Source organism: Cupressus sempervirens, chromosome 9 (assembly GCF_028749045.1).
Source record: "Cupressus sempervirens isolate cs-2001-9-10 chromosome 9, ASM2874904v1, whole genome shotgun sequence".
NCBI classification, from domain to species: domain Eukaryota; kingdom Viridiplantae; phylum Streptophyta; class Pinopsida; order Cupressales; family Cupressaceae; genus Cupressus; species Cupressus sempervirens.
In genome coordinates this window covers 156490015-156634193 of record NC_143126.1, presented here as the reverse complement: position 1 = coordinate 156634193, position 144179 = coordinate 156490015, and positions in this window count along the sequence as shown.

Here is a 144179-nt window from a genome sequence, read left to right as displayed (position 1 = left end):
CTAGACATGATATTATTTGTTTCTAGTTTTCATGTGCAATTTTACAAAGGAAATATACTTTTATAGAACCCTATAATCCATGGTATTTCCATGTACTGGATAGTAGCCTTTTAGAGTTGCATTGCCAAACTTGTTCACAATTTGTTATAAAGTTCCCCATTATGATAATATATGATTTTAGTTAAGTCTTCTATTTCTTATCTAGTTAATAATGAGAATCTCTCTTATCTCTCTTTCTTCATGTTTATTTCAATCATCGTGATTTGAAGGACATTGTATGATAATATTAAAATATAATGCTCCTATTATGAATATGCATAGTCTATCATTGCATCTTATTTGGGGAATAAAATAGGAAGACAATGAGGATAGTGAAGTTTAAGCACATGGCACTTTGAATGTTCATCCTTATTAGCTTAGTTAATGAAGAACTTTGATGCAAATGATGGTCAGCCAAAGTTTGGCTTATTTGTATTGCAGGTGGAACACATACTTGAGTATACCTTACAGAAAAGGTGGTCGGTCACCAGAAGAGGACAAGATCTTGTTTGAGGTAAATTTCAAATAAAAAATTGGATATTATTTTAGAGTAGTGAGGTGTAGACTATTTACTCATAGCACTATGGAAGGATTAATGCTCTTAATTTCATCAAACTCTTATGAATTCAAGCATTTTGGATCAACCATTGAGCCTGTAAGTTTAGTATTCAATAAAATTCTTTATATTAGTGAGTATGATTTGTGTGTGGGTCTAGGAGTTGAGTCCTCATAACATTATTATTATTTTGTCAATGCATGCACATAAACAATTTGGCAATAGATGGATAGAGATCACAAAAGTTGTTCAATGTAGGTTGACAGTAAATTTTCTCAAGACCATGATATACAAATAGGTTATATTTTCTTTAGGAAGGAATTACAATATCTAAATGTTGTTTAGTAATCCAAAAGTTCTTTATTACACTATTGATATTCTAAAATCTTAATTATTGTTGCAAGAAATTAATTTTATAACCTTTGTTATCATCATTATATGAGATGCACTTGAAATTTTTAATTAATTTATGTAATCTTGTGCAACAAGAAGTTGATTTTTGTGTGACCTAAGTAGGACTAACAATGCTACCAAAAAATGATTCAATTCATTGCATAGAAAGCTAGAGAAATGGAAATTGTGCAAACATAATGATGATGATATTGGTATCATTGTTAACAAAAGAGTTGTGCTTGAAAGAAATCTCAATAATATTCTATAAAAAATTAAGGTATAATTTCATGAAGTTGATTCATCATCAACAGTTGCCCATGGTGTTCTTTCTGAGTCTTACCATCTCAATATTGTAGGATTTGAGCAAATAAGCCAATCAAATCCATGAAGCCCAAGAAAACCTGCATGCAAAAAACTTGTCACAAAGAAGAAAAAGACACGAAGAGGCAAGGGTTTGATCTGAAAACAAAAAATTTGTATTTAGACAAAGAAAATATTATTCAACGGATTCAAGAATTTACAAAGAGATCAATCCTTATAAAGGAGATCGAAACTTGAAAAGGGCAACCTAAAGTCTAAAAAAGCTAGGTTGCACATTATAATTAATAAAATATTAATTATATGCACCTACGAGATAGCTTAAGAAAACTAGAGTAATAGGAAACTTATTTAATTAAATCAAAGTGATTTAATTAATAAGTGAAAATAACTAATTACTCTAACACCCCCTCTTAAGGGAAGCTCAGGAGGTTCGCTAACCTAGCACAACTATGAAAGTAGGAAAAATGGGTCTCGAAAACAAGGCTTGACCAGGTACCCAATACAAGGAAATCTTTATAAATTGGAGAAATAGAGAAAACCACATGGGAAAAACCCTACTCCAAAAAGAGATAGAAAAGAATGTTCCAAAAGATAGGAATAAAGAGAGATCATGAAGAGAACCATTGAAGCATGAAGAATCCACAAAACTCTATAAAAAAGAACTATTGATCTGTAGAACCTCCATGGAAATAGAAGGCATGAACCGAGAGTGTCTATATAGTAGATGATCCATCTCACTGAAATGCATAGGTAGCCAACTACTGCAATCACCTAGTATGTAGGATTATGTACTAAATGCATAGCTCACACTAATAAACCATCAAACCAAGGAAGTATTAGAACAATAGAATAACCCCCCCTTAATGTAGACAGGGGAAGGTGATAGGAAATTGAAAAGGTGGGCCAAAAAACTCCTACAACATAGGAACCAAACACATCGAGAGAGAGGTATAGACAACTATAAAAGAACATGTCACCAATACTGCATGGGGCAAATGTCATGGAAGGGACACTCACTTGAAAAATGAAGAAGGCCTAAACAACAATCAATTATCCCCCCATGGTACTTTATAGAATAATGCAAGTACAACAAATTATAATGATGAAAAGGATCCTAAAATGCAAGAAGTGGCACTTTATCTCAGTGCATTTGCATAAAGATGCTTACAAATTATATCAACAATGATAAAAAAAAACATAAGACTAGTATAATAGAAAGTACAAACGAAAACGAAGCATCAAAAGCAACAAAATTGATCCCCAAACCTGAAACAACCAAGACATCCACCAAAATGTAAAAATACATAAGACTAGATAAAATGTTCCTAGAGTAGAATCTATAATAAAAAATAGCATCACTAGAAAGAGTGTAGGAATAGCTTTCCAACAATATAAAGAAGTCCAAAATCAGAGATTGGATGCTCAAGATACCCCTTCCTGGAGTGCAAAACAAAACATCTCGCTTTGACTACCAAAACAAGAAAACAAACTACATCAAAACTTAAAAACACCTACATAAATACCTCCATCTTAGAACCAACTTTTTGGTGCATTTTTCAGATCGAAAAAATACTTTTGTATGCTCATGTTACAAAGAAAAAACCAACATGCCCTCTGAAATGCATGAAAAATTTATTTTTTTTAATAAAAAAAACAAAAAAAAAAAAATCACCTCTAGCCACTGTAAGTGGTGGTGGAGTAGTACTTTGGCCAAGTGGAGCGAAGATCTTGAGGTGGCCACACAAGCAAAGGAGGAGGGTGGGTGGTCCGTTGGATGAGGTGGAGCTGTAGCAACTAGTGAGCCGTTGGCGATCTGCGGGATGACTAGCAATTTACCATAGTCATTAACAGTTTAAGTGACTGCTAGTGGTTTATGCTAATTGAGGTAGCTGAATTTTTTTTTGCAATTTTTTAATGTTTTTCTCTCCTCAGAGTGCGTGCAGAGGTTGTACAGCACTATTGGGCAATTTTTTTTTGCCTCCCAGATCAATGTTGTCCAAATCGAACAAATTTTATATGGAAATAGGGGTTTTAACGCCTTCTAAATCCATCTATGATGTTTGTTTGGCCTCAAACTACTCCAAAAATTGGTGACCCCCTATTTTCTTAGAAAAAACATGAAAAAACACCAGATTTGATTTGCCAAACCCTTGTTCTCCCTTTTTCTCCAAATATCGAACAAGCTACAACAAATCTGGCTCTAACACCATGTAGGATTTGAGTAAATAAACCAATCAAATCCACAAAGCCTAAGAAAACCTACATGTAGAAAACCTGTCATGGAGAAGAAAAAGACAAGAAGAGGCAAGGGTTTGATTTGAAAATAGAAAAAATGTATTAAGATGAAGAAAATATTATTCAGTGGATTCAAGAATTTACAAAGAGATCAATCCTTATAAAGGAGATCAAAACCCATAAAGGGTAACCTAAAGCCTAAAAAAGCTAGGTTGCACATTATAATTAATAAAATATTAATTATATGAACCTACGAGATAGCTTAAGAAAACTAGAGTAATAGGCAACTTATTAATTAAATCAAAGTGATTTAATTAATAAGTGATAACAACTAATTAATCTAACAAATATCTCTATCTTATGTTTTAGGAAACAATTTTTCAACACTTCAAAGGGAATGAATCTTCAAAATGAGGAGCATGTAATAAGGAAAAAGTTGCTTTAGGAACATTTGAAAGAGGTGCAACAATTAAACTAGGAATTCAAGGTAGAGAACTAGATTCTATACACTAATCTAGAGGGCCTTGTTGGGTGGTCATTTTACATGAGGTCAATGGCAGGAATCCATTGCATAATTCTTCTCTTGAAAAGCTAATCTTTTGAGGATTAACTCCAAGGTTCAGTATTTGTCTTGTGACATACCAAAATCTGCTCAATTGAAGATAAATGTGATTGTTCACAAGGAGGCCTTTGCTAGTGCTGATTTAAACTCGAAATGCAGTAAATCTATTTTATGTCTCAAAATAACACACAAAAGTATTTTTTTGTTGTATTTTCTAATTTTTTTGATGAATACAATCTAATAGTGCAACTAAAATGAGTTCCAATTCTAACAAGGGGATAGCAAAGAAAATAACAAAATAGAAAGGAAATAACATGGAATTGAAATAACTTGAAATTGAAATCCTAAACAGACATAAGCTACAGAAAACAACACGCTGTGAGTTAAACATTCGAAGAAATCAGTAGGAAACCAATGAAAATAGGAGTAGCACTTTCTAGAATCCACTTATGCAATCATCAATGTGAAATTTCAATAACCGAATGATGTTTCACTCTTCATCAAATTGCAAGGCCACAAAAAGTGTTCTCATGAGAGACAAAGAGTTATGTAGGCACAATTTGTGATCTCTCCTCAAGCTAGATACATCAATGAAAATTGTAAATATTTAACAACCACCAGAACTAAAAGATCACGCAACCAAAAATAACACAATAAATCTTTGGCTCAATCAAAATCTCATGAATAAAATTTACAAAAACATGACACATTCAAGCAAGAATGACTACACTCTAAATGCAACCACTAAAAGCATAATTTTATTGCATAATAACGACAACCCTTGATACATATTACAATAAGGTATTTATAAAAAATCATCTCCTCAATTTGTGTTAAGAGTGAAAGATATATTCATGCAATAAAATGCTTCTAAAACATTAAAAAAAACTAGATATATACAAACTAACCATTAATTTGATGCTTAAAGGGACTCCATCCATATTTTATTCATTAATTGGATGCATGAGCCCTTTACATGTCAAAAACAAACAAAGCATGAGAGAGAAAGTAGGAGGAAGCCATCAATCAAAGTGAAAGTGCATGGAGGCACCAAAAATAGAAGTTGGTCCTTCACTAGGCATGTGTTGAAGTTAAACTGCCATTAGAATGTGCTCATGATGCATGGAAGATGTTATTTTTGGAACTAGTAGTTAACTATTGATGCACTTCTGAATTATGGAGCTATAGAAGTGCATACCTATAGAGCTAAAAACTTGTATGAAAATGTGGAGCTATAGACCTATAGAGCTGCATGAATATGTAGAGCACCGAACTTGCAAAGCTATGGACCTTGGTAGGCTCAAAATCTAAATTTTTTACTAAGTGTCAAAATTGAAATTCTGACATCTGGGTTTTGTTATTCTTCATCCCAAAGATATGTTTAGATGTTTGCCCTTGAATTTTTCTATTATCTCAGTAATTTTGGCTGCATCTAAAAGATCTAAAGCCTCATATTTATCCTTTACCTTCTATCAATAGTTGTCCACCTCAATTCGAGTCTCTGCAAAATCTTTGAGTTTGGTGTCCAACTCTAACAATGCTTCTTCTATCTTGAAGGCTTGCCTGATATCTTCATCACTAGATGCTTCCTCTAATGTCCCCTTGAAATTCTCTACTACTACCTCAATTGGAAATAGCTTCTCTCATTCTTCATCTTCAAAAATGTCCAAGCATGCATCATTGTACAACTTTTTTGTTTCCAAAATTTGCTCTCAGGCTTGTTCTTTGAGCCAATGGATCTCTTTGTGTAATGTTTCCATTACTTTATTACCATTTTTTATCTTCCCTATCCAATCATCAATCAAGTCTAGCTCTTCTCTAGTACATACATCAATCAAAGTGTGGTACCTTTCACCTTTTATGGCTTGTAGAGTTTGCAAATACTTGCTCCATGTCCGTACCTCATCCATGATACTGAAGTCCTACCCCAAAATTGCTACGATCTTATTCATGTTCTCTTGTGTAGCATGTAGTAACTTCAAATTCCGTATGATTGTGGTAACACCTCTATCCTCAAGGCTTTCTCACCATTCTTGACAAGCTCTCGAAAATGGATTTAGTCATACACCTTCCCCTTCTCTAAGAATGGTATTTACAGTCTCCTCAAGGCACTCAAGATCAAGAAGACCAAAAAATTCAGCTAGATATCCCTTTAGGATCTCAACTTTCCTTAGAAGTGTTTGGAGTTTAATCTCATCTTGCTCCATGTGCCTGAGAACCCCTTTGACTCCCATGGTCATCATTTGTTGGGATAAATCCTATGTAGGCCTTCCTAACATAACATCCTTTTCTTCATAATCCTCAAGAATAATGGCTTCTGCATCTATAACTTTAGGAGGGAGAGTCACTTGTGCAAATAAATCCTAGTTTCATATGGCAATGACAAATGTGAATGGCATTGCATCATGTAATAGAGACTCAGGTTTGTTCAAGATCTTTGCAATATCACAAATATCATCCTCTGAAGCACAGAACTAGGCTTAGCACTCCTCATTATATCCTTTCAAAACCATCCCAGAATGTGTTTCTCTACAACCTTAGCTCTTAATGATGAAGTGGTGTGTTCAAGTACCTCCTTCCCTTTATCACTCTTTCTTGGGGTTGTCTCTTGTTGTGAGGATTCTCCTTCTGTAACGTTAGTCTCTGTAAATCTTGTAGCTTGCTCCTCAAAATCTTTGGAAGGTTGTTATGCATATTCTACCATCTATCCCTCTTTTGATGCTTCATCAATAGCCCTTGGTTTTCATTGTTCTTGTGGTGATGGTTCCTTCTGAACCTATTCCTCTTTTGAACTTAGAGATGGGGAAGTTACTGAACCCTTATCTAACACCGTAACCTATGGTGGATATGGAGGAGTAATATTAGGACCCTATGTATCAAGCAGCATCTATGTCTAGTCTTCCTATTGGAGTTCACCTATAGGGGTGTCTCTGATCTTATCTCCAACCAACTCTATACCTACTGGCATGAAATCAAAATCCATCATCAAGAAAACATCCTCACCTCCTTCCCTTTGCTCATTCACCCACTGTTGCACTTTGTCTTCTGAAGAAGAGAATTCTAATGGTTCTACTTGGGTGGATGGTAGGGTACCCATGGTACTCTTTCTTCTTTCTAACTCTGCAATTTTTGCTAACTAAGTTCTTCTTTGTAGGGGTACCTATTCCTCCTCCTCTTCTGATTCTATTTCTTCGTCATCTTCTTCTTCCTCTAGAATAATTTTGAGAATAGATGGATTAGGCACTAATCTTCTTCTTATCCATTTCCTTTTCTTCATCTTAATCTTGTTCCTCTTATGTTTCTTGGACATGGAAGGAAAAGGGGGCTCTTCTTGTATAGGAGGAATGGAGGCTTCTGGAATCTCTCCCTCTTCTACTTGGCTTGGCACAACAGGAGGCAACTGAGGTTCATCCTAGATTTGAGAGGCTCTAATACCTTGGGACTCTTATGAGCTCTATTCATACTATTGAGGAGACACATGTTCTGCAACCTATTCTATCTTAATCCTCTCAGGAGAGGTTCTCTTCCTCTTTCCCTTCCTTTCAAGAGGGTGATAATATCCCACTCGATGATCAAGCTGGTAGACAATCTCTGGCCTAATAGGAGACTGGAGTGCAAAGATAGGAACTATGACTTTCCTTCCTTTACCCCTTTCTAGATGAGCATGTGCATGGAAGATTTCAATATTAGGAATTGGATCAAGTGGAAAAGGTTTCTTGATCCAATCCTTTGTCATTCTAATGACATTTCTCACTCAATGATTGATGTCATCTCCTTCCTCTCTATCAACCTCTACATTCATAATGGGTCTTTAACCAACTTTATCTACATTTAATAGGGGATCTAGTAATTCTTTGGAGTCTTGTAGCCTTATCTCATCAGGGATATTCAAATGGAGAGCCTTTTTTGGTAAATATAAAGTTATCCTACAATAGTCTGTAATGTGGACATCATATTTATTTGTGGCATTCATCCAATGATCTTCAATGGTATCCTCATGTTGGAAGTCCTTTCTTGCTAGGGTTTCCATTTTACCCACATTGTCAAAGTATGGCTGAGGAGAGTTGTATTCTTCAAGAGGATAGTTCTCCCATTCCCACTTCAAGGTCAAAATATCTTGTTTCCACTTCACCTGATATGACCTAATGACCAAGGCCATTCCTAGCGGGGCCTCCATTGCCTTTTTATCTTCTCATAGGTTGACTCAATTTTCCTAGAGATCTCCAATAGTATTAACTTGTCACTTGGGTATCTTAGGGGCTTCTTTGGATTGATGGATGCACCACCTACCTAAAGATATGTAAATGTCTTGAACTAAATGAAGTAGGCTTCGAGAGCTGTGATCTATGCTTTAGCTTCATTAGATAACCTCTTCCCATTGTCTCCCTCAATGAATTGAATGATCCCAAAGATAAACACATCATTTACAATTCTATACTCCTTTCTCTACACTGAGAGCTTCTTCTTCACCAACTAAGGGTAGACTACGTATGGCTAGGCATTAGGGTTGTTGGGACGAAAAATTACATGCTTCATTTTTAGTCCCATTTTAAAATTTTGAGAAATCAAGCCCCATAAATGCTTGTGTACTTGGCTATACTTGTAAAGCCCCAAAGGTGTTCAATGTTTCTAACACCTTTCATTTAGCCTGTCTAAGTGTTCCATTAAGTTAAACTGACATTCCAAGTTGTTTGGCAAAGTCCTATTTCAAGCATTTGTCAAATTTGCAATTCTGCCCTACTGTCAAATAGCGACAGGAGGCTGTGTTTGCCAATGAATATCTCGCACCCAAAAATGTGTCATGACTTGTCACTTTGAGATTGTCTAGTGTCCATAACTAAGAACCTATGTTTCATATTTTGAGTTGTTTTGAGTCCGTTTGACAAGGTTTTGAATCCCTCAAAGTTGGTTAGTTACTATTTTTGTGCTTTTGAACTTTGCACCTAATTCTAGGAAGTCCTGTTTGACCCATAATAACTTTTGACCAATTGACCCGAATGCTAAAATTCCTTTTGCGTTACATTATAGACATTAAAGACTTGTTATGTTCCAAGTTTCAGCTTATGAAAAATCCGTTTGGTTAGTTTTCAAGTGTGATTCCAAATGCAATTTATAAGTTTTAACTGGTGTCAGTAATTGTAGATTGATTGTAACCGCTATTCGTAATGTCATATCTTGAAACCTGTGATTGGTGAGATTGAATGGTTTGATCCTCTATATTGTTCACTAAAAATACTACAAGTGTGCTAGTTTTTAGAACTTGACAAATCTGTCTTCACTCTTTACTAGGCTCATTCCATTTCTAAAAAATAACTTTATGACATTGTTTTAAATCTGCAAAATCCAAGTAGCCCAATTTGAACACTTGCCAAATTTGCCCTGCGATTTTTCATGAGCCCAAATCATAGAATCATATTCTCATCATGACAATGTACCTGTGTCCCAGTTTTTGTTTCCCCATGTGCTCATATGCCCAATTTTTGAAGCCAATTTGTTTTTTGACATGTTTTCTTGCAGGTAAATCCGAGAAGGCAACTTTGACGGTCAATATCTTTTGACTGGTAATTTTTCATGAGACAAGATCTAGCAGGATGCAAGAATGCATAACAAAGACTTAGTGTATTCATTTTCAGGGCATGATTAGTTGATTTGGTCAGTTTGCAAAGCCAGTCAACGGACCTCCTGGCGCAAAAGTTGATAGTCGACAGAAAATGATAAAATAAGATTTTAATGATCAATTGATGATCGAAATCAATTCTAGTGGATATTAAAAGGTCAACAAATCAGTTTGAAAATATTAGTTGTTTGAACATGAAATTTTTTTTTTTAGTCAGACCTGCTTTGGGGCCCAACTAAGTTCACCTGATTGCATAGATATTGACTTAGAATCAAGGGGCCCTTATTTGGAAAATTGTTCTAATATTTGATAGTGATTGGATCCCACTAAATGATTTGCGAGCTTTATAGAGAACGCACATTGATACAACAGTTGAGTTCCTTAAAGTTTTTGATTTTATTCCCCTTACATAGTGGAGGAGAGATCTCTAATTATTGCCAAACTAGACATTGAATATGACACTAATTTGTAGAACTTTAATGCTACTATTTGCCAATAGATGCTTAGATGGGGTGTAGCACACTAGTTTGAAAACTATGACAAGTTTCACAACTCATGAAAATGGGGATGGTTGTATGTTAGTTTTTGCCGCATCAAAATATTCATTTGAGAACAAAGCTAGAGATATTACAACTATGTTATGCTATGAAATTTCTGGATGAAGTTGTAAAAATCACAGAGCAGTTTCATTCCCATGTGATGAACAATTTTCATCATCCTATTAGAAGGATTGCCTTAGCACAAGTTGTGGAAATATCCTTGTGTCTCGCAGCAGCCAATTGCTTGAAGCATGTAGTGGACATTGAATCTTTACTTGAATTTTCCAAGTCATAGTTATACTTTGAATGTTCAAGGCATGAAGTTGATTTAGTGTATGAGAGATTATGCCAAAAGTTTTTGACACTAAAAAAAATAGAATACTATCCACATTATGATCAAAAATTAAAAAATGCAGAGGAGGCACCAAGAAAAATGAAGCCTATAGCTCGCGTTTGACAAAGACCTCCACGCTGATTGCAAAATGCCACATAGAAAAGAGGTTAGCACCAATTGCAAAAGGCCTCACACTAATCAAGGAAGAGCAAGGGACGTGTGAGAGATAACACAAAACCATACGCAGTTCAAGCAAGCCACTATCAACATAAAGGAAGCTTCTGCCATGTAGAGTCACATCCATGTAAATTGAAGGCCCAACATAAAGACAAAGGGACAATTGGGCAGTCAATGAAGCCCACATTGTAACCAAAAGTAGATAAAAGAGATGCCCATGCTGGCTAGAAGTAGAGCAGCCACTAGTCAAACAAGAAGCCGCTGGAAGGTGAAGGAAGCAGTCAATGTTATAAATAGACCCTGCAACAAACAAGACACCCATGTTGTGAATGGAGTTTCACACATTTGAAAAGCAGCTCCACGCAATTGGAAAAAGGGGAGCCACCCAGCATAACAAAGATGAAAGATGCCATTTTAAAAGGAGCCACCAGTCTGCAGATGAAGGTGGGAGCTTTGTGTAGGAAGCTGCCCATATCAGAGGAAGAATCTATAGGGCACACCATGAAAAGACATAGCAAAAGTAGTGCCCACATTCTAGAAGCTGCTAGTGCAAGGTTGTTTAACCCAATATCCCACATTTGTTATGTTTAAAAGATTTTAAAACTTTAAATACAACTTTAAGCAATAAGAGTTGTGTCTTAAGAGACACGCCTTTTAAAGGCAGCAATCCATGGTGGGGGCCCTGTACCTGTGGATGACATCATCAAAATTTGGGGTCTTCAAAATTTTAAATGAAATATCAATAATGATGATATGGCGAGTTTTGGTGGCAAGGCACGAGATGTCGACACGTGGCGGAGATCTATGAAGGAGGCAAAACTACAATATGAAGATGCATGCTGAATAAAAAATGCGAGATTGCAAAAAAGTGCCAAGTGGCAGGCAGGTCCCGACTAGTGGCGAGGTGGTGCAGATGAGCAGTTCAGACAGAGGCACAAGATGCTGCCATGTGGTAGCATCTGGCGAATGACGCATATCCACAAAAATAGAGTTGCTCAGAGGTTAAATAATACGGGCAAGCGAGGAAGTGCCATGTGGTGGCAGGTCCCATCCTTCAATGATGTGGCAGATGTGCAGATGGTGGGCCAATCAAAAAGCACCATGTGGTGTTGGGTCAACAGAGATTTGACCTCAGATTAAAAAAAAACCAAAGGAAATATAAAAGAATAAAAAACATATTTTATTCTTTTCTCAAGGCAAAAATGTACGTCAGATTTTTTTAAATTTCCAAAGGGGATTTGTTCTAAAGTTTTAACTTTAGATAAATTTAAAATTTTCAAATTTTAAATCTAAAAGTTGCAGACTTTGAGTTTCTACCAGAGGGGTCATTTTTAAAACGAAGTTTTAATGGGTTTCCTGAAGGCCAGATAGATGATGTTATATATCACCAGAATCGGGAGAAGATGAACTTTTCAATTTTGGAGTCAATTTTTGCACAGGTAGTAGCTGGTTCAAGCTATAGGAGGTTTTCTTTCAGGTTCCCAGATTGCAATCGAATTCAGGTGTCAATATTCAAAATTATTTTCTAGCATGGAAATGACCTGAGTACAGTTAAAAGGAAGTGAAAATGAGATTTGAGGCAATTTTAACCATTTTCAAATCAGTTGAATCTCAATTTCATCAGTATTTCATTGAGGCAAATCAGATATTTTAGTGAATCAAAAGGCTTTCATCATTTGAACAGAGATATTTTCCAATCAGTTAGAGTGTAATGATGAAACAGAAAATCATATCAGATGGGTAAAAAGATGAAAGAGGTTTTTAGTTGCACAAGATTGAATTCCCAGTGGACAGATGTCGGTTTCAGTTTCAATCCAAGAATTCATCTCCTTGCTATATTATTCTTTCTTTCTTCCATTTAGAGGGTTCCAATTTCTGTGACTGAGAAACTAGTAGGTTCCAGTCTTTTGGAGAAAAATCTGCACATTACTGTGATACCAAGGTTTTGGATCCAGTTTTGGTTGCATTCCCATGACTGTGACACCATTTTGTTTCAGCAAATTCTTCTCATGTGAACAAAAATTAAGAAGTATAGTACAGATAGTTTTGATATGTTTGGTTGTTTCATGTTTTGATTTCAAGCACCTGAATGTATATTTTCGAAGAAAATGAATACATATGAGCAATAGTTTCACTAGCTTCATTTTGTTTCTTGTCTCCTGTCTCAGCAATCTATAATTCTTATGTGGTTTTGGAACAAAGATCTGAGACCCATTTGCATCCCTTTCAGGTTGCATGTTTGATGTATTTTGCAGTTGGACCAAAGGGCCAAGTAAATGATTGATATGTTTAACAAGGTTGCTGGTTACTTGAGAAGGATATTTTGTAAGAATGAGATCTGAATGAACATTGATGTCTGAAATCACATAGATAGATTTGATGTCTGGGTATACAAAATATGTCCTCACATCATAGATGTATGTTTTGGATTCATGAAATTGCCCAATGGATTAGGCACTGATCAGTTAATGGATCATTAGGTTTTGCTGCATGTTTGAGGATTTGTTGAACATCAAGATCAATAATCAACGCTTTTCCCTTTCATGTTGAAGAGCTATAATAGAATACCCTCACTCAGCTTCTAAGATTCCTAGATATGCATTTAGCTACTGTAGATTGATGTTATTTCATGAGTTATCAGGAGAAATAAGGGTTTTATCTGCTTCATATTAGATTCAGTGTATGCTTTGACAACTGGTACCATATAAAGATTCTATAGGTCTACCCGCCTAGGTTTTGCAGAGCCTGAAGAAGAAGAAGGGTCAAGCCTTATATTTGGCCTAGTTTCTAAATGGACATGTTGAAAATGGGAGTTATCTGCCCCTAGATGTGTTTTGTTCTTATCAGGGTAATTGAAAACTGTCAACATTTTCAAACACCAACAAGGGTCCTGCATACTACAGGATAGTTCACTGCCTTTTCTGCAAGTAGGTACAACATATACGAAGTCATATAAAACTTCTTCTTGTCCTTCACCATCCTCAGTTTCTCACACAAGTTTTCACTTAGTATGGTGGCCTAATCTAGTGGTATTGGGAGATGATTTTTTTGTTTTTTTTTTTTTTGCATTTCAACTTTTTGAGTTTTCTAATTTTTCATTTATTTATTTTTTTTCAATTTTTTCACTCTAAAATCTAGCTCTAATAGAATTTTTTTCTCTTGGCTCTCGAACTATGAGTTAGGGAATCAAAAAAAGTAGGAGGTCCCCATTCCTAGTGAGGAATGGGGCATGTGTTGTGGACACCACAAAAAATAACCCTAAAAAAAGGAAGAAATGACCAAGGCATTTTTTCATCAGCAAACATTCTTCCAACATGTGTTAAACACTAGCCAAACTTTGAACATCTCAAGCATCTTTTAGATGACTCTTCAATCAAAATCTCAGAACTTGAAACCTTCAAACTTAGTGTGTGTGCATTTTGTATTCATTCCCTTTGATGTGCCAAGATGTAGTCAATCAAATTTTTTTTGACAACTCAAGATAATCATCCACTTCTCCCAACTCATTCATTTGGGATCTCCACAAAGGCTTTCATCAATCAATTACTTGACCAAATGAGAGAATCAGTTCGAGGGCTCTTGGTTGGATGCCACGTTCTTTTAAATTTATGGCTTTAGAATAATTGCTCCACATCATTCAAAATGTTACTTTTGGTGGAACAATACTTTTGATACCAGATACTTTGTTTTGAGAATGTATCTTTTTCCATTTTAGATCTTTAGAATCTTTCAGACTTAACACTGCATTTTTCTCTTTTCTTTTTTTCTTTTTTTCTTTTATGTATCCTAACTATGCTTAGACTATGTAGTTAGAACATCGGTGTCATTTATTAGATTCGATCTCTTTTGAACACCCTTTGCGTTCCTCTCTTAGAACTTTCAGGAAAACTCTCATGCCAAATCAATGATCTTAGTAACCTTTTAGGGAGATCCCTCCTATTTGAACTAGTTGAAATTTGGATTATATCTCACCATCTTTGACTTAAATCAACAACACCTTAAACCATAAAATCTTTAGATTTGCAAAGTGTTGAGAACTTGGTGGTCTGGGCCTCTGATTTCCAAACTGAGAGTCCCCTAATTCCACAAGAAATATCCATAGCTTGGTTGGTATAAGACACACAATAATCTAAATGTTTTGACAAAGAAATACCTCTTTCTAAAATTGAAACCAAAGTGTGGTTAGTGAAATCTTAAGAGAAAATTGATGCAACTTTGAAAGAAAACACATGACTAAAAAAAAACACACAACATGAAAGCAAACACACTTGCAAAAATAAACACACTTGCAGTAATGAAAATCTAAGCTAAATGCGGAAAACAAATCTAAGTAAGTTTTTTTTTTTGTCTTTTAGGCTTCAAAATAATGCTTTAGAAATTGCCCATTTATGGGAAAGGGAAGAAATTCCCCCTGTACGGAACTGAGCCTAAAAGTGTTTTCTCCCAAAAATTCTACGATTTGATAAGGGCCTATCCACAAGTGTTGAAACTTGGTATGACTGCCCATATTTTCTTTTGCCTTATCCTAGAGTAGAACAAGGTCAAAAATCCTGAATGATTTGATCGTGGCCCTCTTGTCAAACCATCTTTTTACAACCACTTGATGTTTAGCCAGGTGCTCCAATACAGTTGTCCATTTCTCATCCATTTCTAGGAGATTCATCAATCTAATTTGAATTTTGTGAGCATCTTCAGAATACCCACTCATGAATTTCAAAACCAAAATTCTAAGATTAAGTGGGAACACTGTTCTTGCCCATAAACAAGCAAATATGTAGAAGTCCCCAAGGCATTTTGACTCTCACTCGATCTATCCATAGGGCATGTTTTAGTTGTGTATGCCAATCTTTAGGATTCTCTTTGAAAAAATTATTTTATTATTGTGATCAAGTTCTTGTTTGTAGATTCTACTACCCCATTTCCTTGTGAGTAGTAATTTGAAGAGAACTTAATAGTTCATTTATTTTCAAATTCCCATTGGGTTAAGAATGTCGATGCAAAAGCAAACCCATTATCGCACATAAGGTCGAATGACATTCTGAACCTGGTAACAATGTGTTCTTCCAAAATATCTATCACTACCTTAGCAATACAATTTTTGAATGTTTCTACTTCCATCCATCATGTGTAGTAATCCGTAGCTATAAGAATAAATGCATGTCCAATTGATGATGGTGGATTGATCAGACCAATAAAATCCAACCCCTACGTTACAAAGGGATGCACCTCATATACCAATTGTAGTGGCATTGCTGGGTGCCTCTCTTTGTTAGCACTGGTTTGACATATATGGCAATAACACACATGCTCAAAATTATCCTTGAATATCGAGGGCCAAAAGTAACTTGATCTTAAAATCATGTGAGTTATTGCTTTTCCTAAACCATGTCTTATACCATACTTTTCATGGAAATGTTCCAAGACATCCTTGGATTCTTCACATCCTAAGCATTTCAGATAAATCCCTTCGTAGTTCCTTTTATACAACTTGTTATCATGTAGCATGTAAGACTCACATTTCATCTTAATTCCCCTACGTTGTGAACTATTCATTCATTTGGAGCATTGGTCTTGTAGGAGATAGTAAAAAATGTCCTAATACCATATATCTATCACCACTCCTTGATTAATGTCAATTTGTGATACAACCATCTTCTTTTGATCATCCTCATTTCTTTCATCGTCAAACTTGAATTCCTTTTCATTTCCATCCTAGTTATCAACTATCATTTTTGGCAACCCTTGACCTCTAACTAATCTCATAGATTGAATTCTCAAAGTATGGCCATCCACTTTCCTCTCCTTTCACCAAGTTCATTATGCATTAAAAGCATCTTTATTGTTGGATTAGGTACAATTGCATATGCCTTCTGAGTATGTAGTGACGAAACTTCTTTATTGCCTTGATCAATGCAAAGGACTATTTATCAAGGTTTGAATATTTCAACTCTACATTCTTCAAAGGACAACTCATAAAAGCAATTGGTCTCTCATCTTCCTTTTCCCTTTTCTATGTTAGGATCCCTACACAAGAGTGTTCAAAAGTGAAGGAATAAATATTGAAAGGTAACCTGTAATCTGGACTCACCAAAACTGAGGCCATTGAAATGGTAACCTTGATATCTTCAAATAACTTCTTTATCTCAGGCACCCATTCCATCTTAGCCCCTTTCTTGAGTAAGTCATTAAGGGGACAAACTATCTCTGCAAATCCACTTATGAATTTTTGCACAAAGTTTATCTTTCTAAAGAAAGAATTCAATTCCTTTTCTGACTATGTGGAGGTGCTAACTTGAAAATAAACTCAACTCTATCTAGTTCAATGGATATTCTAGCCTCAAAAATAACATGTCCTAGGAGCTTTCCTTTAGTAACACCAAATGAACATTTCTTGGGATTGAGATATATGCCATATTTATAACATCTATTGAATACATGCTTTAGATCAGTAATATGGGTACTTTGATCTTTTGAAAAGATAGTCAAGTCATCCACATAGATAACTATACACCTGTTAATCAATCCTTTGAAAGCTTCATCCATCACATGTTGAAATATAGCTCCTGCATTAATTGGTCCAAAGGGCATCCTTCTATAGGAAAAAGTTCCCCGCTTCATTGTGAAAGTCATCTTTGGCCTATCTTCTTCATCAACCATCACCTAATTATATCCTAAGTAACCATCTAAGAATGAAATCATTTTTGAACCATTAACAATTTCCAATACCTCATCTAGTGAGGGTAGAGGGTAGTTATCCTTTTGAGATGCTAGATTCAAGTTATGAAAGTCAACACAAAGATAAATCTCTCCTATCTTCTTCTGCACAAGAACCAAATTTTCCACCCATGTGGAATGGTGGATGGGAAATATGATCTTAGCATCTAGTAACTTCTTTACCTCCTTCATTATCAGTGGTTCAATGAGAGGATTTATCGATCTTTGTCTTTGTTGGAATGGTTTGCCATCGAGCTTCAGTAGGATACCATGTGTGATAATCTTAGGATCATAAGTCTTCAGCTATTCATAGCTCCAAGAAATGACATCCTTATACTCGGTGAGTAATTTGAGCATGTCATCACTTTCCTCTAAATTGCATTCTTTTCCTAACTATACCATTCTTGGTTCTTCATTAGTACCCAAATTCTACGAGTTACATTCTTTGATTCCCTTTTCTTGGGTTTCCCTTCTATTAGTGCTGATTCATCATAGTCAAATATGTGTTCTAGTTCAACCATTTCTTTCAAAATAGTGTTAGTTTTTAAATTTAGAATCCCATCTTCATCTTCAAGTCCATCATCTTTAGGTCTGTCATCTGGTGTATCATCAATTTCTTATCCCTCAAAATGGTGACTACACATGATAAACTCAAGTATATGTTGATCATCTTGAAACACCTGAAAGTTTGTGATATTATTAGGGATGGATGGAAGAGTGACCAATTTTACTAAAAATATTTTCAACTTGGTTCTTTCAATTGATTGCAATCCACTAGCTAAGATGGCAAGAGCATCTGCTACCATGTTCTTTCTTCTTGGAATGGACTTGATGTTTAAGGTGTCAAAGTCATCCACTATGTCCCATACCTTTTCTTGTAAGAAAGTAATATTTTTTCATTGCAAGAGTATATGGATTTTACTTGTCATATGACCAATTGGAAATCCCCTTTGATTTTAAGAGCTATGACTCCTTTCTTCAGTGCAAAGAGGAGTCCTCAGATTAATGGCTTATGTTCTGTAACATTGTTAGTGCATCTAAATTGTAACTGATATGTGACATAGAAAGACCTACCTTTTGGGTTGACCAATTTGATATCTGCAATGGCTCCCATCTTGCACCTAGAACCATCAAAGTAGAGTGTCCAAATTGCATTTTCCTTGGGTTTTCTAACTTTATGCTTATTCATCCTTAATTTCTCTTTCACTTGAGCCTTGAATGATTGTTTCTTAGGAAATCATTGTAACTTTCCTCATGCAGGACTTGATGAGTCCCCTTTGTAATATGTAGATAGAGGAAATGCATTTTTTTCTTGATTATATTGAATTTCCCCTATTAGATCTTTGATTTCCTCAACTCCAGGTTCAAGATGAATGACTACTAAAGTCCATCTTTTACCTTTCACATATCATAGTCTTCTTTGGACTTTAATCATTCCTAGAGGAGGAGAAGAAAAACATCTACCATTGGAAGAGGTATCATTGTATGACATGTTTAGTTCTCCACTTTCTTCTTCAGTCTTTTCAACAAGGTGGGATAAGTTCACAGAATTTTGACTTTCTATGAGTTCATCAGTTGAGGTCTTTGTAACCTTATTTCCCATCATGTGGGTCAATACCTTTGCAACTGCTTCTTGACAAGATGAACATTCAAATTTAGAGTGACTAACTTTGTGAAACTAAAAAAATCCTAGAATGAGGAGGATTCTAGGATAAGCTTCCTCTCCTAAACACTATAAATTAATCACCATATTGTCTATGAATTGTGTCACAATTTTGCTTTTGGGTACTGACACCTTAGGTTCTTCATTTTGATCTTGAGATGAATTATCTGGAACCATATCCAATACCATCACTTTATATGAACCCAAATCTAATTGTAAGAATGCTATCTCATTCAAGGAATTTTAATCTATGATCATTGTTTTCAATTTGGGCTTAGCATCTATCTTGATTTGATTGTTCAATCTTTTCCATCGCAACCATAATTGAGTGAAGTCTGTAGAAAACCATCCTCTTAGACATTTCGTCCATTATTTTCATAGAAGTAACCCATATGTTTCTAGGATTTCAACCACATGTTATCAATAACATCTTGAATGTAAGGGTCAACTATTAACTATATCCACACATCTTTCAATACTCCAATGACTTTTACCTATATTTTATCCAATATATATCACCACTCGATTAGAGGGTTGAGGACTAACTCCTAGCCTTTGAGATATTGATAATGGCATTATGTTACATGAAGCTCCTAAGTCAATGAGGCAATTGTGAAGGTTCTTCCCATGTATCCTGATGATAAGAAAAAATGGGGGTACCTCAATTTTATCATTGAACATAATGGGCATCACTTCTATAGTCTTGTTGTGGCACTGTCTTTTGAGGGGCAACATTTGTATTGTGGGAAACCTTATGTATTATCCAATGTCTTCATGAACACTTCTCTTTGTTGTGGACAATTCTATAACATGTCAAACATGGACATATTGGCTTTAGTTTTCTTCAAATCTTCTCCTGCCTTGTACTTTTTAGTGGACCAAGTGGGTCAGTATTGTTGGTATATTCACTTGATTCTAATATTGTTGTCCTCCCTAGACTAGTCTTACCAGTGGCAGATTGTTATTTTCTATTGGATAAGGTGGAATTGGTTGCAAACATGGAGGAATCCTATATGTCAAGGGATCCTTTTTATTTATGAGATTGTATGAATTCCAATTGTCATTTTGAAAGGCGAACATCTCATCATGTTGAAGGTCTAGTTCTTGGCTAAACATGAAGGAGAATTCCTCATTTTCTTGTTGTTCCACTTGTGTATTCTGTAAAGAATAGAAAGATTCCAATAGCATAGCATTGAATTGAATAGGAGAAGGATTGTCATTTACTTGTGAGTTTTGATTCACCTCCTGATTACAATTATAGTATGAACCATCATTATTTGGTACATTTTGGCTATCATCATACTCATTGATAACAAAATATTTGACATTGTTGTTGTTGTCAGTAGGAATTCTCGCATTATTAGGATGAGTGTTCCATTGTCAATTTTTCCTTTGGAAGCCATTGTTGTGATCAGGAGGGTTGAAGTTGTTTCCTCTGCCATTGTTTCCTACATTATTGTTGTTATTCCAATTGAAGTTCCTATTGTAATTTTGACCAAAATTGTTGTTGTAGGGGCTAGTGTTATTTCTTTGGAAGTTGTTACCTTGTCCTTGTGACAATCTAAGACATGTTAGCTCATTGTTCATCTATGACATAGTCTTTTTCATTTGACCAACTTTCGAAATAAGATTATTATCTGTTTCCATAGGAACCATTGCTTTCTGTTGAAACAAAGCTATTTTTGCAGGCTCATACCTTGGATATGTTATCGCTTGAGTTTGTGGTGTAGGTGCCTGCTATAATGGAATTGGGTTCATAAGTATGAACTGGCTAGGCACTATGGGTGCTCTCACAGGGTATATTGGTATTGTAGGGACTTCTTGTGCTAGAAGCATCATTCCTCCTCCATTAGGATTGGCTTGCTTCATAAACATGATTGATTCTGCAAAGACTTTATCCAATGTGTCAATATTTGGTGTAGGAAGTCTTCTCAGAAAGATTGTTGTAAGAGGATCCATAACATCCAGATAAATTTGAATAGCAACTTCAACTAGTATGGTGTATGGTGTTTCCAACTTGTGGTAGGCCATATGAAAGCAATGGTTGAAGCTTGAAACTATCTTAGTTGGGTCCCTTTTTATTGATATGAATTGTTGATGTATCACATCTGGATTGATGAATGTTTTGAATTATTCCAAAAACAATTTTTCGAATGTATCCCAATCTCCAATGCATTTAGGTGGTAAATTGATGTACCAGTTGAAGGCAGTTTCTCCCAAAGAGTAGGGAAATAAAAAAAGAACCACATCCTCATTAGTAACTTTTTTTCAGTTGTAAATTTCCTTGAATACCTTGACATTATCTTCAGTAGTTCGAGTCTCACCATAGATGAATCTAGGGAAAAACTTCTCGAGATTCTTAGGGAGGTCATGGAGTGCACCTCTCAAGTTTATTGGTGAGTCTACAACATTTTTGAAAAATTCCATTGGAGGTTTTGGTGGACCTAACATTGGTTGTTGAGGAGTAGCTATCAAAATATGTGATGGTTCACTAGGTGGTTGGAGTGGAGGTGGAGTTGAAGAAGATGATGAAAGTTCGAATGGAAGTGGTTAAACTCGAGACATTCCCTTGTCACTACATGGTTTATGGAAGTGGGTAACCTCAAGAAACTCATGTGTACTTGGTGTAGACATTAATGCTCACTAAAATGGGGATTTTGGATCAATATCCTCTAGCTTGCACCAATTCTAGAAAAAAATCTCACCTCTCTACAGAGGTACACTTTCTCACCTCTCTGAATTTTGCACACCACAAAGTTTTGTGCACCTACACACCTATGAAGCTAGGGACCTATGAAGTTGCATAGTTGCAGACCTATGGACCTACATATCTATAAAGCTATAGAGTTGCAAACTTGAGTTTGTCAAAAACTCAAGAAAATTTTCTAAACTTTTGTGAAGCATAGATTATTGTAGAAGTGTAGAATTTTGAAACTTTAACAAATTTTCTTCTTTTCTGGGAGTCAAAAGGGGGGCCCTCCTAGCACCACTTCTATTGGGTGGTCATTTTATATGAGGTCAATGATGGGAATCCATTGCATAATTCTTCTCTTGAAATGCTAATCTTTTGAGGATCAACTCTAAGGTTTAGTATTTGTCTTGCAACATACCAAAATCCACTTAATTGAAGATAAATGTGATCGTTCATGAGGAGGCTGTTGCTGTTTCTAATTTAAACATAGAATGAAGTAAATCTATTTTTTGTCTCAAAATAACACACAAAAAAACAATATTTTTGTATTTTCTAGTTTTTTTGATGAATGCAATCTAACAGTGCAACTAAAATGAGTTCCTATTCTAACAAGGGGTTAGCAAAGAAAATAACAAAACTAAAAGAAAATAACATGAAATTGAAATAATTTGAATTTGAAATCCTAAGAAGACATAAGCTACAAAAAATAACATGTTGCAAGTTAAACTTTCAAAGAAATTGGTAGGAAACCAATGAAAATAGGAGTAGCGCTTCCTAGAATCCACTGATGCAATTGTCAATGGAAAATTTTAATAATTGAATGATGTTTCACTCTTCATCAAATTGCAAGGCCATGAAAAGTGCACTCATGTGAGACAAAGAGTTATGTAAGTAAAATTTGTGATCCCTCATCAAGCTAGATATGTCAGAGGAATTTGTAAATTTGTAGCAAACACCAAAACTAAAAGATCACACAACCAGAAACAATGCAATAAAACTTTGGCTCAATCACAATCTCATGAACAAAATTCACAAAAAACATGACACATTCAGGCAAGAATGACTACACTCCAAATGCAAGCACTAAAAGCATAATTTTATTGCATAATAATGGTGGCCCTTGTTACATATTACAATGGGGTATTTATAAGAAATAATCTCCTCAATTTGTCTTGAGAGTGAGAGATATCTTCATGCAATAAAATTATTTTAAAACATTAAAACAAACTAAATATATACAAACTAACCATTAATTTGGTGCATAGAGGGACTCCATCCATATTTTACTCATTAATTGGATGCATGAGCCCTTTACATGTCAAAAACATAGAAAGCATGAGAGAGAAAGTAGGAGGAAGCTATTAGTCAAAGTGGAAGTGCATGGAGGTGCCAAAAATAGAAGCTAGTCCTTCACTAGGCATGTGTCAGAGTTAAACTGTTGTCAGAATGGGCTCCCCATGCATGGAAGATGCTATTTTTGGAAGTGGTAGTTAACTGTCAACGCACTTATGAATTGTGGAGATGTAGAGCTATGTACATGTGGAGCTATAGACTTGTATGAAAATGTAGAGCTGCAAACCTATAGAGCTACATGAAAATGTGAAGTTGTGGACCTTGACAAGGTCAAAATCTAAAATTTTTACTAAGTGTCAAAATTGAAATTCTAACATTTGGGTTTTGTTCTTCTTCATCCCAAAGATATGTTTTGATGTTTGCCCTTGAATTTCTCTATCATCTCAATAATTTTGGCCACATCTAGAAGATCTAAAGCCTCATATTTATCCTTGATCTTCTATTTGTAGTTGTCCACCTCAATTTGAGTCTCTACAAAATCTCTGAGTTTGGTGTCCAACTCTAACAATGCTTCTTCTATTCTAAAGGCTTTCCTGATATCTTCATCACTAGATGCTTCATCTAATGTCTTCTTGAAATTCTCTACTACTACCTCAACTGGCAATAGCTTCTTTTTTTCTTCATCTTCAAAAATGTCCAAGCATGCATCACTATACAACTTTTCTATTTCCAAAATTTGCTCTCGGGCTTGGTCCTTGAGCCAATGGATCTCTTCATGTAATGTTTCCATTACTTTATTGCCATCCACTATCTTCTCTATCTAATCATCAATTAAGTCTAGCTCTTCTCTAGTATATACATCGATCAAAGTGTAGTACCTTTGCCCTTTTATGGCTTGTAGAGTCTACAAATCCTTGCTCCATGCCTGTACCTCATCCATGATACTAAAGTCCTACCTCAAAATTGCTATGATCTTATTCACATTCTCTTGTGTAGCATGTAATAACTTCAAATTACCTATGATTGTGGTAGCACCTCTATCCTCAAGGCTTTCTCACCATTCCTGACAAGCTCTCAAAAATGAATTGAGCTATACACCTTCCCCTTCTCTAAGAATGGTATGTAGTGTCTCCTTAGGGAACTCAGGATCAAGAGGACCAAAAACTTCAGCTAGATATCAATTTAGGATATCAACTTGCCTTCGAAGTGTTTGGAGTTCAATCTCATCTTGCTCCATGTGCTTGAGATCCTCTTTGACTCTCATGTAGGCCTTCCTAACATAACATCCTTTACTTCATAATCCTCAAGGCTAATGGCTTCTACATCTGTACCTTTAGGAGGGAGAGCAACTTGTGCAAATAAATCTTTGTCCCATATGGTATTGAAAAATGTCAATGGCATTGCATCATGTAATGGAGACTCAAATTTGTTCAAGATCTATGCAATATCACAAATATCATCCTCTAAAGCATGGAACTAAGGCCTAGCACTCTTCATATCTCCTTTTGGAACCACCTTGGGATGTGTTTCTCTATGACCTTAGCTCTTGATGACGAAGGGGTGTGTTCAACTACCTCCTTCCCTTTATCACTCTTTCTTGGAGTCATCTCCTATTATGAGGATTCTCCTTCTATAACTTCAGTCTCCATAAATCTTGTAGCTTGCTCCTTAGCATCTTAAGAAGGTTGTTGCACATATTCTACCATTTGTCCCTCTTTTGATGCTTCATCAGAAGCCCTTGGTTCTGGTTACTCTTGTGGTGATGGTTCCATTTGAACCTATTCCTCTTCTAAACTTAGAGGTGGGGAAGTTACTAAACCCTTATCTACCGCCGTAACCTATGGTGGAGATGGAGGAGTAAGATTAGGACCCTTTGTATCTAGTGGCATTGACATCAAGTCTTCCTATTGGAGTTCACCTATAGGGGTGTCTCTGATCTTATCTCCAACCAACTCTATACCCATAGGTATGAAATAAAAAAATTTCATGGACAAAACATCCTCACCTCCTTCCCTTTGCTCATTCACCTAGTGCTACACTTTGTCTTCCAAAGAAGAGAGTTCTAATGGTTTTACTTGGGTGGATAGCAAGGTACCTATGGTACTCTTTCTTCTTTCTAACTTTGTAGCTTTTGCTATCTGAGTTCTTCTTTGTAGGGGTACCTATTCCTCCTCCTCTTCTGATTATATTTCTTCCTCTTCTTCTTCTTCCTTCAAATTTTTTTTAGGAATAGATGGATTAGGTAGTAATATTCTACTTATCCTTTTCCTTTTCTTCATCTTAATCCTGATCCTCTTATGTTTCTTGGAGATGGAAGGACAAGGGGGCTCTTCTTATACAGGAGGAACAAAGGCTTCTAGAATGTCTCCCTCTTCTACTTGGCTTGGCAAAATAGGAGGAAACTGAGGTTCATCCTAGATTTGAGAGGCTCCAATACCTTGGGATTCTTGTGAGCTCTATTCATACTATTGAGGAGACACATGTTCTATAACCCGTTCTATCTAAATCCTTTGAGGAGAGGTTATTTTCCTCTTTCCCTTCCTTTTAGGAGGGTGATAATATCCCACTAGGAATTTAGGCTGGTAGACTGTCTCTAGCCTAATAGGAGTCTAGAGCACAAAGATAGGAACTGTGACTTTCCTTCCTTTACCCCTTTCTAGATGAGCATGTGCATGGAAGATTACAGTATCAAGAATTGGATCAAGTGAAAAAGGTTTCTTGATGCAATCCTTTGTCATTCTAATGACACGTCTTTCTTGATGATTGATGTCATCTCCTTCCTCTCTATCAACCTCTGCATTTAGAATGGGTCTTTCACCAACTTTATCTACATTGAATAAGGAATCTAGTAATACTTTAGTGTCTTTTAGCCCTATCTCATCAGGGATATTCAAATGGAGAGCATTTTCTGGTAAATAAAAAGTCATCCTAAAATAGTCCCTAATGTGGACATCATATCCATTTGTGGCATTCATCCAATGATCTTCAATGGAATCCTCATGATAGAAGTCCTTTTCTGCCAGGCTTTCCACTTTACCCACATTGTCAAAGTATGGCTAAGGAGAGTTGTATCCTTCAAGAGGATAGTTCTCCCATTCCCACTCGAAGGTCTTAATATCCTATTTTTTCTTCACTTGATATGGTCCAATGACCAATGGCCATTGCCAGTAGGGTCTTCGTTGCATTTTTAACTTGTCATAGGCTAACTCAATTTACCTACAGATCTCCAATAGTACCAACTTGTCACTTGGGTAACTCGAGAGATTCTTAGGATTGATGGATGCACCACCTACTTGAAGATACACAAATGTCTTGAACTGAATGAAGTAAGATCTAAGAGCCATGATCTATGCTTTGGATTCATCAGATAACCTCTTCCCATAGTCTCCCTCAACGAATCAAATGATCGCAAAGATAAATGCATCATTCATGGTTCTGTACTCCTTGCTTTTTTCTAAGAGCTTCTTCTTCACCAATTGATAGTAGACTCTTTTTTTGTACAAACTAGGATAGTTTGTTTCCTTTGTTGCAAGTAGGTACACCATATATGAAGTCATATAAAACTTCTTCTTGTCCTTCACCATGGGTGAGGTTTAAGTGCTACTGTAGGCATGCATTGCTAGCACCACCATGGGTGTGGGCACGCAAGTGTTACCCTCTTATTAACATTCCCACCATGAGTGGGGTTTAAGTGCTACTACAGGTTTTCTTAGCTAGCACCACCATGGGCAAGGGCATGCAAGCACTATCCTTTTATTAATATTGGAACTGCAGGTGAGGTTTAAGCACAGCTCTTACGTTTGATTGACCAACTCTCTAAAAAAAAAAAAATTAGAATGTGGTGAAAACTTGAGGTTTTATAACCCTTGCACACCTCAGTGCACACGTTTCCACATGGTGCATTGTCTGCCTGCTTGCGCAGGCACATGAGTACTGGGAGATGTTTTTTTTTTTTTTTGCATTTCAATTTTTTGAGTTTTCTAATTTTTCAATTTTTTGACTCTAAATTCTAGCTCTAAGAGAATTTTCTTCTCCAAACTCTTGAACTATGAGTCAGGGAGTTGAAAAAAGTAGGGGGTCCCCTTTCCTAGTGAGGAATGGGGTGTGTGTTGTGTACACCGCAATAGGCCTCTATTTGTTTTATTTCATGAGAACTCAATCAACTCAAGGGAATCTGGACTCCCTACTCATTCAAGGACTTATCATTCTTTTTCCATAATTAAGCTTTCTATATGGAATTAACAATACTCCCTATTACTCTATTTGACAAAGTATTATTTTATAATAGAAGACAAAAGTATCAAACTTTGATAATTTGCAAGCTACATGCCATCTAGCTCTGATCAAACTCATGTATATTATGTTTACTTGTAGTTTCCAGGATACAAGGTAAATTCTTAGAAAAGGATGATCCAAGACTTTAGCTTTGGCTCAGTAAGTACAAGTTTTAAGCTCACTAGCTCGAAGGAGAAATGCAGAAACATCAAATCAAGAAGCTAAAAATGCTTGGAAGGTAAAGTCCAGTGCATCTATAACATGTGGTTATACATAATCAATATTTTAATAATGGTTTCTAAGTATACTTTTTGATAGATTTGCACCCTAGGTCATTTTAGTATCACATTTAAGATACCTTGATGCATCTACAAAGCATACATTTGGCTATTTTCTATAAAACATTTAAGTTTCAACATATCATAATGCTTTTCTATTACCCTTACAAAAATTTCATAAATTATAAAAATAAAACCTATCATAGAAAGTACTTTAAAAGAGGGGAGCATAATAGAATTTTGTGCCAAAAGAAAATAACTTCATTCAACACTCAAATTTAGAAGTTTAGTTAAAACAAATCTTAGTTTTATGATCTCTACAAATAGCACAATAGTAAAAAAATATGTTTTTATTGTTTTAGTTTGCTTGTCTATTTGTCCTCGAGATAATCTACTTTTTATTGTTTAGGCCATAGATGGGATCTTAATTGAAGGAAAATATATTCTCTTGATGGCTAACAATCAAATGAAAGGCTAAAGTCTAAATATCAGCCCAACAACAAATGGTTCAACACCTTACAATGATATGACAAGGAAGGAGAAATGCACAGGTGTAACCCATTTTCCTCCAAAGACATAATGGTAAAAAAACTTTATTTTTATTATTTTTACTTTAAATTTGATCTTGGTCTCTCATAGAATAATGCTTCAGGCTGCACATCCATTCCTTTCCCAAACTATGTGAAAATATTATAGAGTCAAGTCCTGTATTTACTATTGGCTCAAACTTAAATGATGTGTCCAAATGTAACATACTTCATAATGATACCTCTAATTTTGTCTTCGAGGATAAAAGTTTACAAATTTTCTCTACCAACATTGAAGGATAGGAACAAGTCTCATCTAGCAATAAGGATGTATCTTCTTTCTCAACTATAGTTCTTTACAATAGCTATAGACTAATGATATATTTAACATGTTCATTTTAATGCTTTGACATGGTTATATGAATATCTTTTCCTTCCTCAAATTAATCATATGATTTATATAGTTTCTTTTTCATGTCTTAGTACTTTCATCTAAGACAACTAAAGGAAAAGATGAGAGACTTGTTCCCATCACCTCAGAGTATTGCTCACCCACACAACTAATTCTATACCTCTGGTCTTCTATTGATGAGATTCCTAGTCCAAAATTTTTAGAGAGTGCAAGTAAAACCATCCTACTCTAGTCAATGGATATTTTAAAATTTGAAACTAAAATTAAATTTGTATAATTGACTTCATCTCACTCTAGTTATTGGGTATCTTGAAATTTGAAAATAAGCTTAAATTTGTTATAAATGCTTTAGAATAACTGGGGGGGGGGGGGGGGGGAGGGGGTGAATCATTTATTCAAGGTCCAAATGTCCAATTCAAACTTTTCATCAAGTAAAGTGTGCCCAACAATCTATTCATTCATCCAAGCTTAAACTTTCATACTTATCAAGTTATTATAAATCAACATGCAAGCATAACACATGAAGAATCAACACATAGCACATTGATTTATGTGGGAACCCAATTTGGAAAAAACCACCAATAACATACTACTCAATTCTCACTCTTTTGAAGTGATGCCCTATGAAAGGCCTGCCGTATGAAAGGCTGCAACCCACTATTAGATGTGACTTGGTTAAAGGATCTATCCATCCTATTAGAAGTGGGCTTGCCTAGAGGACTTTAGAACATTCACTTGGACTACCACCCTATTAAAGGATTTAAAAATGGCTATTAAACCAACCTAAGTCCATAGGATTTAACCCTAACTGATACAATTTCTAGAAAGTAACAATAAGGGGTTTTGACCCAATTACAATTCACAACTTATCTTGCAAATTTCATATCACTCTTCAACTCATAACACTTTTCCTAGTTTTCAATCTTTTTAGCTTTGACAGCTTTTCCTCCTCTCAAGATTTGTCTCCTTGAGTCTCCATGCTCAATGTACCAGTGAAATCATCTCTTTCTGACCACTTATCAAAGCAGAGTCTCTATGCTCTATTCTTCCTTCTCCTAGATGTCTTCTTCTTGACACCCTTTAACCACTTTGCAATTTGGAATAGCATTTTCTCTTGCTTCTTGATCTACAACTCCTTAAATAGAGGTCTAGAATTCTCTTTCCCACTTGATTATTCCCTCTTTTAATTTTAGTTTGAATGGATTAGGTAGGATTCATTGAATCTAACCCACATTTTGTTCCTTCTAGAAGTATCATGAAGAATCCTCTTGAATTCACTAAAAAATAGATTACATAAATTTTTTTTCCTCCAACTCATAATCCCTATCCTCCAACTATTTCACAACATTCAAGGTAACAACTTTGTCAACTCAGATCTAGCAGATCTTTGACATTTCAAATAATTTAGTAGCTTGACACTATTGAAATTCTAGTGCTTGGCACATACTATGTTACTCAGCATCAACTAAATTTTACTAATGTTCAACACTTACTATGAATTCACTCAACATCCACTAAGTTTTTGTTTTCTTGGCTCCTTCTATATGACTCAACACTTGAACTTCACTTGGCACCTGATGTTTACTTGGCACACACTAGATTTTGCATTTGCTTGGCTCCAACTAAAATTTTTGCTTGGCTTGAACTAGCTTGCTTGGAACTTATTAATGAGCTTAGTTAAGCTTTGTATTCAACCTTGTTACAACTTATTCTTCTTAGGTTTCTAAGTGTATCCAACATTTGTATCTTCTAGTATACTAACAATACATCATTTTACCATTGTCTTAATTGATCCTTGTACTTCATTACAAAACCATAACTCAACCTTTTCCTTAGGTGCTCTTGTTACATCTTATTTATTAAATCCTCTTCATCAATCAACTAAGTGATAGTACTTGGATCTTATAAGCAATTTTCATTCCAGCAAATAGCAAGTTTGACATCAGTGACAAAACAATGATTGAAAATATTCTTTATCAACCAACTTCCTTCTTTGCAATAATCTCCCTCTTTGATCTTCAACAATGACCTTTTCAATTAGATTTCCAACAATCTCCCTCTTTGGCATTGATGGAAAACCAAACTAATTAACCATCAAACAAAACTATTCAACCAGGTTATCAAAATTCTAACTAGGTGAAAATAGTAAGTCAAATGCCAAAAAGAGAAATGTGTTAACATCAGTTTTCACATCTCCTTCTCTAATTTGTATCTTGATTACTTTACTTCTGCTTCTCCCTCTTAGTTGTTGTTTGCTTTCTCTTGTTTTTTGTTCACTTTGATCTTGTACATCTTGTATTTCTCCTAACTTCCTTTTACATTATTTCTCCCTCTTTCTATTTGATCCTTTAGATTTGATCAATTTCTTGCTACTTCTCTTTCTCCTCAAAATACTATTGATCAAATTTTTGCATATCTCTCCCTCTTTTTCTATTGAGCAAAAATGTTATTTCTCCCTCTTTGACAACAATGCCAAAGACACATTACTTTAGCCTCTTATCATGCAATTATAGCATTTTCTAGAACTTTCACTTTCTCCCTCTGTCACCTTGCTTGTGGCTGATCTGGAACTTCAATACTTTGATTTCTTCAGGCAAGATCCTAAAGTAAATATCCTCTTCATGAATTTAAATCACCTCAATCCACTCATTTGATGTAGGGAAATCCTTGTTGTTACTTAAGTAGCCTTAGCTAGGGGTATCACCCCTAACTTACCTCTAAGATACTCAAAATCATCTTTAGGTAGTGCTTTTGTGAAGATGTTAGCAATTTTCTCCTTTAAGCTAACATATTCCATCCTCGCTTGTCTTCCACCAATTCTCTTACATAGTGATACTTAATTGCAATATGCTTTGTTTTAGCATGCATTATAGGATTCTTTGATATGTTGATGGCACTTGTGTTATCACAATAGAGTATAATAGGTTCAGTTACCTCTTCTTTCATACTTTTCAATAGATATTTGATCCATACAATAGTGGTGCAGTTGATAGTAGTTGTAACATATTTAGCTTCTACTGTGGATTGTGAGGTACAACTTTGCTTTTTTTTGGTCTAAGTAATCAATCATTTGCCTAAGAAAAGTGCTCCTCCACTATTGCTTTTTATATCATGAATATAACCTCCTCAATTTGCATCAGTATAGGCTTTCAACTCAAACTTTTCACTTCTCTTATAGTATAAACCAAAGTCATCAGTTCCTTTTAAGTATCTTAGCATTCTTTTTACTACCATCAGATGATTTTCTTTTGGATTTTTAGAAAATATTGCCACTATTCCAACTGCTAATGCAATGTTTGGTCTACTCTATACAACATACTACAACTTTTCAATCATTGATCTATATAGTGTCTAATTCACTTCAGCTAACTCATCATTCTTAGATAACTTATGTGCTATCACCATTGGTGTACTGACTCATTTTGAGTCTTCTAATCCAAATGTCTTGAGTATCGCCTTGATGTACTTTGATTGGGTCACAAATATGCTATGCTTTAGTTGATGTACTTGCAATCCAAAAAAGAATTTGATCTCTCCAAATATTGACATCTCAAACTCATGTTTCATTTGATCAGCAAAATCTTTGCATCAAACTTCTTTTCCTCCAAATATTATTTCATCAACAAAGATTTTAGATATCAAAATATCTTTACCTTTTTCTACTTTGATCTATAGGTTTTTTTTGTCATCTATTCTCTCAAATCTTATCTTCACAAGATATTTGTGTAGTCTCTCATATGCTCTAGGTGCTTGGTTCAAACCATAGAGTGCTTTATGAAATTTTCAAACCATATCCTTGTTGCTCTCATCAATAAATCCTTTTGGTTGTTCTATGTAGACTTCCTCTTCTAGTATACCATTTTAAAAAATAGACTTTACATCCATTTGGTAGGCTTTTAAACCTTTGTAAGTAGCATATGCAAGTGGTGTTCTGACTCCTTCCATTCTTGCAATAGGGGAAAATGTTTCCCCATAATCCAATCCTTCTTCGTGTGCATAACCTTTGCAGACTAGTCTGGCCTTGTTTCTCGTTATCTCACCATTCTCATCAAGTTTGTTCCTAAAGAGTTATTTGGTACCAATTACATTCTTATTAGCTAGTCTAGGAACTAGGGTCAAGGTTTTTTTCTTCTTAATCTGGTCTAACTCTTCTTTCATAGCTTTATACCAATCATCATCTTGTAGTGCATCTTTCATTGTTTTGGGTTCAATCTTGCTCATCAAACATGATTCATTTATTAGTCTATTTCTTGTCATTGGTCTAGCATCTTTATCACTAATGATTTTTTCTATAGGTGATGTCTTCTCACATACTTGGCTAGTCTTGGTTTTTTCCTTCTTTCCATGTTTGGTCCTTTAGCTTCAGAGTCACTATGCACATCTCTTTTTGGTATATCATCATTTCTTCCACGAGTACTAACTTCTAAGTTAGAATGTACATTGATTTCATTCTACAACTCAGCTTTTGAATGCAACTCGACATTCACTGGTTGTGACCTAGCTGATATTGAAACTTGTTGTTGATTCCCAACTTGATTGGCAACTTCATCTTCAGTAGGCATTCCTTCATAGAAGTATACAAAGTATCTATACTCTTCTAGTTTCTTATATTCATCAACTTGGACTTTTCCATGCTCATTAAAATTTATATTTTCACTCTCCACAATCTTGTTAGTGTTAGTATTCAAACACTTATATACTTTTCTTCTAGTGGAGTATCTAAGGAATATGCCTTCATCACTCTTTGCATCAAACTTTCCATTTCTAGTGTCTTTAAAAATATAGCATTCACAACCAAATACTTTGAAATGTTTTACATTATGTGCGTGATCATACCATAATTCAAAAGGTGTTGCATTTGTTTCTTTCTTGACTTGGACTCTATTCAGGGTGTAAATAGTATTACTTATAGCTTTTCTCCAGTACTTTAGAGAAACATTTTTCTCCATCATCAAGGTTCTGGCACAACCTATCACTGATCTATTCCTTCTTTCAGAAATCCCATTTTTTGGTGGAGTTCTTGGTGCTAATGTTTTCCTTTTGATACCTTTGTCATTACAAAATATCTCAAATTCTTTTGATGTAAACTCTCCTCCTCTATTTGACATTAGGCACTTCAGACTCTTTCCTCTTTCCTTCTCAACTCTAGCAAAATACCACTTAAACATTTGAAATGCATTAGATTTTTGCTTCAAAAACATGGCATTCATCATCTTGGAGTAGTCATCCACAAATAACATTATGTATCTATCTCACTAGTAGCTTTCTACTTCTATTGGACCACATAAGTCTGTATGGACTAGTTCTAGTACTTCCTTGGAAGTGTATGGTTTTCTTTTGAAACTAGATTTAGTCATCTTTCCTAGTTGACATTGGTTGCACATTGTATTTTCAGATTTCTTCAATTTTGGAAACCCCCTAAATTTCTTCTTTTTGCTAATACTAATAAGATTATCAAAGTTAACATGACATAACCTTTTATGCCATAACCAAACAATACCAAGTTTAACAACAAGATAGGTTGCATCTTCCATGTCTAGGTAAAACACATTACTCCTAGTTTGTTCACCTTTTTTTATCAGATTTCCATTAGTTTCATAGATTTTGGCAGTTTTGTTTCCAAATTTTACTTTGTAACCTACATTGTCTAACTGTGATACACTCAACAAATTTTAGTTCAATCCTTCAACATAGTATGAATTATTACATGATATTTTCTCTTTAAGTTTAATAGAACCTTTTCCTTTGATTTTACATGGAGCATCATTTTCAAATCTAACACTATTTTTGTCATATCGAGTTGAGGTAATAAACTTAATTTTGTCTCCTATCATCTAATGTGAGCATCCACTATCTATGATCCACTTGTCATTCTTGTTCACATGAGTTACCAGTGTTGTTGCCTCATATTCATCTGATTCATCCTTCATGGCTACATAGACTATCTCATCATCATTCTCATCAAAATCTTCTTCAAAAATGTAGCATCTTTTTCCTTTGTCCTTGTAATCTCTGCTATCATCTTTTGTTTTGTTCTTGTACTTGTTTCCTTCTTTTTAGTTCTTCTGTGTACACCTTGCAGCAATATGTCCTACTTCATTGCAATTAAAACATATGATAGAGAACTTAATTTTGAATTTACCTTTGTCTCTATGGAATCTTCTAGCCAATAATGCTTCCAGTTGTTCCACATCTTGCTCATCTGTGTTGTTGTCATTGGATGGATGTTTTCCTTTTCTACTCTTCTTTTTTGATTTTACCTCCTTAGTGTCTTTTAATGTTAGCTTTGTCTTGAAAGTAGATTCAAGATTCTCAAGTCTATAGTTATTAAAGTTGGACAATTCAAATGTAGTGAGTCTTCTCACTATTCCTTCAAAAGTCAGTGCATTTCATGGTATACATCTTAACTCCTGGATGGCTGAAACTCTTATAGCATAGATGGGGAGTAGGGTTCTTAAGTATTTTCTATTGACAGTATCATCTTCTAATTGACCACCTATACTTCTTATTTCACTCACCACTTCTTTCATTTTGGCAACATATTGAGCAGCATTCACACCATCCTCCATTTTCATGTCATCAAACTTTCCTCCAAGGCTTTTTCTCTTTTCTCTTTAAACATTATGATCTCCTCCATAGATATCTATTAAGGCTCTCCACATTTTGAATTCAGCGTCACATCCCTTGATGTCATCAAATTTAGCATAGTTGAGTACAGAGGCAATCTCCAACATTGTCTGATTATGCTCCTTCCTTTTGTTCAAATCATTTGCAGAGAGGGTTCCAGTTGGGTCTACATGTTCCACTCCAATTGAGGTTTTTGTATAGTCACCTATTGATCCAAGGTGCAACTTTATTAGACTTTTCCATATAGCAAAGTTATCTTTGTTGAGTTTGGGAACTTCTCTCTTGGACATCTTAATCTTCCTACTTCTAGTACCTTCAAACTAAATCAATAGATGGCTCTAATACCAATTGTTAGAAATGCTTTAGAATAACTGAGAGTGGGGGGTGAATTAGTTATTCAAGGTCCAAATTCCCAATTCAAAATTTTCATCAAGTAAAGTGTGCCCATCAAACTATTCATTCATCCAAGCTTAAACTTTCATACTTAGCAAGTTATTATAAATCAACATGCAAGCATAACACATGAAGAATCAACACATAACATAGTGATTTAAATGGAAACTCAACTTGGGAAAAACAACCAGTAACATGCTACTCAATTCTCATTCTTCTAAAGTGATGCCCTATGAAAGGTCTTCCCTATTAAAGGCTGCAACCCACTATTAGATGTGACCTAGTTAAAGGACTTATCCACCCTGTTAGAAGTGGGCCTAGTTAGAGGAATTTAGAACATTCACTTGGAATGCCACCCTATTAAAATATTTACAAATAGTTATTAAACCAACCTAAGTCCATAGGATTTAACCCTAACTGATACAATTGCTAGAGAGTAATAATAAAGGGTTTTGACTCGACTACGATTCACAACTTATCTTGCAAATTTCATATCACTCTTTAGCTCATAACACTTTGTCTGGTTTTCAATCTTTTCAGCATTGACAACTTGTCCTCCTCTCAAGCTTTGTCTACTTAAGTCTCCATGCTCAATGTACTAGTGCAACCATCTCTCTCTCTGACCACTTATCAAAGTAGAGTTTCTATGCTCTATTCTTCCTTCTCCTAGATGCCTTCTTCTTGACACCCTTCAACCACTTCATAATTTGGCACACCAGTTTCTCTTGCTTCTTGGTCTATGACTCCTTAAATAGAAGTTTGGAATTCTCTTTCCCACTTGATTCTCCCCTCTTTTAATTTTAGCTAGAATGGATTAGGTAGGATTCATTGAATCTAACCCACATCTTGTTCCTTCTAGAAGTATCATGAAGAATCCTCTTGAATTCACTCAAAAATAGATTACATAAATTATATGCCTCCATCTCATCATCCTTATCCTCCAACTATTTCAAAAAATTCAAGGTAACAACTTTGTCAACTCAGATATGGAAAATCTTTGACTTTTCAAATAATTTAGTAGCTCAACACTATTGAAATTCTGGTGCTTAGCACATACTATCTTACTTTGCATCAACTAAATTTTACTGATGTTCAACACTTACTATGAATTCACTCAACATCTACAAAGTTTTCTATTTTCTTGGCTCCTTCTATATCACTTGGCACTTGAACTTCACTTGACACCTGAAGTTTACTCTGAACACACTTGATTTTGCATTTGCTCAACTCCAACTAAAAAATTTTCTCAACTTGAACAAGCTTGCTCGACACTTACTAATGAACTTAGGTAAGCTTTGTAGTCAACCTTGTTACAACTTATTCTTCTGAGGTTTCTAAGTGTATCCAACATTTGTATCTTCCAGTATACTATCAATACATCATTTTACCATTGTCTTAACTGATCCTTGTACTTCATTAGAAAACCATAACTCAACCTTTCCCTTCAGTGCTCTTGTTACATCTTATTCATTAAATCCTCTTCATCAGTCAAATAAGTGATAGTACTTGGATCTTATAAGAAATTTTCATTCCAAAAAATAGTAGGTTTGACATCAATGACAAAACAATGATTGAAAACATTCTTTATCAACAAACTTCCTTCTTTGCAATAATCTCCCTCTTTGATATTCAATAATGATCTTTTCAATTAGATTTCCAAAAAAAGTTGTATAAATTTACTAATACAACATCCATTGATTCTTAATAAATGCAACACTTATTGATCTGCAAACTTGCATCACCTTTTGAGCTATAAAAAATAAATAGTTGAAGACAACTTTATTTCATTATAAATTTGGATACAAGCTTAGAAGTATAATCATGTGCATAAGTATTTACTACATGAAGATGTTCTTGTTAAGTAGTAGGCTATATAAACTAAATCTTGCCAATCTTCTCATTGGTTCATTTTGGTCCTAGCTCCAAAATTAACAAAATTAACAAGTTTTTCATAAAGAAATTTACCCATGGACCATGAGCACTAGGCCACTAAAGTTGACAACCTTGAAACAAATTATTGGGTATGGATCCTATAGAGGTTTAAGTGGGTGTGAGTTTTAAATTTAGCAAAAATTACCTCCAATGTTGATATAACAATTTATACTCATGACTAGAAAGATGTGGACAATCAAGAAATGTGTTTTATTGAGGTTTAGCCAGATAATTATCTACCAAATCTAGTTGTTAAATATATATAGCATGGAAATGGAGCTTATCAAACAATGGTGGTTAAGGAAATTGGGGAATAAAATTAGAGCCTTAGAAACAACCAATAGAAAAATTAACATAAGGAAACCTTGATAAGAAGAGGATTATATATATTAGTATAGAATAGCCAAAACAAAAAGCCTTATTTAGATTGTTTAGGATGCATCCCCTTAGTAGAAAGACAAGGTGCATCTCTTTAGTAGAAAGATGAATTACATCTTTTGATGAGATGAGAAAAAGAAGTAAAGATGAGCTATTGCAGGCTGAAGGGAGATTGATAGATACAATATGCCTATGAAATCTAATCATCTCAAACATCCATACTTGTAAATCTATTCTAGAGAAAGATGGAAATGGAACATATTTGAAACAAAGAGAAATTGTGTCTTATCAATTTCTGAGGTTCTAGTATTTTGTGAAGTTTTACAGAGGAATGTTGTAAAGTTTTATAGAGGTCTTATAGTTTCCACCATTTACAATGGTGCTTGAACTTGGTGTGCCTTTGCAACTAGTATAATCCATCAAATATTTGAGTAGACTTCAATTCTGCATCAGGTAGTAAAGGTGCACAAATCATGTAACTTTGAAGGAATGCCTAAAAGGCTTAATTTTCTTAGAAGTTTAAGCATTGATTGTGACATTTAGCTTTGGATTAAAGAGATGAGCTTCTAGAAAAAAGATTTAGATAAAGAAATTTTCACGTAAGGAATCCTACATCAATTAGAGATTATTATGAAGCCAATTTGATTCTATTTATCCTAATTTTGCAATTTTCCAATGATTTGTTAGAATCATTATTTGGGTCAGGCACCTAAAGTAGTTCTTTTTCTTTCTTTTGTTGTTCCATTCTTAGAATATTTTAATCCAATGATATAATCTCTTAAGTCTTCTCAATAACAATATTACTAAAGTTTAATTGACTACGTGAACTTGAAAATTGGTTAGTATTTAGGAAGAATCGTAAATTAATTTTCCTATGTTTGATAGATAAAATTAAACTCGATAGAAAGAAATTTATGTCTCACACTTGTTCTCCATGATAAACTACATTAAGCATTTCTTGATGATATCTCAAGAGAAAGTGAAAAAAATTTATATTTTGTTTCATCTTTGTTCTAGACTTGCACAGATAGGATTGACTTGACTTTCCCCTTAAGTAGTATCAAGTATGCCCTACACTGATAAGATCAATGTTTCAACTATGTTGAAAATCAAATACCATAGGTGAGAGTTAGGCTATGATAATGTTTGAGGCAGGTATATGGTAGGGCAAATTAGATTTGCATTTGCTGGTCTCTTGAAAGGGTGATTCATTTTCTTGGTTTTGGTGATGGTGACATCATTTTTATGCTTGGAGTTGTAAAGTTTTTTTGGAAAAGAATTGTATTTAATAACATACCATTCTCTATTTCCATTATATTTTTATGAAACATTATCACTTTTTATTATAGATTCATGGGTTAAAAGATCTCCCTCGTTGTGTTTTCCTTGTTAAGTTTTTAAAGAAATGAATCTATTTGGAGGCTTTTTCCCTTTAATGGGAATGTTGGAAGGTCACAACTACTAATTTACAATAATTTTTTAAGGCTATCAAAACATGTGTTTTGTCACCTATGTTTTTCCAAGTTCCAGTATGATACATTTTTAGTTTACTTTTGCAGCAATAAAATGATTGACCACTATACATGCATACATAAAGAGGGTTGGTTAATTATTTTATGATGGAAGGTAATCCTTATAGATTTATGAGAGCCCCTTTCTTATTTATATGCTTGGTATTTTCCTTTTTAAATGATTTGTATGGAAATTTAATCCCTTAAAAGCATTTTTAATGTAGGCAAAACTTGCATCTATGATGTTAGGTTTAAATCAATGGAGCTGTATTGGATGACCTATAAATTTATTTTTCACCAACCATTTGCATTACTACTTGTGACATGATGATTTTGATGAATTTTGGTAGGTGTCAACAGCTACGTATAAGTAAGCTTCATGCCTAAGAGACCATTATGAGTAGTTAAAGAATATATTTTGGAACTCAAATTAGACATATGGTACAAAATAGTTGTTCAAAATGTAAAGGTACATCTTGTAGATTATGTTAGAATAATTTAATTTGGCCATTAGATGAATACAATGAAATAGATGTTGCATTTGATATTGTTCCAAATCAAGAAAAATTGTCAATTTCATCACTTGACCTAAGTGTGCTGAGAGAAAATTTTATAATTTTAGTTTTGAATAAGTATAACCTATCTCTAACAAATAGTTTTTTTGGGAGAGCTTACTTCTTTCAAGTGTTAATATTTCCTAAAGGGATAATAGTTATACCAGTGCAGTCCCATTTTCCTTTACTACATATGAAGGTTCTATTTAATTTCACATTGAACTACAACATTTTTCAAGTTGTTGAAAATCTAGCTCAATTGAAATAAGAATTGTAGATTGGCTTATGTGTCAAGCCCATTGAGGTTTTTAATATAATAATCTAAATTTTCCATTGAGAAAAATATTTTAGAATTATAATAGTATTGATTATTGTAATCAGACTAGCTATAACCATGGTTCTTAAAAATGCAGAATTTTTTTGTTCAATTAACAAATTTGGAGGGGTCAAGCAATTTAGAAAAACCAAGACTAAAGAAGTTGGTCCAAGAAATTACAAAAGATAATGTATATAAAATGGGGCTAAATCATACTCTTTTTGGTAATGATATTGAATCTATGAGTGTAAAAATGAACTAGAAAAAACATTTGCTTGTGGAAAGGACCTTTGACCTCTAATCTTGTGTACAAGAACACATATGTTTTCCTTAATCCCTGGACTTGTGATAAATACCAGAGATGTTAACTAAAAAATTTAGGATCCTTCTAGTTGAGGGCATTCTTGTAATGGTAGGCCTCCAAATTTTATTCAACAATTTTATTTTTTTAAATAAATGAGTAGAAAACATACAATTAATGTATCAAACAATGTTTCAAATGAAGGTTTTAAACTACAAGTACAAAAGACCCTATATGAAACTATGATTTTGGAGTTGTTTGAAAAATAGGTGATACAATGAGGATATATTGGTATAGAGTATTCTAAGAATAGATGCAAGAATGATTTTGAATATGACTCAGTTGGATAAGTGTCCATCTGTTAACTTCAATTATTTATAGAAAATGGAATGAAATTGGATGCAATTTTTGTAAAGGGAAATGTCATGTTGGACTTGTCTTAGAGGCACTATTTTTATGCTTTGACTTGTGATTGGAAATATTTTACGTGACAATTTGTGAGTTCTAGGGAAACAAGACTTTATGCATAAATTGAAGTAATGTTTCTCTTTTCATGGTTCTTACTAAAAATTTAACCCCATATTTTGTTTTTCAAGTGTGAATTTTATATATTAATGCATATATAATATAATTAAAGGAGAGATTTCCATTTTAAGTATGCCATCAATTACGAATAACACTGTATCGAATTCTACAGTTCAAAATTAAAGAAACATATGCAATATTGCATGGATCATCTAGAAGATATCAACAAGCCTAAAAAAGTGAAGGGCATTATGACGGACAATATTGAGAATGTAAGCCTACTTGGTCAAATGTAATATGGTATAAACATGGTTTTAAAGTCTATTTCCCAATATGTCAAGAATTTCTTTTTAGCACGAGTTGTGATATTTTTCTTTTGTAGTTATGCGGTTTTAATTTTTTAAAATATTGATACAATATTTTTAAAGCAAAAAAAATATGTGTTGGGAGGAAAAATATTATAGAAAATTCCATGGAAGTCACTAGTAAAAAAATAGAACTTATAAATTATTAGTCTAGGCACGGGAATTTGGGTATGCTTGTAGGGTAATTTTTTTGGGGTTTGGCCACATCTAGACACCAAAATTGTGATATATATATACACATGTATACATACATACATAAAATTCTAGTTATACACATATATAAATACATACATACACATATATATGTTTTTTCGAGGTTTTGCCACATCTAGTTATTTCTTTTTTTCATTCTCCTTGTGTTCTCTTTTATCCTGATGATGAATCACAAAGTGTTGTTTGAAATATTGACACAAAAAAATTTACACAATGATATCCAAAAGTAATAGCTAGATATTTCATGGTTTGTGGAGATTTGTTAAAAGTAAGAGCACATAAGTATGAATAACTATGTGAGATAGAAATAATATAAATAAATTCATATGTCATAAAAATATATCCCATGTAGAATACAACATCTTCAATCTTTAGTAGGAGGCTAAGGAAAACCTTTGAATGCAAAATCTTATATAAATTTTAGATTAAAAATCAAGAGCTATAGTTCTGATAAGGTTTATTTAGGAAGAAATATAATATACAAGTGTTTGATGACATAGTGTAAGTTGGCTAAGGAGGTTGTGTATGGGAAAGTTCTTATATTCTACCATTTGAATGTTTTCATCTATAGTATGTGACTATAAATATTCAATGTGACAAGAGAATATGATGTTTGAATAACAAAGGGTTAATGAGTTTATGTTAAGATATATGGAATTTTCAACAAAATATGGATCATAATTGCTAGGTCTAATTAGGTCTAAAGGTTGACCTTTAGAGAAAAGTAAACAATGTTATAATCAAGTGTTGATTAAGACTAATTATGAGTCATGATTAGATGTTTAAATTTTTTTTGACAATGGTGATGTTTAATTAATATGTTGATTGATAGTTCTAACTGTATGATGTAGAACTTAAGGGGAAATATGCATCATGTAGATAGAGGAAATTTAGCTATTTCTATGTACAATAATCAATTGTACTTATTTATAAGAAAAAAATCAAGATAAAGGTACATTAATTACATATAGAAATAAGGTATAAATCACTAAAGAAATGATTGGGATTAACTCAAAAGATAAGAACCAAGACAATGTATAAAGTTGCACCTTGTATGGTCATTCTTTAAAGGGTGCTAACTTAATGGAAGAGCACCTTCTTTACAAGTAGATGGATGGTGGGTCAATTCTATTGTACTCTATTATGACCAAATACACTATTAAATATGCTACTAAATATGTGACTAGCCACATGATTTAATATACTACTAAATCAACTAATAAATATACTACTAAATTAATGATTAAAATTAGTCATCAAATAAATGACTAAAATTACTTAATAGTAAATTTAGTAGTGTTATAAATGACTGGATATTAACTACTATTAGTCACATGACTAAGTTTAGTCACATATATACAAATTTTACTGATCTTTTTAGTTATAGATTGTTGTTTTTGTACTAGTGATTTGTTTGTAAGAGTCATTGGCTCAATTGGTATAGTTATAACTACATCCATGTCAAGAAATCCTTAGGAAGATTAAATCTTGGGTAAAATTTGTATTTTTGAATATAATATCATATCCTTCTTATTGTAATATTGGATTGCAATTAATAAAGGAATCTACGCTATTTGCCCCACCCATATCTTGATTCGTATTATTGCATCTGTATATTTTTTGCACTATTTTTTCATGCAATACATTATTTAAGTCTTTTTCATCTTTAGGAGGTAAAAGATATAAATAAATTTTCATTCTACATAGGCACATAGGAGATGTGTAAATCAATATCTTATGTTTTTAAGGTAAGATAATTTTCAAATTAGGACAAGGTAGTTCGTGCCGCACAGGGTCCTCGTAAAGCTTGAGACACAACCAACTTAATTAAATCTTAAATTAACTGGTAACACTTAACTTATTTTAAATTTTTTAACTCTATTATATGAAAAAGCAAATTTTAGGCATATTTATAGCTCATCAAGGACTACAACATAGATTTAGGAAAATAGAGTGTGTGCATGTGTCTCATACATATAGTGTATAAAATTTGTACTAGAGAGATTTAAGGTGATGTAAACTACTCAAAAAAAATACACACACATAAAATAACTTGAAATGAATTCTTAAGTAGTAAGGGAAAGCAATAAGATCTTACAACCACCAACAAATAAGACTCCCAATACATTGTTAGTTTTGTAGGATCATTTTCTACAAGTGTAATAACACTACCATTTATTTCTTTGTGTTCCAAATGTAGATTTGAATGTCATATAAATATGAGAGGAGGAGACATGTCTCTATATAGTAAATTATATGTTAACCATCATTAGACAATATATTAACAATAAAACATATATACATAATTCTATATAACATATATACACACACACATTATATATGATATATAATATATAAGTAGATATAGGAGAGTTTTACTAATTGATGACTAACCAATGACCATAGAAGGATTATCTCTAGATCCATTCAATTAGAATGAAGTTAAAAAATTAGCACTCCCTCTTAGATAAGCAGGGTTGTTATAGAACACATTATGCTCTTAATAATATAGAGAGATATAATCTCAATATAATATTCTCGAAATGACATATTTAGGGATATCAACATATATTGACCAACTTAGATGTTATCTTTCAATATCATCCAAAGTATGATTCAACAAGAAATATCGATCACAATTATATTCTCTTGGTATATGCACTTGCATCATGTTTCTGATGCCTACCAAAAGAATATGTTATATCCTAGAATGATATGAGTTATTTAATTATTGACACTCTCTAGGAAAAAAATTGAATGTAGCCTATCAGATAACAAGTTATCAAAATGTCACATTCTCCATTATGACAAGTATCATGATCTTTGTCACTTTGGGAGAACAAATTAATGTAGTAAATCATGATAACAACTCAACCAATTATTAAGATCATCACCTTACAATAGTGACCTTACAAATACATCAATGAAAGATCATCACCTTTCATGACATAATCGACATATGAAAAATATCAACTCTCATGATGTGTATGGGCAAGTTTTTATATTCTACCATTTCAATGTTTTCATCTATAGTATGTGACTATAAATATTCAATGTGACAAGAGAATGTGATGTTTGAATAAAAAAAGGTTAATGAGTTTGTGTTAAAGATATATGAAATTTTCTATTGGAAATATTCTTAACAAAGCTAAGTTACTGAGAGGGGAGGGGTGAATTAGTAACATCTAAAACTTCTACACTTTTAACTCTTAATATAATAGTCCAATTAGCATTTAATCCTTCACATATAACTTGATCTAATTGTATGCATAAGAAAATAAAAACATGAAAGCATTCATAAAACTTTGACACAAAGATTTGGTGACCTAGAAACCTTCCAAATAGAAAGTAAAACTGGGGTGAGGATGATACTGACAAGCTTTAGTACTGCAATATAAAGTTGGCCTATTAAGACTTACATTGATCACTTCTAATGATCTACCCTATTAGGAGCAATAAGTTCTACTAGGTCCACCTTGTGAAAGGATTCACAAACATATAATGAAGTATGCACTTGGTAAAGAGATTTACAAAAGACTGTTAGGTCTACCTTGTTAAAGGATTTGACTAATCCACCTATTAGGATGAAATAGTAGCTAATCTCTGATTCAAAACTTGGTTTTCTGAATGAGATTCCTTTAAGTGTACAAATCACCTTGACATGATAGATAAATCTTTGTTACTCCTTATATTGTTGTAGCCTTTTTAATTCACACTCTTTGCTTTTTTTTCTGATTATTGCATTGATACATACACACACTGGGTGTGATATAATACATTACATATATCAATCCAATTATACAAATTACAAAGTCAACCACTATACAAGTTTACACAAATATTAAAAAGTTGGCTCAAGTGTAGACACTCGAGCTTTGAAGACTGACTTAGTGAAATTCTGATACTTGGCATCCACTATCAATGCTTGACATTGTCATGCACTCGATAGACATAGAAGCTTGATCTATACTATCACTTTCAAGTAGTCTTGAACTTGGTTTGCATTGGTGACTCAGTAGATACTGTGAAAATTTTCATATAAACTAAATCACTTTTTTACTTAGTAAACACTATCACCTTGAGCTTGGTATAAACTAAGTCACTTGGTTAACACTAAGTAGCTCAATTAACAGTGGACTTGCATCACATAACTATGAACTCAGTAAGCATTGCATAGCTTGGTTTGCACTGGTAAATTGAGCCTACAATGAGATGCTCAATTTACATAGTTGATCTTCATGTTAACTATAACTACTCGATAAACACTAGAATTTTTCCAAAGGACTTGGTAGTAACTGTAGAACTTGGTGACAACTGAAATGCTTGGCAAACACTATTAACTATATAATAATCTTGGTAGATACTTACAATCTGAATAAGTGTACATGTCACTAATAACAAACTTTACTATTATGGCAGCAATCTCCCCTTTGGCATTAGTGAGAAAAACACTTATCATCCAAAACTAAATTCAAAAAGTTTCCTAAATACCATTTTCCATCACTTAGTGATTCTTAGCTTGGTAGAGTTTATTATTTTTGAGATTTTTCAAAATTGGTTTTGTAAGATATATATCTATACATGGTAAGGCCCCTATACAATATATTGTACATCTGAATACATTTCTTTGCTATGTACAATGTATATTTTTGTACACATATGTCTCCCTAATTTCCTTCATGTATCAATTCTACAATGCAATTTCTCCCCCATAACTTATTATTTCCATATCTTCTCTATATCTTCTTATTCACAATATATACTCCCCCTTTTTGACATTAATGCCAAAGATTTATTCTATATATTTACATGTTAATGCCAAAATGAGACAAAAAGTCTGAATGTACCTTGAGTATTATAGCCAACATTTTGTCCCAATTGTCTTGCAAGACCTTACATGTGTGAAGTGAATCTATAATTTTATTGCCAACTCAATCATGTGGTTTTCAATGGAGAAGTTGTTGTTATGGATGAGGGTTTTGGAATGTGCAATATGTTTATGAAGTTAATCCATGTTTGAAAGAATCATGTTCTAAATATCTACTGAGGTAGATCTAATTTTGGCCTCTTCCTTAAGCAATTCTACCTATAACTCAGTCAAAAATTTAAACTTATTGAAATATACAGGGCTTGAACTAGGGTCAAGCTGTAGCTATTGAGAACTTGCCTTGAGCTCTTCATCTAACTTAGACAATTTGTCCTTTATTTCCTTGGTAAAATTTGAAACATCACATAGCTTACCAAAAAGTGATGACACATTATTACAAGATGTTTCTAGGGAACCCAAAATGGTAGAGAGTTCTACTTGATAAATAGCAATTTGTTGAGCAATGTGCTCCAACACTTTATTCTCAAACTTCTTTTCTACCTTCTATAGTAACTTATCTTGTCCATCTATATCTTCATTGAACTTTTAAATTGCCTCTACTAATTAATAGAAAATTGACTGTGAAGAATCAATCTCTATACTTGCGACCTCTACCAAAATATTCTTGGCATCCTCAATGATTTTGAATTTCTTATATCTTTCTTCTCTAAGCCTCTAATACTTAGCTTTCTTTTGGATTAGTTCACCAAATGTTTGCATTTGGTCTGGAGTGAACTTGGAAATGTCCCAATTTGGGATTAAAATTTCCTCATCTAGGTTTATTTCTTCCTCCATCTCCTTTCCTTTGCCCAAAAAATTTGTCCTCGATTGAGCCTTGGTCTCAACTATCCTTGAACTTATTGCTTGTGTACCTGCAGTAGCCAAAATTGATGAATTCAGAACTGAGTATCCAAAACTGATGTTTCCAACATGGTGGAAGAGGGAAGAGTTTGTAGCTTAGTAGATGAAGTGGAGGTCACTTCATTCAATGATGTACTTAGCCATGTTGGTGCAAAGATTGAATGGCTAATTCTGCTTTGAGTGCTGGTAATAATCAATCTTGTAGAGGCCATCTCTGTGCTTGATGTGGCCAATACCTTGCTTGGAGAATGAGAAAGTGGGGCTATAACCACTACATAAATCTTGATTGGGTTATTTTCCTCATCATCTTTATTTTCTTCCCTGGTAGCCTCTTGCTCTTGTTCCTCTTCATCATTAATGTTGTCAAAATGAGTTGCTTCTTCAACATTCTCCTCTTCATCTTTGTCCTCTTTATCATCATCATTATCTTTTACTACAATAGAAAAATCACTAGGTTTATCAAGAAGATATATATTCTTCCATGTATGTGTTGCATTCCTTACAACATGCTCAATATCTTATATCAAAACTGGACAAGTATTGAATTTCAGAGTTAATTTCTCCTCATTTTTCTTTAGAGATTCCTTAATCTCCTTGTCTATTAAGTTTGGAATAAGCTACTTTAGGGTTTTCTCATAGATTTATTTTTTAGTTTGTATGGAAAATTCCCATTTTGGCTTTAATTTTACCTAACAAAATATTAGGGAGCTGAGAAGTAAGTTGGTCTGGTGGGTATTTCCACTTATCCATTTTGTTCATCACCAGGTCTTCAATCTACTTATTTTCTTCCTCAATCCTAGTTTCATAATTTAATGCTTTAAAATTTTTTATACCTACTACTTCCTATAGTTCTTTCACTCTATCTTGGAATTTGGGTGGAGGTTTCCTGAATATTATATCTCCTCCCTTATCAACTTTATTTCTTCAAGATCTTCTTGTAAATACAGTAGTGGATGTCTTGGTAGGCTTGGTGATAATTACCTTTCCCTTCTTCTTTAATGGTTCTTCTTCCTTAGATTCTTCCTCATCCTCTACTTACTCATCCTCACCTTTTCCTTCAGTCAACAAAAGGGTGGAACTAGTTTTCAATTTAGCAATTGTTTTCTTTCCTTTGTTTACTACCTGAGGAAACTTGATCTTTGTTCTATCCTATCTTTTGCTTCATCATATGTACCAAAGTATGCAGCCTTGGGATCAACTAGTTCATTTACAATTTCCTCAATGATATCCTTAGTTTCATCAATATTAACCTCATATTTGAGAGTTTTCACTCATGATATTCTAAGCTTGACTACCTAAATGTATACCTTATCACTATCTACCATGAAACACACATCATCCTTGTAGTCTTCCACTAGTTTTCTTGGAATTCTAAATCTATTATTTATTTTCTTTTTATGTGCCTCAAAATAGTTATCCATGATACTATTATAGGTCTCTCCCATCTCAACAATATACTCAATAATTCGGTAGATAAATGGCACATCTTTTCTCCATACAATTGATCCTTTTGAAGGGAAAATTTTCTAAACATAAAAGAATAAACAAGTCAATATAGAATAAAACTTACATGGGTTATTCTTTGTCATTTGGATGCTTTCCATGTTCTTATTGAATTTTCTCAATAGTAGCTTGACAAGGTCAAACAAAAGATTGTTCTTGATTACCTTGTAAGCAAGTTTAACTACTTCACAAGGCACAGTATTCAACTAGCCAAAGCTATAGATCTTGTCCACTATGATATGCATGTCAAATTTTAATTCCATATCAGTAATACTACTTATCTTCATGCCTCTACTATCCCATTCCACAAGGGTTTTCTTCTCAAGTTTAGCCTAACTTGGGGTTTTGGTCATTTTAGCTTTGGCTAACATTGGGAGACCAGTGATTCTATGAATCATCTTCTTTGTGATTAAAAGTGGATGCTCCAACAATACTGACCATTATGCACCCTACTAAGAATATACCTAATCCATTTTACTTCAAATTCATGGGGCATGTGAGGAATGTGTGTCAACCCTTTTTTCTCTAGGTGTTGATGCTTGGGTTTCAAGACACCATTAATACACAACTGTCATAGGGCTTCATCCATTTCCAAAGTGCCAATATCTTGAATCATGCATTTAAAGTGAGACTGAATATCATTTATCAATAGTACCTTTGGAGGGATTTGAGACTATGATTTACTCAGATCTAGGGTTTCAATGATTATAGGGGTGAGTTTGAAGTCTAGAGCTTTCCATTCACAATGAACTAGCATGTCAAAATGTCACTTTTCCTTGTTGCTACTGGATGTCATCTTTGCTTGGTAAGTTTTGAGAGAACTCAAAATCTTTTGGCAACAATTTGGTAAAATCACTTGGAAGCTCTTAAAGATTGTACTGTGTAATAGCTCTTGAAAATTCATGGTGGTGACTTCAATTTCATTCCTTTTATCAAATTTTTGCATGAGCGCTCGATATAGATGGTAGATCAAGTTGATCGACTATCATCCACTTCTTTATATTGATTACTTGGAAAAGTCTTCCATCATTCAGTAGCCATATGAAATTTTAGTTATCTAAGACCCCTTCCCTAGTACCATATTATAAACCCTAAATTACATGAATATGGTGAAAACTAGGAAGCGTAAGGAAGTGAGATGTCATATCTTTGTCTCTCATGCATGGTATGTGAATTATACACTGTTACTGTACACCTTATGATAGAATGGTGATAAGTAGGTTTCAAGATTTAGGCATGTCATGATTGGCATCCTTCTCATTAATATTGGACTTGAGATCTTATTAAGACTAATATACATTGTAGTCATTATTGTCATAGGTGTCATATTCAAAATTTTATCAGGTTGGTAAGCTAAGACCCTATGAAATAAGGATTCAAGATGTTATAACTTAGAAAATGATGTCAATGGGTTCATAGTATGTTATGATCCATTAGGATAATTTTTTTAGAAGTCCATTGTGAAAAAATGAATTAACACCCACCCTTATGAGTGTTAATAATTATTATAGACACAAATTGTTATCAATTTACATAAGGCCTACTTAGTAGAGGTCAACATGATGTATAAATAATAAGTCAATTTGTTAGACAAGTAGTGTTGAGTGGATAGGCTACAATGAATTATGATTAAGATAAAGTTATAATATATTGAAGAATAGATAAAATGGGTTTACCTAATGACTAATTTTGAACATATGTGGACATGATTATGAAAACATCTTGATTCCTTGACATTAGTGATTTTTGAGACATAAGCCTTATCATGTAATATCTCATAATGAGATATTGTTAGTAATCAAACTATATTTAATTGAATCAAGTATACTAGTTGTGATGATTGCATTTTGGTGGCTTTGACCTAAAGTATGTAATTGAAACTAATTTTCACATTGGCTGATTAAGCAATATAGACTCAACATTTTATCATTTTGATAGGAAATGGATTAGGATGTGGTTTAGAATGTTAGTTGGATCATTTGATTAGAAAATTAATGTTGATATGTAGATTTTGACATTTTAGCATTTCAAAAGCTTTATATGAAAATGATTAAGAAATAAAATTTGATTATGACAATTGAAGTACTTTAAAATTAATGTGCAGATTTTGATATTTTAACATTTTGAATTTTTTATTTGAAATGATTCCATTGAAGTTATGTTAATATGAATTACATAACATTGAATTTGTATGCATTTATGATGTATATTTTATATGACTTCCTTGGACCATTGATACTCAACTTTAGTGTGCAAGAAGTGGAACAATGGAAATCTTTGGGGGAAACAATTCCCAACTTATGTAAACCCAGTCTAGCTGAGGCAAATCTTGGGAAGATTCAAAAGCCTCATCATGATGTATTTTATTTTTGTAAATGCAAGCTTGGTTGTGTATGAATTTTTTTCTTATTTCAAAGATGCATTAGGGACATGTCATGATGATGTGGAATGTGCTTTTATGTGTCACTTGACACTTGAAAATCTTCTATGTTAATGACATGTCATTTGGGGTTTGGTCATGGTAGCATGTTACCCTAAAACTAATTACCTAGTTATTGATTAAATAAACCCAACTTGAGGGTAGGATGGGTCACTATCACAGGGAATTTCTAATTTAGACTTGACCAAGGGTTTGTAGGGTCATTGGGTGGTCCCAAAGTGTCTTTTATGTGAAAATGAGCTACCCATATGATAGTATAACATGTTAGGGACCTAATTTTGACCATGATAGTGACTAGACATCCTAGGATTACCCTTTACCCATGCATTCTTCCATCAATTCGAAATTAGAATTGTCGCATGTGTTTTCTCTCATGTTTCCACTAAGTCAAATATAGGAAACTTAGAGGGACACACGTTGTAATAGGAAGTTGTAATATTTGGTTTTCCAAGTCTTAATAAATTCATACATTAGGTAACACCATTACATTCTCAAACATATTCATTAAAATACCATGGTAGGATAAGAGGAAACATAACTTGAGAATGAATACATAGTTCAAAACCCATAAGGGGACAAGCCTGTAGATACACATTAAGCCTCTAGAAAATGTATGGGAAAATATAATAATTCCCTCCCCTAGATCACAAAGTAATATTTTAATCAAAAAGGACATACTAAGAATCTTGTGCTTGGAGGATAAAAAAATAATAATACATGTACTAATTGTAAGGCTCAAATAATAATAATAATGGCTTACTGCCTAGATTGTTTGCAAGAAAGCCCATATAAATCTCATGACCCTTGGGTCACCATTTTAGAAAACAACATAAAAAATAATTTATATATAAAAAGATGCTATTTCAGATCAAAATGATAATGTAGCCTAGACACCTACTACCTAATAGTAGGGAGTACCCCATGAATAAATAAACAAATATAAACACCCCAATAAAACAATAATAAAATAAATTTTCTTATAAAAAAATGAGAACCAAAAAAATTCAAAAAAAACATCTACTAAAGCCTAGGCAGCCTTACCCAAGGTTGATGGGATGTTTTTTTCAAAAGAAAACTTGGTAAAAGACAATGGCCTTCACCTAGGTGTCAAAGGGCTTGAGAAATACTTCCCAACTCATGAAAACATGGAGTACATATTGACATAAGTCAGAAGACTCCATCCTAAGTTGTATCCACTCTTGGGAAAATGGGAAAGGTTTCCACCTTGATCCTATTGCATGTCGTAGTGTGGTCTCCTAGGGGTAGGCATTAGGGGATGAAAGGAAGGGAACTTGTCTTGTCATGGAAATTTGGGTGCTAGATAAAGTGGGAGATTTTGTTTAAGAGTAATGTTAGAATCAGATTTATGATTTGTTTAAGAGTAGTTGAAAGGTTTTTACTATAATAATAATGAAACTTAGATTTTAAATTAAGTTATGGTTAGTACTAAGTTAAGTCCTAATTATTTATAAAAAAGAAGTAGGCAATATAGTTAATACAATGTGTTATCTAAAACCTTTGAATATAAATAGTAAGAAATGATAAATTGGTAATGGATAAATAATTAATTAAGTTTGGATTGATTAGGAGTTAAGCTAGTTGTGAAGTAATCAAAGGATTTTTTTTAGACATATGTACAGCTAGTTGGTTCCAATGCTAGAAATGACTAAAATTAACATAGTGATTATTGATAAAGGGGATATGAGAAAGCAATACATTATAGCAATGTGAAATAAAATCAACAATTGAAAATTGACTTAAAATACCTAATAGAAAGACATCAAATTGGTAGAAGTCCATATAGGGTATATGTAAGAAGTTCCTTAAAAATAGATGTACCTACATAATGATCAACTAGAATAGAATTGGACCTAGATTGTGACAAGTTAAGGTTATGTATGAATATATGGTAAGGCTTTTAGATACAATTGTATAATTGTGTGTTGTCTTTTATGTCACACAAATTTCATATCAGTTATCAATTAGTGCTTATTGAGCTCACTTGGTTAGCAAGATAGTTTTTCTTGTCTACCGAGCATTCCTAAAGTTTATTCTATGAAGACAATGTCTATCAAGCTCACTTGGGCATCAAAGGAAATTATGGTAGAAGAAAGTGTCTACCAATTTCATTTGGTTAACAAAAGAAAGTTGGATAGAGTTAGTGCTAACTGAGTTCACTCGGTTACCAAAGGATTTTTGCAAGTTCCTAGTGTTAACCAAGCTTTTGTTGGTTAACACAGGAAATCGTCTCAAAACTAATGTTTACCAAGTAGGGTCAACTAATAAAGGATTTTGTTGTTTTGGCATGGGAAGCTTGATTATTTTAAGAATTGGTTTGAGCTAACTATGGTAATAATTAGTATTCATTCTAATTTGTATTGAGCCAACTTGAAAATTAGAAGGTATAAATAAAAGGTCAAGTTGAGATTCCTAATGTGTGTGCAAGTGTGTTGATTGAATTTGAGAAAGAAAGAGAGGGAGAAAACTTGAAGGATAAGTAGATATCCTTGTGGAGTAGAAAAGTAATATTTGATCAATAAGGATCAAGTTTTTAAGAAAAATAAAGAACTGTATTCTGTAATTTAGTTGCATCACAATCAAGTCATTGCATTGTTACTCTCTAACCATTGTAGTAGTGATCTAAAATCTCTTAACAGAGTTGGTTTAATAGCCAATTGTAAATCCTCTAACAAGGTGAAAATTCTATTTAATTGTTTTAAGACCTCTCACAAGGCCACTCCTAACAGGGTGATTAAATCCTCTAAGAAGGTCACACCTAACAGTGTCTTTTGTAACCTTTAACTAAGTTGGCTCCTAATAGGGCTCACTTTAGAAGAGTGAAAAATAGTAACTAGTTACATTGGTGGTTTTTCCCATATTGGGTTTCCAATTTAAATCTATTATCCCATGTTCTCATTTCCTTTCTCTCATGTTTACAAGATTAATTACTATTGATGTCTTAAGATCAGCTAAAAGTAAATTACATTCTTCATTTACCGAGTTTTAACATTTTTAGTGTGTTTATTGAGTTACAACAATAATCAATGTTCTCAATCTAAATTTTATTATTAACATCTAAGGGATCTAGGATTTATTTTGGTGGTAAATAATTTTCTCCCCCTCTTAGTTACTCCTTTTATATTTCCAACAATTGGTATAAGAGCATTTGGTGCTTGCAGGAAAGGTTTCAAGGACCTAAGCTAAAGATCAAGATGTCTTACAAGAGAGTGATTCCAAAGCAAAACAAAAACAACTTTTTAGCATGGAAGGGACTCATGAGACTTCATCTATCCACCATTAGTTATTCAAGCTTGAAATACCTTGATGAAGACTATAAAACTCCTACTAGTACACTATCTGTTCGAGATCTTGCTGAGAAAAAGAACCATAACATCATGATGATTGATATTGCATCTGCCCTTAGCTATGATGAATTTGATGAAATCAAAGACTAAAAAATTACTTTTGATATGTGGAAAAAGCTAAAGGACATATATGGTGGTGAAGACAATGTAAGGAGAGCCAAAGTAGAAAGACTTAGAGGATAGTTTGATCAGGTGAGAATGAGAGAAGATGAAAATGTTGCCAAATACGTGAAAAGAATCAAAGCTAGTGTCAATGCAAATAGAGCATCTGGAGGAGAGATCAATAAAGAAACTATTGTAACTAAAGTTCTTAGAACATTGCTTCCCCATCTACGTAATTAGAGTATCTACTATTCAAGAAAAGAGATGTGACCCAAATCACAAGTTAAGTTTGGATGCCTTGGTAGGAAGATTGACAACTTTTGAGCTAGACAACTTTGACAATTATGTTCCAGCTTCCAAAAATGTTGAGTCTTCATTTGAAGCTAAACTTTCACTCAAAGAAAAAGGAAAGAAAATAAAGGAAATCCAGTCAAAAATTGAAGAGGAAATAGAGGAAATTTTTGACAGTGATCTTGAAGTTGCTGAAGCTTTACTTGCAAAGAAGCATTCTAGAAGTAGAGGAAAATACAAAGGTAAAGTTCCCCTAATCTTTTTTTCATGTGAAGAAATTGGTCATATTGCTGCCAGGTGCTCAAACAAAGAGAGCCAAGATGAGAAGAAGAGTCACAAGTATAAAGGCAAAAAGGATTTCAAAAATCAAAAATCATACAAGGACAAAGGTAAGAAGACTTTTTTTATGGCTAAAGATTCTAATAACAGTGAAGATGAGATAGTATGCATTGTTGTAAAAGATCAATCTAATGAAGAAGAAGATAAGATGGCACTTATCTCTCATGTTAATAAAAATGATACATGGATCATAGATAGTGGATGTTCAAATAATATGATTGGAGATAGAATAAATTTTGAACATTTTGAACACTACAATGGAGGTAGTGTAAGGTTTGGAAACAATGAACTTTGTTTTATAAAAGGGAAAGGCCAAATCTCACTAACTAATGAACTTGTATGTGACAATACCTATTGGATTGAAGGACTGAAACATAATCTACTAAATGTAGCAAAACTAATCAACATTGGATTCAAGGTAGAATTCATGCATGGAAAGGAAAGACTACTAGATGACAAAGGGAATCTGATTGGATCATGCAAACAAAGAAGAGGTAACCTATTTTATCTTGATCTTAGTGATTGCTCATGTTTTATTGCTCAAATGGGAGAAATTTGGTTATGGCACACAATACTTTGTCATGTAAACTTTGATAATATGGTCAAGGTAAGAAAATTTAGAAAAGTAAGAGGTGTCCCTAGTTTGAAGAAACCAGATGTTGGATTATGAAAAAATTGTCAGATTGACAAAATGGGAAAGACTAGTTTTAAGAGCAAAAACTATCAATCTAAAGATGTCTTGGAAATTGTACATACTGACCTATGTGGACCCATTGGAATAAAAAGCTATAGTGGAGAAAAACTCTTTATTCTTTTTGTTAATGACTATTCTAGAATGATGACTATTATGTATCTTAGAGAAAAGTCATAAGCATTTGAGAAATTCAAATGGTATCTAGCAAGAGTAGAAAAAGAAACTAGAAAAAGATTGAAATGCTTAAGATCAAACAGAGGTGGCAAATTCATCTCCAATGAATCCTATAACTTTTTCATTGAAAGAGGAATCAAAAGGCAAGTATCAGACCCTAGTACTCTTGAGCAGAATGGAATAATTGGAAAAAGAAATAGATCCATCATAGATTATGCAAGAACTCTAATGATTGAAAAAAATGTTACTATCAAATGTTGGAAGGAATCCATCAACACTACAGTTCATAATTTGAATTGAGTTTAGTTGAAGAAGGACTCACATAAAACTCCCTATGAATTATGGTATGGTTACAAACCTAGTGTAAGTTACCAGAAAGTATTTGGTAGTAAATGTTATATTTTTAAAGAATCTATAAAAGGAAAATTTGATGTGAAAGGTGATGAAGGTATATTATTAGGATATTTTTGTAGAAGTAAGGCATATAGATATTTGAATTTGTCTACTCATAAAATCATAGAAAGTGCACATGTGAGAATTGATGAGTTTGCAAAGAAGACTAAAGAAGAAAGAAAAAACAAACTAGAAGATTACAAAAGATCTATTTATTTTGAACCTGATACACTACCAAGAACATCTACCAATAAGGATATTGGAATAATGATACATTTTTCATTAGTTACAACACTTATTTGATTCTGAATGCTTACCAAGTTCATCACTCAATTTACAGTTCATACCGAGCATTCGTTGATTACCAAGTATGTTCAGCAGTGTTTACCGAGTCAGGAAGGTAAACAAAGGTTTTAGTGTTTACCGAGTCAGAAACGTAAACGAAGGTTTTAATGATTACCAAGTCAGGAAGGTAAATGAAGGATTTAATGTTTACTGAGTCAGGAAGGTAAACGAAGGATTTAATGTTTACTGAGTCAGGAAGGTAAACGAAGGATTTAGTATTTACCGAGTCAGGAAGGTAAATAAAGGTTTCAGTGATTACCAAGATAGAAAGGTAAAAGAAGTATTCAGTGCTTACCAAGTGAATCGAAGGAGTTAGTTTCTACTGAGTGACACAATGTTTACCGAGTCACCAGTGATTACCAAGTTCCAAGCTACTCAGAATGATTAGTATGGACCGAGCCCCTACCTCTACCGAGTGCATGACAATGCCATGTAATGTAGTGGATGCCGAGTGTCAGAAGGTCACCGAGTGAGTTTGAGGAACCTGAGTTTTCTACTATCTGGTTGACTTAGTAATATTTTGTCCACTTGTGTTTGGCCGACCTTGTTGCTGTAAATATTGGAATGGTATATATGAAATGTATTATGCCATTTGCAAACAAGATGTTGAAAAAAAATAAAAAATTGATGAAGAGAAGTAACAGTGAAGTAAGAGCGAATTGAAAAAGAATCAGCAGCGGAGTATTCAACAAGGTTATCAAGGAGTAGCAAAGATACATCAAGTGATCAGTACATAAGATCTAATCAGCAAACCAGTTGCAACCAAATCCACTGCTTCATCCTAACAGGTGAATCAGTTTTGTAAATCCTTTAACAGGGTAGACTTAACAGTCTTTTGTAAATCTCCTAAAAGAGTGCATACTTCATTGTATGTTTGTAAATCCTCTAACAAGGTGGATCTAGCAATCCTACTTGCTCCTAATAGGGCAGATCACCAGAAGTGATCACTGTAAGCCTTAACCGGCCAACTTTATACTGTAGTATTGAAGTTTTGTGGGCATCATCCCCACCCCAGTTTTACTTTCAATTTAGGTTTCTGGGTCACCAAATCAGTGTGTTAATCTTTTTCATGCATACAGTAAAATAGATGAATGAATGGTGAATTTGTTATTATGTTGAATTGGTTTAAATTTTAAAGCTTACTGATTCACCCCTCCCCTCTCAGTAACCTTGTTTGTCCTGAATATTTCCAACAAAGGAGACTTCATCTCTTTAGTCTTCCTCAGCTACTAAGTTGCAAGAAGTTCAAACCAAGTCACAGGGACCAGAATCACATTCTAAAGCTACCAAGCCAATGCCCACCAAGTTTAAATGACCCGAGCCAGAAGTTGAGATTCAAAATGAAGATAGTGCAATTAATTCAAAAGGAAAAGAACCTATATTGGCCAAGTATGTCACAAGGCATCATGCACCTGATCAGATTATTGGAGATAAATAAGAAGATACTATGACAAGAAGTAAGCTAAAAGGTACATGTTTACTTGCTGAATTTGAACCCAAAAATGTTAAAGATGCATTGAAAAATGAAAGTTGGATTGAGGCTATGAATGAAGAAATACAAAAAATAGAGAAGAAAAAAACTTGGACCCTCATACCTTGACCTAAAGATAAAAATGTGATTGGAAAAAAATGGGCATTCAGAAGTAAGTTGAATGAAGATGGACAAGTATCAAGAAACAAAGCTAAATTGGTATGTAAAGGCTATTCTCAAGAAGAAGAAATTGATTATGATGAAAATTTTTCTCCTATTGCAAGAGTAGAAGGTGTTAGGACCCTACTTTCATATGCTACTCATAGAGGATTCAAAGTATATCAAATGGATTTAAATCTCCATTTCTCAATGGTATTCTTGATGAAGAAGTCTACATTGAAAAACTAGAAGATTTTGTTGATCTAGACAAAAGGGACATGGTCTACAAATTACACAAAGCATTGTATGGTCTAAAACAAGCTCTTAGAGCATGGTATGAAAGGTTACACAACTACCTTATACAGATTAATTTTTAGAGAACTAATGATAATAGTAGTTTGTATATCAAGGAAGGACCAAATAACAAGATTGTATTTGTAGAGATATTTGTGGATGATACTCCATTTATAGGGAATGGTGATCTATGAAAATAATTTTTAGAAAAAAATGAACAAAGAGTTTGAAATGTCCATGTTTGGTGAGATAAAATTCTTTGTTGGATTACAGATACATCAGAACAAGAATGGTATCTACATTACTCAATCTAAGTACATCAAGGAGATACTCAAGAAGCTTGGAATGGAAGATTCAAAACTAGTTGGAACCCCCATGTGTACTAGACTAAAGCTTACAAAAGATGATGACTCCAAAGAGGTAGATTAGACCTTATACAGATCAATGATTGGAAAATTATAGTATGTAGTTCACACAAGACATGACATTGCCTTAGTAGTTGGGATAATGGCAAGATTCTTAGCAAAACCTAGAGAAAATCACATGATTGCAATTAAAAGATTCCTGAGATATTTGAAAGGCACTGAAGACTATGGTTTATGTTACAAACTTGGAGGAAACCTAGACCTAAAGGTATTCACTAATGTTGATTAAGTAGAAAATCTTAATGAAAAAAAAAGCACAAGTGGTGGAGCATTGTTTCTTGGTAAAAGGTTGGTATCTTGGACTAGCAAGAAGCAAAACTACACATCCCAATCCACAGTAGAAGTAGAATATGTAGCAATAGTAGTAAATTGTTCTAAAATTGTTTGGTTTAAACAATTATTGGAAGGTATAAAGGTTGAAATCAAAGAACTAGTTGTCATGTTTGGTGATAACACCAACACAATTAACATATAAAAAAACCCAATGATGCATTCCAAAACAAAGTGCATTGCTATAAAATATCACTTTTTAAGAGAATTGGTGTAGGAAAAAGAAATCAAATTGGAATATGTTCATATAAAAGAATAGATTGCAGACATATTCACCAAGCCATTAACTAAGGATGCATTCTTGTATCTAAGAGGTAAGATAGGGGTAAGATAGGGGTCATTCCCCTATCTAAAGCTCACTAAATGAAGTTTTAGTGATGCATCAATAGGAACCAAGTTAAAGATCAATCAATTGATGCAGAATAGTCAAGAGAATATTGCATATGAATCAATATTCAAGGTGCATTGATCCTAATTTTCTATGTGTTGTCAAAGAGGGAGAAGATTACTATCATATCTTTCTTAAAAAAAAAATTGTCATTTCAAGAGGGAGAAGTCATGTAATTCCTTCATAGAGGGAGATCACTACATGAAAGAAGAAGTTTTTGTGAAAAATTTAAGGGGGAGAAACTTTCTATCAGAGAAAGTCTTGTTATCAAATTTCATTGTGCTATGACATGTTGTGTTGCCATCAATTCCAAAGAGGGAGACTTTTGGATACAATTGTCTAATTGTGTTTTGTCTTTGATGTCACATAAATGTCATATATGTTGTTAGTTAGTGCTTATTGAGTTCACTTGGTCAACAAGATAGTTTTTCTTGTCTACCAAGAGCTTCGGTGTCAAAGGAAATTATGGCAGAAGAAAGTGTGTACTGATTTCATATGGTTAATGAAGGAAAGTTGGAAAAATTTAGTGCTAACCGAGTTCACTCAATTACCAAAGGATTTTTGCAAGTTCGCAGTGTTAACTAAGCTTATGTTGGTTAACATAGGAAATTATCTCAAAACCAATGTTTACCAAGAAGGGTTAGCTAATAAAGCATTTTTTTTGTTTTGGCATGAGAAGCTTAATTATTTTAAGAATTGGTTCTAGCTAGCTATGGTAATAATTAGTAGTCATTCTAATTTGTATTGAGCCAACTTGACAATCTAGAAGGTATAAATAAAAGGTCAAGTAGAGATTTCTAGTGTGTGTGCAAGTGTGTTGATTGAATTTGAGAAGGAAGGAGAGGGAGTGAACTTGAAGGATAAGAAAATATCCTTGTGGAGTAGAAAAGTAATATTCAATCAAGAAGGATCAAGTTTTCAAGTAGAATAGAGATCTGTATTTAGCAATTCAATTGCATCACAATCAGGTCATTTCATTGTTACTCTCTAACTATTGTAACAGTGATCTAAAATCTCTTAACAGAGTTGGTTTAATAGCCAATTGTAAATCCTCTAACAAGGTGATAATTCCATTGAATTGTTTTAAGACCTCTCACAAGGCCACTCCTAATAGGGTGATTAAATCCTCTAACAAGGACACACCTAACAGTGTGTTTTGTGACCTTTAACCAAGTTGGCTCCTAATAGGGCTCACTTTAGAAGAGTGAAAAATAGTAACTAGATACATTGGTGGTTTTTCCCATATTGGGTTTCCACTTTAAATCTGGTGTCTCATGTGTTCATTTCCTTTCTCTCATGTTTACAAGATTAATTACTATTAATGTCTTAAGATCAGCTAAAATTAATTTACACTCTACATTTATCGAGTTACAACATTTTTAGTGTGTTTACTAAGTTACAACAGCAATTAGTTTTCTCAATCTAATTTTTATTGTTGACATCTAAGGGATCTAAGATTTATTTTAGTGGTAACTAATTCACCCCCCCCCCCTCTCAATTACTCCCATATTTCCAACAAATTTGACCTATAATTAGAACATCTAGAACAATTATAAACATATTCACATCTGCAACTATTGGATCATTATAACCTCATAGATGCAAAATTTGAACATCACATCATATACAAAATGTCTTAATTCAAGGATAAGATGTGGAGTTTGAGGTGATAGTTGTTGGAAATATTCAGGGTATGATAGGTTGCCGAGAGGGGAGGGGTGAATCAGTAATCTTAAAACTTTTATTCATTTTACCACACATCCATCTATACTACTGCATGAATAAATTTTGGAACATAAGACAATCATTACACAAGTGAACACAATATTTGGTGACCTAGAAACCTTCCAAATAGAAAGTAAAACTGGGGTGGGGATGATACCCACAAAATTTCAATACTGTAGTATAAAGTTGGCCAATTAAGGCTTACATTGACCACTTTTGTTGATCTACCCTGATAGGAGCACAAAGGACTACTACGTCCACCTTGTTAGAGGATTTGCAAACATACAATGAAGTATGCACTCTGTTAGGAGATTTGTACAAATACTGTTAAGTCTACCTTGTTAGAGGATTTGAAAAATTTGATTCACCTATTCGGATGAAACAATGGATCTTCTTGCAACTGATTGTTGATAAGAGCCCTTATACACTAATCACCTCATGTGATGGATATAACTTTTTAGTCTCTAATTTCACCTACTGTGTACCTTGAACTACTGTTGATGATCTTTCACATATACTTCACATTACTTCACATTTCCTTCTTATTCCATGCATCATACATTTTTTCATACATGATATCTTACAATACATCTTACATATATACCTTTCAAACTTACAAAGTTGCAAGGTCGACCAAAATACAAGTAAAAAAATATAGTACAGAGTCAGTCCAATAGTAAATAACTCAGGTTCACTGAACTAACTCGACAACCTTCTAATACTCAGTGTCCACTGCATTACTCTACATCATCATGCACATGGTAGAAGTGAAGGCTCGATTCATACTAATCACTCGATGTAGTTCTAAACTTGCTAACCACTGGTGACTTGATAGATGTAGTGTCACTCGGTAGATACTGTACACTAAGTTTACCTTGCTTCACTTGGTAAACACTGTACATTGAGTTTACCTTGCTTCACTCAGTAAACACTGAATCTTTCATCGCTTAGTTTGCACTGAATCTTCATGACACAAATTATCTGCTTGGTAGACACTGTGAAGCATGGTAGATACTGAGAAGCTCAGTAGACACTGTTGGACTTCGCATTATCTGAATTTTCTCAGTAGCCACTGTCTACTCAATGTAAATTGTTGAACTACTAATTTTACAAGGTAACCACTTGATGCTCGGTAAGCATACAGAATTGAGTAAGTGTTGTCACTAATGACAAAATAATCATAATGCCAACAATTTCCCCCTTTGGCATTAGTGACAAAAACACTTATGAATCAAAACTAACATTCTAATTTATTTTGCTATTTACACACTTTACATATCTCACATATCTCCCCCATACATATGGTATGCATAGATTTTATCTGTACAATATCTTTCTTATTCCTTATTCATCTCATATTCCAAATGTCAAAAATCTTATCTCCCCCTTTTTGACAATAATGCCAAAGAATGTATATACAATAAATTTAAATTGAGACACCAAAACATGAGAGAAAATCTGAGTGAACCTCGAGAACAAGAGACAATGTCTTATCCCAATTGTCTTGAAAAATTTTGCAAGTGGAGAGAGGCACTTGAACTTCTGCAGAAAGATCAATCATATGATCTGCTATTGAAAAATTGCTGTCATGAATCAGTGTTTTTGAGTAGGCAATGTGTTTTTGCATTTGATCCATGACTGGAAGAATCATATTTTGAATGCCAATCAATGTAGACCAAATTCTGGCTTCTTCTCTAAGTAACTCTGCCTACATTTCAGACAAAAATTTCACCTTTGTGTGATGGGATGAGCTTGAACTATGGTCAAGCTACAAATTTTGAGCACTATCTTTCATTTCCATATCTAATTTATTCAATTTTCCCTTGACTTCCTTAGTGAACTCAGTAACATCACAGAGCTTGCCAAAAATTGATGTTAAATTTGTGAATGCTTGCTCAAGACCACTCAAAATTGAGGTTAATTCAACTTATTTTATTGTAATGTTCTGAGCAATATGCTCAAGCACTTTATTATCAAATTTCTTCTCCACCTTTTCAATGAGTTTCTCTTGCCCAGAGGTGTCCTCATTGAACTTATCTACCTCTTCTAATTGCAACAAAATGTGTTGAGATGAATTAACATCAACACCAATTGCTTCAATAATTATATTTTTTGTATTTTCTATTATAGTATATTCTCTATCTCTCTCTTCTTTGAGTTGCTTCTGCCTTGCCTTTTGGTCTAGAAGCTGACTAACCATTCTCATCCCACTAGCTAAGGCATTGTCCAAGTCTATCTTTGGAATAATTTTTTTTTATCCAAATCTATATCTTCATCAATTTTTTTTCTACTAAGCAGAAGTTTTAGAGGAGTCTTAGGCTTTACTTATGTGCTTACTTCCTTGGATTTGGAAATAGAGACAACAGTTGACGTAGATGGACTAGTAGAAAATACTTGAATAGGTACAACTAGAGGAAAGCTAAGATAAGTACTAACTGAATCCAAAATTAGTGTGCTTCCAAAAAATGATATACAAATAGGTAGTGTATAGACTAGAATATTCACAATTGGAGTTGTAGACAAAATTGTACAAAGAATTATAGAACTTACTATACATGTAACAGAGGAGGTAGACATAGTTGGTGATGTAGTGACTGATTTCTTGGGTGCTGATGAAGAAGGCTATAGCTCAGTAGATGAAGTAATGGTTTCTTTCATAGAAGATTCTTAGAGTTGTGGGGAAGCATGAGTGAATGATGTTTCTGATGTGTTCAATCCTACTGAAGCTGTCTCTAACACTGATGATGTTGTAGTCTTAGGTGGAGAGTGAGGAAGGGAAGAAATGACTTGTGTTTCAATCTTCATTGGATCATCTTCTTCATCTTCTTTCTCCTTGTCTTCCTCTTCAACATCTTCCCCTTTTTCTTCATCATCAAACCTTAGTCCATGATCATCACTAGCACTTGGAGTGCTGTAATCTCCTTCATCACTACTAGTGCCATCATTATCCTTGATTATGATTGGATCATTACTGAGCTTATGCAAATGATAGATGTTATTCCACATGTGTGTTACATCTTTGACAACATGCTCAATATCCTTGATTAAAATCAAACATGTGTGAAATCTGATCATCATTTTACCTTTATTGTTCTTCATTGCTACCTTTATTTCAACCTCAGTAAGACTCGATAGAAGATTCTTTTAGGATTTTTCATATATGTCCTTGGCTATTTGGGTGGCTGACTCCCACCTTGGTTGCAATCTTACCAACAACTCTTTGGAGATTTGAGGGGCAATCTGGTCTGGGCGATATTTCTATTTTCCCATCTTATTAAGTACCAGTTCCTCAATGTGCATCTTCTCTGCATCAATCCTTGTTTCAAATTTTAATGCTTTGAAATTTGTGATGCCAACTCCCTCTTCCATTCATTTCAATCTCTCTTGGAAGGTTAGTTGGGGCTTGCTAAATACTACTTCAACCTTATTCTTACCTTTACCTCTTCTTTTGAAAATAGCTATGGAGTCCTTGGGGGGTTTTGTGATGATAACCCTACCTTTCTTCTTTGTAGGATCTTCCTCCTTCTCTAATTCTTCCTCTTTCTTTTTTGTTTCCTACTCCTCTTCTTTGTCCTCACCTTTTCCCTCAGTAATCATTAAGGGCTTGGTAGTAGTTTTCAACTTGGCAACCTTTCTCTTACCTTTACTAATTTCTTGGGGAAGTTTCATTTTTAGTTCTATTCTAGATTTAGCTTCATCATAGGTTCCAAAAATTGGTTTCTTAGGATCTACTAGTTCATTTACCAATGCTTCAATAATATCCCTAGTTTATCAATGTTTACCTCATAAGGTAGAGGTTTTACCCATGCAACTTAGGGCCTAACCACCTGAATATATACTCTGTCATAGTCAACCATAAAGCAAAAATCATCTTTGTAATCTTCAACAATTTTAGGAGGGATTCTGAATTTGTTATTCATTCTCTCCTTGAAGTCCTCAAAATAGTTGTCCATTATACTATCAAAATTGACAACAATTTTTGCTATAAACTCATTAATTTAATAAAGAATGGGGACATCCTTTCTCCATACCACAGAACCTTTAGAGGGAAAGAATTTTTGTACATAGAAGAATAAACATGTCAATAACAATCCAAATTTATAGGGGTTATTCTTTGATGATTTGATACTACCATGTTCTTGTTCAGTTGTCTTAGCAATAGTTCAAACAGGTCATATTCTAGATTCTTCTTCACAACCTTGAATGCCAGGTCTACAGCCTCACATGGCACACTATTTAATCAACTTGAACTATAGATCCTGTGAGCTATCACATGAATTCCATTTCTAAGTTCAATGTCAATAATGGTGCTAATCTTTAAGCCTCTACCATCCCACTTGGCTAGGGTTTTCTTTTGAAGTTCATCCCAACCTAGGGTTTTTGTAAATTTGGCTTTACTAAGTATGGGAAGGCCAATAATCTTATGAATTATTTTCTTAGTGATCAAAATGGGTTGCTCCAGCCATAGCTGATCATTATGAACATGGCTAAGGATATATCTGATCAATTTTATTTGAAAGCTTCTTAGCATGTGGGAGATGTGGGTCAACCATTTTGCATCCAAATGTTTATGTTCGGGTTTTAGAGAGCCATCAACACACATTTCTTCTAAAGTGCTATCCATTTCTAGGGTTCCTTTTTCTTGAATAGAACATTTGAAATGAGTTCGAATATCATTGATTAAAAGTACCTTTGGTGGTATCTGCGATTGTGCGCCATTAGGTTCTAGTGCCTCTGCAACTGTGGGAACCAACTTGAACTTAGGTACTTTCCATTCTATTCCCTTTACCAAGATTTTTGATCCACATTTCACCTTGTTGGTGCTTGTGCTTTCAAAAGCCATTGTAGCTTGGTAAGTGATGGGAATCTTCAAACAAACTTCTTCATCTACAAATTTTCTCGAAATCACTTGAATGCACTTGGAAATCTTTTATCTCTGAGAATACGATGAGAATGAAGTTGATTTTTTCCCATTTCATGAAAAGTTTTCCATTAATGTTAGGTACCATGTTGTCATAGTGCATGATAGACTGTCATCGACTAACCTAACTTGGCATGAGTATCAACTTGGTAGATGAACAAAATTCCTTTACTCCCAACCTCGCTCAATAAGGTCTTCAACTATTTTGTTTGGTGAGTTTGATGCACTCGGTGAAAGGATAAATTTTCTATGATCCTAATGTATCTACAATACTGATTGGATCATTTTGCATTCCTTACATTTCTTGGAACTACTTATGATTACCTTGGTGAGTACAGCTCCAACTCATTGTTAGGAATTTAGTTTGAGGGGATGAATTCACCTACTTCTTAAGTGACTTCACTTCCATGATTTGAGCTTGCATCTTTAGTGGATTTAGGAATTCATTTTTGCTTCATTTGTTTACTTATGTTGTCAGCCCTTGCTTTCTTTTCATCTTCAATTCTACCTATATTCATGTAATTTTTAGCTATATGACCGAGTTTGATACATGTATAACTCCTTATAGTAGTGTCCTTCTTCCTTAGGTGATGTCTTGCATAGTTTATACCAATGTGTCCATATTCTCCACAATAATGACATCTACACCAGGTATTGTAGTCCCATCCAAATATTGCCTTTACAAGTTGTTATGTTGGATTGAATGTTTTGGATCTGCATTGAGATGCCTTGTGACCGTGCTTCTTGCATTTGTGATAGTTACCTTCAAATTTTGGTTTCTCCTTACATTCATTGGCTTTGTGACCATACTGATTATAGTTATAGCACTTTCCATTGAATTTTCTTTTTCCATTGCTCCAGCATTTGTTTGATGTGTGACCAACTTTTCCACAATGATTGCATGAGGGTTTTAGATTTCTTTTTGCACCTTTCTTGGAAGATTCACCTTGTTCTTCATTGTATCCAAGTCCTACTTTATCATTTTTCTTATGAAGATTTTGTTCATTTTTCTCTATCAGTTGATTCATGTCTTCTTGTGACTTCATCATTCTTTCATTGATTTGATTTTTAGTATTTAGGTCACTCTTTAATTTCTCAACAATTTTCTTTTCACATCTTAGTTCTCCTAGTATTCTTTCATTAACTTCCCTTTCACTATTTAGATCACTTCTTATTCTTTAATTCTATGCTTTGAGAATCTTGATTTCTTCATTTGTTCTAGAGATTTGATTCATGAGGTCCTCATGCTGATTGGGTAGATTATTTCTTGCCTCCAAGTATTCATTTGCCTTGTTTCTTTGTTCGAAAACTTCACATAGCCTGATTGATTGGATTTCTTGTTCTCTTTTAAGTTTTCTTACTTCTTCCTGCAGAGAGCCATTATTTACTAGGAGTTCCTTGATTTCCTCATTGGCTTCATTTGAGCTACTTGATGGTAAAAGGTCTTCAATATTTTCTTCAACATACTGATGGTCATTCATTTGTCTTGCAAGTTCCTTCCTTCTCTTCAAGGATTGAGAAATATGCTCTTTTGCTTCTTTGAGTTGAGCCATGGCCATTTCTAGATCTAGCTTTTCATTTTCAATTGCCTTGTCAAGTCTGAATATCTCCATCTGTCCTTAGATCTTTGCTCAAGCTGCTAAACTTTTATCTTGAGAACCACAAAGCTTTGATACCAATTGTTGGAAATATTCACGGTATGATAGGTTACTAAGAGGGGAGGGGTGAATCAGTAATCTTAAAACTTTTATTCTTTTTACCACACATCCATCTATACTATTGAATGCATAAATTTTGAAATATAAAACAATCATTACACAAGTGAACATAATATTTGGTGACCTAGAAACCTTCCAAATAGAAAGTTAAACTGGGGTGGGGATAATACCCACAAAATTTCAATACTACAGTATAAAGTGGCTAGTTAAGGCTTACATTGACCACTTCCAGTGATCTACCTTGTTAGGAGCACAAAGGCCTGCTAGGTCCACCTTGCTAGAGGATTTGCAAACATACAATGAAGTATGCACTTTGTGAGGAGATTTTTACAAAGAATGTTAAGTCTACCTTGTTAGAGGATTTGAAAAATCCGATTCACCTGTTAGGATGAAATAGTGGATTTTCTTGCAACTAATTGCTGATAAGATCCCTTATGCACTAATCACCTCATGTGATGGATATAAATTTTTAGTCTCTAATTTGACCTATTGTGCACCTTGAATTGCTGTTGATGATCTTTTGCATATACTTCACATTACTTCGCAATTCCTTCTTATTCCATGCATCATACATTTTTTCATACATGATATCTTAGAATACATCTTACATATATACCTTTCAAACTTACAAAATTGCAAGGTCAGCCAAAATACAAGTAAAGAAATACATTACAAAGTCGGCCCAATAGTAAATAACTTGGGTTCACTAAATTGACTCGGTGACCTTCTGATACTTGGCATCCACTACATTACTCGGCATCATCATGCACTCGATAGAATTGAAGGCTCAATTCATACTAGTCACTCGATGTAGTTTTGAACTCGATAACCACTAGTGACTCAGTAGATGTAGTGTCACTCGGTAGATACTGTACACTGAGTTTAACTTGCTTCACTTGATAAACACTGTATACTAAGTTTACCCTTGCTTCACTTGGTAAACACTGTATACTAAGTTTACCCTTGCTTCACTTGGTAAAAATTGAATTTTTCATTGCTCGATTTGCACTGAATCTTCATGACACAAATTATCTGCTTGGTAGACATTATTGGACTTCACATTGTCTAAATTTACTCAGTAGCCACTATCTGTTCGGTGTAAACTGCTGAAGTGCTAAGTTTACAAGATAACCACTTGATGCTCAGTAAGCATACAAAATTGAGTAAGTTTTGTCACTAATGACAATATAATCATAATGCCAAAAATAGAATCTTCTAGCCTTCATGATAAAATTTAGAATTTCAAATGAATCTAGAAAACACAAAAAAAATCCCACATCAACTAAAATTGATTATCCCCAATTCAACGATCAAATCTGCAACATTCTAACATCCTCAAGAAACATGAGTTTTGATGTTCTAATACTCTCCCCTTAGTTCAATATAATTTTTAGAATATAGTGAAGGTCCATACATGTTATCTTTAGTTCATCTTTCAAAAAACAATTAGTTGTTTTTTGCCCTATAATTTTGGGCATGACATTCAATTACTCCTAACCTCACTCGGTAGAGTCTGTGACCCAACCTCACTCAGTAAAGAAGTTAACTTGGTAGTGACTAGTACCCTTTTCACTCAATGATCCCTTTGCACCTTGAATATAGATATGGATCTTCTATCTTTTCAATCTAGAATTATTTTGAATGTCTTCTTTGGTAGCCTAGTCCTAGTTTCTCCTTTGAGAAATCAAGTAGAAATTTTTGAGTCACCCAATTCTTGAGTGACTTGTTCATTATTGCTTGGACTTTCATTCTTGATAGACTTTGGAACCCATTGTTGTCTCATCTATTTTTAGATTTTATCAGCTTTTCCCTTCTTCTAATCTTCAATTCTACCAATATCCATGCAATTTTTGGCAAGATGACCAACTTCTATACAAATTAAACATCTTTTAGTAGTGTCTCTTTTAATCAAATGATGCTTTACACAATTCATTCCAATGTGTCCAAATTCTCCACAATAATGACATCTACACCAAGTGTTGCAGTCCCAACCAAATAGAGCTTTCAAAATTTGTTATGCTAGATTTAATATCTTGGTTTTGCATTCTAATGATTTTTGCCCATGCTTCTTGCATTTGTGAAATTTTCCTTCAAATCTTATTTTTTCTTTGCATTCATTAGCTTATGACCATGTTGATCACAATTGTAACACTTTCCATTGAATTTTTCTTTTCCATTGCTCCTACATTTATTTGAAGTATGACCTATCTTACCATAGTGATTACAAGTAGGTCTTTGATTATTTTGAGCTCCTTGCTTGGATGATTCTCCTTCTTTTGTATATCCAATTCCTACTTTTCCTTTTTGTCTATAGATATTTTGCTCATTCACTTGATTCATGTATGCTTAAGATTTCATCATTCTTTTATTGATTTTCCTTTTAGATTTTAGATCATTTTTTAATCTTTCATTTTTAGATCTTAGGCTCATGATTTCTTCATTTGCATTGGAGAGCTAATCAATGAGGTCTACTTGCTAAAGGGATTGGTGATGAATTTAATTATTCTTTCCTTCTATCTCTTCTTTTATCTTGTCCTTCTCTTCAATGACTTCACATAGCCTTACTGACTAAATTTCTTGTTCTCTTCTTAGTTTTCTTACTTCTTCTTCCAGGGAACAATTCTTTTCTAGGAGTTCTTTGATTGCTTCATTGGCTTCATCTCGATTGCTAGAATGAAGATCTTCAATCTTTTCTTCAATGTAGAGATGATCACTCATTCAAATTGCAAGTTCTTTTCTTCTTTTCAAGGATTGAGAGGGTTTATCCTTTGCTTTCTTAAATTTGGTAATAGCTATTTCCAAATTGAGCTTCTCATTCTCAATAGCTTTGTCAAGTCTAAACATCTCCATGGCTTTGATCTTTCCTCAAGTTGTTAAACTTTCTTTTGAGAAACACAATGCTTTGATACTAATTTTGTTGTAAATATTCTTAACAAAGCTAAGTTGCTGAGAGGGGAGTGGTGAATTAGTAACTTCTAAAACTTCTAAAATTTTAACTCTTAATCCAATAGCCTAATTAGCATTTAATCCTTCACATATAATCTTATCTAATTGTATTCATAAGAAATTGAAAACATGAAAGCATTCATAACACTTTGACACAAAGATTTGGTGACCCAAAAACCTTTCAAATAGAAAGTAAAACTAGGGTAGGAATGATAACCCACAAGCTTTAGTACTGTAGTATAAAGTTTGCCTATTAAGGCTTACATTAATCAAATATGATGATTTTCCCTATTAGGAGCAATAAGGACTGCTAGGTCCACCTTGTGAAAGGACTTACAAACATACAATGAAGTATGCACTCGGTAAAGAGATTTACAAAAGATTGTTAGGTCTAGCTTATTAAAGGATTTTACTGATCCACCTATTAGGATAAAATAATAGCTAATCACTAATATACAACTTGGTTTGCTAAATGAGATTCCTTTAAGTGTACAAATCACCTTGTTGTGATAGATGAATCTTTGCTACTCCATATACTATTGTAGCCTTTGTAATTCACACTCTCTAATTTTATTATTATTATTGCATTGATACATACACACACTAGATGTGATATAATAAATTACATATATATCAATCCAATTATAAAAATTACAAAGTTGACCACTATACAAATTTACACAAATATTATAAAGTTGGCTCAAGTGTAGACACTCAAGCTCTAAAGACTAGCTCAGTGAAGATTTGGTACTCGACATCCACTGTCAATGCTTGGCATTGTCATGCACTCTATAGATGTAGAAGCTTGAATCATACTAATCACTTTCAAGTAGTCTTGAACTCATTCTAAATTGGTGACTTGGTACGTATTGTAAAATTTTTCATATAAACTGAATCACTTATTTACCTTTGCATAGCTTGGTAAACACTATCACCTTGAGCTCAGTATAAATTAAGTCACCTATTTAACACTAAGTAGCTTGATTAACACTAGACTTTCATCACATTAACTAGTGAACTTGAGAAGTATTGTACATCTTGGTTTGCACTGGTAAATTCAACATACACTAAGATGCTTGGTTAACACTACTAATCTTCACAGTAATTGTAATTGCTCAAAAAACATTGGAATTTTTTCAAAGGACTCAGTAGCAATTGTAGAACTTGGTGACAACTAAAATTCTTGGCAAACACTGTTAACTATACAATAAGCTTAGTAGATACTTACAATCTAAATAAGTGTAGGTCACTAATAACAAGCTTGACTGTTATGTCAACATTTTCAAAAAAAATATGGAGTCGTCATTGGTAGCTCTAATTAGATCTAAAGGTTGAACTTTAGAGAAAGTGGATAATGCTATAATCAAGTGTTGATTAAGACTAATTATGATTCATGATTAGATGTTTAAATAATTTTTGACAATGGTGATGTTTAATTAATATGTTGATTGATATTTCCAACTGTATGATGTAGAAATTAAGGGGAAATATACATCATGTAGATAGAGGAAATTTAGCTATTTATATGTATAATAATCAATTATACTTCTATCTAAGAAAAAATCAAGATAAATGTGTTGGAAATATTCAAGACTAAGCTAGAGGGGAGGGTGAAGTAGTAACTTCTAAAACTTTAACAATTTCAATTCTTAATCCAATAAATCAATTAGCATTTATTTAATCACATCTAATCTAATTTGTATGCATGAGAAACTAAAAATATGAAAGCATTCATAACAATTGAACACAAAGATTTGGTGACTCAGTAACCTTCCAAATAGAAAGTAAAATTGGGGTGGGGATGATACTCACAAACTTTAGTACTACAGCATAAAGTTGGCCTATTAAGGCTTACATTGATCACTTTTGATGATTTTCCCTATTAGGAGAAAATAGGACTACTAGGTCCACCTTATGAGAGGATTTACAAGAACACAATGAAGTATGCACTTGGTAAAGAGATTTATAAAAGACTATTAGGTCTATCTTGTTAAAGGATTTTGACAGGTTCACCTATTAGGATAAAGCAGTAGATCTCTTACTTGCAACTGAGTTTTCTAATAGAGATTCCTTAGTGTACTAATCACCTTTCTATGATAGATATGTCTCTATTTCTCCTTATAGTATTATGGCCTTTATAATTCTTTATCTACTACTATCATAACTTGAACTTTTCACATCCACATTATAATACATATGCTCACATTCACATTCTCTCTCTTGCTTACACACGCTGGATATGATACAATACATTCATATATACCAATCCAAATTACAAAATTACAAAGTCATCCATGACACAAATTAACAAAAATATTACACAGTCAACCAACATGAAGATACTCGGGTTTTGAAGACTAACTCGGTGAGGTTCTAATACATGGCATCCACTATCACTGCTTGGCATTGTCATGCTCTTGGTAGATGTAGGAGCTCAATCCATACTGATCACTTTCAAGTAGTCTTGAACTCAGTCTACATTGGTGATTCGGTACATATTGTGCAACTCAACAAACACTGAATCACTTGGTTAGCAAAAAGTAGCTCGATTAACACTGGCTTCACATTACATCAAACTATGAACTCAGTAGACACTATAATGCTTGGTAACCATTGATAAACTTAGTACACACTGAAATACACAGTTTGAACTATTGAACTTCACATTGACTGAATCTGCTTGATAACCATTGGGATTAGTCCAAAAGACTTGATAAAAATTGTAGAGCTCAGTGGCTACTAAATTACATGGAAAACATTTTAACCCATTAAGTGAGATCAGTAGCTATAGATTCTAAATAAGTGCATGTCACTAATAATAAACTTGACTGATATGTCAACAATCTCCCCCTTAGGCATTATTGACAAAAACACTTATTAACCCAAAATTGAATACCTTGTATTAATCACTATATGATATTAGCTTAGTATATTTTTTAGATTTTTCAAAATTGATCTTTGTAAGGTATATACAAAGTAGTTCTCCACCATAGCATATTTCTCCCCGATACTATGTGTTCCTCTATATACATGTAACTTTTCTCTTATATACATATGACATTTTGCAATGCAACTTTTCTCCCATATAATAACATATCTCCCCCTATAACTTTTCTTCCCCTTTTTGATAGTAATGCCAAAGATTTATTCAACATATTTACATGGAGAAACCAAAATGAGATAAGAATTTAGAGTATACCTTGAGGGTGATTGCCAAAGTTTTATCCTAATTTTCTTGCAATTTTCACTTCTGCTGATAGTTCAATCATGTGATCCACAATAGAGAAGTTGTTATCATGGACCAAATTTCTTGAATATACAATATGTTTCTGCATAGCATCCATGATTGGAAGGATCATATTCCGTATATCAATCAATGTTGAATGAATCCTTGATTCTTCTCTTAACAATTCAGCTTGCATGCCTGATCAAAATTTGATCTTCTTAAAATATGTAGAGTTTGAACTAGGGTCAAGTTGTAGCTATTGAGCACTTGCTTTAAGATCTATATTAGTTTTAGACAATTTTTCCTTTACTTCCTTTGTATACTTAGTGATATCACATAGTTTTGCAAAAAGTGATGACACATTTGAATAGCATGCCTCAAGATTGACCAAAATTTTTGAAAGCTCAACTTGATGAATGGCTATTTGCTAAGCAATGTGCTCTAGCACTTTTTTGTTAAATTTCTTTTAGACCATTTCAACCAACTTTTCTTGACCTTTGGTGTCCTCATTGAACTTTTGGACTGCCTCTCCAAGATGAAATAAAATAGGTTGAGAAGAATCAACCTCAATTCCTATTTCCTTGGTCAAGATATTCTTGGCAGCATCTATTATCTTATACTCTATATCTCTTTCCTCTCTCAATCTTTTCTATTTGGCCTTTTTCTAGAGGAGTTCGCCAAATATGTGCATTTGGTTTGTAGAAAGATTATAGATATCCCATTTGGGAATTACTATTTCTTCATCCAAATCTAAATCTTCCTCTATCTCTTTTCCTTTCAAAAATTTTGTACTTGGTTGAACCTTAGGTTCAATTGTCCTCACACTTATCACTTTTGTACCTAGAATGGAAACAATAGTGGACATACTTGGGCTTGTAGTAAAAATTGATATTGTACCGATTGATGGAATACTTATAGAAATACTTGAAGAATCCAAAATTGATGAAGTCAAAATTGTAGAATCCAAAACTGAAGTAAACAAAAGTGGAGAGCTTACCACAGATGTACTCAAAGCTAAAGAAGTCAAAATTGTAGAAGTGAAGACTAAGGAACTCAACTCAGTAGATAAAGAAGGACTTTACAACTTTGTTGATGAAGTAGAAGTTACTTCTATCAATGATATGCTAAGCTAAGTTGGGAAAAAGAGTGATTGGACATTTAATGTATCAATAGTAGTCATAACCAAACTTGCTAAAGTTGTCTCCAGTATTTATGTAGTCAATAGTTTTCTTAGGGAGTTAGGAAGTGAGGAAATAACTACATCAGCTATATTAACTAGGTCAATCTCCTCATCATCTTTCTTTTCTTCCTTAGTAACTTCTAGACCTTGATCCTCTTCATCTTCTTCATTATCAAAATGAGTCACTTCTTCAACATTTTCTTCCTCATCTTTCTCCTTATCTTCTTCTTCATCAACATCCTTTACTTCAATTGGAAATTTTCTTGGTTTATGAAGATGATAAATGGTTTTCCAAGTGTTTGTAGCATTTTGAACAACATGCTATACATCTTTAATCAAAACTAAACAAGTATTAAACCTTAGAGTCAATTTTTCTTCATTTTTCTTTAATGACTATTTTACCTCAGCATCTAATATGCTTGGTAGTAACTACATTAGGGTTTGTGCATATATGTCTTTGACTATTTGCATGGAAAAATTCCATCTTGGCTTTATTTTCTCTAGCAATTCACTAAAGACTTGAGAGGCAATCTAGTCTAGTGAGTACTTCCACTTACCCATTTTTCTCAGCACTAGTTCTTCAACTTGCTTCTACTCTTCCTCAGTCCTAATTTCATATTTCAAAGATTTAAAATTTTTTATTCTAGCTACTTCTTCCAATTGTTTCAAATTTTCCTGGAAGGTGGGTGGAGGTTCGTTGAATACAATGTCACTTCCTTTCTTCTGTGCTCCTTGTGAAGACTATAATGGATGACTTTGCAAGCTTGGTGGTGATCACCTTGCCCTTTTTCTTCAAAGGTTCTTATTCTTTCCTAGATTCCTCCTCATCTTCTAATTGTTCCTCATCCTCATCTTTTCCCTCAGTTAACAAGAGAGGTGCACTTGATTTCAGATTGGCTATCCTTCTTTTCCCTTTGTTAACTGCTTGAGGGAGCTTTATCTCTAGCTCAATTTTGGCCTTAGCTTCTTCATAAGTTCCAAATTGAGGGGCCTTGGGATCAATATGTTCATTGACAAGGGATTGAATGATATCATTGGTCTCATCAATGTTCACCTCATAGCCAAGAGGTTTGATGCATGCAACTCTAGGCTTAACTACTTGGATATATACCTTGTAAATATCTACCATGAAGCACACATCATCCTTCTAGTCTTCAACTAAATTCTTTGGAATTTTGAACCTATTGTTCATCTTCTTTTTTAACACATCAAAGTAGTTCTCCATGATTTTGCCATAGTTCTCACCCATTTTTGCAATATATTCATTTATTTGGTAAAGTATAGGCACATATTTTCTCCAGACTACTGCGCCTTTGGAAGGGAAGAACTTCTAGACATAAAAGAATAGACAAGTTAATAGTGAACCAAATTTGTACGAGTTATTCTTGGATGTTCTAATACTTTCCATGTTCTTATTGAATTGCCTCAACAATAACTCAGCAAGGTCATATGATAGGTTATTCTTCACCACTTTATATGCCAAATCCATGGCTTCACATGATACACTATTAAGACAGCTTGAACGATATATCTTATGAGAAATAACATGAATTCCAAATTTCAACTCTACATTTGTGACACTACTTATTTTCATACCTTTGTCATCCCACTCAGGTAGGGTTTTCTTCTCTAACTCTACTCTGTATATGAGCAATGTTAGTATGCTAATAGAAACTAAATTTAAATAAAGCTTCTACAAACTAAACAAAATTCATAAACTTCAAGATAGACTAAGATGAACTCTCAATTGACAATATGAGCCATTAATGGACTCTCTCAATGAGAAGCTCTCTTGTTGAGTGGCTTTGTCTAAACAGATAGGATGTATGCTCAATATGCTTCCAAAGGCTTCAATGGATGATTGTGGATTTTTTTTGTGGATAGATGGCTTTAGTATGGATTTGGCTCTCAAAATAGCATTATAACTTTACTTCATGGATTGTGTTATTTTGCAAAGGGGAAGGATCCAATTTATAGGCAAGAGGCTTGAGGGATTGAGGGCTAAGATGCAAGGATGGGAAAAAGCTCATAGAGGGCTTAGATTGCATGAGAGGAGAGCACATGGATTGTGCTTTCTTACAACCAATCAAGGAGTGACACATGTCACATGGTGAGAGGATGGAGAAAAGGGGAAGGATGAGTCAACAAAGGAGGCTCAAGGGATAAAATCTTCATAAAGACCCTCATAATGACTTGTAAGAGCAATAAAAGGGCTTGTAAGAGTCATTTATGACCTAGTGGACTTCATAAAGTTTTATGGTTGAGATATTTTGAGGGTGATGAGAGAAAATTCGACTTGGACTTGATTAGGAAGGTTTTAAGCTTGCTTAGGCTTGTGCAAATGATTAGAGGATGGATTAGGATGGTTTAGGATTAGCTTAGGGATAGGCAAGTGGATGGCATTTAATGAGGGTGGGTGAAGGAGGAGATATTTGTTAACTTTGGCTTGGGTTAGTAAGTCTTAACCCATGTTTAGGGAATGTGACAAGGTTAGGAAGGGATTAGGATTAGGTTTAAAGACATCTTCTAGAAGATTCTAGACTTTGGATGAGGATAAAGACTTTCTAGAATAGTCTAGAATTTCCTAGGATGAGGATAAAGACTTTCTAGAAGAGTCTAGAACTTCTTAGGATGAGGATAAATTAGATTTTTAGGAAATAAATAAAGTTTTATTTATTTCAAGGGTTTGGGTTGAGGAGATATTTATTAAAACTTTTTTAATAAACATGAGGATTAATATTTAACTTTAATTAAATATTTTGAGTTGGGATTAGGGGTAGGAAATGATGGGATTAGCCTTTAATCAAAATTAAAGAAGGATTAGAAGATTTTGGAAGAGGTTATTGGTCATAAGGAAATTGGCCAATTTTTGGGAAAAAAAATAAATTTTTTATTTATTTTAGGATTTTTGGTCAATTTATTAATTAAATAATTAATAAATAAGGAAATAATGTTTAAATAAGATTTAAACATTTTTGGGAGGGATTACTTAATTAAATATTTTTAATTAAGATAAAAGGATTTAATGGCATAAAAATTAATTAATTAATTAATTAATAAATGATGATGTCATCAGGAATTTTTCAGAAAATAAAAATACTTTATTTTCTAAAGGATTTTTAGGTGTCTACATTTTGCCCCTCTTTGATGTGATGCCGCAAGTGGCATGACATCAAAAACAAGAAAATAAGATGCCCAAGGCTAGAGCAGAAGAGGAGAGAATGGACTATGAGATGCCCCCTCAAGAAGGCAGCGGGGAGAGAAAGCGAGGCTTGGTGGCTTCTTGAAAAATACAAGAATCTGGGATGAGCAAGGAGACTCAAATTGGATTAAGAGAAGAGGTTTAGTTAGCTCAAACTCTTACTATGGGAGAATGATAAAGGGAGAATCAGAGGCACAAGAGGAAGCAAGCTTAAGATCTCAGGGATTGCAGAGGATGAAGGAGCAGAGCGCTATAAAAAAGAATCCAGGATAGGGAGATGGATGAGGGGATTATAAAGTTGATGCAATAGGATTTCAAAGAGTTAGATTGGCAGAAGATGGGTTTCGGAGATCCCTAGGACTAGGATTATGGATCTTGAAAGATGAGGCTTGGTGGGTTGATTTGGATTGGTGGATCCCTAAGACTAGGATTGTGGATCCCTAAAGCTAAGAGTGATGAGTGATTCAAAGAGATACTAATGCATCAGCTAGGGTAGGAGAGACGGATGCTGGATATGGATGGGGGATAATGGAGATGAAGGAAAACCATTGAAGCTTTTTGAGTGGGGGGATACTTCAAAGAGAAGTACCACTATGTAGTTGAGCACTAGATTTGCTATAGGACTATTGGTTAATTGCCAAGGTAACCAAGAACATCAAGGCCTGTTCACCAACTGTCCAGAGGACTGACAAACTGACTCGAAACAAACACGCAAGGGTTGCCCGAGCATCACACATGAATCCCAGAAGAAGCAGTGCGGAACTGACACTAGGTAACCCACAAGCAGAAAAGAAAAACAAAAGAAAGACTTGATCAAGACCTTACACTCTAATTGCCCCATTCGCAGCATACCATGATATGGAAGATCGTGGCAACCTTGAGGAAGGAACAAGGAGATTGCTTGGAAAAGATACTTCAAGACCCAAAAGGGGAGATTCCAAATCAAAAGAAAGTGAAAATCCAAAAGAGAGCCATTTGCCAACGAGATGGGTAGGACGAGGTACTAACGGACCAAGATTAGACTTGAGGAAAGCTATATCCTGCAAGGACCTATCGAAGAGCACCTAAGTTGGTGGATCGGGATGAGTGGTGCATCTGGCAAGCTGAACTAAGAAGGACAACACTTTGGTGATAGGAGATCTAGCTAAAGGATGCATTGAAATAGCTAAACAAGCTATGTGGTGTGTACAAGATGCTGATCAAGGATGAAATGACACGAAAGCTAGATAGATACAATGGTACTAAGTTAAAGAGGATGTACAGGTTGACCGACCAAGATATGTTACAAATGTACAAGTTTGTTCATGTTTTGGTTTTTTGTGAGATGGAAATGTTTGTGAAGGATGGGATGTCTATAATTGTTGATAGGTGGATAGGTAGATGGTTTGCGAAAAGCTTAAGGAAAATGGAATTCTTTGGGTGCATGTGATAGGATACAAGCTAGGATACAAGATTATCTACAATTTGGAGTATGGTACAAGCTTTGGATATACAAGGTATGGTACGAGATTTACAAGGTATAATACAAGCTTTGGTACAAGATTTTACAAGCTGTACAGGAGGTATTTACAAGCTTCATCAGATTTTGGATATTTGGTTGGAACATCAAGGGAACAAGCAAGTGTGTCTAATGGGATGGTGGGTGAATGGATGAGGGATAGGATAGTGATAGATAATGGATTAGTCTTTAGTACACAAGGTGCCTGAATTACTAGGTTTTCACCAAGGTACCTATCCAAGGCGCTTGAATTGCCAAGTTTTCACCATTGGACGCTTATTTCTCTTTAATATTTTTTTTTTTTTTTTTTTTCAAAAGCTGGGTATACCAAGGATCTTCAAGCATAGAACTTCTTGAGATGAATGATGTTAGTAGGATCATTCAAGAGTTCTCCTTCTGGTGTAGATAGCTGATAAGCTCCGGAGCCAAAGGAAGCAGTGACAACATAAGGACCAAGCCATGTAGGTTCAAACTTGCCTTTCTTTTCTCGATCTGCTTGGACTTTCATGTTTTCTTTAAGGACGTGGAAGCACCTTCTTGTTGAAATTCCTTTTGAGATGAGTTTGATAGACTGTGAGATGATCATAGGCTTGTTGTCGCTTCTCGTCTAAGAGATCTAGCTAGGTGAGCCAAGCTACTCTATATTCTTCATCTGATATTTGCCCTTGCAAAGATATGCGCAAGGAGGGAAGTTCAACCTCTATAGGTAGTACTACTTCGGCACCATAGACTAGGGAGTATGGAGTTGTGCCTGTGGATGTACGGAAGGAAGTTCGATAGGCCCATAGGGCTGGATTTATTTGTAGGTGCCAATCACGGCCGAAATCATTGACAACTTTCTTTAGAATTTTGAGGAGGGTTTTGTTAGTTGCCTCTGCCTGGCCATTACCTTGTGGGAAATATGGGCTAGAAAAGCGGTGATGGATGCAGAGGGAAGTGCATAATTCTTCCATGTTGAGATTTTCAAAGTTACCTCCGTGGTCAGTGAAGATGGTGGATGGGATGCCGAAGCGGCAAACAATGTGGTACAAGATGAACTTGGAGACCTAAACTCTTGTAGCTGAGACTAGGGGGACTGCTTCCACCCATTTAGTGAAATAGTCTGTAGCTGTTATTATCCATTTATGTCCATCAGATGAGAGGGGTGTGATAGTTCCAACTAGATCAAGGCCCCAACAAGCGAAAGGCCAAGGTGGTGCAATAGGCTGTAGATCCTGTGCTGGAGCGTGCACAAGATTTGCATGCTGCTGACATGGGAGACACTTTCTGACAAAGTCACAGGAGTCTTCTTCAATGGTAGGCCAATAGTAGCATGCTCTAAAGATTTGTCGTGCTAGGACAATACCACTCGTGTGGGCATCGCAAAGTCCAGAGTGTACTTCCTTTAACACCATCGCGGCCTCATTTTGGTCTAAACATCGAGAGAGAGTATCATGATAACCGCGACGATATAGGGTATTGGCTATGATAACATAGCGGGATGATTTTTGGATGAGGTTCTAGCTTTGGGTACGTGTGAGGTGAGGGGATATGATACCATCGTTAAGGTAAGCGTGAATCTCATGGTACCAAGGGGATTGGGGACCAACCAAGATACAAACATGGTTTGAATCCTCATTCGCATAGGCGGGTGTGAGGAGCTGCTCCACTAAAAACTCATACTGTGTAGCTGCTTGGGGAATTTCCAAGAGTGAGCCTATAGTAGCCATAGCATCTGCTACTTTGTTCTATATTCGAGGCACTTGTGTAAACTGAAGCTTTGTAAAATGTTGGGTTAGCTGATCAACTAGCTCTTTGTAGGGTAATAGCTTTTCATCTTTGGTTTGATATTCATTTAGGGCTTGCTTGATGATGAGCTGAGAATCGCCAAAGATTTGTAGCTCAACAATGTTCCATTCTATAGCTATCTTTAATCCTGCTATGAGGGCCTCATATTCAGCTATATTGTTGGTGCTAGGGAATTGTAGCTTGAAGGCTTTTGGAATGTAATCTCCTTGAGGTGTGACCAACAATATTCCTGCCCCTGATCCATGAGATGTGTATGAGCCATCAAAATAAAGTTTCCATGGGGGTTGTTCTTCAATTAGACAGATATGCTCATCTGGAAATTCTGTGATCAACGGATAAGCATCTATTAGAGGTGCATCAGCTAGGTGATCTGCTATAGCTTGCCCTTTGATTTCCTTTCTATCCACATACTGGATGTCAAATTCACTAAGGAGCATAACCCATTTGGCCAAACGGCCTGTAAGTGCTATTCTAGAGAGCATATACTTGAGAGGGTCAATCTTGGAGACTAGTTGGATGGTATGACTTAGCATGTAATGGTGAAGCTTTTGAGTTGAGAAGACAACTGCCAAACAAGCTTTTTCCATAGGAGTGTAATTGAGTTCATAACCAACTAGGGTTCTACTGATGTAGTAGATGGCTCTTTCTCTTTTGTAGTCATCAAGCTGTGCTAGAAGTGCCCCTAGAGCAGTAGGTGTTTCTGATATGTACAAAATTAGGGGACGACCAGGAATTGGTGGAACCAAGATAGGGGGATTGATGAGATACTGCTTGAGATAGTCGAAGCTGCGCTGACATAAAGGATCCCACTTGAAGTTCTCATCCTTCTTTAGTAAATGTGAAAATGGTGTACACTTATCTGCAAGCTGGGACATGAAGCGCCGAACAGATTGGAGCTTTCCTTGAAGAGAGCGAAGTTGTCGCAGTGTCTGGGGAGGAGGCATGTCTAAGATAGCCTTGACCTTCTTGGGGTTGATCTCTATACCTCGTTTAGAAACTATGAAGCCTAGAAGCTTGCCAGATGTGACCCCAAAGACACATTTCTTGGGATTTAGCATGAGATGATATTTGGCTAACCTATCAAAGACTTTCTCCAAGTTAGCAAGATGATCCATGAAGGTATGAGACTTGACCAAGATATCATCCACATAATCCTCCAAAATGCTATGGATGAGATCATGAAAAATGGTTGTCATAGCTCTTTGATAGGTAGCCCCAGCATTCTTTAGGCCAAAAGGCATCATGTTGTAGCAAAAGGTTCCCCAAGGGGTAGTGAATGGTGTCTTATGCTGATCCTCTTCTGCAATCTTGATTTGATTATACCCAGAAAATCCATCCATGAGGGACAAAATTTCATGTCCAGCTGTAAGATCTACAATCATATCTATGTTGGGAAAGGGAAAATCATCTTTTGGACAAGCTTTGTTAAGATCTCTAAAATTAGTGCAGATTCTGATGTCACCAAAAGGTTTAGTGACAGGGACCATGTTGGAGATCCACTCTGATTAGTCGATAGGTCGGATAACCTTAGTAGCTAACATTCTTTCTAATTCATCTTTGACCAATAATGCCACCTTGGGGTGCATTTTTCTAAGCTTTTTTCTGACGGGCTTGATCTTTGGATCAACTGCAAGATGATGAACTACAAGCTTTGGATCAAGTCCTGGCATGTCCTGATATGACCATGCAAATCGGCCAATATTCTCTCTTAAGACCTCAAAGAGGAGGTCATCTTGGTCTTGTGATAGGGATGCAGCAATGTGAACAAGTCTGGGGATCTCTGAAGAACCAATGTTGACTTCTCGAGTATCCTCAATTAGAATAGAAGACACCTCTGGTCGATTATCTTGAGGAGGCAATGCTAAATCCTCATGTTCTTCTTGTGGCTCTGGATTTTCTTGCTGAGGGGTTCTCTTCGTTGCCTTAGCTAGTCTCAGATTCACCTTAGTTCTAGTTTTGGGTGTATCGGAACTAGGTTGGGGATTTTCTCCAAAATACCCCTTAGGATCTAGCTTGTAGATATAGGCAGAATCTGGCTTTGTTTTCTTGTGAGGAGTTTCAGCTCCCATGAATCTTAGAAGTGCCTCCTCTGATGTGAACTCATCGATGTGTATGACACTTGGTTGGTCCCAATCTATGAGTTGTGGATGGGCGAGTGGTAGGTCAATGAGGTGGATGGATAGTTCTTGGAGAACAGAGTCTCCAAGGGAGATTTGGTCTAGGATATCATCGTAGGCTCTCTTTTCAACTTCCTCAGGAATTGCTTCGATTTCGACAAGGTTGCGGTGAATGTTCGAAAAAGCGTGACCGTTCTCATTGGTGCCCCCAGTTGTGGGTATGCCAAAGCCAAGACCTAACTTCGATTCCCACTTGTGTGCGTCGATGGGGCACTGCATGCCTCTTTCTTATGGTCCTAGACCACCACCTTGATAGTTCCATTTGTCAGTGATGAGCTTATGTTCTTGGGGATACTTTTGGCTGAAGTGATCAAGGCGTGCTTGAGTTCTTTGAGGTGCATCCTTATGTAACCATTTGTTGATATCTGGAGTGAGCTCCTCATGAAGAGGGATTTTCAAGGATACAAAGGTTGTTGGGCCAAACTGTTTGTATCGAGGAGGTGGAATTTCCTTAGCTTTGTGATATGTCAGTCATCCATGGGCATGTGGATCAAGTGGGAGTGCCCCGACAGCAAATGCATCTGAGAGACTATACTCTCCACAACCTTTGTTATTAATCTTCACGGTAGACAGGGTAGAGGCAAGGATGGTTTCTAGGTCATTATAAGTGTGGGATGAGCTGGCGATGGATGTGCTGATATCAATTCCAGGGCAATGGTTTGTATATGAAGCTTCAACCGCATTGCAGTAAGCAAACGGTTCTGGATCGGCATGGATGGTTACCTCAGTGCCTTGATGCAAAAATTTGATGCACTGATGGTAAGTGGATGGAATGGCTTTCATGGCATGAATCCATGGGCGACCGAGGAGGATGTTAAATGGTAGGTTTAGATCAATAACATGGCAGAGTGTCTCTTGGATGACTGGCCCAACCTTGATTGGCAGCAAAATAGTTCCTTCTGTGGTTCTTTCCAAGTTGTCATAAGCTTTGATGGTGATAACCTCACTGATGATATCTGCCTCAGTATACCCAGCTTGTTTTATGAATTTTAGGGTGCAAATATTCAAGGCTGATCCATTATCTATCATTACTCTTTTTACAGCAAAGTTGGATACCATGATGGCTATGCGAAGCAGAAGGGTGTGATCTGGGTCGACTACGGGTATGTCGGTGGATTTGAATGATAGGGCACATGAGGATGAGAGGTGTCCAACAAGATTACAAAAATTAGTAGCATTGATATCAGAAGGGACACAAGATTCTATGAGAGCACTGTCAAGGATGTTCTTGTACACAGGACTAGTGCGAAGAAGGTCTAAAATGGAGATTTGGGCTGGCATGTTCCCAAGGTGTTCCAAGATATTGTACTGGCTTTTTGATGGAGCTGATGGTGTTGGTATAACAGGTGGGCCTGCGATGTTAAATCGCGCTCTTTGAGTGGTGACTGCACACTCATTGTTTGGTCCTTGGATATTGATAACATTGATGGAAGGCTCTTTCTCGGATATACAACCTATAAGGCTACCATAGTCTATATAGGATGAAGTGTGGTCATTTTTCTTCCCATGCTGTTGGTTTGGCTGACGGTTGTTGGTGTTGTTGTTGTTGGTTTGGATAGGTGCTTTTCCAAGATTTTGGTTGTGGTGTGGAGGAAAAGCATTTTGATAAATCTGTAAGCCTGCATTGGGAGAGGTTTGGGCACCAACAGTGATTTCCTTCCGATCAATGAGGTCCTGCACATAGTCTTTCAGTTTCATGCATCTAAGGGTAGTGTGACCTTTTACCCTATGAAATTTGCAGTACTCATTATCTTTGTACCATGCAGCTTTGGATTGGCTTGGGTCAATTTGCTGGGTAGGAGGAAATTTGATGAGGTTTTCTTTGACTAATTTCTCAAAAATGACATCCAATGGCTCACCAAGGGGTGTATAGTTTCTAGGTGTAGGTTGGAATCTAGGCTTTTGTCCTGCAGCTACATTGATGGCATTAGCTTGATTGCTAGACCCTTGAAAGTTGGGTCTTGGAGTGTGGTTTTGATAGCTTTGGTTATTCTGTTGTTGGTAGTTGATAGCTTGTTGATTTTTTGGTTGATATGGTGGGTTGGACTGGTTGTGAGAAGGACCAACAATATTCACATGTCTGGTGTCAGTGACGCCATCTGTTGCAACGTGCTTGTTTTTGTTCCAATACCTAGACTTGTCATTGGAATGTGATTGATTTTGGTTGGCTTCCTTGTAAAGCTTGACCACACCATATTTAATGAGTCCTTGCTCAAGGATCATTCCTTTCTCTTTGATATCTTTGTAGGTTTGCAAACAGTTCATGGTCATGTGGTGAGCCAAGCTAGGATGGGCATTATCAATAAACATTTTCACAACATGGCGTTCTGGCAAGGTGTAGGATATGCAAGTGGTAAGGGTTTTCCATCTTTGCAGGTATTCGGCAAGGCTTTCTCCACCTTTTTGCTTGGTGTGGACAAGATCAACTATTGATAGCTCTGTTTCAACAAGATGGGCATATTGGGCTACAAATGCCTCAGATAATTCAGCAAAGTTTTTAATTGTACCATAGGGGATTCTATAAAACCATTCAAGAGCTGGTCCAGCTAAGCTTTTGGGAAAAAGGTGCAAGAGGAAGACATCATTGTATGCTACGTCCTAGCAGTGCATGTAAAATTCTTTGATATGTGTGACAGGGTCTCCTTTTCCTCTGAATTTGTCAAATTTGGGTACCTCAAAGTATTTGGGAAATGGTGTCATGGTAATGGCTCTGTCAAATGGGTAAGGACACACATTCTCAAACTTGAATGTCTTCGGATCATTCCCTTCTTGGATGGATTTCAGAGCTATCTTCATTTGCTCCCATTCTGAATTGATAGGTGATGGTTGGGGTGCCCCCAATGTAGGAGTGCCTTGAGGTAGGTATGTGCTGGATGGGGCCACTGAATATGGATGGCTATGAGGGATTTGCTGATAGGGATTGTACATTGTTTGGGCAGCTACATGGTGGATGACAGGTTGCTGAGGGGGAGGTGGCGCATATTGCTGCATGTGCTGCGAGGCTTGCTGTTGATATGGGACTTGAGGTTGGGATTGAGGAACATAAGCTGGCTGTGGGATAAATGGATTGCTTTGTGGAGATAAGGTATAAGATGGTTGAGAGGCTTGGGGAAAGGATCGGGGGGCTTGTGGGGTTTGACTAATATATGTGGGTTGTGCCCCCATTTGGGATGGTATCTGCAAATAATTGGTGGTTGGCTGGGGTGGTGGATTACCTCCTAGAAGTGGCATTGAAAAGTAGTTGGTAATTGGAGGTAATGGATTAGTTGGTGGTGGAGGTGGTGGGAATTGAAAGCTTGGGAATGGAACTGATGGGGTTTGATAGCTTTGTGGTTGGATTTGGAAGCTTGGTAGAGTGGTGGCAGGGGCTGGGGTCCCACCGGGCGTGCCAAAATGTATATGAGCAATGTTAGTATGCTAATAGAAACTAAATTTAAATAAAGCTTCTACAAACTAAACAAAATTCATAAACTTCAAGATAGACTAAGATGAACTCTCAATTGAGAATATGAGCCATTAATGGACTCTCTCAATGAGAAGCTCTCTTGTTGAGTGGCTTTGTCTAAACAGATAGGATGTATGCTCAATATGCTTCCAAAGGCTTCAATGGATGATTGTGGATTTTTTGTGTGGATAGATGGCTTTAGTATGGATTTGGCTCTCAAAATAGCATTATAACTTTACTTCATGGATTGTGTTATTTTGCAAAGGGGAAGGATCCAATTTATAGGCAAGAGGCTTGAGGGATTGAGGGCTAAGATGCAAGGATGGGAAAAAGCTCATGGAGGGCTTAGATTGCATGAGAGGAGAGCACATGGATTGTGCTTTCTTACAACCAATCAAGGAGTGACACATGTCACATGGTGAGAGGATGGAGAAAAGGGGAAGGATGAGTCAACAAAGGAGGCTCAAGGGATAAAATCTTCATAAAGACCCTCATAATGACTTGTAAGAGCAATAAAAGGGCTTGTAAGAGTCATTTATGACCTAGTGGACTTCATAAAGTTTTATGGTTGAGATATTTTGAGGGTGATGAGAGAAAATTCGACTTGGACTTGATTAGGAAGGTTTTAAGCTTGCTTAGGCTTGTGCAAATGATTAGAGGATGGATTAGGATGGTTTAGGATTAGCTTAGGGATAGGCAAGTGGATGGCATTTAATGAGGGTGGGTGAAGGAGGAGATATTTGTTAACTTTGGCTTGGGTTAGTAAGTCTTAACCCATGTTTAGGGAATGTGACAAGGTTAGGAAGGGATTAGGATTAGGTTTAAAGACATCTTCTAGAAGAGTCTAGACTTTGGATGAGGATAAAGACTTTCTAGAATAGTCTAGAATTTCCTAGGATGAGGATAAAGACTTTCTAGAAGAGTCTAGAACTTCTTAGGATGAGGATAAATTTTATTTTTAGGAAATAAATAAAGTTTTATTTATTTCAAGGGTTTGGGTTGAGGAGATATTTATTAAAACTTTTTTAATAAACATGAGGATTAATATTTAACTTTAATTAAATATTTTGAGTTGGGATTAGGGGTAGGAAATGATGGGATTAGCCTTTAATCAAAATTAAAGAAGGATTAGAAGATTTTGGAAGAGGTTATTGGTCATAAAGAAATTGGCCAACTTTTGGGAAAAAAATAAATTTTTTATTTATTTTAGGATTTTTGGTCAATTTATTAATTAAATAATTAATAAATAAGGAAATAATGTTTAAATAAGATTTAAACATTTTTGGGAGGGATTCCTTAATTAAATATTTTTAATTAAGATAAAAGGATTTAATGGCATAAAAATTAATTAATTAATTAATTAACTAATTAATTAATTAATAAATGATGATGTCATCAGGAATTTTTTAGAAAATAAAAATACTTTATTTTCTAAAGGATTTTTAGGTGTCTACATACTCAACCTAGGGTTTTAGATGTTTTGGCTTTGGCAAGCATGGGAAGGCCAGTGATTTGATGAATCATTTTCTTCATTATCAAAATTGGCTACTGTAACCACAACTATCTGTTATGCACCTAACCAAGGATATACCTAATCCATTTAATTTGAAATTCTTAGAGCATATGGGGAATATATGTTAATCCTTTTTCTTCCAAATGTTGATGCTCAGGTTTCAAGGTTCCATCAACACATAACTAACCCAAGGCATCGTCCATCTCTAGAGTACCAATTTCTTAAATCACACATTTAAAATGAGTATGAATTTAATTAATGAGAAGTACCTTAGGAAGGATTTGGGATTGAGCTCTACTTGGGTCTAGGGTTTCAACAATCATAGGCATGAGCTTGAAATCTTGCACTTCCCATTCAACTCCTTGAACCAACATGTCAAACCCTTTCTTGACCTCGTTGCTATTGGATGCCATTATTTCTCGGCAGCTTGAGAGAACTTCAATTTTTTTTCAAGAAATTCACTCAAGTCACTTGGTCACACAAAAAATAGCTCTTTTCAATAGCACTTGAAAATTCACAATAAGAAAAGAATTTGATTCCATGCCTTTTGTTAAAAATTTTCCATTAATGCTCAGTATGGAGGTAGATAAGTTGACATTATACTGAGAGTTTATCATCCACTACTTGCCATTGATCACTCAGTGACATCTCCATGATTCAGTAACCACAAGTGCCTTATTACTCCCGACCTTGCTTGGTAGAGTCTATGACCCAACCTCACTTGGTAGAGAAGGTAATAACTAATATCAATCTTTCTTAGTGATCCCTTTGTATCAGGTATACAAATTTGGATCTTTGTCACCTTTCAACTAGAACTAATTTAGATGTCTTCTTTGATAGCCTGGTTCCAATTCTCTCTTGAGAACTTAATTAGGAATGGTAGAGTCACCCAATTCTTGAGTGACTTGACCATCATTGCTCAGACCAACATCCTTAGTAGACTTAGGAATCCATTGTTGTCTCACATGATTTCGGATGTTATCAGCCTTTACTTTCTTTTCATCTTCAATTTTACTAGTATTCATCCAATTCTTGGCAAGATGACCAAGATTTGTACAAATGAAACATCTTTTAGTGGTATCTCTTTTCCTCATACAATTTTTAACACAATTTATACCAATGTATCCAAATTCTCCATAGTAATGACATCTACACCAGGTATTATAATCTCAATCAAATATTTCTTTCACAATTTTCTCTACAGGATTCAATGTCTTTGTTTTGCGTTCTAATGCTTTGTGTCCATGTCTCTTACATTTATGATAGGTGCCTTCAAATCTTGATTTTTCTTTGCATTCATTAGCCCTATGACCATGCCAATTGCAATTGTAGCATTTTCCATTGAATTTTTATTTTCCATTACTCCAACATTTGTTTGATGTATGAGCTATCTTACCACAGTGATTGCAAGTAGGTCTTTGATTCTTTTGAGGAACACATTTTTTGGAGAATTCACCTTCCTCTTTGTATCCAATTCTTGCTTTTCCTTTTTTCCTATAGAGATTTTTCTCATTTAGTTGATCCATGTCTGCTTGAGATTTCATCATTCTTTCATTGATTTGATTCTCAGTGTTTAGGTCATTTCTCAATCTTTCACTAATTTGTTTCTTAGATTTCAGCTCATTTTTTATTCTTTCATTAATTTGTCTTTCAAAATTTAGATCATTCCTTATTTTTTCATTTTCAAATCTTAGGCTCATGATTTCCTCATTTGCATTGGAAAACTGATCAATAAGATCTGCTTGCTGAAGGCATTGTTCTAGATTTCATTTTTCCTTCCATCAATCTCTTATTTTATCATATTTCTCTACTCCAAAACTTCACATAACCTTACTGACTAAATTTCTTTTTCTCTTTTCAACTTTATTACTTCTTGCAAGGAGCCATTCTTCTCTAGGAGTTCTTTGATTACATCATTTGCTTCATTTGAGCTACCTGAAGGGTGAAAGTCTTCAATTCTTTCTTCAATGTAGAGATGATCATTCATTTGATTTCCAAGTTCCTTTCTTCTTTTTAGGGATTGGGAATGTTGCTTCTTAGCTTTCTTGAGTTGGGCAATGGCCATTTCTAGATCTAACTTTTCATTGTCAATAGCTTTGTCAAGTCTGAATATCTCCATATCTTTGATCTTGGCTCAAGTTGTTAAACTTTCTCCTGAGAACCACAAAGCTCTGATACCAATTGTTGGAAATATTCAAGACTAAGCTAAGTTACTAAGAGGGGAGGGGTGAATTAATAACTTCCAAATTTTTAACAATTTCAATTCTTAATCCAAATCAATTACCACTTAGTTCATCACATATGATATAATTTGCATGCATAAGAAACTAAAAACATGAAAGCATTCATAACACTTTAATACAAAGATTTGGTGATCCAGAAACCTTCCAAATAGAAAGTAAATTTTTTTAGAATATTCAAATAGGAATAATGCTTTTGAGAGGGGGGGTGAATCAAAAGTACTATGCTTTGACCATTAAAACTTTCTTTTTTTTAACTGAAAGTAAATTGCATGCATATAAACATATCACACAATTATGAAAAACACATAAGCATAACACTTAAGATTTTGGTAACCCAGAAACCCTCCAAGAATAAGAAGGTGAAACTAGGGTGGGGATGATACCCACAAAAATTACTGCAGCAATAAGGTTTAACCACTTCTAATGGTCTGCCCTGTTAAAAGCTTTACACTATATAAATAGTGACTTGGTTAAAGGATTTCAAACACTTTACAAGAAGTGTTACCCTACTAAAGGATTTCGTCACCTATTTATAGGATTTACAAAATAGTTGCTAAGCTAACCTATTACCATAGGATTTTCTTTCTAATACAATTGTTGGAGAGTATTAGGTATAATAAACATGATAGCTTACAATCCTTCGATTGTTGAATATAGGCACTTGATCTGCTTTTTCTGATCTTGATCCTCTATGATCTGATACTCTTCACTCTGAGAATTAGTTTTCCTTGCACACCCTCGTCCATCCACCATAGGGTTCAATGTTATTTCATCTTCCTTATAAAGACATTTGAAGACTTAGGGTTATGTATGGATCTACGATCCATATTGAATCTCTATTTCTCGCTTATTCCTTGCACATTTACAATTGGTTGCATGCCTTCTCCATTTTTCTTATTAGCTGCATGTTGATTGCATGGGAAAAACAAAAGATTTGATCTTATCTTTTAATCCTTTGAGATTTATCATATCTCGGCCATAAAAATGATTTACATCTGAATTTATAATGTTAAAAACTCATATGTGCATTCTATGTTGCTTGACACTTACTGATCTTTGATGCTCGACACTTATATTAAACTGGCTTATTTAGCACTTGTATCATGCTCAGCACGTGATCTTCACTCGGCATCTGAAGGCTTCCCTGACTTGGCTCATGTTGTGGCTTGGCATACATGGTGTACTTGGCTCCAATGTAGAAAGTGATTAAGTGTGTTGGCACTCAAATGTCAAAAACCATTTTGAGACTAACAATCTCCCCCTTTGACATGAGTGACAAAAACACTTAACTAACCTTATGAGTACATGTACTAATCTGCTTGGTATATACAGAGGTTTTGTTTTTTTTTTTTAAACCTTAATCAAAATTTGTTAATGTAAAATATATATACCTCAAAAGTATTGTAACTCCCCCTAAGTTGATTGTGCCATTATTAGTACTATCTTGGTAAAAAAAATTTGATGCTATATATTATGCTCTACCTTTGTTATCTTGTCTCCCCCTTTTTTATTATCTCCCCCTTTTTGACACTTATGTCAGAGGGTTTTAAGGGTTAATACCATATTTTTCCAAAAATGTGTTGTTTACCTCCATAATCATCCTAAGAGCTACATCCCAATTATGCAAAGAAATTTCTAATGATTTATGCTTGAGGGCAGTCTCTGCAGCAAGATGAATAAGTCCTTTTGAAGTAGAAAGATTAGGGTCTTTCTTAAGAATAGTTTTAGTATAGATTTGTTCTTTATAGAGGATTTCCAAATGTGGGGTTATAGAAGATTGGAGCTATAATAGTTTGGCCTTGATGGTGGCCTCTTCTGCTGTTAATATAGCTATCTCTTTCTGAGTGTGAAGTGTCTGAGTAAAATGTTTCACACTTTGAGTTGGATCTTTAGGTAGCTACATGCTAGAAATATTCAAATTTCTCTTCAGGTTCATTATCTGTTGGCTGGTCTCTTGTGTGAAATATGAAAAGTCACACAACATTTTGTATAATGAGAATATATTCTCAAGTACCTTTTTGACTTTATCTATGACCTTTTCCAATTCAATTTGAGAAAGTGCTATTTTAATGGATATTTTCTCATTAAAATTTCCTTGAAATTTTCTTTCAGACCATTCTATGAGTTTTGCATTTGTTTCTAGGTCTGCATTTGTCACCTATTCAACAAAATTTGATAATTGTTTCATGATATGCTTTGACTCATCTAGTGACTAAATACTAAAAGCTTCCATAAATATATCTTTAATTTCATGCATTGTTTGCTTTTGTTGATACTCCTTTCTGAGTATCTCTTGCCTCTTTCTTCTATTTAGTGCTTCCTGCACCTTATTGATTTGATCAATGTTTATTGTTTTTGAGTCATAACTTGGTATGACTATCTCCTCATCTATTTTAGGGTCTCCATAGTGAAGTATCCTTGAAATATTTGTAGAGCTTGATCCTGGGACTGATATTTGTAAAGGCTTTTGTAGAGCTTGATCCTGGGACTGATCATGTTTGTATTGCCTCCTACTCTTCAGGGGTTTCTTCTATTTTCTCCTCCTTCTATCTACCTTGATCAATTATTGTAATTGTAGGAAGTGCACCTTGTGTTTGTGTGGTAGGATCAGATGTAATAGTCTATCCTATTTTTTCTATTTCTTTGTCTGCTGTTGCAATTGGCTTCTGATCTGTGGTGTCAACTATGCCTGTTGAAACAACTATTGGCATTTGAAGTTGACCACTAGTAGCTGTAGAGATGATGGAAGGTGGTTCTTATGGATTCACCTTATCTCTAATTGTGTTTTCTACTAGTTTTTGTAGCTCATCCATACTGACCAATACTAGATCCGCACATAATCTTGCTTGTTGTGTAGATTGGTCAAGGATTCTTTTGAGATCCTCTGCAGTTAATGGATTGATGTTCTAAGAAGAAGTGTCAAGAACATCTTGTATAGTTATTATTTCTGTAGGTGTGATAGGTACATGAGGAAGGCTAGAAGGTGGCATTTGTGTGTCTTGCACACTCAGATCTTGTTGTTGATTTTCCTCATTTGTTCCCATTTCAATTTTCTTTTGTGTCTCCTCCTCTATTTCTTTCTTTTCTTCTTCCTTCTTCTCATCTTCTTGTTTCTTTTCTTCTTCCTTCTTTTCTTCTCTACCTTGCTCTACTTCTATCTTCTCTTCTTTCCTTTTTCTTCTTTCTTCTGGTGGAGCAGAAGCTTCTTCCTTGTATTCTTCTTCAAGAAAATCTTTAATCTTTTTGTACAAGTTCTTCCATGATTTGGTTGTTCTTTGTACAATATCTTCCATTTTTTTTTGGAGAATGAAGAATTCCCTATATTTAGGTGTAAACCTAGCATTGTGCCTTTTGACTACTTTTTCTATTTTCTCCTTAGTCAAATCAGGCAGTATGCTTACTAGGGTTGTTTCTCTCATCTCCTTCCCCATTCTTAAACAAAAATGCCATCTATCTTCTGCAATTTTTGATAGTTCATCTGGCAATTGTCCATCTAGTTTAAGGGGGGTGTACTTGAACTGTGCCATCATTCCATAAATTGATTCCTCTATTCTATTATGTTCTTCTTTAGTGAACTTATTGAAATCAACTTTATTTATATTGCTTAAATCTCCATTTCAAATCTTTTTACATAATATATCAACTGAAGAATGACTTACCTTTTCAGATTGATCTTCTTCATTAGTATCAGGTTGAGCTACATATCTTCTTCTTTTCCTAGGCTCATCCTATGTCTTCTTGATTAGTTTCTTCTTTGTTGCTTTCTCTTTAGCTTTTTGAGTAGAGGCCCTTGCTACAACTCTAGTTGTTGGCTTTTGGGGTGCTGGCATGGTAGCTTTCTTTGGTTTGGGTTGAGCTGGAGGCTGATCTTTTTCCTTTCTTTTCTTTGGCTCAGCTTGGGTTGGTGCTTCCTTTGTTTTTTCTTCCTCAGCACCTTCCTCCTTGTCTTCACCTAGGCCTTGAGTTAGTTCCATTAGGCCTTTCTCTTTTTCATCCTCTTCATCATCTTTGTCATCATCATCGTCTTCAGCTTCAGCCTCTACCCCTTCACCAAATTGCTTCTTAATTTTCTTCATCAATTTATCTTTCTTTTTCAATGTGGAGGCAATTTTTAATTCCATATTTATTTTTGATCTTACAACATCACAAGTGCCAAAATGTGGGGCACTCTTATCTGTTTCTTCTGCCAACAATGCAATTATTGTTGCAAATGCTTCATCAACATTGATTTCATAACCAAATGGCCTTAGCCATCTCATCCTTGGAATTGCAGCTTGAATGTAGGTGAAGTCAATATCAACTAAGAAACATATATCATTAATATTTTTTTCTACTAAGGAAACTAGTATTCTCACCCTTTCCTTCATGGATTTCTTGAAATCCTCAAAATAGCTTGTCATCAGAGTATCAAAATTTTCTCCCATTTTTTCTATATACTAATTTATTTGGAATATGATAGTCCTATCACTCCTCCATGTAACTTTTCCAAAAGAAGAAAATTCATTCTAAACATAAAAGAATATACAAACTAAAATTGCTCCAAATTTACATTGAGCACCCTTTGTCCGTCTTATGGCTGTTAGGCTTTCATTTATCTACTGTAGTTACAATTCAGCAAGATCATAAGTATGATCTTTTATCACCAGTTTGTAACCTACATCTACTGCTAGATTGGTAGAATTTGTGGGCAATAACTCTAATAGCAAACTCAACTAGAGGATCCTGAATGGTATGAATAGTCATTCCTCTCTTGTTCTATTGAGCACCTATATTCTTTTCAATGAACTCCTTGGATTCACTTCTCAAGTTCTTATGCCAATCTAGGGTAGGATATCCAGTTACCCTATGAATTATTCTTTTTGCTAATTTGACAGGGACATCTTCTAACCACAGACTACCATCATGAATTCTACTCAATACAAGTCTGATGCATTCTATCTTGAATATGGTGGGAAAACTTAAAACTTGTGCAAACCCTTCCTTTCAACAATTTTGTATTCATCTTTTAATACTCCATCAACACACAACTTTGCAAAGGCTTCTCTAATTTCCATGTCTCCTAGGGCTCCTATCTTACAATTGTGAGATCTTCTTACATCTTGAACCATGACAACGTTTGGGGTTATGCAAGAAAGTGCTCCGGCTGGGTCATTTTTGTATGCCACTTCAGGAATAGGGAAAAAATTAGGCTACCTAACCTTGTTAGACACTAGCTGGACTTCAAACGATTCTTTTTCTAGGGTTTTCTTGGAACTCAGCCATTTATGTAAACTAGGGTTTCTTTTACACAAAAATACAAAACTGTGTAGCTTGGCACAAATGAAAATACCTCAAGATCAATGAAAATGCATTGTAGGAGGTTACAATTTGCTTGGAATACTGGATTCTCTATTGTGAAGTCACTTTGTGCTCTTTATCTCCTTTGATTCTTTATCACGATGAGGAAAAATGATTGAAATTGTGATAATATACCCTATTTCCATCGCATTAAATGCTCAACTAAAAACTCAACTTATTAAGAATTTTTAACATTACTCGACTTGCACTACATTTCTATTTTACTCGACTTCCATAAGAGTTTCTTGACTTGGCATCAGTCATCAACTCGATCGTTGTTAGGAACTCGACTTCCACTAGGATTTTACTCGGCATCCAAAGATAGCTCAACATCATCATTTAAAATTTTGTCTTGCCATCTTGTTTCATGTAGATTTGTACTTTGTATTGCTTCTACATGATTTAGGGCTGATGTATGATACTTCCTTGTATGTATCAACCCTATAGATTCATCTTGAGATTAATTGGATGAGAAATGATCACTTGACCTTGTGGGTGAAGTGACCCTTTCATTAGATGTACTTGATTCATTCTTTTTCTGCCATGTCTTCTTCATGTTTGTTCTGATGTATTCCTCATCATGTGGTTTGGCTTAGCCACCTACTATAATTCCCTCTAAAATGTGTTTTTATGCAATTCTGGGGTATATGTCCATATTCCTGACAATAATGATAGCTATACTTAGTTTTGTAATCCCAATGGTACTGATTTTCATTTCCTTTTGTTTTTGTTTGTTGATTTGATGTCCACATAGGCTTTGATCAGAATTCAAATGCTCTATGTCCAAACTTCTTACAATTATGACAACGTCCATCAAATCTTTGTGTCCTTGTAACTCTAGATCTGCAATCTTGTGTCATATGTCCTTGCATGTTGCACTTGTGATAGTAACTTCTTTTTTTGGGTGTGTTTGTCTGATTGATTCTTCTACTCCTACAAACATTAGCAGTGTGCCCCTTTTTATCACAATAATGACAATTAGGTTTAGAATCCTTACCTTTGTCACTTCTTTGTTCAATGCTCTTTGATGATTCTCTAATTTCAGTGCTGTTGTATCCAAGTCCTGATGTATCATGGGCTGATCTTGGAAATTTCATCAATTGTTCAAAGTACTTGATGGCTTCACTTGATTTGTTCAGATTCTATACTACCTCTTTTTCTCTATTCAATTCATTCTATAGTTGTTCATTCTACATATTCAAAGTAGAGATCTCAATATCTTTTATGTTGAGTTCATGATGAAGATTCATTATTTGGGCAAGTGCATCTATCTGCATGTTTGAGATCCTTGATAATTCAGTACATTTTTCTTCAAGTCTGTTTGCAAGATTTCTTTTGTCATCTTCCATCATGACTTTATCCTCAACTACTCTTTTCTTTTGTTTAGTGATTTCACATAACATTATGGCCTGAGATTCATGTTCCATCTTGAGAGATCTTATCTCATCTTCTTGAACTTTGTTTTTTTGCATCAGTTCTGCTATTGCTGCATCAAACTCTTTAGTGTCTCCATTGGTACACAGTTTTGTGGTATCAATCTCCTTGTAGTTTATATCATTTTCAGCTATGGCTATGTCCTTCCTTCTCTTCAAGGATTTTCTCAATTCCTCCCTTGCTTCCTATACTTTGTGTAGAGCTAGTTGCACATCAATCACTTGATTGTCAATAATCTTCCCAAGTTTGAAGACTTCCATCTTTATATCTTTTTCTCCAAGTTGTTAGACTTCTTCTTGTGAGAACCTTAATGCTCTAATACTAATTGTTGGAATATTCAAATAAGAATAATGATTCTGAGGAGGGGGGGGGTGTGGGGGGGTGAATCAAAAGTACTATGCTTTGACCATTAAAACCTTCTTCTTTTCTAACTGAAAGTAAATTGCTTGCATATAAACATATTACACAATTATGAAAAATAGATAAGCATAACACTTAAGATTTTGGTAACCCAGAAACCCTCCAGGAATAAGAAGGTAAAACTAGGGTGGGGATGATACCCACAAAAATTATTGCAGTAATAAGGTTTAACCACTTCTGATGGTCTACCCTATTAAAGGCCTACCCTATTAAAAGCTTTACACTATATCAATAGTGACCTAGTTAAAGGATTTCAAACACTTTACAAGAAGTGCTACCCTGCTAAAGGATTTTCTCACCTATTTATAGGATTTAAAAAATAGCTGCTAAGCTAACCTATTACCATAAGATTTTCTTTCTAATACAATTGCTAGAGAGTATTGGGTATAATAAACCTGATAGCTTACAATCCTTCGATTGCTGAATATAGGCACTTGATCTGCTTTTTCTGATCTTGATCCGCTGTGATCTGATACCCTTCACTCTGAGAATTAGTTTTCCTTACACACCCTCATCCATCCACCATAGGGTTCAATGTGATTTTTTCTTCCTTATAAAGACATTCAAAGACTTAGGATTAGGTATGGATCTATGAACCATATTGAATCTTTATTTCTTGCTTATTCCTTGCACATTTACAATTGGTTGCATGCCTTCTCCATTTTTCTTATAGGCTGCATGTTGATTGCATGGGAAAAAAAAAAGATTCGATCTTATCTTTTAATCCTTTGAGATTTATCATATGTCGGCCATAAAAATGATTTACATCTGAATTTATAATGTTACAAACTCATATGTGCATTCTGTGTTGCTCGGCACTTACTGATCTCTGATGCTCGACACTTATATTAACTTGTGTTGATCATCTATGACTCAACACTCAAATGTCACTTGGCACTTGTATCATGCTCGATACCTGATCTTCACTTGGCATCTGAAGGCTTCCCTAACTCAGCTCATGTTGTGGCTCGGCATACATGGTGTACTCGGCTCCCATGTAGAAAGTGATTAAGTGTGTTGGCACTCAAGTGTCAAAAACCATTTTGAGACTAACAAAATTTGGGTGGCGATGATACCCAAAAACTTTAGTACTATAGCATAAAGTTAGCTTGTTAAGGCTTACATTGATCACTTCTAATGATCTACCCTATTAGGAGCAAATAGGACTACTAGGTCCACCTTGTGAGAGGATTTACAAACACACAATGAAGTATGCACTTGGAAAGACTGTTAGGTCTACCTTGTTAAAGGATTTTGACTGGTTCACCTATTAGGATGAAGTAGTAGATCTTTGACTTGCAACTGAGTTTGTTGATAGAGATTCCTTAGTGTATTGATCACCTTTCTATGATAGAAATGTCTCTACTTCTCCTTATACTATTATGGCATTTATAATTCTTTAGTTGTTACTATCATAACTTGAACTTTTCACATCCACATTACAATACATATGCTCACGTTCACATTCTCTCTCTTGCTTGCACACACACTAGATATGATACAATGCATTCATATATATACCAATCCAAATTACAAAATTATAAAGTCAACCATGACACAAGTTATCACAAATATTACAAAGCCAGCCCATGTGAAGATACTCAAGTTCTGAAGACTGATTCAGTGAGGTTCTAATACATGGCATCCACTGTCACTACTTGGCATCATCATGCTCTTAGTAGACATAGAAGCTTAGTCCATACTAATCACTTTCAAGTAGTCTTGAACTTAGTATACACTAGTGACTTAGTAGATATTGTGCAACTCAACAAACATTGAATCACTTGGTTAGCAAGAAGTAGCTTGGTTAATAATGGCTTTGCATTACATGAACTGCAACTCAGTAGACACTACAATGCTTGGTAAATTTGGTGGACACTAAAATACACAATTTGAACTACAAAACTTCACACTGACTGAATCTGCTAAGTAATCACTAGGATTAGCCCAAAAGACTTGGTAGCAATTGTAGAGCTTGATGGCTACTAAATTACATGACAAACACTATAAACTATTCAATGAACTCAATAGCTATATAGATTTTGAATAAGTGTGTGTCATTAATAAAAAACTTGACTAATATGTCAACAGAAGGTACACTAATAATATATAGAAATGAGGTATAAATCACTAAAGAAATGATTGAAATTAACTCAAAAGATAAAAACCAAGACACTGTATAAAGTTGTACCTTGTATGGTCATTCTCTAAAGGGTTCTAGCTCCATGGAAGAGCACCTTCTTTACAAGTAGATGGATGGTAGTTCAATTCCATTATACCCTATTATGAGAAATACACTATTAAATATGCTACTAAATATTTTCTCAAAAATAGTACTAGATACTCTACTAAATATACCACTAAACATGTGAGTAAATATACTAAATATGTGACCAAATATATGATTAAATATGCTATTAAATATACTACTAAATATGTGACTAAATCAACTATCAAATATACAACTAAATATGTGATTAAATATACTACTAAATATGTGACTAGCCACATGATTAAATTTACTACTAAATCAATGATCAACATTAGTCACCAAATAAATGACTAAAATTACTGACTAGTAAATTTAGTAGTGTTATAAATGATTGGATATTAACTACTATTAGTCACGTGACTAAGTTTAGTCACATATATACAAATTTTAGTGATCATTTTAGTTACATATTATTGTTTTTGTACTAGTGATTTGTTTGTAAGAGTCATCATCTCAATTGGTATAATTTTAACTAGATCCATGTCAAGACATCCTTGGGAAGATTAAATCTTGTGGAAAATTTGTAGTTTTGAATATAACATCCTATCCTTCTTATTGTAATATTGGATTGCAATTAATAAAGGAATATATGCTATTTTCTCCACCCATATCTTGATCCTTATTATTGCATCTTTATATTTTTTGAACTATTTTGTCATGAAATACATTATTTAAGTCTTTTTCATCTTTGGGAGGTAAAAGACATAAATAAATTTTCATTCCACATAGGCGCATAGGAGATGTGTAAATCATTTTCTTGTGTTTGTAAGGTAAGATAGTTTTCAAATTAGGACAAGGTAGTTGGTGCCACACAGGGTCCTCCTAAAGCTCGAGACACAACCAACTTAGTTAAATCTTAAGTTAAGCAGTAACACTAAACATATTTTAAATTTTTTACTCTATTATATAATTCTATTATGAATGATTCATAATTGAAAAAGTATAAAATAAGCACAACATTCAAATGGAAACAAGATATGGAAAAGAAAATTTTAGGAGGAAAAATATAGGTATATTTATAGCTCATCAAGGACTACAACATAGATTTAGAAAAATAGAGTCTATCTATGTGTCTCATACATATAGGGTATAAAATTTGTACTAGAGAGATTCAAGGTAATCTAAAATACTCAAACAAAATACTAATTAAGCTCAAAATAATAAAAAACAATCACAAAATAACATGAAATGAATGCTTATGTAGCAAGGGAAAGCAATAATATTTTATAACCACCAAAAAATAAGACTCCCAATACACTATTAGTTTTGTAGGATCATTTTCTACAAGTGTAATAACACTACCATTTATTTCTTTGTGTTCCAAATGTAGATATGAATTTCATATAAATATGAGAGGAGGAGACATCTCTATATAGTATATTATATGTTAATCATCATTAGACAATATATTAACAATAAAATATATATACATAATTCTATACATACATACATACATACATACATACATACATACATACATACATACATATATATATATATATATTATATGACATATAATATATAAGTATATATAGGAGAGTTTGACTAATTGATGACTAGCCAATGACTATAGAAGGATTATCTCTAGGTCCATTCAACCTGACTAAATTTACAAAATTAGCAATCTCTCTTAGATACATAGGGTTTTTATAGAACACATTATGCTCTCAATAATATAGAGAGATATCATCTCTATATAATTCTTGGAATGACATATTTAGCGATATCAACATATATCCACCAACTTAGATGTTATCTTTCAATATCATCTAAAGTATGATTCAACAAGAAATATCAATCACACTTATATTCTCTTGGTATGTGCACTTGCATCATGTTTCTAATGCCTACCAAAAGAATATGTTATATCCTAGAAGGATACAAGTTAGTTAATTTCTGACGCACTCTAGGACAACAATTATATGCAATCTATAAAATAACAAGTTACCAAAATGTCACATTCTCCATCATGAAAAGTATCATTATCTTTGTCACTTTGTGACAACAACTTAATGTAGTAAATCACGATAATGGCTCAAAAAATTGTTAATATCATCACCTTACAATAGTGACCTCAAAAATACATCAATGAAAGATCATAAGCTTTCGTGACATAATTGACATATGAAAAAATATAAACTCTCATGATGTTCACCATAAACCAAGTTAGAGGATGGAATAAGGGCTTTTCAACTAAAAATTGTCTCTTATAGAGAATAATGCAATACAAAGAATTTCATCTATAAATTTTCATGGAGAAGAAATCACTAACATTAATGTATTGCACCTTGAAATTCTCCCTCTAAACAAACATCTAGGGAAGTTAGATCCTTTGATTTCTCCCTTATAAGCTCTCTTTGTTTTAGGATGCATGTTATAACCTGTTAGAATCTCTTTGAATTTGATATTGATCTTTCAAGTTTCTAGTTCCTCATGATGTACACAATGGTAGGCCCATCGAAATCATGTTGTCACACACATTTATTCTTAGACTACCTTTAAATATCAATCTTTTGAGCTCCTTATATAAGGTTTTCTTTGATAAAGTATTAGAATCCCTCTTGATATCAAAGGATACTTGTAATCTCAATCATCAAAGATATTCACTTCATGAGCCTCACTTTATTTGGCTAAATTATTAGATGACTAATGAATTCTAGATCACAACTTCTTTGGAGCTATTCTCATAAGATCAAGTCTACACAATTTATGGTAGTAGTTGTAAAGTACCAATCTTCTTTTCCTACAAGAACATCCCTAGACACAAAGGACAAGATCAAGGAAAATATCTCTTTATATTTAGTTAAATTAAATGCTCAAGGATAATAAATACTTATCTAGTACATCAACATCCTTAATACAAGTTTCTCCAAATGCAACAAATTAGAAAATGTATCCATATAAGTATTTGTCAAAGAATGGGGATGGAACATTGGTTAATATTCGCCTCACAATGTAAAATTCCCATTTATTCCATTTTATAGAGTCAAAATATTTACCACAATTTTCTATACGAGTGAGCTCATAATCTATCTATGATCTCATTGTATATATGCATGGACATGATCATTGCCATCCTTTTTGGTGAGACATTATTCCATCAGATCACATGTTGGCAATATGACTAGGTAGATGTATGAGTGTTGTCATTTATGGAAACATATACTTTTGATATTTCATGATGTTATCAAAGTTAGAAAATCATCTAAGTGTTAGATAGTTTGCAATAGTACAAAGATAGATATAGTATGTATGCATGACAGACCTTGAGTTAGTTCATGTGTGCTTGAGGATTGATAGTTGATAGGGTCATGATGATGTATGTTAATGCGTAGACTTGTATAGATAGTATGACACAAGTTATAATTAAATTACTAGTTTAGGTAATCAATAGGGTAGAATAGAGCACAATAGCTAATCAAAGTGTATGGATTAAGGAATTATGGCCTAAATGTTTACCCAAAGTTATTTTATATTTGGTCAAACATGTGTAAGCATCAAAGCTGACTAAGAAGAGATTTATTAATCTGCAAGATATAAATAAAGATCATATCTTGCATAGATAATGTGTGATACGAATGTAATGTGAACTATAGTGAAGAAAGATGAAGTGATATGTGAGCCACTTGTAATGAAAAATATGATGTATGATCAAAGAAAGTGTGAGATATAACAATAAGATAGTATTGTATGTATATCTACTCATGTGAATAAACTTAATTGTATATTTCATGTTAGGGTAGTGGGCTCTTGTTGCATACATTGTATTTGATCTACCAACTCCTAATAGGGTTGAAGAAACTCCTACTAGGGTTGAAGATTTTAATAAGGCCTAGTCCTCTAACAAGGACTTGAGACACTATATGTACTTCATAGACTCCTAACAGGGTCAATATCCTTAAAATGATTCTTTTGTCTAGTGGATCTTCTTGCGAGTATCATCCTCATCAAGATTTTCCCTTGCCTAGGGTTTCCCTAGTTAGCAAATAATGATGGTATAGGTTCTCTTTGTGTATGGTTATATTTACTATTCAATTTTGTTGGTTTACTTTCATATACAAGTTATAAAGTAATTAACAATATCCATTTGTGGGCAAAAATCTTTAGAATACTGATTCACTCCCCTCTCAAAATTATTTATTTCTAAAAATTGGTATAAGAGCTTAGTTACTCAGAAGAGGCTTAACAACTTCACTAAGATCCCTATGGATATGGAATAGTTGAAGACAAACCTTGAAGAAGTTCTTGAGAAAATTGATCTTCTTACTAAAGAAAGAGATAACATGAAAGATAGGTATGAGGATGCAAAAGTTTACATTGGAAAATTGGAAGAAAAAATTGATGATCTAAAATCAAGAAAGAATCTAATGAGAAGATTAGTGATAATGATGAAGTAGGAATTATTAATAAAGAGAATGAAATCTTGAAGCATGAGTTAAAATTTTTGAACTTACATCTTATGAAAGATGGTAGAAACACCAAACTTGATTTAAAAGCTAAGAATGCAGAACTTAGATCCTAGTTAGTCAAGTAACACCTAAATTAGACTCTATTAGATAAAGCATGCCAAGTTAGAAAAGTACAACACTATTGTGAAAGGAAAATTGACATAAGCTAAATAAAAGTTAGAGAAGCTTTATTCCAGTATTGAGAAAATTGATGAGTAGATATTTTACTAGAGACCCTATTATGATAAGATAGGCCTTGGATATTTTATTGGAGAGAAACCAACCAAGAAAGTTAAAATAAAAAAGCAACTAGGTCCAGTTGTTGAGTCCCCTAAAGAATCTGATCTAAGTAAGATTGAATCAAATATAACAATAGAAATATCTAAAGAAATTGAACTAGTTTATTGTTTTGCAAAACATGATGAACCAAAGAAAATAGAGCAAGTTGATGAACCTAAGCAAGATGAATCATCTAAGAAAGTTAGACATTAATTTAGAGGTAGATGTTTCATATGCAATGGAGTTGGTCATATGAAAAGAGATTTCACAGGTAAGTCTTTTAAAGCTATAACTAATTTTTATTTTTATAATTGTTACAGTTATAGGCATAAAGTAGTAGATTTTAAGTAACCTAAGTTTAATAGTAATAATGGGAATATTAGAATGTTTAGGAATATTAACCTTATAGGTAATGAAAGAGGAAGATCACAAAGAAGATCTAATGATGGAGAGAAATCTAATGGTGAAAGGAAACAATTTGTATGTTAAAAGGGTAAAAATATTGTACATATTGCAAGGAATTGCAAAGAACCTAGAAATCAAAATGGAACCAATCAGAGAAGGAATACTCCTATATGTCAGTTATGTAATAACTTTGGACACATAGTGAGATTTTGCAAAATGGACAAAAGGAATTTCAATAGGAATCCTAATAATAGAAGGAACAACAACATAAATGATAGAAGAAATGATAATGGTAGTAATAATAGTTAGAAGGAATTAATGAAAGAACATGTTGATGAATTTGAGGAAGAATTTGTGAAATCTAGTTTCTAAAAATTTCTCATATAGTTTTGGAAGAGTAGTATTTTGATGCACCTGATTGGAAATTGAAGTTAGAAATTGTTTGCGACTCATCCTATTTGAATTAAGCATTTCCAAAAGAGGAAGAGTATCAGTTAATCAAAACTAATGATATATTGTATATTAGAAGCACATAGTTAGTAGAAGGTAGATGACATAGAGAGAAAGCTATGATCAAGTGTGCAAGAGTTTTTTTTATTGCAATAAGTCATATGGAAGAAAATGAGTTTATTGGTAATTAGTTACAACTTTTGAAGAAGTAGATGTACATTTAATGTGGGGTTAAATTTGAAATGATTTAAGGATTACGAGTAAGATATTCAGTACCATTTGATCATGTGAATGTTTATGAGCAATTAGTGAGTGATTTGACAACAAATTCAAGTGCAAAGTGAAGCATTTGAGTGTAAAGTTGTAGAAGCCCTAATACAAATATTAAAGGTTTTTTACGAAGCTTTAAGTTGGAATTTTTAGTATCAAAAGTTAGCAGTATAGAAAGCTAGCTAGTTTGTGATATAAGTGAGAGACCTAGGTACAAATTCAAAAAACACCCATTTGTTTCTCTCATTGACAATCTATTAGGAGAATTTTCTCAAATCCTGCCAAATGTACTTCATGTAGAAGATGTTAGAAGCTACATTCATTATAAATTTGAGAGCATTGGAGATTAATATATTCATAATGATTTATGAGTTATGTGTAATGGAGACCTAACCCTAAAATTTGAGTATTCATATCTAATTGAACTAAACCTGATTAAGTATATGTTTTACATGAAATTTGATAATCATGAGTCAAGAAGGATTATCCTAAGTTGAGTTGATGAAGAAATGTTTTGGGTAGGTGATATGCCTATCACAATTGACAATGACTTGATTCATAAGGTCTAAGGTCTAAGAAATGAAGGGTGTGATCTATTAAATGATAGAAATGTAAGGAAGATAGTTGAGACAAACCTAAAAACTAATTTTAATGGAAGGACTATGAGAGTTGATCTGATCTAGGACAATGGAGTTTAAATATTGAGAAAGATTGTAGGATATAAAATGAATCATAGTTCTAGAGTAAACTCTATGCCAATAGGATTTTTGCATGCATCTTATGTAGAGGCAATTTTGAAGAAGAAAGTAAATATCTGTGTGATTGTTAGAGTGCAATTGTTTGACAACATTGTAAAGTTGAAGAAGGCTATGAATGCATTCTTTATATTTGAATCTCTACTAGCACAGTTATTTTTCTATGCAACCAAGTGATTTCTTGGTATGACAAGTTGGGATAGTAATAAGGGTTTGATGAAGATGGTTACACAATGTTATAGGGCTAAACTAGAGAATGTCAAACATAGAGGCATTGATAGAATGTTGAAAAGATTCTAATTAGAGATGAAGCTAAGATATAGAATCCCTCCCTCTATGGTAGAGAAGTATAAATATGAAATATGTTTCATGGTAGAAACTGACACTACTTGTATGGAAGCATTAGAACCTAGAGTAAAGTTTATTGAACCCATGGGATATGAAATGAGTGAAGAACTCATTGAAGGATACACACAAATTATTCTATAGTTAGAAAGGGACACTGAATTTCCAAGATGGGGTATTTATGAAGAGAAGACAAGGGAAGTTCATTCTAAACTTCATAGTAAAGAGATCAACAAGAATGTGGAAAAGAAGATTGACTCTATTCTTAAGGAGTCAGGCATGACAAGAGAATAATTCAATGAGATCAAAGGTATAACAATGGAGATAAAATCTAGTGAGAAATCTGAGGTGTTGGTAGCCACACCTATTATTGTTGCAACACCATCTATGGATGTGATAGTTGCAGGTTCTACTTCACAAATACCTACTATACCTTATGTAGTAGTTGTGCAAGTACTACCAATTAGAGCACAAAATGGTAAGCAATAGAAAAAATCTAATGATGTTGAGGTGACAAAAACATCTTCATAGAGGAAATCAGAGAGATTGGTGAATGTTAAGCAAGAACCAACACCATTTCCTAAGAAAAGGGTCAAGCAAACCATCAATGGACCTGGAAGAGAAGAAATACATTGAAAATTACTGAGTCTAAGGAGTCAAAGGAAGACATTAAAGAGAAGCCAGTTGAATAGGAAGTTGGAGAAGGAAGAACTCCAATTAGTAAGAAAGCCTAGAAACATAAAGTTGAAAATCTGAATATGCATATTATAAATAATAATAGTTTTTTTAAGCTAAATAATTTGTATAGTAACATTGATAGGAGACAATTAGAGAATTCCATTGTAAGGAATTTGATTTTATGAAATAAGAGATTTTATAGCATCCAAAATAAGATTCTAAATGATTTGTATAATAGATTTCTAAATAGGATGAGAAGAGTAATAAGAAGATACTAAATTGAGAGAGAATATGATTACCAAACTGTGTGAAGTATAAAGGAAGAGATTGAAAAGATCTTGAAAGTTATTAAACCTTTTCTGAGAAATAAGAGAAGAGAAATTATTCTTATGGGAGGTAACTATGATGAGTAAGAAGGAAACTAGAGAAGCCATAGTAAAATTTATGACTTCCATGCCTAAGGTTACCAAGGAAACTGCACAGCTTGAAACATCAATTCCAATTTATGTGGAGGCCAATATTCCTAGTAATAGTGAAGAAGAAGTTGAAGAGAAACATAAAAATTATTAACCTCCTCATATCCATGCCATTGGATAGTACACACATAATTATAGATGCTAAGGAGACTCCTTTTGCAAGATATGGGTCCAACATTGTTGATAATATTACTGCTTACTCTAGCTTGGATAAAGAGGATGACAATGAAGAAAAGAAAAATGTAGAAAAGATTAAGGAGGAAGAAGAAGAGAGAAGGAAAAAAAAAGAGAATGAGAAAGAAAGAATAGAAGAAGAAAGAAAGAAAGTAGAAGAAACTTCTGAATAGAAGCTAAAATGGAAGATTGTGATGCAAGAGTCAACATTCTTGTCCAATCTAAAACATGTAGAAACAAGATCTAGGAAGGTAGAGTTTTAGTATGAAGCTGACATATGGAAGCTAACATACCTTATTTTGCACCAAGAGTTATACCTTTTTGAGCATAAAAAACTACCCCAACATCAGTAGTTAAACTATTTCCACTATTATCTAATGATGATGATGATCAAAGAGGAGTAATGAGCTCTTTGAAAAAACTTATTCAAAAGAACAAGTCTATAAAGACTTTGGAAAGAACATTGGCAGAAGTTTTGAACAAATTATAGAAGATAATGTAGTCAACTATCACAAATCTAGACTTACAAGTTAAGACAAAAGAATTGGTGAACTATTTTGATGGATAATTCACAACTTTTTTTGATATTGCTTTAGTTCAATCACAAATGAAGCATGTTGCATCACTGTTTGACATAGTATGCAAAAAATTTAGGAATGACTTGCAGGTATTGAATGTGTGCATTAAAGGGTTAAGAAAAAGTATAGATAAAGGAAAGAAGTTCTATGGAAAATTTGAAATGTCATATAATTATCTATCATATTTTTTATAATTAGATCAAAGTCCAAATAAGTGAGCTTCAAACACTCACTATTAGTTTGTAGCAACCAAAGGAAAAATTGAATATATTGGGGAAGAAACAACGAAAATTCACAATGCTATCAAAGGCATTGAATTTGACAAAGAGAAGGTAATAAAGAGATTCTCTATCCTTAGAGAATATTTTATCTCTTAAAGTCATTATTTCATAGAGGAAATTGCAGGAGTGTCTTGTAAAAAAGGCATCCTATGATAAATTTTCATATACTGACTTAAGCATAGTGGAAGTGGCATCCTATGCACTTTGCACACTCATCAATATATCTAATATAGTCAAGGAAAACTAGAAGAAGGACTTTAAAGATGAAACATGACTTTATAGATTTCATATCCAAAATGTCAAGTTGATCAATGCCAAGCAACACAAATAGATTTTTGATGCCTTTGCCATTGATTTCAAAGGCGGAGAAGTATGAAAGGAAAATTGTATATGTAAGGGAGAAGTATGTAAAATTGTGTGTGTGTATATATATGTATGTATGTATGTATGTATATGTATATATGTATATGTATATGTATATGTAAGGGGGAGTTTAGCTATGTATCAATGTAAAGGAGTGATAAGGAATGTAATGATCCATCAATACACTAATAAAAGTTTCTATTTTGAAGGCAATTTTGTGTAATTACTTTTTGTATTTACTTTGTCTTGTATGACATCATTTTGGGTCTTAGCCAGTTTTTCCAAATGTTTCCATCAATTCCAAAGGGGGAGATTTTTGGCAATATGGCTAGGTAGATGTATGAGTGTTGTCATTTATGGAAACATATACTTTGGATATTTCATGATGCTATCAAAGTTATAAAATTTTCTAAGTGTTAGATAGTTTGCAACAGTATAGAGATAGATATAATATGTATGGATAATATACTTCAAGTTAGTTTATGAATAGTTGAGGATTGATAGTTGACAGGGTCATGATAATGTATGCTAGTGCATAGACCTATACAAATAGTATGATGCAAGTTATAGTTAAATTACCAGTTTAGATAATCAATAGAGCAAAATAGAGAATGATAACTAATTAAAGTGTATGACTTAAGGAATTATTTTGGTATCAAAATAATTACTTGATCATGTTTGGTCAACATCCTAGATGTTTACCCAAAGTTATTTAATATTTGGTCAAATGTGTGTAAGTATCAAAGCTGACTAAGCAGAGATTTATTCATTTACAAGATATAAGTAAAGATCATATCTTGCACAAATAATGTGTGAAATGAATGTGATGTGAGCTATAGTGAAGAAACCTTAAGTAATACATGAGCTGAGTGTAATGAAAAATATTATGTATGATTAGAGAAAGTGCAAGATCAAACAGTAAGATAATATTGTATGTATATCTACTCTTGTAAAGAAACTTAAATGTTTATTGCATGTTAGGGAAATGTGCTCTTCTTGCATATGTTGTATTTTATCTAACAAATCTTAAAAGGACTGAGTATTTTAATAGTTCCTAGTCCTCTAACAAGGACTAGAGACACTTTATGCACTTCATAGACTCCTAACAAGGTCAATATCCTTAACATGATTCTTTTGTTTTGTGGATCATCTTGTGGGTATCATCCCCATTGGGGTTTTCCTTGGTGAGGGTTTCCCTACTTAAAAATAATAGTGTTATGAGTTCTCTTTATGTATGGTTATATTTATTTTTCAACGTTGTTGGTTTACTTTCATATGTAAGTTAAAAAGTGATTAACAATATCCAGTTGTGGGCAAAATTTTTTAGAATATTGATTCACCCCCCTCTTAGTATTATCTATTTCTAACATCATATTATTCCTATCTTAGTCATGTTGATTTCATTCTTTTCCAATTGACACAAAAGTCCTCTTTACACGTTCATTGTACATATTTTCTCTCAACACGATACTAAATCTTATGAATAGAAAACATGATCCATTTTATTTTATCAATATTCAAGTGATGGATTCGATCCACAACCAAAGATCATAGTTTAGTATTCAGATTGAAAATCCTCTCCAACATTATTCGCAACTCTTTCTAATCTAATTGGAGTTCTCCTTTCATTGCAAAGAGCTTGCAGCTCATAGCTTGCACATCATTTCCTTGTTTGAATCTTGCAATATTTGGATATTCAATCTAGTATGAATGAAATGAGAAACTCTTTTTCTGACACTTAGTAGACATGATAGATATTGTCAACATACATGTAAAAATCATATTAATATGAGGGAGTGCCAACTTTTCTAGACCTTACTCCCTCTAAATCCTTAAATCTTTTGGTAATAAAAATTATTAGTATCCTTAAAATGAATTATTTCTTTGGCAATACCTAAATACTAATATCCTTGAATGCTGAAATATTGAAAAAAAAAGTTCTTAATATGTTAGAATTGGTTCTCTACAAGATACGCCTTCTCAAGTCAATAGATCCAAGAATTGATAAATAAGAAATAGATTTTCCAAGTTGATGATTGATTTAGTGGTGATGATTATCTTCTTATATCATATAATTAGAGAGGTTTCCCTTTTTGTGAATGAGGGAAGATAACTCTTCCAAATAGTTATCTTCATAACAACCCAATTAGTCCTCCATTATGTCCACTGTCTAATTGATCATTATTATCAACTTACTATTAATGTTGTTTTTTATAATGGAATCCTTTAGTGATGCTTAATGATAATCAGAATTTTGTATGTTCTCAAATTCACATCCTTAGTCACATAAGAATTGTTTGACTTCCTATGGGACTTCATTTCCTTTGTAAGCCTCCAATGTAGATTATGAATATCATAAAAATTACCATGTCCATCATACCAAATTGGCATTCACACTAATCAAATTCACATCCTATTGTGAAGTTTGGTATTATCATCAATCATCTTATTCCTTAATAGACATGTCTTCACCGCTTACTCCTCATATTGTAGACTTTGATCTAAATTAGTTTTTTTCATTCCACAATAATATTATTTTAATCTATAATGAAGCTTGATGTCGTGCATGGAGGATTCAGCTTAAGATCTTAACTTCAATTCCACCATTTTTTGATCACTTTTTTCGTTGCTTTTTGATTAGTTCAGAAGTAGTTTAGGTTTTAGTTTTCCATGCATAATACTTAGTCTATGATCGATTCATAATTATTTGAATTTATGTGATCATAAACTATTATTATTACTCCATGTAATAATTAAAACTATCATTACAAGTATTTTAGATGGTCTCTTGCCACCATAACTATAGATTTAGGGTTGGTAATTTTTTAAATAAGATGCATGTATTACTGTCTTTATGTTGCAACAAAAGATTTAATTCTCTACTTCAAAAAATAGAAATTTTTTTGTTAAAAAATTAGAGCTTTCTACTTTTATTGTATATTGGGATTGGTTTATTTCTTTTCCTTTAGCCATTGGTGTTCATTATTTTCTATGTTAGATATCAGAGCTTAAGGTTCTTGGAGGCATCATTATGGAAAATAATTTACAAATTCTAGAGTTTGATTGATTTGATTACCAATATTGGTCAATCAAGATAAAGACCTTTTTGATTAGTAAATACTTTTGTGATATCATTAAATCTAGATATGAAGAGCCTAAGAATTGGGACAATCTCCAAGCTAATGAAAGAAGGTTAAAAAATGAAGATGAAAAGAAAAATTAAATGGCTCTATTTCACATTTAAATGACTCTTGATAAGAGCTTGTTTCCAAGAATTGTTGATGTATAGACAATAGGAGGCCACCAAGACTCTAAATTATTCTTACCATGGCAATGATTAGATTAAGTTTGTAAAGCTAGAAACCTTTAAAAGAGAGCATGAGAATTTGAAGATGAAGGAAATTGAGGATGTGGAAATTTTTTGTTTGAGAGTCAAGGATGTAGCTCATAAAAATGCCACCTTAGGTGAACCTATAATCCAAGAGCATGTGATACAAAAGGTATTGAGATCTCTAACCCCAAGGTGGAATACTATAGAAATTATAATGGAAGAAAGAAAAGATTTGACCACCTTGGAGTGTGATCAACTAGTTAGATCTCTCATGTCACATGAAGGTAGATTGAGGGATACTTCTATGAAAATTTATGAGAAGGATTTTTATTTCCAATTGAAAATTTCAAAGAATGATGGTGATATAAGTAGAAATAACAACAAAAAAGGCTTAGGAAGGGATCACAATTACAATTATTCAAGAAGAGCTAGAGGAAGAGGAGGTGCTCAATGAGGAAGAGGCAAAGAAAAATTTGATAAAAGGAACATCCAATCCTATCATTTCAATAGGTATGGAAATTTTGAGAAAGAGTGTAGATTGAAATACAGTAATAATAATGCTACTTATGATCAACAAGTTGAAGATCCTTCCTCAAATAATTATATTTTTTTTATATTTTGGTAAACCCTAAAATAATGTGAATGATATTTAGTACTTGGATTATGGGTGCTTTAATCACATGTCTGGTAATAAGGAAATATTTTCAAAGCTTGATGATGGTTTTAGATCAAATATTACTCTTGGTAATAACAATATAGTGGAGGTTGAAGCCAAAGGAGCCATGGATGTTTAGACAAATGAAGGTACATAAAGTGTTCACGCTATCTATTATACTCCAAAATTGAAGCATAATTTATTAAGTTTCAAGAAACTATGTGAGAAGAATTATAGATTTGTATTTTAGAATATGAAAATGTACTATCTATGATAAGATTAAAGGAAATAGTGATTATAGTTGTTCGTATGATAAAGAATATGATGTTTCCTTTGAAGTTTGGTGAAAATGATAATCAGTTTGTCAATATGGCTTATGAGGATAAAAGTTGGTTATGGAATCTCAGCAATGACCATTTGAATTTTAAATATTTTGAAGCTTCTAACATCAAATGCTTTGGTTCTTGGATTGCCAAACATTGAAGAGCATAAATAGATTTGTGAAGGAGCACAAAAGGGAAGCATGCAAGGGAATCATTTCCAAAAGGAAAAGCATGGAGGGCCGATCACCTACTTCATCTTATTCATTCATATACTTTTGGTCCTCTACAAGCACAAATATTGGGTTTGTAATCATATTTCATTACTTTTATTGATGATTACTCACACAGGTGTTCGGTGTAAATTTTTAAGACTAGGGATGAAGCCCTTGATACATTTAAGTAGCCTAAAGTCCATGTATAGAATGAGAAAAGGATTACAATTAGATGTTTGAGAATAAATTTTTGAGGAGTGTATTGCTGCAAAGATTTTTTTTTAAATTGTGAGATGAATGGGATCAAGAGACCACTCACAGCTTCCTACACATCTCACCAAAATGGAGTGGTTTAAAGGAAGAATCATATTGTGGTAGAAATAGCAAGGAGTAAATTGCAAACCAAGGGTTTGAGAAATTATTATTAGGCAAATGCAATTACTACAACAATCTATATTCTCAATAGGTATCCTACAAGTGTATTGGACAAGGTGAATCCATATGAAGCATGGTATTAGAAAAAGACTAATGTAAATCATTTAAAAGTTTTTTATTGTTTGACCTATGTTTGAGTACTTGATGAAAATAGAAAAAAGTTAGATGATAAAAGTGAATTGTGCATTTTTGTGAGTTGTAGTGAGGAAAACATAGCTTTAAAATTATTCAATCATATTACTAATAAGATTTTTATTTCAAAAGATGTGATTTTTGATGAAGGGGAAATTTATGGTCATTAAAAAGGCCATGCTAAGAATCCAAAATCTATTTTGAATGATGGTATTATTGACAATAATGATCATGAGTAGCCAACTAATGGATCTATTTCAAGATCTCCAAGTCCACCAAGCAATAAATTATCAACTCCAAGTACAAGTCCATTGTCAAGTCCAAGTTCTACAAGAAAGGTAAGAATATTACTGACATTTATTAGAGGTGTCAAAATATAACACATGATGAAGATCTAATAGGTGAGACAATAAATTTTGCATTACTTGCTAAAGCTTCTTTTGAGCCATGATATTTTTAAGATGCATGTACTAATGAGGTTTGGATGCAAGAAATGAATGAAGAAATTGATTCCATTTATAGGAATGAGACACATGATCTTATAGAACTTGCTCATGAGAAGAAGAAGATTGACATGAAGTGGATCTATAAGATCAAGTATAACAATGATGGAAGTGTTGAAAGATATAAGGAAAGATTGGTTGCTAAAGGTTTCACTCAATGGTATGGCATTGATTGTGAAGAAAATTTTGCACTAGTAATAAGACAAGAAACTATTAGGATGATAATCTCTCTTGCAATTCAAAATAAATTGAGTATTCATCACATGGATGTAAAAAGTGCCTTCTTGAATGGAAATTTAAAAGAGGAAGAATATGTGGGCCAACCAAAAGGTTTTGAACATCAAGGAAAAGAAGATCATGTGTACAAGTTGAAGAAAGCTTTGTATGGCCTCAAGAAAGCACCGAGAGAATGATATGCTTAGATTGATAGATATTTTTAGCATAATTCAACTTCCAAATAAGTAAGAGTGAACCTACCCTTTATACCAACAAGAAGGAAATGATATTCTCATTGTGAATTTGTATGTTGATGATTTGATATATATGGGTAGTTGTTATAATATTAAAGATGAATTCAAAGTTGCTATGATGAATGAATTTGAGATTAAAGATTTATGTTTCATGAAGTATTTGTTCGAAATCTAATATGGAAAGTGTGATACTAAGAGGGAGGGATGGGAGGTGAATCATGATCTAAAAAAATTATTTCACTTCAGTATGAAACATATTTGATATCACCACATATAACCCTTGTTTAGACATTTATCTCATATCAATAAAACCATTCACATCAACATAACATCAGATCTACCTTCTAAATACATAAATGTAAACTTATAAACACATAACACATTAACACACATATTTGGTAAAGCAAAAACCCTTCAAGGTGAAGGTAAAACTATAGTGGGGATGACACCCATCAAACCTTCACTACCACAATGCTAAAATTGTGTCAATTAAGGCTACAATAATTTGATCAATTTTGGTGATCTACCCTGTGAGGGGTCTACCTTTTTAAAGGCTAAAAGGGCTGCTAGGTTATACCTTGTTTAAATGATTTTACATCACAATGAAGTGAGTACTCTATTAGGAGATTTACATTAGACTGTTAAAAATACCCTATTAATAGATTTAAACTATAAAACACCTGTTGGAATGTTTAGTACCCAATCCTTTAGTTAGCACTTTAATGCTTGATAATAGATCTCCTCTATGCAATATAATATTGCCTTACTTTGATAGATATCCTCTATCTCTACTCAAAAAAATTCACTACACTGCTCAATCTCTACACTATGATTCACCTCAACAAATTTGCATGCCAACTAAATCTTCACACACACATTCCCATACACTCATTCATTACAAATTAGGTCATGGACCCTCCTTAAATAAATGATTGTGTGAAACTTCTAGATCCAAATCAATGGTCTAGAATCAATTCTTTTTCCATTTATTTCTTGTATTTTTATGACCAGTGGATTGACTTGCCTAGGGATTAATGATCTCCCTTTGAATGTGTAATCACTTCCTTGATTACCTCCTCAATACTCAAAACATCCTTCTAGCTCAATAAAAATGCTTAATGTAAGAATTTTCCTTTGAGAAAAATAACATTAAAATTAAGAACCTCAAACACTAGCACAATATGGACCAATTATGGATGATAAAAATAAAAATAATGAGAATATCATATATGTAATACACACTATAAGTTCTTGTATATAAAGGAATCTAGAAAGACTAGGAGTTAGCAAAGTGATAAGCCTCACAACTAAGCATATTTCCACCAACAATGGATTAAATTCCATTGAGCACAAAAGTTAGTGTGATGATGAGAGGATAAGCTTACATAGGTGTATCTTGTTAAGAGATGTTGTAGACACCATGCACTTAATTGGAGTGCAAAAAAATTTGTTGTCTACATGAAAACTCAGATGAATATGAAAACTCTTGTGTTGTCAACAAGACAACTCATATAACTATGCATACTCCTAGATGTCTATATGATAAATAATAAAATAATGCATTTAACTTAAGTAAACTTAAGTAAAGTGTAATAATAATTAATTATTTACACTAACACCCCCCCTTAAGTGCAACTTAGGGGAATGCACTTAAGTTCACAAAAGCTATGATGAAAATGCATGATGGGTCTCAGCTACTAGGCCATGTTAGGTACCCATGTACAAATGCAATGCTCTACATACAATGCTATAAAATGCAATGCAATCTCTCTAAAATAAAAGAAAAAGGGGAAAATGCATGGGAAAACCCCTCCCCAAAAAAGATAGATAAGTACAACAAAGAAGATGAGAGAGAAGAAGACCTTATGTAAGGAAAAAACCCCTCCCATAAGAAAGAAGAGAGAAGTCAAGGGACTCCCCTTTCTAACATATATTGCATGCCCAAGAGATCTTGCAAATGGATATATTTGACCTCAATGAAGGGTGTGGTGAAGATATTTGCAACCTACTTTGTTGTAGGACAATACTGCAATGTAATGATCTGCTCATGAGTCATCTCTTTGATGTAGTGCATATGAACCTCAATATGTTTGGTTTGGTGATGTTAAACTAGATGTTTTGAGATCTCAATAACACTCTGATTATCACAATAAATGACTATGGATTTGTGAATATCAAATCCAAATTTCTTCAAAATATGTTGTAACCAAATAGCTTCTATAGCTATAGTGATATCTCCTTGATACTCAACCTTAGTTAAAGAAAGAGCAATAGTGTTTTTCTTCTTATTTTGCCAATAAATGGGGCTAGAACCAAGATGAAACATGTAATCTAAAGTAGACTTGCAAGAATCAAGATCCCCTGCATAGTTTAAGTCTATATAACCAACCAACTGAAGTCTAGTAATTGTTGCATAGTGTATCCCATGTGTATATGTACCCTATATGTAGTGCAAGATGTATTTGGCATTCTTCCAATGAAGCTCATGTGGCTCTTGCATGAAGAAAGAAACCATGCCAACTATGAAATCTATGTCATGGTGTGTATGTGTCAAGTAGATGAGACTCTCAACCAATTGTCTATACAATGTAGCATCAACAAGTGGAGTGGAATACTTGGCCTCTAACTTAACACTTGAAAGAAAGGGAGTAGGTGAAAGCTTGTAGTCGCTCATGCAAAAGTGAGAAAGTAAACCAAGAGAATACTTGGGTTGAGAAAGTGTGATACTAGCTAAAGACTATAGGATTGCAATACCAAGGAAATAATGAAGTAAGCCCAAGTCTATCATAGCAAATCTATCCTACAAATAAGTCTTGACACTGGCAATGATGGATGAAGTACTTCTTGTAATGATCAAATCATTGACATAAAGCATGAGTATCAAGTGTGAGTCATCCCTCTAAAGAATGTAAACATTTGAATCTGAATGACACCTAGTGAATCCTACTAAGAGTAGGAAGGAATCCATCTTGGCATACCAAGCTTGAGGAGCCTACTTAAGACCATAGATAGAATTTTTAAACTTGTAAACCAAAGTAGTATCTTGAATGAAACCTTGTGGCTGCTCCATATAAATCTCTTCAAGAAGATCACCATTCAAGAATGCACTCTTCACATCCATTTAATGAACAAGCCAACCATGAGCTACAACAATAGATAGTGTCAAATGAATGGATTTCATCTTAGCTATAGGTGAAAAGGTCTCAATATAATCAATACCAAGAACTTGCAAGAAACCTTTGGCAACAATTCTAGCCTTATAATTATCCACACTTCCATCTATTGCAAACTTGGTCCAATAGATCCACTTACATTAAACCAAATTTCTTCCCTTAGGAAGAGAAACTAAGTCCCAAGTGTTGTTTTTCATTAAAGATTTATATTCTTCCTCCATGGCCTTGTCCAATTCAAGAATCCTTGATGCTTCCTTAAATGACTATGGATTAGAAGCAATTGCAATATAATCATGTGGAAATGATTTGTGTTGTGACCTTGTCCTCCTAGTATCTGAAGGATTCCCCACCAATGAACCTATTTAATCAATTGTTTTTTGTGCCCAACAAGGTCAAGTGGAAGAAGAAGAAGGAATTTCCTCAACTATTTTTGGACCCTATGAAGGTGGTGTCCTATGAGTAAAATTTGAAGGAATATCATCTTCCAAGTAACTATCATCACTATCATCACCTTCCATGAAGTGGGAAGGAGGAGTTGAAGGAGCCAAACTTGGACAATTCTCTTCAAAATGAAAACTCCTCTCAAAGAAGATTTCATGAGTCTCTGGATCCATGAGTTTGTATGCCTTAAGGTGGTTAAGATATCTAATAGATATACAAGGTTTTCTTTGAGGTTCCAATGCCTTTAGTCTTTGTCGAGGTATCCTTTCCCATGCAAGACAACCAAAAACTTAGAGTGTTTTACACTTTTTTTTCTTCCACACCAAGCCTCAAAAGGTGTATTTCCATCTAATGCCTTATGGGGACTTCTATTTTGGATGTAATTGGTACAACACATGACTTCTACTAAAAAAACTCGATCTATAGACTTATGTTGTAGCACAAGTGGTCATCTCCTTAAGGGTTCTATTCTTCCATTCAGCAATTTTCTTATCCTTACACCCATGTTCATCATGACCATTATTCTTACAGTTGGCACAAATTTTCTTCTCCCTTTTGATGAATTTTTTCTGCTTCTTATTATGTTTGGAAAAAGACTTGCCCTTTTGTGAAGAAGATTGCTATGCAAAGGAAGATTGATGCGTAGAGAAAGATTATTGTGTGTCATCTTGTGGTTTAGCCTTCCACTACTTTTTCTTCTTGTTGGAATTTTTATTACCTTGATTTCCTTGATTAGCTACCAAGGCTTTGGTCTTTGAATATTGGAGAATTCCCATACTCACTAACTTTTCATGTTCTAAGACCAGCATTCCTAAAAATGGTTGAAATGAAGGCTTAGTGAAGGCACTTCCCATTGTTAATTTGTGAGTATCATAATTGGAAACAAAAGCTACATATTCAAGAAGAAGATGAGTCATCACATGTTTGATCAACTTTCAAACCTTGATGGGTTCACCACAATCCTTAAGTTGTGCCCTATACATGTCTACTTGGGCAAGATAGTCTTTGATGGTTTCAAAATTCCTAGAATTGGATTGTCCCCAATGGTGTAGGCCATATCTTCATTTACTATCCCATACAATGCTTCAAGTTTATCCTAGACATCTATTTGATTGTTAAGGTTCCTGATGTGATATTTGATAGGATCTGAGATATTCTTTAACAAGGTTCCTAGTACCATTTCTTGTTTTGATGCCTAGTCTTATTTATGAGACTCATCAGCATCATCATCAGGTTTCTTTGTTGCACCAATTACATAGTGCAGTAAACCTTTTTCAACCAATAATTATGTGGTGTTAACTTAGAGAAAGAACCCATAATGCAAAAGAAAGAGCACAATATCAAGGAGACACAAGAACACAAGACACACCTCTCATTTTCACTCAATCAAAGAACACTACCCCCCATCCCCAAGAAATGAATTCTTTAGGCACTTTATATGTAGTGCTTTTACAATAGGCCACTTTTCAATATGGACAAAAGTGAACTTCTGATTTTTCTATTTATAGGTTGCTTTTGGAGTTCAAACGTAGTATTTAGCAATGTTGCTCAGATATACAACAATTGTGAAGTTTGATCAAAGCAATATAATGCAAAAAAAAAGACCTATTTATGAAAGTGGTATTTCTATCCACACAAGCCTATAATTTGATTGTAGATCTAGAAAGTAGACAAAAAATTATGCACTTTCAAAAAAAATGGAATCTAAATATATGTCTAGATGAGCTCGAACTAAGCCTTTGAAGTTGCAAAATTGGGATTTGTGATTTGCAGAAAAATTTAGGAACAATAATCTCAAACATATTGTACCAATGTGTAGATCACGAAATTCTACAAAAAAAATTGCTCGAAAAAAGGAGCCCGTATGAGGGAGATATCACTGTTTGAAAAATCACCTCTGCAATTATTTTTCCTAAATCACCATCATCACAAAAAATTTAGGAACAATGATTTGCACCAATGTGTAGATCATGAAATTCTACAAAAAAAAATTGCTTGAAAAAAGGAGCCCGTATGAGGGAGATATCACTGTTTGAAAAATCACCTCTGCAATTATTTTTCCTAAATCACCATCATCACAACTCCAAAAATCAATGGACTCTAGATTTCACCTTAGATGCCTAATTTCGATGAAACAAAAGTTGATTTGGGGGTTTCTTGACCTTCTGAATATGATGCCAATATTTGATTTGCACCAGCAAGCTCCAATCTTGTCCTACAAAAAAATCTCTCCTACTAGCCTAAAAGGCCAATTTTTTCATAAAATTTCAGAAATAAAATGCAAATCCAAAAAGAAAAAATGAAAAGATGTAAAAATATTCAGATCTAAAAAATTAATTGCACAGATCTAAAAAGATCATTACCAATTGCACAAATTGGGCCTTCGGGTTCCAGTTTGCAAAAAAAAATTGCCTCAAATTTGGCAATGACTTAGGTTAGGCAAATTTATAGTCAAAATTTTCCAAATTGAACCCCAGATACAATGGTAAGGTCCACTTTGGCTATAGATCCTCCCAATAATTATAGATACTCCATATCTAAATTGTGGCCCTCTAAGAGGTGAAGTAAAAATGGCCTCCAATGGCTATGTAAAGAGATTTCTTATCACTCTGATACCATGTAAGAATTTGCCTTAGGGAAAAATAACACCAAGATTAAGAAGCTCACACACTAGCACAATATGGACCAATAATGGATGATTAGAATAACAATAATGATAATATCATACGTGTAATACACACTAGAAGTGCCTATATATAAAGGCATCTAGAATGACTAGGAGTTAGCAAAATGATAAGCCTCATAACTAAGCACATGTCCACCAAGAGTGGATTATCCTCCATTGAGCATAGAATTTAGTGCAATGATGAGAGGATAAGCTTACATAGGTGTATCTCATAAAGAGATGTTATAGACACCATGTGCTCAATTGGAGTGCAAACAACTATGTTGTCTACATGACAGCTCAAATGAATATGCAAACTCTTGTGTTATCGATAAGACAACTCATATAGCTATGCATACTCCTAGGTGTCTATATGATAATTAATAAGATAATGAATTTAACCTAAATAAACTTAAGTAAAGTGTAATAATAATTAATTATTTACACTAACAGTTAACCTAGGATTCAATTCCATTCCAAACAAATATGTTAAACTATGTTACTTGACACTTACATCACACCAGTGCTCAACATAAACTATTTCTTCATGTTTTCCATTGATGTCAACTATGATCAGCATGAACTAGATAACCCAACCTCTATATCACTTGGCTTCCACTATTATCTATGACTAACTTGGGAAACACTATCATCTCTAATAAGCTTGGAAAATATTGGAGTACACAATGACCATTAGTGTGCTCGATCGTTACTACTACTTGACACATTACTTAGAATATGTAGAAGACTTCATTCCTTGGCTCAACCTATATATTATGACTCAGTTGCAATGATGATCAAATAATCATGCCTTGCAAATGACTAAGCATTTGAAACTAATAGACAACATGGCTTAGCGATAAAAAATCTCCCCCTTTGACATTAGTGGCAAAAATACTTTGTCATGAACTTTCAAAATTATTCAATACAAAATTGAAGTACAAGTACCTCCCCAAGAATATAATCCATACATTTTCTCACTATTCACTATATATGTCTTGATGTTGCACATAGTATAAACATGTAAAACTTAAAAATTATTCTCTTCTCATTACCTCATTTTCTCTTCACACATCTTTTACCCCTTTATCACTCTAGTTATTTCCCCCTTATTTTTGTCACTCATGGCTCTGGAGTTGTAGGGATCAAACCATACTTGTCAAAAAATGGTTTATGAAGCTATAAGTTCATGGCTAGAGCATGATCCCAACTTTTCCTTACAAACTCCAAAATTTTAATCTTTATTTCTATTATAGTATGTACATCTACCAAATTATCAATAGTAGAGAGATTTGGATCTCTTTGCACTACTTGCTTTGCTAATTGAAGCTCTCCCTACATAAACTCCAAGTGAGTTATCAACATTGTTTGAATAGAAATAAGCTTATCCCTTATTCTATGATCTTCAACCATTAACTTGGCTAACCTTTATTGGGAAAATGTTAAGTTATTAAAATGAAATGAGCTTGTACTTGCATCCATGCTTAGTGTGCTTCCGGAATATTGTAAATTGGCTTGAAGATTATCTATAACCTCCTAATTTTCCTTAGTAAAATAAGTAGCATCACAAAAAAATTTATTCAAAGAATGAATATTTGTGTTAACTTCTTCTACAATATTTACAAGGTTTGAAAGATGTAATTTCCTTAATGCAATTTCAGTAGAAAATTTTTCTATAGCTTTATTCTCAAATTTCCTTACAATCAATTACATCAACTTCTCATTTGTATCAATGTGTGTGTCATTGAAATTCTCCACAATCTAAACCAATTGAGCTATAATAAGAGTTTTTTCATTAAGGTCTTCCACATCAAAGACTTCAAGGAAAATGTCCTTAATCTCATGCAATACTTGCTTTTGTTGTTGCTCCCTTCTCAACTCTTCTTGTCTTGACTTCCTTGCCAATAAATCTTGCAAGTTATCATTTTCTCATATGTTAAGCTATTAGTGTCCCAATTAGAGATCACAATAAATTCATCTAATGTCACTATCTTCCTAGGTGACTGAGCCTTCTTCTTCTTAATCCTCTTTCCTTTGGAATCTAGAGTACTAGAACTCAACAATGATAATTGTAAACTTTGAGTTTGGAGCTCTACACTTGGTTTATAAATGATTTTTTGTGTTCCCTTAGCACCTTTTAGCTCCTCTACTAGTCTTTGTTCCTTGGTCAATGAAATTTCACTAGTAGAACTTAACTGCACTATATCCTTTACATCCTCATTTAGAGGTCTTGAGACATTTGACCTTTCACTACCAATAGTAGATTTCTCTATTTGTTCCATTTTATCCTCTATCCCATCCCTTTCTTCATTTTTCAACCCACTCTATTTCTCGATAATAGAAACATCACCTTTTGGTTCATCTAACACTTGAACATTAGTTTCAATAGTATCTTTACATGTATCAATTAGACTTTTTGTTACATGTTTAGATTGTTGTTGATCACCAATTTTTGGATATTCCTCAATTTTTACAATTAATGGATTGGTGGCCATCAATGTATCTTTAATAGATTTAGGAGCTTGCTCTTTTTCTATCTTGGTAGACATAGTCTTCTCTAGCTCTTGATTGATTGTAGTCGCATTAGGCTATGTAGTATTTGGAGTTTCATCCTCAATAGTGACTACCTCAATCTTCTTCACACTCTCCTATTACATCTTATGAATAGTCTTTATAAGTTTCTTGACATCATCATAAATATCTTATTTATTATCCAACTCAACTCTTCTTGCACTCTTTTTTTCCTTTTCTTCTTCCTCTTTATCTACGCACATTAGTCCAAAAAATTTCTTCCATACTATTTTTCTTTCTTGGACAACCTCTTCAATTTTATTTCTCAAAATTTTTATGCCCTTCTCTTTGGAACAAACTTCTTTGATAGTCCTTCATGGCTATTGAAATATGATGTTTTCCTAAATTAGACATAACTTGGGCTAATGTAGCCTCTCTCATTTGTCTTTTAGTAATCAAAGCCCATTTCTACTTTGCATCTATCTTGTTATAAAACTCTGCTAGTAATTCCTTACCTAACTCAATTGCTATGTATTTAAATTTCACCATCATGTCAATAACTTCATGTTCTACTTTTTCCTTATCAATATTTTCTAAAGTATCATACTAAATATCTTTAAAACCAACTAATCATGTTGAAATCCTCAAATTTAGAGATACCTTTTCAATGTCTTGAGGCTCTTTCCTTGGTACAGTTTAAAATTAACTCAAGTCATTTGACTCAATCCGTTCACCCTCATCTTCCTCCTCATCATCAAATTTAACAACCAAATTTCTTCTTGGCTATTGGCCTTTCTCAGCCCATGTAGTATCTAATATCCTCTTCCTAGGAATTTTTCCCTTAATCAACCTTGTTATCTTCACAATCCCTTCTCTTACTAACTTAGTGGTTGTAGGACTTTTTGCATTCAATCTCTGCCTAGTGACCCTATGTGCTTTGGTATTGAGCTAGGTTGCCACTTTCTTTAAGCTCTTCTACACCCTAGGCTCAACCATGCCAACTTGTTTCCCTTTGGTTACCTTAGGCTCAACAACAAACATTCTTTTCCTTTTCCTTCATGTTCTTCTTTATCATCATCACTTTTGATATATTATCCTTTACCTTCAATAATATATAGTTGTGCCTCTCCAAAGTTACCTTCCAAGTCTTGGATCATATTATTTCATTTCGTATCCAACTTAGGGAACTTGCAGCTTTGCATCATCATTTTGATTTTTGTAGTCTTATATGTGCCAAAAGGTTTGGTATTCTTATCAATTTCCTCAACTAAAAAAGCTATGATGGAGAATGACACTTCATCAACATTTACTTCATAATGAATAGGTCTTAGCCATGCCACCCTAGGTATAACAAAATATATGTATGTATAATCTATTCCAACAACAAAACATATGTCATCATAGTACTAGTCAGTGATAAATTTAGATAGTTAGAACATGTTCTTCGTATTTCTTTTAAATTCCTCAGAGCATCCATAAATCAAAATTATCACCTATCTAATTGATGTGCTCATTTATTTTCTTAGTCATTGGTCTATACTTATCCCAAACTACACCTCCAATAGTAGGAAATGAATTTTGTACATAGAAAAATATGCATATGATAAGAGATCCAAACTTACAAGATATATTCTTGGCCTTCCTTATCACTCCAAGGTTTGCTCCAATTTGTATCAATTGCAGCTCAACTAAATCATATTTGTGGTCCTTCTTGACCAATTTATATTCCATGTCAACAATTACACATGTCATACTATTTAGTTGGCTTGATTGATAAAACTTATGAGTGATTACTCAAACTACAAACTTGAACACATGATCCTCAATAGTGTTGATTGATATTCCTTGACCATTCCACTTTACCTTTGTCTTGATTTCAATCAAAACCCTTTCTTGGCATCAAACTATCTTTACTTAGTCCAAAATAGGGTAACTAGTTACATGATGAATAATTAACTTTGTAATCCTTAATGGTCCATTCTCTAAACATAATTTCATGTTGTGTATCCTTCTTAGCAAGATTTTTATTCATTCAACTTTAAATACTTTTGGAAATTCTATAGCACAAGTTAAACCTTTCTCTATCATGACCTTATTCTTATCTTTCAACATCCCAATTTCACACAACTTGTCATAGGCATTTCCTAGCTCAAAATTGTCTATCTCTCCAATCTTGCATATATAAAATGATCTATCATCATGAACCATAATAACTCTAGGTGGAATTGAAGACAACACTCCTACCAAATCTTTTTTTGATGAAATGTTAGATACACTTTGGACTTAGGTGGAGTGCATACATAATTTCAAACAATAAGTGCATTTCTATCCCTTAATGCTTCCCTCTTCTCACTTGTAGATGCAAGTGATTCCATTCTTCCAATCTAGGGTTTCAAACTCAAATAACTTCACAATTTTGTGACTTGGCTCAAATAAATTTGTACAACTTACTTGCTAGTAAAATAACACACATTTGAATGTCTTCACACTTCACACAAATCACTGTACAATTTTCTCTACAAATTTCTCTATAGATCACCTAAATTCTTTGCTCTATAAACTCAAAAAGTTGGTGAGTAAAAATGAACTATATAGGTTCAAATGGTTGAATTAAGTTTCTGTTAAATTATTAGTACCATTACAAGGTATACACTAGGTGCATTAAAATTTTCTTAGCTTTCTTAATAAAATTTGGTGCATACATGTCCTTCAACTCCACTTGGTCAGTATTGAGACTTGATTCATACTTACATTCAAAACTAGCATTCAATCTCTACCAAATTTCCAAATCTATACCACACTTCATCTTCAAATAAAATGTTAACATCTACCCTTATGCATCCTTAATAATGTTGATTTGGACTTCTATACGTGTAGTATTAGGAACTAATGTATGATATAGTAATTTGAAACATATATCCATACATACGTTAGTATTTAGTTTGAGGTTGGGGAATCATCTAATCCATTGGATTTAGTGATCACAACTTCTCCATTTGTACTATTTCCTTAATTTGATTTCTTTCTCCATCTATAATTCATTTTATAGCTTACCTCTTCAACATTGACCTTTTCCTTTCCATTATTTACCTCAATACTTGGTGTTGGGGCTCAATTCATATAGTCCTTGCTTAGATGACCAAACTTCTACCAATTGAAACACACTGGTCCAAAATTCCTCTAGTTACTAGATCTTCCTCTGAGATGTATCCTAGCAAAAAAATTTATATGGTATCCATGTAGAACTATATCTTAGTGTGCAAGGAACATTAACATTAAAGAAAGCATTCACAAACCAAAACTAAGTTCACATATATGCTTAGACAAAGAAAACAAACAAGAGATGCAAACCTCAAAAGATGAATCACTTTATTGCTTTCTTGATTTTGTAGATGTGTCCTTTGATGTGGATGTATGCTCAAGATGCTCAAAGTTTCTTCAATGGTGGAGATGGGTAATAGAAAATTGGTAGCTTTGTGAGCTCTCAATTTGGCATTATAAGGGTACGGATATGGATTTTGGCTCTCAAAAGGGCATGATAACTTTACTCAAATGGTTGTGATTAAAATGGCTTGGAAGGGGATTCAATTTATAGGCTAAGGGCTTGAGGGATGGAGGGCTAAGATGCAAGGAGAGATGAAGGCTTAAGGAGGGCTAGGATGCACATAAAGGAGAGCACATGGATTGTGCTTGTTTAGCACCAATGGGAAGGTGACACTTGTCACAAGGAGGATGAGTATGAGAGGGTAGGGTAAAGGGTTGGTTAAAGGCATGATGAGTGGGGTTGAGTATGTAAGAGAGATGTAAGAGAAATGAGTGTGGAAGAGGGAAGAGTGTGGAAGATGGATGTAAGAGTCATGAGTGGGCTTGTAAGAGTCTTTTATGGTTTGTAAGAGCACTCATGACTTGGTGGTTGGGGTTTTTGAGGGGAGACTTTGATTTGGTTTAGGAAAGTCTTAAACTTGTTTAGGGAATGTGACAACATTAGGGGGTGGATTAGGCTTGGGTTTAGGATTAGATTAGGGATGTTAGACATGTGCAAGTGGATGGCATTAATGAGGGTGGGTGAGTTAGTGGCTAAGCTTGGTTAGTATGGGTGGATGGGGTGGATTAGGCTAAATGGAGGATTAGGGATAAGTTAGGGGTTTTTGGATTTGAGGATTTTATTTATCAGATAGATTTATTTAATAAATGGGGATTTTTGGAATTAGATAGGAGAAAAGGATTTAATTGATAAATAATAGGTTATTTGATTTATCAATTAGGACTATAGATGATTAATTAAATTAATCAGTTAGGGGATGGCAAAGAATTAATTAAATAAGAATTTAATAAATGATGCCTTTAGAGATGGCTAAATTAGATTACCAAAGTGGTGTAATCAAATTTAGGTGTCTAAATTTTGCCCCTCTTTGAAATAGTGTTGAGACAACACTATTTCAAAGAAGTTCGAGTGAAGACGACATGAGGAAGATGTTTTAGCAACAAGGTTGCCCCAGTCTCAGATAAGAAGAGGAGAGACTAGACTTAGATGATGCCCCCTCAAGAAGGCAGCGGGAAGAGAAATGAGGCTCGACAACTTCTTGAAAAGTACAAGAAATTGAGATGAACCGCGACACAGGTTGGCAAAAAGAAGGGGTTGAATTAGCTCAAACTCTCACTATGGGAGAATGATAAAGGAGAATTAGAGGCACAATAGTAAAGCAAGCTTAAGACTTTCTAGGATTGGGGGGGAGGATGGAGGAGCGGAGCACTATAAAAGGAATCCATTGTAGGGAGATGGATGATGAAATAATAAAGCTGATGCAACAGGATTTCAAAGAGTTAGATTGGTGGAAGATGGATTTCGAAGATCCCTAGGACTAGGATTGTAGACCTCAAAAGATGAGGCTTGGTGGATTGATTTGATTGGTGGATCCCTAACACTAGGATTGTGGATCCCTAAAGCTAAGCGTGAGGGGTGATTCAAAGAGATATTGATGCATAAGCTGGGGTAAGAGTGACAGATGTAGGATATGGATGGGGGATAATGGAGATGAAGGGAATCCATTGAAGCTTTTTTTAGTAGGGGGGATACTTCAAAAAGAAGTACCACCATGTAGTTGAGCACTAGATTTGCTATAGGACTATGGGTTAATTGCCAAGGTTACCAAGAACATCAAGGCTTTTTCACGAACCATCCAGAGGACTGACGAACTGACTCAAAACAAATACGCAAGGATTACCCCAATATCACACATGAATCCCAGAGGAAGCAACATGGAAATGACACTAGGTAACCCACAAGTAGAAAAAGAAAACAAGCGAAAGACATGATCAAGACCTTACACTCTGATTGCCCCATTCACAGCATACCATGATATGGAAGATCATGGCAACCTTGAGGAGGGAACAAGGAGATTGCTTGGAAAAGATATTTCAAGACCCAAAAGGGAAGATTCCAAATCAAAAGAAAGTGAAAATCCAAAAGAGAGTCATTTGCCAACGAGATGGGTAGGACGAGGTACTAACGGACCAAGATCAGACATGAGGAAAGCTATATCCTACAAGGATCTATCAAAGAGCACCTATGCTAATGGATTTGGATGAGTGATGTGTCTGGCAAGCTGAACTAAGAAGGATAACACTTTGGTGACAAGAGATCTAGCTAAAGGATGCATTGGAATAGCTAACCAAGGGTTGTGCAATGTGTGCAAGATGTTGATCAAGGATGAACTAACAAAAACACTAGATAGATAAAATGGTACTAAGCTAAAGAGGATGTACAAGTTGACAGACCAAGATATTTATAAGCAGGCAAGAGCTCAGGATGATAGGATAGCGGGATGGTTCGATGTTTGTGCAAGATGTGAAAGCTAAGGATGGGGTGATAGCAGAAGATATGGATTTTGGGAGGATGCATCCCAATGATGATGAGAGATTTTGTGACCAAGGATAGCTAAAGGAGCTGGATGAGATGGCTGGATAGGACAGTAGATAGCTAGGATTATGATGGATATAAAGAGATGACATTGGGTTTGCATGAGGATAGCCTAGAGCTAGATACCAATGACAAGGGAGGATGGACAAGACAAGATCTCCAAGGAATAAAATGCCCCCAGTCAGAAGATGACATGTGGAAGGAGGTCTTACAATGGATGTGATAGGATTGAAGCTAGGATGGAAAAAGTTGAAGTGGCTAGGGAGATGGATGATAGCTATGATGGTTGGCTAAAGCTGCAGGAGATAAGTGGATGGTGTGAGATGGAAGTTGGAGGGTGGAGGATAGGTGGATAGATTGGAAGATGGAGCAGGATGACAAGATGTGACCAAAAGCATGAGGATGATAGGCTAAGTTGGGGAAGGCTAGATTACACATGATGCTTGTTTGCCAAGTTTTCATCATGGTACTTGTCCAAGGTGCTTGAATTTCCAAGTTTTCACCAGTGGACACTTTATTTTTCTTTATTTTTTTTATTTTTTGACTTTGGACTTAGTTGGAATGGTTTTGGCTTTCTTCAGCTATTTTTGTCTTTTTTGGGATTTTTCACTAGCTATTAGAATGTTCAATTTTGTTGCTAGCTATTGGTACACCGGATGTGTGATTTATGCAATAGATTGGATTAGATGGGATTGATGGTAGGAGATGGAGGGATGAAAAGGCTGGAAAGGAGCATGAGATAGGGATGCTTGTAGGATCAACATTGGCACATGTTGGGACAGGTATGAAAAGAGCATATGGAGGATAGATGGTAGATGTGGGCTTGATGGAGGATTTGTAGAAGCGCGCTTGGGGATATAGGCACCCAAGATGGAGTTAGGAGATGGGGGATTAGCAATGGTGGATGCTATTATGCATTGGGTTTCAACTTTTTTCTTTGGGATCCACATGGTTTTGGCTTTTGCATTGTTTTGCATTCTTTGATTGGATTTTGCCTTTTTGGAGTATGTCTTTTAGAATAGACATATGATTGCCTAGGATGTGGATTTTTAGCTTTATGCATTTTGAAGTTGGCATTTACATTGTTGTGGTAAGCTTTGGGAAGATGGTTAGGAGAAGCTTTGTGAGATGAAGAGGATATGGAAGAGTATGTAGGGGGATGATGATGGATGATGTGCCCTGATATGTGCCTTTGTTGATCTTGCATAGGAATGGAGGGAATAGGATTTTTATGATGGTTGATAGGAGGATGGAGGATGGTAGATTTTGGGACATAGGGACCCAAAATGGATTTGGCGGATGAAGGGGGGATATGGTAGGTTGTTTTGGGTTGCAAAGATGGTGGAGGGGGGATGACATAAGATTTCTTGAAGGAGTGATGGGAGGCTGGCATGGTGGGTTTGGAGATAGGCTTGTTTTGGGGGTGTGGTGTACCAACACCTTTAGAGGGTGAGCCTTTGGATACATATCCAAGACCATGAAATCCCAGATTCTTTTGTGCAATAATAGGTGTTCTAATTCCTTGCTCTTGTGGTCCTAAACCTTCACCTTGATAATGCCATCGATTGAGCATTTGAACTAGCTGAGGATACTTTTTTCTTGCAAAAAATGGTGGAAGTGTTTTATCAGATGTACTGCAACAGGGAGATACTGTTCTTAATTCTTTTGCTGAGAGGAGGCCACCATGGATGGATGTAAGTGAACCAAGAGGGTAGATTGTAGATGGTGGAATAGCTTGGATAGGTGGTAAGATGGAGGCATAGAGCAGAGGAGATGGTAGGATAGGATCTTGATTTAGCTGATGGGATGAAAAGATATCCTGCAATAGAGGAGGTATGGCTTGAGGTTTTGGAGATGGAGGGGATGGTGACTACACTATGGATGGAAGACATGGTGTGAGGATATCTTTGTTTATGCTTTGGGGGATGTCAACATGCTTTTGGGCAAGATCTTGGTAGGATTGGATTGGGATGGATGGTGCGGTAGGAGGTGAAAGGATGGATTTTCAAAGGCAGTGGATGGATAGATGGGAGACTCGGTAGTAGAGATGGGTGAGTAGAAGATGGATGCATAAGGGTCATTACAGGAGATTTGGGAAATCCTTGGAGGTGATGTGGATAGGATTTGGAGGGATTTGACAAGTGGTGGGATTTTGATGCTTGTGGGAAGTGGAAGGATTTTAAGCAATTTGACGGATGGTATGGGGATGATAGCTATGAGAGATGGAGATGGCATTATGGATGGGGAAGCTTCATTACTGACTACTTCACATGGTTGGATTAGATGACATGGCATATCAACTGCTGGAGGTAGCTTTTCTTGTATTTTCTCTGGGAGATTCCTTGGAGACTTGTGTGTCGGAGGTGGAGGTGAGTTGACAGGAATAGCTAGTGTGATGGGGGTGGAAGATTGGAAGCTTGGTTTATTGGGTGATAGAGGAGAAGCTGGGATATCAGATGGCATGACTAGATAGTTTGGAATAATACGTGGATTTTGGGGGATGGTTGGTGGAATGTTTCTAAGTCTCTCAAGATACCCTTCATAGTCAACAAGATTTTCATCATCATTGGAATAGGAGGTGGCAGGAGCAAGGACAATATGATCGAACACATCATGATAGGATTGGTACTTCATGCTTTGACGATGAGTTTGATGGGGATGGGGTCTTGCATATGGATGAACACGGAAGCTCATGGTTGGATTTGGATTAAGCTCAGATTTTGGATTGGCTGATGAAGGATTTCCTAGGGAGAGTCAAAGCTGTATGACAGACCTAAGGAGGATTGGCTGGAGATTTTTGGCTTTCCTGTGGATGGAAGACTTTCAAGAGTATGCTGTCAAAAGGTGAGAGTTTTGCTTTTCTATGTGTAGGATTGGTGGAGATTGTGTCAACTTAAGGATAGACTAATGATCCTATGGGCATGACACGAGATTGATCACTTCTGGAGACCAACCTTTAGCTCAAGGTGATGAGGGATACAAGTGACAAAGTTGGGTTACCCTAGACAATGCTATGTCAGAGGGATAACCTTGGTGAGATTGGTTGATTGGTAGGATTGATTGGATAGAAAATTCTAGCATAGTGACAACAACTCTTTAAAGGCTTAGGTGTGATTTTGGATTGGGTTGCTAGTTGGCTCGGGGGGGTGATTTCGATGGACTTTAGATTTGGGATTGTTCTAAAGCAAAGAACTAAGGGAGCTTGGATGATCTTCTGATGAGGCAGTGACTATGCTAAGTATGCCTTGACCTGGGAGATTTCAACTTTTTTAAGATTTTGACCAAAGTTGGCAAACATTCATTCAAAAGCTATGAACAAACAAGTAGACAAAAGTTTGGAGCAAGTACGTCAAACACACCAACATGCTAGGAAGCTTTCTATAAGGATGAAATTTGGTTTAGCTAGGGAGTCCTCGATATACACAAGGTACATGAGGCCCAAATCTGTAGATGAAACCAAAAAGATGTCACACAATCGAGAGGAGCGGTAACCCACTTCTCCTCTTTCACTTCTCAAGGTTATAAAGTTCCTTGAGGCTTAGCCCGAGTGAAAAAATTTTGATCCCAAGAGAGGTGTCTTTGGATTCACCTGCTGATCTTTATACTCTGTCAGAACGCTGGAGTTGACGTCATCCAAGGGGTGATGAAATCCCCAAGCAGGCCTCCTAAAAAGTTTAAAACAAGACCACATACATGATCTTGGGTTTTAAAAGACACACATTCATTCTAATTGATGATTTAGATTTTGTAAGCTATGATTGAAGACACTTGTGATTATGGCATACAATGTTCATTCCAATTTGACAGCGTCGTCAACATAATGGAAGTCGAGAGATCAATAACATAAGAAATGCAAGCGTCACTAAAAATGCATCAAAACCATGCAATGTTTATTAATTGTTAGGCATTCAAGATTGAGTGTGAGTTTGTTTTAAGCCCAAAATAGAGTGTGTGAGATTTGATTGTCAAGCGAGCGCCCGGAGGCCCTCCACGTTAATTGGTTGTTCAATTTTAGTGCCCAAATGAAGTGTTAGCGAACTTAATGTGTATTCAAAAAAATTTCTAACCTAGAAAAACTAATAAAAACACAAGTAAGTAGAGTTTGATTTTTTTGGAGCACTTAACACCCTCTTAGGTGGACCCATCCCCATAGATGGCACTGAAATTGCAACCAATGGTTGAATTCATGGGTGATTAAAGAGGGTGAGTCCAATGACAAACTCACTCAAAGCGTTTTTATTTTTTTTTATAACTTAGAAGATTACAAAAATGTGGATTTAGATTCTTTTTATGCCCCAAGATTGAAATGTGAGATATTGCAATGGTTAATTGGTCTTATGCATTCAAGATTGAGTTTGTTTGTTTTAAGCATGCATTCCAAGAAAGATTGATTTTAATCCATTGCATTTAAGAGTGTGTTTTGAGAAACATACATTCAAAGGAAAACGTGTTTAAACATGCAAGTTCATTCCACGAAGAACTTAAAAAACATGATTAAATCTGTTGCTCCAACCTGCAATAAGACAAAAAAAAGAAAATTGATTAGTCACCCAAAAATCTTCAAAATGAAAGCTTAACGATGGGAAAAAAAAAATTAACTTTTTTTGTTGTTTTTGATATGTGTAAAAATGCTTAGAATGGTCTAAATCCTACGGAACCACTAAAATTCAAATTTTGATTTATACTCTTTTATACTGATATGCTAAAACAGAAATGCAACATAAACAGGCAAAGATGACAATTTATCAGGCGGAGACGCCAAACTGCGGAGACGTCAAAACTTAAAGACACCAAAACTTGTAGATGCTGAAACTCGTAGATGACAGTCTGATGAAGAAGGCAATTAGCAGCATCGGAGATGACAGTTGTCAGGCGGAGATGACAATTGACTACTGGCAGCGGTGGAGACGACAATTTGAGATTTTGAAGGCAGCACAAATGACACAAGCTAGGCAGAGATGCTGAAACTCATAGACGCTGATCTGCATAGATGTCAAAATTTGCAGACGACCATTCAGGTTTCAAAGTAGACTACCAGAAAATAGGCAGAGACACCGAAACTCGCAGATGACATTTTGAGTGTGTGGAGACGACAGTTGAGCTTTCGTAGATGACGTTCTATGGAGACGACAGGCAGAGACACCAATCTGCAGAGATGACACTACGCGAAGTGAACCGACGGATGCAGGTTTTTTTCAGAAATTTTTTTTTTGGATTTTAAAGGGTATATCTTTCTCTCTAGTGCATCCTTCAACCTGCAAAAATAAGCAAAAGCACATTGCACCCACTCAAATCTCAACAAACATTAGATGGTTAGTTTGTAAGCACAAAATATGGATTGAAAAAGATTAAGGAATGACCCATAATGGGGTCCCACCGGGCGTGCCAAAATGTAGAACTAGATCTTAGTGTGCAAGGAACATTAACATTAAAGAAAGCATTCACAAACCAAAACTAAGTTCACATATATGCTTAGACAAAGAAACCAAACAAGAGATACAAATCTCAAAAGATGAAGCACTTCATTGCTTTCTTGATTTTGTAGATGCGTCCTTTGATGTAGATGTATGCTCAAGATGGTCAAAGTTGCTTCAATGGTGGAGATGGGTAATAGAAAATTGGTAACTTTGTGAGCTCTCAATTTGGCATTATAAGGGTATGGATATGGATTTTGGCTCTCAAAAGGGCATTATAACTTTACTCAAATAGTTGTGATTAAAATGGCTTGGGAGGGGATTCAATTTATAGGCTAAGGGCTTGAGGGATGGAGGGCTAAGATGCAAAGAGAGATGAAGGCTTAAGGAGGGCTAGGATGCACTCAAAGGAGAGCACATGGATTGTGCTTGTTTAGCACCAATGGGAAGGTGACACTTGTCACAAGGAGGATGAGTGTGAGAGGGTGGGGTAAAGGGTTGGTTAAAGGCATGATGAGTGGGGTTGGGTATGTAAGAGAGATGTAAGAGGAATGAGTGTGGAAGAGGAAAGAGTGTGGAAGATGGATGTAAGAGTCATGAGTGGGCTTGTAAGAGTCTTTTATGGTTTGTAAGAGCACTCATGACTTTGTGGTTGGGTTTTTTGAAGGGAGACTTTGATTTGGTTTAGGAAAGTCTTAAACTTGTTTAGGGAATGTGACAACATTAGGGGGTGGATTAGACTTGAGTTTAGGATTAGATTAGGGATGTTAGAGATGTGCAAGTGGATGGAATTAATGAGGGTGGGTGAGTTAGTGGCTAAGCTTGGTTAGTATGGGTGGATGGGGTGGATTAGGCTAAATGGAGGATTAGGGATAAGTTAGGGGTTTTTGGATTTGAGGATTTTATTTATCAAATAGATTTATTTAATAAATGGGGATTTTTGGAATTAGATACGAGAAAAGGATTTAATTGATAAATAATAGGTTATTTGATTTATCAATTAGGACTATAGATGATTAATTAAATTAATCAGCTAGGGGATGGCAAAGAATTAATTATATAAGAATTTAATAAATGATGCCTTTAGAGATGGCTAAATTAGATTACCAAAGCGGTGTAATCAAATTTAGGTGTCTACAATCCATACTTTCCACAATATTGAAAATATACCCAAGTATTATAATCCTAATTTATGGTATTACCTTTCTTAGGTTATTTTCCTTGACCTTTAGGTGTCCAATTAGTCTTTGCCTTAGATCTACAATCTTGTAACTTATGACATATAATAATACCTTCAATTCTAGAAGTATTTGGTACTTTATTTACCTTTGATCTACACTCATGTACTTGATGACCTTATTTGTTGCAACTAAAGTATTGACCATTGAATTTGGGTTTAGGGTTTGACCTACCAATCTTGCTCCTACAATTTTTTGTTGTATGGCATGGTTTTCCATAATGATAGCATGTAGGCTTCTTGTTCTTTGGATTTGTATTCACATTCCTTTGTTCTCATTGCCTTGATGATTCTTCTTTCTCAACACGTGATAGGTACTTGACATAGCCTAGTCCAAGGTTTCATGAGGTATCCTTGATGAATTCATCTATTCATTCATAAATCTCATAGTCTCTTTAGGTTTGTTCAACCTCTCAACAAATTCATGTTCAACTTTCAATTCATTGGTGAACTATCATTTTCAGATTTTAGATTTGTAATCTCCAAATCCTTTCTATAAATCTCATGATTTTCACTTAGCAACTGATTGAGCATATCAAATTGATTATATGTTATCTTATTTACTTCTTTTATTCTTTCATCAAGTCTTGTAACCAACTGTCTCATGTCTTCATCAGCCATTGCCTTATTATCTTCAACCTTTGCTTCATCTTCCACATCCTTTTTTTTTTAGTCACTTCACATAGCCTTACTTATTGAATTTCATGTTCTCTTTTCAATTCTTTGAATTCCTCAATTGGGGTAGTGTTCATCTCTAATAGATATTCTATCACTACAATAGAATCACTGGAACTTCCTTCATCAAATAGTTCTTCAACAATCTCTTCTTGGTGTTGGGTGTCATTTTTTTGTATGACTATCTCCTTCCTTCTCCTCAAGGATTGCATCAATGTATCTTTGGTGGCCTTTACTAGTTCATATGAAATATGAACATCAATATTATGTTTCTCAATGATCTTTCTCAATTTGCAGGCTTCCATCTTCAAAATCTTTTACTCTCAAGTGGTTAGACTTTTGTCAAGAGTATAGTCCTCTGATACCAATTTTTTAAAATTTAATAGCTAAAGTGTGATACTAAGAGTAGGGGGAGGGGAAGGAAGGGTGAATCAGGATCTACAAGACTTATTTCACTTCAATATGAAACATATTTGATATCACTCATAAAACCCTCATTTAAGCATTCATCTCATATCAATAAAACCATTCAAATCAACATAATATCATATCTACCTTGTAACTACATAAATGTAAAATCATAAACACATAACACATTAACAAACATATTTGGTAATATGAAAACCCTCCAACGTGAAGGTGAAATTGTGGTGGGCATGACACCCATAAAATCCTCACAACTACAGCAATAAAGTTGTGCCTATCAAGACTACAATTATTTGATCACTTATGATTATCTACCTTGTAAGGGGTCTTCCCCATTAAAGGATAAAATAACTGCTAATTTCTACCTTGGTTAAAAGATTTTACATCACAATGAAGTGAGTACTCTATTAGGATATTTACATAAGCCTATTAAAGCTACTCTATTAAGAGATTTAAACCATGAAGCACCTATTAGAATGTTCAGTACTTGATGCTTCGAGTAGCACTTTAATGTTTGATAATAGTGGAGTATGTTGTAGTTACTTTAGTATGCACACAAACTTTATGGCTCAAAAAGCTTCTTGAAGAAATTGTAGAGATACACATGCAACCTACTATAATTTTTTGTCACAACATTAGTGCCATCAAATATGGCCAACAATCCAATTCAACATAGTAGGACCAAGAACTTTTATTTGAAACAACATTTCATTAGGGATTTGGTGCAAAAGAAAGTGATTGAATTGCAGTATATCAACACAAAGGAGCAAATCATGGACAATGTCACAAAGATAGTTGTAAAAGATCAATTTGTGGGTCTCAAGATCAGATTGCAAGTCCTCTCAGCATCAAAGGGAAGCATGAAGATTGATGTCATGCATGAAGCATTCAACTCAAGAACTTAACTTCAATTCCACCATTTTTCAATCACTAGTTACACCATTTTTTTCTTAGTTTAGAAGTGGTTAAGATTTCAATTTTTGATACATAATACTTAGCTTATGATCAATGCATAATTTTTAAATTGATCTCTATGAACATAGACTATTATTATTACTCCATGTAATAATTCAAATTATTTTTGCAAGTAGTGTAGATGGTCTTTCTCCATCATAGGCATAGATTTAGGATTGGTGATTTTTTTAATAAAATGTTTTAAATAAGATGCATGTATTACCTTCTTCATGCTGCAACAAAAGGTATAATTTTTTGCTTCAAAAATTAGAGTATTTTTTTTTTTAAAACAGAGATTTCTTCTCTTATTGTATATTGCAATTGGTTTATTTCTTTTCCTTTATCTATTGTTGTTCATTAGTTTCTATAGATAAGAGAATATATATATATATCTTCTCTCATTCACTAGTTGAATTCATGCTAGTATCCAAGATAGTGGACATCCTTCACTCTGGGATATCTCTCAATGTATCAACTCCACACAACTATGTTTTGTACCAATGTTCATTATGGTTTATGTGAAATAAATTTGTCTCTTTCTCTAACTTATCTACTACTACATACCTCATATTATCTATCTTATCAGGTGGTGTGGACTCATTTGCATCTTCATGAAAAGATCAACTCAACATCATGCTTGAATGCTCTTCCATCCTTCATGCAACCTTTAATGTTGTATGTATTTCAAAAACTTTCATACAAGCTATGTGTAAAATATCCACACTTGCTATCAAGGCATTATTACACCATAGGCATTCCCAATATGAATTGAAGGACCTAATTTTCTAAATTGATGGTCAAAAATATGGGAGAAGGTTGGACAACCATTGAAGAAATCACAACCATTCAACTGATTGTTGCATCATAAGAAATGGGGACATCTACTCCATGTCTTTGGCCTACCAACATTGATCTATATTATATGCATTTATTGTGAGTACTAATTGTAGAAGAGGGATCTAAAATTCTGGAACTCATTTTGTCTTGGTGATATTGGAATGCCTAACCTTGATATATGAGAGTGATATGAAATTGTGGAATTCATTTCATGGTCATGGGATTCAAATACCCAACCTCAGGATTTCAGAGCAAGTTGATATTTTAGAATTTATTTCCATAAGACTTGGTCTCTTAGTGAAATTTGAATAGGTAACCTCATAATTTGAAAGAAAATTGAGGTTTTGAGGATGAATAGGAGAAAATGTAAGAAGACTAGGCATGTTATGTCCCTGTAGTAAATTGTGTGAAAATGGAGGAAGTTCCTGAGTGCATGGAAAACTATAATGGATCAAGTCACCTAAATAATATCTACTTGTTCCTATAGGTTTTCTTCCATATCTAATGAAGAATATAAGGGGAAGGAGTTGAACTCATGATTTGGCATCCCCACTAACATGTCGGTCAACCACCTACTAGTCTATCCAAAGCATACATATTCACTGGATTGCTCATGAATGATGAAGAGTACATATGAAGTAGTGAAATAAATTCTTTAAGAGTAGTTTGAAAGATAAAAATCAATGAATGCACTAGATGACTCTAAATGTATACAATGATTAATTAGAAAACTAAAAAATTGAATCAGCATAATATCATTACTTCTCTATCATTATATCTCTCTCATCCATTCATTTCCTATATCTCCTCATCTTAATTTCTATATTTATCAAATATCTATACCAGTTCCTTATTTTTCCCTTCTCATCTTTATTAGTATCTTGATATATTTGTATCTCTATATCTCTCTCTATCTTCCCCTTCTATCTCTCTTTTCCTCTCTACAGTACTTGTCTTTATCACCTCCCTCTCTCCTACCCTACATCTTCCCAACTTATATAAATCTTTGTGTCTTCCTTTTATGTTGATTCCTTGTCTCTCTATAACTTGCTATCACTCTCTCTTTCTAAACCTCTCTACTCTCACACCTATCTATCTATCTATCTATCTATCTATCTATCTATCTATCTATATATATATATATATATATATATATATATATATATATATATATATATATATATATATATATATATATATATATATATATATATATATATATCTCCATTTATCACACACCCAAAAACACACTACTATCATTTCCCCCTCTTATATATTTGTATTTTTTTCTTTACCTATCTTTTATAATGTGAAGGGATAGAAATATAAAGGTAGATATACATAGTATAGAGATGGGGAAGTAATGAGAGGAATATATGAATGAATGGGGAGAGGGATGTGCATTTAGAGATAAAGAGATGAAAATAGAGGAGGGACAGGGGAGGGGGGAGAAAGAAAGAGAAGATAGAGAGATAAAGAGTAGTATAAGATGGGACATATATTACAAGATTTGGGAAGATAGAGATGAATAGATCATAAGATAAGAAGGAAAAGAGATAAATATAAATATGTAGATAGTGAGATGGATTAAAATGGAAAAAAAAGGAGATATATAGCAAGAGGAGGAGGGAGGTAGAAATAAATAGATAGATAGAGATACATCAAATGAAGATAAGTATGTATATATACAAATATATATGGAGATTGGGAGAGAAAAGAGTAAAAGAAAAAATTAGGGAAGATAGAAGGAGGGAGGGAGAAAGAGATAGAGATGAAGATTTATGTGAAGACACATGTAAAGATATGTGACCATCAAAATATGGGGAATAGATTAGGTATAGAGAGAGAGAGAGAGAGAGAGAGAGAGAGAGAGAGAGAGAGAGAGAGAGAGAGAGAGAGAGAGAGAGAGAGAGAGAGATGGAAATATTAAATAGATATACACAAATATAAAAGATATACTGGGAGAAAAATAGAGATGTAGAGATTTAGATGTATATTGAAGGGGGTGATGGATGTTAAGAATTGTGCCTCAACCTTACAAGATTTTTCTAGAAAATTCTAGAATTTGTTTGTGGTAGTTTTCCATATGTTTATGAGTTGGAAAAAGGTATATGAGTTGTTAAAAATGTGTCTTGTCCCTAGTACAATATAGGAAGACTATTTTTAGAGTATAAATAGCTCATTATATGACTTTTATGGGGGTCTAAACTAGAGGACAAAATTATGGATGAAAATGATATTCTTGGAGTTACAGTGGGAAGTGGGTAACATGTGGCATGGTTGTTTTTCCCATGGTTTTCACCCATGGTTTTATAAGACCACAAATGGTTTCCAAGTTGTGAATCACTATAAAAGGAGGGCTTGGGGAGGTATTTGTATCATCGAGTTTCCTTTGTAAGACTAGATGCTAGAAGGAGTCTCTCTGAGTCTAAGTCTAAGTTTGAGTTGTGGTGATGTGCTCCTATAAGAACTTGTATTGTAAGTGTATTGTAATCTTCTTGAACTGAGAATACATTGTGTGGGTTTTGGAGGGTGGTGTTTTTCTCCCAAAAGGGTTTCCCCATGGTAATAATTGTGTTATGTGTTTATATGTTATAATTTCTTGAGATTTTTGCAATAGTTAGTTGAATTTGCATAATCATCCTCTCAAGATTAGTGTTGGAAGCAATTGTGTGCACCTTTGCTTCCTTACAAGTGGTATTAGAGCTTAGCTAGTTTTGATTATATTTTTTGAGTACATGGTTTTTTGAGCTAATCAAGGTTTGAGTGGGAGCTTGTGCAAAGGTTTTCATTTCTATGTTGTAGGATTGCAAAGATGGAAAGCATATCAAGGATGATTGATGTAGAGAAGTTTTTTGGGATAAAATTTGAGATGTGGAAGCTAAAGATGGAAGATTTATTGATTGATCAGGATCTATGGGTTGTGATTGATGAAAATAAGCTAAGGCCTACATATCCAACTTTAGTTGTACAGTATGATGTGATGGATAGAAAACCTAAAGGTCTCATCAAATTGTGTCTTCCAAACTTGATTCTAATTAATGTCCATGAAGAACTAGCTACAAAGAAGCTCTGGAAGAAACTAAGTGAGATCTATCAAGCAAAATCACTAGTGAACAAGATTTTCTTGAGGAA